This window comes from Sphaeramia orbicularis, chromosome 14 (genome assembly GCF_902148855.1).
Source record: "Sphaeramia orbicularis chromosome 14, fSphaOr1.1, whole genome shotgun sequence".
NCBI classification, from domain to species: Eukaryota; Metazoa; Chordata; class Actinopteri; order Kurtiformes; family Apogonidae; genus Sphaeramia; species Sphaeramia orbicularis.
This window is the reverse complement of record NC_043970.1, coordinates 36,179,743-36,299,172: the sequence shown is the minus strand read 5'-3', so window position 1 is coordinate 36,299,172 and position 119,430 is coordinate 36,179,743. Positions and strand designations below refer to the sequence as shown.

The following is a 119,430-nucleotide window of genomic DNA, read 5'->3' as shown; positions in this document are numbered from 1 at the left end:
CCACCTGCTGGAGAGATTTAAAACATACACTTTCATTTTTAGATCTGCAGACATATATGCAGGTTCATGTTTCTCCTAAATGACACAGTGTTTCTGAAATAAAACACAAAGTCTGTGTCGTATCAAACACCACATGTTTGGGTCTTCTGCCATTTTTCTCCAGTCAATCTTCTCTGATCTGATACCGCCTTCGACAATCTGGTTTTAATATTGGTTTTGATTCTGTTTAGCAGTTTCATCTCCCAGTTTTCCATCTCCTGAAGAATTTAGAGCTTCCTTATTTATCTGTTTAGTTCTGGCCATTGACGTTATGTGATAACTCATGTTTCTCTGCCAAAAACAACTGCAAAACTGCTTTTCATGAAACCTAGTGTTGTAGATCCATTAAAAGGGGTAAAGTCTGAATTATTTCCACTGTCTTTAACCCTTAAACACTAGAACTATTTCTGTATTGACTTCCAAATTATTTTTTTGTCTCCATTTTATGTTTCCTATGTGATTTATCACCATTTATTATAATATCATCCTCTGAACTTCCACTGAAATTTGTATTTTTCAGTGATAATCAGGTATGTTCTTATGTTTAATTCACTTTTCATGTAGATAATCAAAGGTTATTATATCAAAACAGAGAAACTTGAAGCAAACGTGACTTTATAAGCAAAATATATCATTAACTGGACATAAAAGCAAGTGTCCACTGTCATTTATCTAACTGCAAGGGTTTTTTTGGTGAATCAATGTTTTTTCTTTTTGGGGGGAATCAGTGTTGAATTAAACCTTTACTCTAGTACAAGTGCTAAAAAGCCCTATGAAAAAAACAACTCACGTAAAAGTTATGTATCTAATCTTAACTAATGCTGCTAATACCACACAATGAAATAATTCAGTAGATGTAGCCTAAAAGTTCTGCATTTAATCTGTACTTAACTCTTAAAGAGCCTGGAACTATTTTTAAAGTCCTTGTTGTTTGCACATGCAGTAGTTCTGCATTTCATGCAGTAGTTTAATGTAACAAAGTGCTTGAAGTAGTTTCTGAATTTTTAAAATTAGTCATTTTACTTTACAATTTTTTATTAACACAATTGTCAGTCTCTCATAAAGTACTGTGATGCAGACCAAAAAATAAGTTAAAGTAACATCAGACAAATTCTACTTCTAAAGCAAAGAAGCTTTTTATGACTACATGCAAACTTCAATCTGACTAAAATTTATCTGCTAAATTAAATGTTTGCATTAAAGTAAATATTTTTACTTTGCACCTGTACTTTTAATGATTACACTTCAGTACAGGCTAACACCATATACTTATGATACTCATTACATTTTTATGAGCCACTTTAAAACTTAAATGCAAGTTGCTTTCTTAATATAGAAGCTGATTTCAAAAATTATTTTGACTGCAAAGGATTTCAGTAGGATTTAGCACTCTATAGTGTTGGTGCGCTGTTCTGTGCAGTGACTTCTGCACAAACATGACATTTGTGAAAGTGTGAATAGTAAAACCTTTTACATAAGTCATAGAACCATGTATTTACCATATACTCTTGAATTAGATGTCCATCATCCTCACCAAGGTAGATGCAAAATGCCTTCAGAGCTGCTGCCCTTTTGAGATTTACATCACTTGGAGCCTGTGTGAAGAGATTCTATTTATTAAAACACTATGAAACAAAACTGAGTGAAAAAATTTCTTAAATGTTTGAAATGCAATTTCTGTGGTAATCCTAGAAAGGCTACACAATGATTTCGAATTAATTTTGTCAGGTCAATTCCTATCAGCCCAAAACCAAATTCAAAGATTTTCCACACACTGGTGCATATTTAAATGAGAGTGCCACTAGAGAGGAATTAAAAATGTGAAGAGGATGTTGAGTTTACAGTCATGACTTGATGCAGTGGTTGCCTGCTAAGAAGTTAACAGGAGAAAATCTGATGATATTTCCATTTTATACAACTTTATACTTCCAGCCTGTGAGGGTTTATGTGATATTTTATAAACAGTATTTGTTAAATGTTGGAAAAGTTTTTACAACTATTACAGTAGCATTAAGTATTTCCTTTCACACCAGTTGACACTTAAACACTAAATCTACAGTTTATAAGTCTTCAGTTTGTGGTGGACATCTTGAGAAACACTTGAGCGCTGGTCTTTAACCCTCCTGGGTGATCGAAGCATTATAAAAAAAAAACAACAAAAAAACATTGACTGATCCCGTTGATGTTTAAGAAAGCTCAGAGTAAATTCAGAGGTCATATCAAAAAAAAAAAAAAAAAAAAAAAAAAAAAAGAAATAGAGACTTTTTCAGCAAAATATATCATTATCTAAACATAAAAACAAACATCTCCATCCAGTGTCATTTGTCAAACAATATGGGTTTTACTGGTGAATCAATGTTGCAGAAGATGATGGTGTTTCCATGTTCATTATGGAGCCTCTGCATGTCCAAATAGGTCATATCTGATGACAATGAAAAGATGAATAACTGCATTTTACCAGAAATATTTACATGTATTGATCGGATTAGTGGTTCAATAGTTGTTAAACATTTTAGATCAGTAGATGCTTTTTGACACCATTGGCTAGGTAACAAGTTAAGGTAAAAGGAGAGAAAATTATTTAGAAGTCACAAAAATACGTGTTTAAGTGTTAACTATAATTGCTTTATATGAAGACAAGTGGATAAGTACTCCATGGTTTCTCTCTTATCATACACTTGACCTGTTTGTTTCTGTGCATACATTCGTGTGTGGAATCACTAACTTTCCGTCTGTGGATTAACTGTAACACACTGAGCTTATCTTCATCTGCAGAAAAACAAAACAAAACACATCTTCAACAATATTTCACGACATAATCCTCATCTCTGAACAAAAAGAAAAATGTTCCCTTTTCAGTTTGGTACAATCCGTACTAAATATGGTCTAATCCCTGTCTATATGATCTGATTATCATAGAATGGGATTTGGTCAAAATAAATGAACGCAGAAATTTCTCTCACTTCTCATTAAACGTCTTGAATTATTCAGTGTGGCGTGCTTTTTATTTATTTATTTATTTTTGTGCCCCAAGTTCACTGGCAAATCTTCAGAGGAAATTCTCCAGTTCCTCTGCAGAACTGTTTTATTGCCATGAAAAAAGAAAAATTGTTCATTTGTAGATAGTTCTGTGACAGGGAATGATTTACTACAGGGGAAATAGAAGGAAAAAAAACGTTTTGTGTGAAGCCAAACAAGGGTTCATGGTCCAACCTCAGTCTTTCAGCCAAATGTGGATCAGTCTAGTTTAGTTTTTTTTCAGCGGTGACTGAATAACACTGACCCCAGCAAATAAAACAGGAAACTGAACATAAAACTGAAGTAAAGCTCTGAGGGAGAACACAGTGATTGGGATCAAATGAAGACAAGTACACTCAGTTTCGGGTTTTATTACACTAAAGTCGTTTTTTTTTTTTTTTTAATCTATGTTTACTGATATTTGAACAATTTCACATTTATCTAATCTATTAATATGCTAATTTGTCCATGGAGGAGAAACGAGCACAAATTTCGGTGAGTGATGTGTACTATGTTTATTCCTTGTGACATAAAAATTTCAATATTTACTTGAAGAAAGTAAACTTGCATTGGAAGAAAAGTTTGAAGTTGACATTATTTATAGATTACTGTGTCATTATTGTATTGATCTGCCCACTTGAGATCATTGGAGGACCGGACCTGCCATATTTAATGATTACAACATATTTAATACAGAAATATAAAAATGGCTCGATAAATTAATTCATGTGCCAATACATGATACAAAAAAAATTTAAAGGCATTTGCTATGACATTATCTGTAAAATGTGTCAAAAATGGTTATTTCTATTGTCAATTCTGTTTTAATTTAATTTTGTGTTAAAAACCCAAGTTATTTACTTTAACATTTCATTTTCTGTACCATTTATTTACTTATTTTGTCCTTATTTATATTTTTCCTTCTTTAATTGACATACATTAACATATTGGGCTGAAAGTGTTCCCGGAACTAAAATGGGGGCAAGTTAATAGTTTTTGTAATAAAAAAAAAAAAAAAAAAAAAAAAAAAAAAATCTATGTTCTTCTATCACTACTTCTAGTCTTATTGTGAAATATCATCACTTTTCTGCCATATTGACGTCACGGACCGAGAAAAGTGCACTTCATGTCGTTTTAATTTTTCTTAAACACGATATTCACAATTTAGAATTTGTTGTAAATTTGTTTATTTTATTTGGAAAATTTCATATACATAAAAATAAATACACTAAAACACACCCAGATTTTAAAATATTCCTATTGGAATTTGAAAATTATATTAAATCTTTAGAATTTATCCATAATAATAATAATAATTTAAAAAAAGCTCTAACACCCTGGCTATTTACAAACAATTATTTAATATTGTCTGAACTCTCTGTTGTATTTATTTCTTTATATTTGTTAGTTCTGTTATTTTTATTTATTTATTTACTTTTTCATACTATTATTTGTATATTATGCTTTGTATCTTTCATTATTTCATTAAACTTATTTGTTCAAAAAAATTTTTTTTTTTAAAATGTCGTTTTAATTTCCCAGAAAGTAAAAACAAACCCGGAAGTTGATGACACGAAAATCTTGTACCGCTGGTCATCTCTGCAACGCCAGTCTGTGCGTGTTGTTCTAGCTGAAGTTACGCCTATTTCTCACACAAACTTCACCAAAACTGATAGAGGAATCGCAAAGGTGAGGAACGATCAATTTTTACAGCAGTAAGGTATTGTAAGTTCAGGATACGTAGTCTTAGATCAGTGTTTAATGTGTAAATTCCGCAGAGATCTTATTTAATGCGTACATGTGCGTTAAACTCCTTCTGACTTTCCATAACGCAATGTAAATATATGTAGAATAGATAAGAATTTCACACTATAGTTACTCATCCTGATATTCGACACATTTTGGGGCTTTTTCCTCAATATGTCACTATTATGAAAATATATTTAATCAGGCGTTTAGTTGTGATCCATGTTTTCAATCTGGGTGGGGCGTTGATTTTTTTCCTCCTTCCAGTGGGTGTGCTTCTAATTACATTGTTAGGGCATGTTATTGCATGATAAATAACTGACCAAGCCAGTGTTACCTGTTGTTACATACAGACACTGTAAACTTTGACGCCACTTTGACCTTGAATTAACCCTTTCATGCATAATGGTCACTACAGTGGACAGCTGATCAAAGGTGTTTTCTTGAATATTTATGGATTTGTTGTTTTGTGCATCATCCCATATGCTGTAATTCATACCATTACTGTAACTTTACTGTAGATAAACCTGATCTGCAGTAACATGTTCAAATGGAAAAAATTGCTAATTGTTACTAGACTGAAATAAACAGTTTTGGGTTTTTTTTTTTTTCTAAACAAAAAGTTGTTTGTTTTTTTGCATATTATCTCCATGCAGGCGTGTTAAAATGTGAGAACACATCAGATTCGCAGCATTAAAAATGTTTTTATTTCATAGTTTTCACATAGTATATCAGTAAATACATGTTTCTTTGCTTCTAAAATTAAACGCATGGTGTCCAGCTGAGTGAATATTTTTGTAACTCTGTGATTAAATAGATTCATAAAAAAAATCTATCGCTTTTTTTTTTTTCATGCCTCAAGAGGAATTAAAACACTCCAGAAAAAAATCTTGATTAAGGTTCTCATAATTCATGCATGAAAGGGTTAAGGAAACTACAACAAATGATCTCTGTGTGTTGGTGTTTGTGGTGTAAGTCTGTGTACACCACTTTTACACTTGTCAGTTTAGTTTTACTGCATTTGTTTTATATGAACACAGAACATTTCACAAATCTCAGCTTATTTTGTTTGTTGTGCAAAACCTTTGCATCGATAAATATTGAATTGTGCATCTACAGGTTACAAGATGTCTTTTTTTGCCAAGAAATTAATCTGTGGCATACTTGATGTTGTCAGGTGAGAATCTGGACTAACTCCCTACATATCTAACCATTAAAGTGAGATGTTTGGTTAAACTTATTCTCCTGTCCTTGCAGCAACATCGACCCTTCCCAGTTTGCATCTTCTGACCCAGTGAGTGGCCTGAGCTCCACCCGTCCATCACTGTCCTGATAATGTGAATAAGTGCCTCTAACTGACTTGTTCCTCTGTTCTTCAGCCTCCTCCACGAAGACCAGCTGTGTTTGCAGAGCAACATGAGTCCGATGAGGAAAGACAGTTCCGTCGTGTCTTCCAACAACTTGCTGGAGATGTGAGTGAGTTCAGTATGCCCTTTGAATTTATTTTTTTGCAGAAATAAGATCTTAAACCATTGGTGTCAAACTCATTTTAGTTTAGAGGCCATATTCAGATTTGATCTCGTGGTAAATCTGTAAAAAAAACAAAACATAATAACCTTTAAATAGTGTCAAGTCCAGACTTTTCTCTGTGTTACAAAGTGAAAAAAGTAAAATTACATTATGAAAATGTTTAGATTTACAAACTACCCTTTAAAAATCTGAATAAGATGAACAACTATGAACTACCTGAAATTTCTTAAGAAAAATAAGTGCAATTGTCAAAATATTATACCTCAACTTATAATTTACACATGCACATTGTAACTTATAGATCACAGTGGATTTACAAATACACAAAAGATTTAGTAACAGGCAGAATATTGTTAAAATTACACTTACTTCTCTTAAAGGAGGGATAGTTTGCTTTTTAAAAAAAAAAAAAAAAAATGGAATTATGCATTTTAAAACATTTCCCTGTGGTCTACATAAACTGTAAATGCTACACTTGGATCTGAATTCTTCATTAATTCAACTCCACAGGTCCATCTTCAACCCTATTTCTGAGTAATGACACCAGAAAGGTCATTTTGAGCACTGGCCCTTTAAATGCACGACTAACTTCACACCCCACCCCCTCCAGGTTGTTGACTGTGCTGCTCTGTCCCGTTCAGCCTCTTGTGTTCGTTAATACAACCAACAACGGAACATTTTAGGTAATCGGCTCAAAGTTTGGACATATTTTCAGTTTTTACTACAACCGCTGCAGCAGAGAAACAATTATGTCAAACTCTGAGAAATTTTCATTGGAAGTCTTGACCTTATATGTGCAAATGTCATGACGTAACTAGTTACAGACACAACAAATTAAGCAGGAATTAAAACAGGCTGTAAAAATCCACTCAATTTTTGCCAAAATGAATATAAAGATAGCTTTGCAGCACCTGGAGGGTTCCAATTAAATTTTTTTTGAACTATTAGGGTCCAAATACACAAATCAATGTACCAAAGACTAATAAAAGTTTAGCAAAATATGACCCCTTTAAGACATTTCTGGTTGTTTATATTTATTCAGGTTATTCACATTTTTTGTGGAAGAATATTTTCTAAATGCAAACATTTTCATGTAATTTTACTTTTTTTCACTAAAACAAGAGAAATATTTGGAGTCATTGTTATTTAGAGATTATTATGATTTTACTAGTCCGACCCACTTGAGATTGGATTGAATTGGGCTGAATGTGGCCCCAGAACTAAATGAGTTCAGTACCGCTGATTGTTAATATCTTCAGTGGAATCTTCATCCCACAGACTAGACTAGACACTTCAGTGGTCTGGTTTTGGCCCAGGGGCCGCATGTTTGACCTCCCTGCATTAAACCATTTTGTGCTTATTTGATTGTACTACATAGTTGTACAGTATATCTGTTGTTGTTACATGTTACAATGACAATAAAGGACTATTCTATTCTATTCTATTCTATTCTATTCTATTCTATTCTATTCTATTCTATTCTATTCTGTATGTACACTTTTGCAGATAAAGTTGGAATAATTTAGTTTTCAGACACATTCCTGTTTTTATTCCTATTTCTACACATCAGTAATCACCTTTAACCTGGTGCAATGATTACATACTGAGTAAACAAGAATAAATCACATTGTCACAATCATTCCATGAAAAGAGGTAAAAATATTTTATTCCAATTTTATGGGCAACAGGTGAATTTGTGGAGTTTACAGTGCTGATATTTGTCATACAGGACATGGAAGTGAGCCCAAATGAACTGATGAACATCCTAAACAGAATCATTGGAAAGCGTAAGAGGCTGTCTTCTTATCACATATTCAAATCACATTTTACTGTCTTTTGAAATGATCTACACAGTGTTGAATAGCTGTTGTTTCTATACTTCAGATGGAGACCTGAAGACAGATGGTTTCAGTATTGAGAATTGCAGGAGCATGGTGGCGGTCATGGATGTATCCTTTCTATCAGTTCGAGGCTGTATGAGTTGTGTAATGCAAGAAATCCTCCAGATTTTCAGTTTGTGTAGCATACATGTTTGATCTTTAGCACTGAAGTATCACAACATGATGACATATGTGCCATTTGATACCGGTATCATGGGTTCTTCACAAAATGTGTAAAATGTTTACAGCCTGAGCAAACAAAAGACCTACACATGAAAGTAGATGAGCAAAAACCGGTTTCAAACTGTTATGGAATTTAATTTATATTTGAGTCTTTAAAAAACACCCAAAGGTCAACTTCCATAAGTATGCTGCTTTAAAATGAATGTGGAGTTTAACCAAATTTTGTCCAAGTGTTATAGTTAAGATTTAATAATATAATTTAGATTGTAGATCAGCTTTTGCAGTTTGACAAGCAATCAAACTCTATCTGTCTATCTATCTATCTATCTATCTATCTATCTATCTATCTATCTATCTATCTATCTATCTATCTATCTATCTATCTATCTATCTATCTATCTATCTATCTATCTATCTATCTATCTATCTACATCTGTGTTAGTGAGCACTTCTCCTTTGCTGAGATAATCCATCCCCCTCACAAGTGTGACATATCAAGATGCTGATTAGACAGCATGATTATTGTACAGGTGTGCCTTAGGCTGGCCACAATAAAAGGCCACTCTAAAATGATCTTTGAACTCAACTCATGAAAAATGGGAGCAAAAGCAAAAGTGTTGTGTTTATATTTTTGTTCAGTGTACACTACCAGTCAAAAGGTTGGACTCACCTGGTTTTTCTTTATTTTCATGACTATTTACATTGTAGATTTGCACTGAAGGCATCAAAACTATGAATCAACACATACGGAATTATGTAGATTTAAAAAGTGTGACATATAACCATGTATTATATTTTAGATTCTTCAAAATGGCCACATTTTGAAGAATCTATCTATCTATCTATCTATCTATCTATCTATCTATCTATCTATCTATCTATCTATCTATCTATCTATCTATCTATCTATCTATCTATCTATCTATCTATCTATCTGTCTGTCTGTCTGTCTGTCTGTCTGTCTGTCTGTCTGTCTGTCTGTCTGTCTGTCTGTCTTAATGTTTGTCTAAACTGGAGCTAAAGAAGACAGATTCTGTGTTTGTTCCTTAATGGTGTTTCAGAGTGACAGCACTGGAAAACTTGGCTTTCACGAATTCAAATACCTCTGGAACAACATTAAAAAATGGCAGGCAAGTACAGAATATCCATTTCATTTGTCCAACACTTGTCTGTGGTGTAGATATATTATCACTGTGGCCAGAAAATACAGCTTTTATTTAAATGTAAAGTGCAGCAAACTGAACTGTGTATATTAACTACCATGTTTGACATTATAACCATTATGAGAAGTAAATATTTCTCAGTTTGTTATTTTCATTTAGGGTTACTTTCTTTTAAATGAGGTAGTTCTGTTGTTTGTTGTTTTGGCCTGAATTCACCCTGAATTGAATATTGTCTTTTAGTTGCCATGACCTTGATCACTTGTACATAATTATCTGCATGCTTTGTGGAATTTTTTTTAGTTTACCTGGTTATGGGGGGATGGGGGTCCCTTTACACTGCCATGACTGCCATGACCCAGAGAAACACTGTTTTTTTTCCTCTGGGTTTGTCAGTCAGCTTAGCAGGGAACTCCTGTACTGGGTGCAAATGCTTTAAATACTTTTCTTGTTAATATCTAGGGAGTGTACAAGGCTCACGACACAGATCGCTCTGGTGTCATTAGTGCAAGTGAGCTGCCTGGTGCTTTCGCAGCTGCAGGTGAGTTTTTCTGCATATTTGGAAAGTTTCTGTTAAAATCAGACAGGACCTCACCTCACTAATGCCAGTAATAGCATGTGCTCTTAAAGCAGTTTTCACAGAAGCATAAATCACATGCAAAAGTGCCTTGAGTTTCCTGCCAATCGTTGTCTATAAGCTGGAAATGGTAGCCTCTGGTACAGTTTTCAGTTACTCTTCAGATGTGGAATTTGATGTTGGTGGGGTTTGAGCTGCAGTTGGTATAATAATGAGTGGTGTTGTTCAGGATATCCTCACCCTTATTAGAGCAGACACAGTGAATCCAACCTCCTTAATCCACCTGTTTGTCAAGCTGCCTAGTGTGTATTCTGTCTGCCCACTAGGCTGCAGGTGCACCAGTGATAAGTCATCTGTTGAAAACAAAATCACATAACTATCACAGTCATCACATGTGAAAAGGCTCATGCAGCATGTGCATCATCAACTCTTTTGTGTTCTTTATATGTATAGTGTGTGTGTGTGTGTGTGTGTGGGGGGGGTCTCAGTAGGTTACAGAAGTAACTGCAGGGTCTTCATAATGTGGGATGGACACCTGCTTTGAGTATAATACATAATGATGTGGAACTCTGATAGAAAAATAACTGTGTCCCAGTTGTGTTCTTATTTCTGATTAGTCTGATGTAAGTGCCTTAATTACTCCATTGTTTTTAATGAATTTTTTAAATCTTTTTTTTTTTCCCATTATAAGTAAATGGGCAAAATTTCAAATGCCTTTAAAAACATCAATTTTGTTTCAATTTACTTCAAACTTGGCAAAAATGTAGAGGCAGTTGATATGCTGACATCAGCACAGGCATAGACATGATGACATCAGCTGGACTGATGCCAAAATAAGCTACAATACGTGCAAGGGGTTCAGTTGTTCTTTGTATCAAGAAGATGATATTCTCACCTTAAGATGTCGTCATTATGAAAATGTAACCCTGTAGGTTAAGTGTCAGCCTGTGTGTGTGAATTGTTATTATCTTATGTCTAATGCATGCAGTAACTGCCTTACATAGACACTTTTGGAGGTGACTCCCATCCTCACCTTTGTTACTCTGACAGACAGTGGTGCGTGTCTAGTGTGGGAGGGGGTGTAACCGAGGTGGTGGGGAGATGGAGGAGGCAGAGAGAATGGGCTCTATCCACAGCCCCACTATTTCCTAAACTTCAGGTGGCTCCTCTATTTCCTGTTTTTCATTATTGGACACACTGATTAATGCAGGTGTGTCTGACCACAGCAGTCACAACAAGAAGTAGCAGACACATCTGGATTAATCAGTGTGTCCAATAATGAAAGACAGGAAATAGAAGAGTAGAGGAGCCACCTGAAGTTTAGGAAGTAGTGGGGCTGTGCATGAAGCCTATCCCAGGCAAGAGAAAGAGCTGGATGCATGTGGAGCTGCTGCTGAAGTGGAAGTAGAGTCAGTGGATGTGACTGTACAGGCCGGGGCAGGAGAAATGTGGTCCACAGTGTCGAACCTGTTGAAGAACTGGTTGAGCTCATAGACTCTTTCCACAATACCCGCTGTTGGTTTGTCTCTATTTGTGTATAAAGAGCTTCAAAAGAAAAAATGTTTTTCATGTGTTCATCTCCTCCTCAGGTTTCCGCCTCAATGATGCCATGTACGAGATGATCATCCGCAGATACAGTGATGAAAATGGGGACATGGATTTTGATAATTACATTGGCTGCCTTGTGAGACTGGATGCTATGTGTCGTGAGTGTTTTTTTTTTTTAGTTGTGTTCATTTAATATCTTTATAATCAGTCTAAAATTTAACTAACATTATTATCTTTCTGTCTGTAGGTGCCTTCAGAACCCTGGATAAAGACAATAATGGGACAATCAAAGTTAATATTCAGGAGGTAAACCTAATTAACCACTTTGTGTTACTCATTTTAATGTGCTCTCCTCAAATGTTTGCACTGTGAAAGGGAATCCTACAATTTTGTAATTAGGTCTAAAGTAACTGTCCTCTAACTTTGTGCTGTGCCTTTTTTAATAAAACTAACCCCATAGGATATCTAACTGTAAACTGAAGCATCTTCTCTGTTTTTCTCTTTTCAGTGGCTTCAGTTGACCATGTATTCTTGAGTCCAGGTGATGCCTCCTCTTCTGCTTATTATACAACACTACTTTTCTCTACACAGCACCATCTTTTTTTTCAATAGTCTTTCCAACTTCAGTTATTAAGCAGGGCCATTGTGTGTGCAGGTTTAAATTGAATGGTGCTACAATATGTTGTACTTCTGTCACATCTACATGCAAGGTTTCACGACTGTATTAAACTGCACTCACAATGGGACCCTTATGTAAACACAATTCAGGTGCATAAACTTAGGCCTTGTACTTTGCTGACTTTAGATGTAATCCACAATGTTTGTTATGCATTTCCTCTTACTGTTCTGTAACCCCTCACACCAAAATGACATGAGAAGAGCAAACGTGCAGAATCATCAAAAAAATCATCTTTTTTATTTATTCTGGGCCATTTTTTTCTCCAAATATGTGTTTGATCTTAATTGAACTGCACCTCCTGACAACTATAACAGTCAAAAAATTCAAACCCTTCAATGTTTTTCTGTGAGGAGAGACTGACCAAATGGATCTCTAGCTAAGCTGAGCGGTTGATGGAAAAATACAACATCAATAGTGGGTTAGACTAATTCTTTGTATGTGGATTATCACACTCAACAGAAATCATAACAGTGTTTGCATTTGTGTGTGTGTGTAGCACTAATATTGTGACTTACTAAGGCAGTCCCTGCTCTGGGTTCAGGCGCTTCTTGGGGCAGATCATGACAACAACAATAACGAAGAGTCATTATAAACATACGGCACATACACAGAAATAGTCTAACCCCCTAGTCATGTTGTAATTTTCCATCAGCTGTCGTGGTTGATTTTTTTGTCTAAACTGACACATATATCATCTGTTTTCCTTGACGTGTAGCGTACTATACGTAGGTGTGCACATATTGGTTGGTTGAAGTTTCTGTCACTGTAGGAGTTAGTTTTGTTTGTATCAGTACTTGGGGAAAAAAGGGATAAGAATGCATGTGTGTTTGGTCCATGGTTTGACCTCATGACAGACTGTAAAAGTGCTGTAAATGAGTTTCACCTGATGCTACACCTCAAACTGTCACTTGTCTCACAAACCGGTCATTTTAGACCTGATTAGATGGTGTCATAATTTGCTACTTTGTGGATAAGATGTTAAAGGTCATTCAGAGGTCATTTATTCAGTGGACTGAGCCAGTTCTCCCATCCATTCAGACAGATCAGCCTCTGATCAGGGTCATGACCTGTTTACATGCAGAGATCTGAATCTTATGTCTTAAATCAGGAAATCACTGGACAAGTTGCTCTGTTGTTGCACAGTTCTTTTGCAAGGGAATTTTTTATTCTTTTCAATATAGTGTATATTTTTGACCATACCTTTGACAAACGCCAGATGTGTTTTATGTATTGAAAACTAATGAATATGAGACAAAATAAATAGATTTACACATAAGTTACAGGCTGTGTTTTCTTCCTCATCAGTCAAACCTTTCACGTCTGACTGAATTTTATACATCTTAGCATAAACAGAATAATTATGAGTTCTAAAATGTTTCACAAACAAATTTATTGGGACCAAATTTAGATTCCTGTGATGCACCTACAGAACTCATGCTTTGTGAATTGATCTCATGGACAATAGCGATATAGTCTATATGTGTAGTTATGCAAATACTGTATAATGAATCATGAAAAGTTGTTTTTCAGTAATCTAATTCAAACAATACACATTAAATTAAATCTAAATAAGATGTTTAATGATAATTTTGATCATTATCAAATATCCAGTTCCTCAAAGTATTAAAATATTTCATAGAATCAATTAAACAAAATTCTAATACAGACATTTAAAACCTCTGTACAGCATGTACAGACATAAAAATATGATTGGGGCTCCTTTTTCACAAGTTATTGCCTCAGTTTGGGGTACACACAAGATCACTATCAACTTACAGAGGTAAAGTGGATTTGGTATTAGTTGTGTTTGTAGAACCTATGCATTATACCTTAAAAGACTTTTTCTAGTTACAGTTTGTTGACGTCAGAGCAACAGATGACAAATAACTTGATAAATGTGCAGATATAAATGTTAAAGGTAAAAAAAAAAAAAAAAAAAAAAGCTTGTTATATTTGGGCCTGTTTGAATTGCGCATGTCCAGAATGATCATGTACTAAACAGTTTATGTATGATACGGGCGAATTAAAGGCACTTAATGGACTATCAGTAGCTTTAACAAACATAAAGCATCTATAGTCATATCAGACCAAGAACTGGAACTTTGTTGAAATTCACGCCAGAACGTGAAATACGGAAGTACATGTACGGTACTGTCTGGTCCCCCTGGCCGTGTCTGCAGCGTCAGTTGTGGGAGTTGACGGACGGACGCTCCTGCCAGCTGACTCCACTTTGGGTCGTCACGCAACCTCGACCGATAACTTTACTAAGTGTTGTTGAAGTGTCCTTTTGGTAAGTGAGCGTCAAATTTTAAAACACCAGGTTGTCGTCGGTTCAGAATATGTCGTTTTAGTTCGGTGCTAACCATGTAGGCTAAACCTACGAGCTAGACTCTGACTTGTGATAAATTTGACAGGATGCTATGTACCTTTAGGCTAACGCTAGCTTGTTTTAGCCAAAGTTAGCTAAGCTAGTTAGCTTGGTAGCATTGTCAGTATGAGCCAGACAGCTTTTTAAAATGCTGTATCGTTGCATTAAAAGGGTTTTGCTTTGCTGATGTGTAAATACTGTTAAACATAAATTAATACTACTCAGCGATTTTAAATGTTCCATACTGCAGTTGATGTTTGTGGGGTGTAGAGCAAGTTGAGGAAGATGGAGTAATGCTAATGCTAACATTGAACATATTACTTGGGCTTTCGTCCAGTATGTCACTATCAAGTAAACATATGTTTATTTGTGACCCCTGTGATCCATTATTGTAGTCTGGGCGGGGTCCTATTTTTTCCCTTTACGGGCTGGATTCTTTTCAAGCATAGTGGGTGTGTCAGTAATTTTTATGACCACGAGTCATTGCTTGATAATAACCAACAAGTTTTAGCTGCAGTGAAATACAGGCTCAGTACACTTTGTAACACAACAAACGATACTGTTGTATTTATGTCTGCTTTCTACAACTTGTTGACTGTTGCTTCACTATATTTTTTTTTTTTACCAGAGGACATGACATTAATGCCATGACATGTTGTTTATTGATTAAAGGAAAAATCCAAGGAATGACGTATTTTAATGAAAGCGTTCATTTCCATTTCCAACATAGTCCTGATATGTTTTCAAGATTAAAAAACTAGTCAAAACGATTAGCTGAAAGCTACTAATAATTCCGATTTTGCTTGGGATTGTTGAGAAAGACAATCAGTCAGCAGAAACTCATTGTCAATACAAAGTAATGACAGTAGCACATTAGATTTTTGGTTTTGTAAGTGGCATTTTGTAGCTCATTATGTTAACTGATGGTACAGCATGTTGTGGTGTAAAACTTTGTATTAATACATGTTGCATTTTACTTTTACAGCTAACAGAAAATGTCTTTTTTTGCCAAGAAATTGATTGGTGGCCTAATTAATGTAGTCAGGTGAGTATCCACACTACCTACCTACATGTCCGTTCCACAAAGTGAAATATTTAAAGTTGTTCTCCTGTCCTTGTAGCAACATCGACCCTGCCCAGTTTATTCCCTCTGACCCAGTGAGTGACCTGAGCTCCACCTGTCCATCACTGTCCTAATAATGTGAATGATAAGTGTCTCTAATTGACGTGTTTTTCTGTCCTGCAGCCTCCACCACGTAGACCAGCTGTGTTTGCAGAGCAAGATGAGTCTGATGAGGAGAGACAGTTCCGTCGTGTCTTCCAACAACTTGCTGGAGATGTGAGTGCAACATGCTCTTTTTTTTCCGTATTTCTATTTTTATAAATATATGGTGTAAACTTAAACATCCTTAAATTATTATTTAGTTGTACAACATAGATGTGTACTTGCACAGTTTTTTTACAATGCTGATATTTATCATACAGGATATGGAAGTGAGCCCAGCTGAACTGATGAACATCCTAAACAGAATCATTGGAAAGCGTAAGAAGCAGTTTTCCTGTCACACAAGTTTTACTGGTCTTTTGGACTGATCTACACAGCGTTGAATAGCTGTTGTTTCTATACTTCAGATGGAGACCTGAAGACAGATGGTTTCAGCATTGAGAATTGTAGGAGCATGGTGGCGGTCATGGATGTATCCTTTCTCTAAGTTTTAGGTTGTAGGTGTTGTGTAATAAGGGACATCTTCCTTTACTACAGTACAGATTATGATCTGGCCTATTAAAACTGATTTTCCGTGTGTGTAGCATGCATCTTTGGTATTTAGCATTGGTGAATCATAACATGATGACTTATTTGCCATTTGATACCGGTATTAAGGTTACTTTGCAAAATTCTTTTCAAAATATGTAAAATGTTTGCAGCTTGAGCAAACAAAGGACCAACACATGAGAGAGGAAGAGCAAAAACTGGTGTCATACTGTCATGAAAATGAATTTCTGTTTGGGTTTTTGGTCCAAAGATCCATTTATCAACTTCCAATGGTATGCTGTTAAATAACTCCAGTTAATTCTATTTGTAATGTCAGAAATTTTCTGTTTAAAAGTTTCTAAAAAGGTGTTCTAATCATTGTCATTCATGGTGAAACCCCCTGTTTAATATGCTTTTAAACGGGTCATACAAATGTTCAAACCCACCTATGAATTCTGAACCATATGAATGACACATGAAAATACGCCTTGGGTAAACACTGTGGATATGTGATAGTTCAATGTTTGTCTAAACTGGAGCTAAAGAAGACAGCTTCTGGGTGTGTTCCTTAAGGGTGTTTCAGAGTGACAGCACCGGAAAACTTGGCTTTCACGAATTCAAATACCTCTGGAATAACATCAAAAAATGGCAGGCAAGTGCACAAAGTCCATTTCATTCATTCTACACCTGTCTGTTACAGTGGAATACCAGCAACTGTGTTGTACATCACCTTTTAATGAGCTTAAGATGTTTACTTAAAAACCTAGATTTTATTGAATTTGGTACAGGATTAAACATGTTATTTTAAACTCATGAAGTTAATCTTAACAACAGCTCATTAATAATGGCAAGTGTGTGGTGAATTACAATAACCTTAGCCAGAGAAAGACTGGGTTTTTTTTGTTTTGGTTTTTCTCTAGGATTGTGAGTCATCTTACCAGGAAACTCTTGTACTGGGTTTAAATACTTTAAGCACTTTCTTTGTAAATGTTTAGGGAGTGTACAAGGCTTACGACAGAGATGGCTCTGGTGTCATTGGTGCAGAAGAGCTGCCTGATGCTTTTAGAGCTGCAGGTGAGTTTTTTTTAAGTTTTTGTAAAACCTAAAATTAGGCAGAACTTAACCACTAATAATATATGAACATAAAGCTGCAGATGTAGATGCATAAAATACTTTCTAAAGCACCTTAGGTTTTCTATCAGTTGTTATGTCTGTGTCTGTTTCATAAGCCAGAAAAATTGTCTTCAACCTTTATAGGTGCCACTGTCCCAGAAGACTTCTTTGTTGATGTCTTAAATATTATCTGAGTTATTTGAGTATATTTGTGTAATGTGGCACAACTTTAATCCTGCCTACATGAACCAGTCTACAGAATATCAACAATAGCTATGGCAGCAAGTAATGTTAGTAATTTCTTTTAGTTGCAGAATATTCTTACCAGTGCTATACATGTATCTGGCACTTTCCACAGTCATCCTGAAATAGGGGTAAAAGTTAACTTGGGTTGTCTAGTTCAGGAACCGATTTACAGTCATCTTGGGTGACACCAGAAATGTGTTGTAGCAACAGCGTCTTTACAAAATAGAGTCCAGAAAGGTGTTTTGGTGCACAGTGGGCATGAGCATTGTTGAAGTAAAATGACTAAACCTATACTAAAGACGCACAAAATCACTTGCGTCTTTTTTAAAACTCGGAATTTTCAGTGAGTAGTTGCAGCTTGGAGGTTGTCGTTCCTTTATGTAGTGAGGATGACATACAAACTGAAGACGCACAAATGTAAAAAGGAAGCAAAATGCCAGTTGTGCCAGAACAGTTGCACAGCATTAAGTAACCTATTGGCTGAGCTGTTGTGTAGCTTGTTGACAAGGGGGATGAAGAATCTCCTGTATTGTTAGTTCTGTAGGGTGAGCTTTTCACTGCAGCTCCTTCTCTCAGAATACACTGAAGGGGATAATCGATATTGTTCAGGATAACTTGTGATGAATTCAGTGTAATTCTAGCCTCTGTCCAGTCCCTGATCTGAGCTTTTTCCACCCACTTATCTAGCCACTCTGTTTTTCATGTGGTCCTCCTAGTGGGGTCATCCAGTTGAAAGCAGGCTCATGCAGCATGTAGCAGACAGCATCATCCACTCATGTGTTCTTTATATGTAAATTGCAGTGGGTCTCAGTTGGTACAGAAGTAGATGCTTCAGGGTTTTCGTGATGTGGGATGAATGCCTGCTTTGTGTACAATACATGAAGATGTTGGCAGTGCAGCATCTCACATACACAGTCTAGGTATAATATCTGATTTACCCCCATCTGAGACATCTGACTTCCATCCTCACCTCTGTTACTCTGACGGACAGTAGGTGGTGTAACTGAAGTGGTGGGGGGATGGAGGAAGCAGAGTGAATAGGTGTGACTGTACTTGCTGGAGCAGGAAAAACATAATCCACACAGTGTCAAACCTGTTGAAGAACTGGTTGAACTCATGGACTCTTCCCCCACCACCCACTGTTGGCTTTTTTCTATTTGTGTATAAAAAGCTTTGAAAGTAAAATGATGTTTTTGTGTTCATCTCCTCCTCAGGTTTCCCCCTCAATGATGACCTGTTCAACATGATCATCCGCAGATACAGTGATGAACAGGGGAACATGGATTTTGACAATTACATTGGCTGCCTTGTGAGACTGGATGCCATGTGTCGTGAGTGTCTTTTTTTTTAGTTGTGTTCATTTAATATTTTTATAATCAGTCTAAAATTAAACTAACAGTATTATGTTACTGTCTGTAGGTGCCTTCAAAACCCTGGATAAAGACAATAATGGGACAATCAAAGTTAATATTCAGGAGGTAAAGTGATGCAGTGTTTTGTATTTTTGTTTTTTTATGGCATTCCATTCAATACGGATTTGATTGGATATGTAGCGATAATCATGAAGCATCTTTTCTGTTTTTGTCTTTTCAGTGGCTTCAGTTGACCATGTATTCTTGAGTCCAGGTGATGCCTCTTCCTCCACTTATTATACATAAACCACTTTTCTCTACACAGCATCAATCATGTTTGCATAATCTCTACAAATTTTAATTATTCAGCAGAGCCATTGTGTGTGCAGGTTAGATTTGAATTCCGATACAATATGTTGTACTTAAACACTGTTATCAGGTGGTTTGTTCTTCTATGTTAAATGTACATGCAAGATTTTGTGACTGTATAAAAACCAGAAAGCACAGACCTGCACTTACGGAGGAGCCCACAAAAAGCTGAAGGCTCCAGACAAGTATGTAACACAAATCAGGTGCATGAAAACAGGCCTTGTACTTTAACTTTTGGTCTAACCCACAGTGTAAGGTTTGTTTTACATTTGCTTTTTATTTGCATTGTCCCATCATGCCATAACGCCATGGGAAGAGGAAACTGGGAGATTTGTGAAAACCTAGTTGAAGCAAAAGCTCTTATATCTACTTGGGGCCAGCTTTCACAAAGATATGTCAAATATGTATCTTACAGTGTTTTAACGTAATTCCTGGCTGTCAACTGACCAGTCACATCCTTGACAACTGCGATAATGAAAAGCTTTGCCATATTTTTGTGGGAACAAAAGTTGACAGTGTGCAGCACTAGCTAACCTGAGCTGTCAACCTACACTTTTCTCACCTATTTTCCCTGAGCTTTACATACTGTAGGTGTGTTCATGCCGGTTGATTGAAACGTCTGTCACTATGGGAGTTAGTTTTGTCCGTATCAGTACTTTGTATCTGGGGACCATGCAAATTAGCAAAAAAAAAAAAAAAACTCCACTTCACTTCCCCTGGGCTGTGGCCCAATTGACTTTTTGGTGACTTAAGGCTCATTTATGCTCTACATTTACGAACATAAAGCGAGCATGAACGAGCCTTAAACAGGACATGATGACCAAAAAAAAAAAATCAGAAACATCACATCAATCTAAAGATCGGTGAAGTTATTTTGAAGGTGATATGGTGTCGCTAAACAAAGATATGTGTTCAAGAGAATCCGTGTCAATCAGTCAGTCTGCACACACCCACACTACGGCTTTCAACACGTTTTAACTCTGTGCACGCTGGATCTTTGTCACATTGTCTTTGTGAAAGCAGCCCTTAATCACCTGACTGAAGTTTTTGCTGACTGAAACAGTATTGCCAGATGCCACACTGCATTGGTTGAGGCTTACAGCAAAAAAAAAAAAATTGTGGATGTGTCACTTGCAGTTTTACGTGTAGCGCAGCCTATTGCATGCAAATCAGACACTCCTTTAGTTTAGAATTGCACTGTGACTTTGTACCCGGTGGAATTTGTTTTCTACAGTTACAACTGGGGAATCTAAAAAAAAAAAATTGAGCCTTATGTGCATCTACACATTATGCATCAATCTGTAATTAGCACTATCACAATATCTATATTTCACTTCTTATTTCTGTCACAATTTACATTAACATGCTAAGAGGGAAATTTTTTTTGTGCCAATATTGTTTGAAGTGAAACATGGTCATACTAGTGTTTTTCTGTTGATTGCTTAATGCTCTGTATGTACTGAAAACGCCTAAACCAAATAATGCCAACACAGTGTGTAAACAGATGAAAATATATACATACTTATATATAAAATGTTAAACTAATGCATGTAGCCAATAGTAGAGATGCCAAGATTAAAAGTTTAAGTCATGTAGCCACAATCAAAGTGTTACTGAAATGGCTGGTTAGATTGTATCTGTGCCATATTTGGAATAAAAAAAAAACAAACACATTTGAGGTTTCTGACTCATTCTTAAACATACTGTGTATTGCTACTCAGGCTGTAGCTGGGTTTGAATCATCAGTGTGACGGCGACTAAGCGCTCATTTAGGTTCTGCTTTCGTGGTCATGTTGGAATTGGTAAAAAGTTGTTTAATAAAGCAACTAATGTGTATTTTTGTATAGTTTTCAGTTCTTTGACCCTTTATACACTACCCAAAGCAGAGGGTAGTTTGTTAATCAGTTTCAGCTGCTTCGGTGTTAATGACATTGACAACAGGTGCAATGAGACAACCCCCAAAACAACCAGTGTGCTGCCTCTAACATAGTTCAACATGATCTGTTTGGTGGTGGTTCAGTGAAGGTCTGAGGAGGCAGATCTATGGAGGGACACCCAGACCTCATTGTCAGACCCTGTGCTGGTGTAGTGGGTCCTTGGTTCCTCCTGGTGTCTGACAATGCCCGGCCTCATGTAGTGAGAATATACAGACAGATCCTGAAGGATGAAGCAACTGATACAATCGACTGGCCCCATGTTCACCTGACCTAAATCCAATAGAACACCTCTAGGACATTATGTTTCAGTCCAGGTTGCGCCTCAGATCCTCCAGGAGTTCAGTGATGTCTGGGTCCAGATCTGGGAGCAGATGCCCCAGGACACCATCCGTCTCATTTGAAGCATGTACAAGCACGAGGGCCAATGCAAGGTACCCAATAACGGTTTGAGTTACTGCAATGAAATTTCAGCAAACTGGACATGTCTTCTACATCATTTTTCTACTTTGACTTTTGGGGTGTCTTTAAATTCAGCCCTCTGTAGGTTGATCATTTTCATGTCTGTCAAATGATGTGGCACCCTGTTGTTGCAGTGTAGATATCCAGCATGATTTTTTTCCCTCTATTAGATCTGATGTGTTTGCAAAACATTCCTTTAGTTTTTTTTTAGCAGTGTTGCTAGAAAATGGCATCTGTCTTAACCTAATTGAACACCTTATCATTTAAAGATCTAAGACTGTTCTCTGATCATTTGGAAATCAGGATCCATGCATATTTTATGTCTGCATTTTTAATGGAGCCATGTATGTAATTATATCACATAACACATCAGCCTAAAAGAAAGGACCCTTAGAGGGTTCAGACCTCCACTCTTCTTGCTCCAGTGTCTTAAACTCACAAACAAATCACAGATGGTCTCTCTTAGTTTAACTAACTGTTACCATGGTAACAAAGGCTCTAAGGTAGCTTGAGAGTAAACCCATAAACTGCTCTCCAATGTTACAGGAGGGGCAAAAACAGCTCTTCAACTTAACCAGCCTCCACAATTGTTTTTTATGGATCTGCTTTAGAATTTAAAGGATTAGTCTGTCTTGGCCCGTTCCTTCTCCTTCACTGAATAGGATGAAAATTGTTGCAGTTTTCTTTGATTCCACAAACACAGTCAACAAAGGGAGATGTTTCCTTGACTTCTTCAGTGGAGGTAAATACTGCATTTGGCAAGTGGCATATATGAGCTTATATGGTATGTATATATATATATATATATATATAAATTATAATATTGGTCACACATAAATGCTGAACCAAGCTTTAAAAAAAACTATATATATATATATATATATATATATATATATAAAATTATATTTTATATATATATATATATATATATATATATATAAAATTATATTTTATTATCATTGAGCAAAATTTTTCTCAACCTACATCTGACCTAATTATTTATATCAAATACTAATTCATTTAGAAATATTTTAATACTTTGAATGCTCGGCTTTTGCCATGATATTGCCACATTTTTACATGTAAAAAATTAATTTATTGCATGCAAAGTATTTTTTTGTGTGTTGAATTAGGCCTGTTACAGCCTGGGATATGACAGTCACTAGCAGCACCATTGATTTTTTTTGGGGGGTGGGGGGTGGGCAGTGTCTAACTAATACTGCTAAGCACAAAAAAATGTGTGCCTTATTTATACATGGATTTGGAAGGGCTTCAGAGGCACATTTCTTGCGCTTAACAGTATGAGTCATTTTTTGCAAGGCATGTTTATTTATTTAGAACAATTCATACACACAATTCAAAGTGCTTTACAAAAATGAGACAAATCATGAAGACATACACAAAGATTTAAAACTAAAATATAGAATTTCAAATAGAATATTAAAAAAATTAAATAGGTAAAATAATAAGAGTGCAGATGAAAACCATTTCACTTCTTTCTTTTTCTTGTACACAGTGTAATTTAAACTCACTGTAGTAGGAGCTGAGCTGGAAATAAGATCACATAAAAAATACACAATCTTGCCAAACTTCATGTCATTTGCAGCAACTAATCAGTCCCGAAGGGTTAACATCCTTTTTTTTTTTTTTTTTTTTTTTAACCTCTACCATAAAACCTTCAAATGAAAAAAGTCCCAACAACGCCCCCTGCTGACCAACTCTGATATTTAGTTTCAAACTGTTTCCTTTATTTTCTACCTTAGCTGGTGTTCAGCTTGGTTAGTTACTTACAACAAAGACAAGTGTCTTAAACGTGAACTTCCTTCTTTTTAATAACTTGTTTCATCTCTGAGAAACATCCCTAAAAGTCAACCTACACCTCTGTTTGTGTGTGTTTGTGTTTATGACCAAGTCAACCTACAGAAGGAGAAATTAACAGGCGTATCCGCTCAAAATAAAAGCACTCATTGTAAATGGGCATAATTAAGCAAGCTGAATTTAAAGAGGGGGCATGAATAGCAAAATATCTGATGAGTGATTTACGTGATATCATTTTAAATTACGTAAAAAAAATCGATAAAAGCATAATAAAGACGTCCGTGTCGTAGAAAAGAAAACTGAACACGGTTTCATGCTAGTTAGCTAACCAGCTAGCCTTATCTGGACATTTTGTGCCTCGGCTACACGTTGGCTAGCTTGACATTGTGTGTGTGTGTGCGCTGTCTTTTCTGTAACAAACTTTATCGATTCCGGACTACATCAAAACTTCTGTGATTTGGGGGTAAGTTCAGCATCTCATTGCCTTCATTTATCATAATTTCGTACCTTGTGAAGTCAACGTGTTAGAACTAATTCCTTCAAGTGCTAGCAACATTAGCTATTTCTGACTAGCTAGCGATGCCTTCCTGCAAATGGAGTTGGTGTGTTAAGCGCTAAAGCTACCTGAGAGAATATTACCTTACCTAACAAAAAGCAAATCTGTAACACTCACTAGAGATGAACACAGTAGCGTAAAGCCGTCGATTAAATTGTTTTTGCTACAAGGTTTAGGGAAGCTAAGCTAGCTAACTGAGCTATCGCGTGTGATTGTAGCATCATCTATTGTTCATTCACCAGTAATATTATAGAATACAACCTGAAATATTTACTCTGTTGAAAAGCTGTACATGTGTATGCAATTGCCGTGCAGTTGTAATCATTATTACATAACAATAATTTATTTCATATAGTTGTTCCTGGAATCAGCTTCTTGTTAATTACATCTGTCTCAGTAGAATGAAATAACTCACCACAGTTTAGATAATGAAGGCTATAAACATGAGTGAAACAAAAGTAATGTCATTAACATTTGCATACCATTTGTTGTTTATCAGGCTCAGTACTTCCGCTGACAGCAGAAGACATTAAAGTGCAGCAGAAATCACTAAGCAGCTGGATACCCACTGACACATAGTGTGAAGGATGTCTTCACCACTATACTACAATCAAGACAGTGTAACTCGCTTCAAAAAGAGAAAAGCCCGCTTTTCTTTTAGTGAGGTCCACATACTGCTGGATGAAGTGAGGAAACATCAAATGGTTGTTGTTGGTATGTTCATATGCTTACATTATATGGGAAATGTTAGTATGTCAGTCTTCTGTGTTTGGGTTGCAGGAAAGTAAATCTATGAATAACATTAGCTTGTGGATAAATATCATTTACAGTGGATATGCATATGCTTCTTCCTTAGGTAAATTCAACCGTGGTGTGCCAGCAGATGTAAAAAAGCGCACATGGGCAGAGATCACTGCACGTGTCAATGAGATTGGTGAGTGCCAACGTGAAGTCATGGAGGTCATCAAGAAATGGGCTGATCTTAAATGTGACACAAAGCGAAAAGTAGCTGCCATGCGGGCAGGGACTGTACCAAACAGAGGCCTGAACTCACGTCTTTCAAGAGACCTTAATCCAACAGAAAAAATAGTGCTTCAGATATTGGAGATGGATAAGGAGGATCACAACATTAATGACTTTGGTCCCCTTGGTGATGATGATGATGTGGCAGAGGAGGAAGAGGAAATGGAAGAGGACGACATGATGGGGATGCAGAATTCTCCCAACGGCGGGTTTGATGTGGAGTCTATGCCCCCACCTCCTCCTTATCCCTCTGGTGGACTGGCACAGTCAGGTAACAAAGACTATCATGTTATTCTGCTCTTATTTTTGCTTGTAAAATTGTTGATGACATGGTTTTGGTTCTTCAGTGAACTGTTAGAGATAGGAATACAATCTATATACTATAATTTAATTGCTTTAAATATTGCAGGAGACTCATCGCAGGCCTCTCTTGATGTGCCGTATGATATACCACCTGCAGAAGGTGAGTAGTTATGCATGTAATATGATTATTTTCATTTGTATGAAAATGCTTTATATAATTATAGGGATCTTAATTTTTCACTGATAGTCAGAATAATGGTAGAATTGTGATAAAATATGACTAATGTTTGCGCATCACTCAGAGGAGACGGGCCTGATCAGGTTAAGGGGGTGGAGTAATCCTATGATACTCTGTTCAGTAGGAAAATATTGGCACGTAATAACTGTTTTAAAAACTTAATCCAATCTAGGACTGCAACTAATAATTATTTTCAAAAGTTCGGTAGTTATTTTCTTGAATACCCAGTATGCTGTTTGGGCCATGAAATCAGTGTTTCCCCACAGCTCTCAGATGATATGCCTAATGTCTTGTTTGACCCCTAAGATGGAGATATTCATGCGACTGTCAAAGAGGGGTAAAGAAATTAGAAAATACTTAAATTTCAGAAGTTGGAATTTAGGCTTTTTCCTAGAAAATTACTCAAACTAATCAATTATTGAATCAAAAATAGTTGATGTGCAATTTAATAGCCGACTCAATCAAGTAATTGCTGAAGTTCTGATCTATTTGTTTCTATTTAGTTGATATAAATGTATTTTTTTCTGTACATGTTTCTCCTATGTGTGGGTATCATTAGGGGAAGTGATGTGTTTCTAATTGGGACAAAAACATGACAGTGACAAAAAAATAAAATGATCTGTTCCTGATATAAATTTTTATCAGGAATAGATTTAATATTGTTGAGTACCTGATGGTCACAAAGCTTGAAGCAGTGGTTATTCCAGGACATATGTGAAAAGATAAACAAAGCCAGAATCCACAAAACATTTGATGAAATAAAAAATAAACTTCTTTTCTTACATTTCTGGCTCAGATGCTTGGTAAAATGAGATTTCTGAAAACAGTGGGGAGAATCTGCACTAATGTCAGCTATGCCCTTCACAGCCAAACAAGTTTATATCTTTTTTACGACTTCTTGCCAATGTCTCTGGCAGCATCTGTCTGATGAAACAAATCTCATCTTGTTTGGATTCGATGCAGTGTAATTGTATGTGGTGATAAGCTAATAAAAAAGTGAGTCGCGCCTACAGTCAAACATGGTAGCATCATGGTTTTGGGTAGAGTGCTGCTGGGAATGGAGAGATCAAATTCAACGATAAAATTACAGATTCCATGATAGGCTGTAAAAGTTTAAAGGGGAAGATGGTCATCTGCTTGTGAAATCTTGGTTAAAGAGACAATGACCAACAGTAATCTTTCAACAAACCACTGCCTTGATGATGTAATTGCCTGATCTGAACCCTCTAACACTCATTGGGTGTCCTGAAATTCAAGAAGGAAGAAGGCGGTTGTCACAGAAAAAGGACAAACATCTTGTGAATTTGGCTCCTAAAAAGGTCGAGGCTGTTCTGAAAAACAATGGCTCTCACATTATACTGATGTTGCTGCAAATTTTATGTGACTGCTTTAACAGTGTATTCACTGTTGTTACCAGCCATGCCTTGTTTTTCCAAACACATTGCAGGTCTTCAGTTTAATCACCTTAGTACCAGTGCCAGCAATGGAGCCACTTGGAAAGGGTGTTTCCACTTTTATGAGCTTGTGTATATTCTGTGCTTGGGATTGTGTAAACACACATCACATGACTCTAGTTCATGTCAGTGGGCCTGTTTGTATGCACACTAATACTCCAATCATTATCTGATTTCTGGAGTAATCAGATTATACCAATGATCATGTAAACAGTATAATATGAAAATCTCAGTAATCTGATTATGAGAAATTGGATGAACACACCTGGATTTCTCCCCAATACTCCGATGTCTTCATGCACATATGCCTGTTAATCTAATTAATTTCATTCTTTTACATTTGTACATGTGTTAAAAAAACAAAGCTTAGAAAAATGGAAGTGATAGTCAGGCAAGAGTGGAAAACTGAAACAGAGTGAGTGCATGTCAACACATCAGACCCGATTATTCCAATTATCAATTACTCTGTTATCAGACAATATGAGATAACCACAGCTACTACTTTTCCTTTTTCCATAGTTACTATATAACCAATATATAGTATAATATAACCACAGATACCATTTTCCTTTTTCTCTCCCTCCAGACACTGAAGCTCCATTTGGAGACTCAGACGAGGAGCAAAGAGAGGAAGCGCTGCCCTCCAAGCACCCGGCGAAACCAGCAGACGATCACCAAGGAAACAACGGCATCCAGAAACAACCTCAAATACCTCCAGTACCTTCAACCTCAACGGCCTCACTTCCAGCGCCCGGTCAGCCCCCACAGAACTTGAGGGAAAGCATGTTACAGAGTGCATCGCTAAGCCTTCAGGAGCAACACGCCACCAACATTCTGCTGGAGACGGTTTCACGATCTCTCGAGCTGTTGTCGGAGTCGGTACAACAGCTGGCAGAGACTCAGCAGGAGTTTATACGAGAGTCACTGCAGCTCCAACGAGAGACAGTTCAGGTTCTTAGAGACTTCACGGGTGGAGCCATCGCACTCATGCATGACAAACTGAACGGCCGGCCAGCGTTATAGCAGTGGAGCGGGACAGGTAGTTGGTCATTTTAAACACTGACTTCATACGCGGCCTTCAGGTGCAGGAACCGTCTTGTTCCTTTGGACTCCACAGCCAGTTACTGTACTTTTTGATAGTCCCCCTATTTTCTGTGGTTCAATTTGAAACTGTATTTGTAGTAATGTTGTATAGTTGGAATTGGTATATGTAACTAATTGAAAACGGTAAAGTTCTTTTGGCCATAAACGAGGAACATATGGAGGTTTTATCCCGCGCTACTGAAAATGAGTCATACCAGCTTGTATTTCAAACATTTTCAGGAACACACCTTATTCAACACTTTTATATACGGTAATTGTTGCGTCTTTAATTTATAAAGTCAGATCTGCGTTTCCTTGTACGCAGCTTCCCTTGCATCAGTGTTCAGAGATTATCACATGTACTGTAATGGTGAGTGAATTTCCACAACTGGCCATTATATGGTCACTATGTCTGAATTAGGGATGCAACAGTACTTGGGGAAAACTGTACCATTCAGTCCGCCCTGCATGGGACAATCCGCCCTTATGGACCACAGGTTTTCGGTTTTGCAATTGATTTCTCTCTCTCTGAGTCTGTCTGTGTCACTCGCTCAAAATGCATGTGAGTACGCAGCGTGGGGTCGCCCCACCCCTCTGTAAGAGACAGTGGACAGAGAAGCGGCTTTAGACTCAACACACATCAGAGTCCTGCATGGGTCCACCACTTTTCCAAAACCGGTACCCACATACATTACACCCCTGACCTGACCCGTGATTGAACACATTGTCTACACAGTAACTCACTTTTAAGTTCTCGTAGGTAACCGATCCAGTGCAGGACTCTGACACACAAACAACACAATGACTTACTATTACAAGGAAACGCATACGGTAGATAACCGTGGCATTTTTATACCACCATTTTCTTTTACATCCCAATGCACAACAGGAATTTATTTATAAAAAAAAAAAGCTCTCTTTGAGCCTTATGTGTGCACGTGCCAGTTTATTCGACTGTATAGAAGTAGTGAATAAGAAAGGGTTGTATTGCTCAGTACAGAAAGTGTTATTTTATTCACTATAGTGATATAATTTGTTCCCACTGTAAAATTCAGGTTTTGCTGACAAGCAAAATAAAAAATATAATTTTGGGAGAAAAAAACCTGTTCTCTTTATGCACGAAACGCGTACCAAAACCACGGCCCAAAAACTGAGGTATGGACCGAACTGTGGGCTACCTGTACCGTTGCACCCCTAGTCTGAAAGCAAATCAAGGTTTTAGATTCTCTGCAAATGCCTGCAACTGAAAACTTTATTATGGACTCATTTTATCATTGATATGATTAAGCAATTTCCAGTCATTTCTTTTAAACATGTAATAAATAAGTTATGTGTTTAAACAGAACATCTGCTGCCTCCTAACTTTGGATGTATTTCTTGGTGAATAACCAAGAGGTTCAGGTGTGTATTCAGGAGATTAACTTTTCTACACCAATCTGCTTTTGTGTGTAATTGTGAATGTGTTGTCATGTTGGGATTAGTCTTTAACTACTCTACACACGGCAGTAAAGAATACTTTTTAAATAACTCCTAATGGTTAATTCTGCCCTTTTTTTTGTATCAATGAAGTCTCAACTGTTCTGCCTTAAGTATGAGATTTATGCAGGTACATTGTGTCAGACTAAGACATTTTTTTCCTGAATTCTGAGCAATTTGCATCTCTTTTTCTTTAACCTTGCAAATGAAAGTATATTTGGTCAGAGTTGCAGGTGTGTCGAACATCCACCAGGGTGCGCTCTGAGTTTCCTAATGCATAGTATCAGCAGCTTTTATTTTCTAATCCCAAAGATGTATTTTATCTGCCACATTTCCTTTCACTTTTCAGACAAGTATCTAAAGTAACTAATGCAAAGAGCTTTACGTCTGCATGTCACAGCAGAAAAACTGGCACAATAGTAAACATCATGTAACCAAGATAGTCACTGTAACCAAAGCATTACTCTAAACCATTTCACTACCTTTAGGTGATGCAATGGTTTTCTGGTACCTTACAATTTACAAAAGAGAGCATATTTCCTTAGGACATGAATAAAGTCAATCTTGATCTCAATTTTCAGTTTCATATTTTATTCCTTACTGTGGTAGAATTGTATATTTTAATATGGAAATTCATTGCAGTTCCTTTATTTTTTTCTTTTTCTATATATATCTTGCCCCAGTTGTGTGATCTAAACACTGACTCATCCAGCAGGAATCCCCAAAATCTGTCGGCAGGATCTTATGGTGGTTTCTTCTGTCGTGATGTTTATTAAATCTCAACAATACCAATACCACAGATGGCTGCCTTCCTACTGAGACTGTTGAATAGAATACAATACAATAGACCTGTCATTGTGGTGAGGCACACGGGTGCTCTGCACAGCAGTACAGAATTGACAATAGAGAAAAAATATATACTATATACAGAAAATACACTATAAACGCAAAAAAAACCAAAATGCAAAGTTGCTTAAATTAACACCATCCAACACACCCATTCATCATGTTTCAGTCACAGAACCATCTCTGTTCTTCCTATCAAGACTCAAACTTCCTCTGTGCAAAAAGCCAACTGAGCAGCAGTGTGAAAGTTAATTATTCTGATTGTGTAGATGTTAATAAAAGCTCAGTGTAAGCTCAAAGGTTATATGAAAAACCTTTTTAGCACCAGCCATCAAAACAACTGTTTAACTGCTTTTAATGTGTTCATGAAACCTGGTGTTACAGATCTATTAAAAGGAGTAAAGTCTGTGTATGACTACCTGGTGACTTACAACTATCTCTGAGGTGGTTTAAAGTTGATTTCTTCTCTACATTTTAAATTTCTGAAGTGATTTATCACTATTATAACATCCGTTGCCTTTTCCAGTGAAAATCAGGTATTTTCATATATTTAATTCAACGATCATGCTAACAATCAAAATATCAAAACAGAAAACTGAAGAAAAAATGACTTTTCTGAGCAAAGTGTATCATTAACACCACATAAAAACAAGTGTCTCCATCCACTGTCATTTGTCAAACTATATGGGTTTTACGGGTGAATAAATGTTTGTGGTGTTTCCATGTTCACTACGGATCCTCTGAACGTCCAAATGGGTCATATCTGATGACCATGAAAAGATAAACTGCATTTTACACCAATTATTTACATGTATTGATAGGATTAGGGGATCAGAACTTATTAAACATTTTAGATCAGGGATGCTTTTGGTTACTGGTGGATGTTTAGATCTTCAAACAAACGCAGAAGCTACAAGATGTCGACTACTCTCATTCTGGAGCATCAGCGGTTTATGATCTCCATGTCTGGTCAGTACATCTTGTCATTTTGTTCCATAAGGAAGTAAAATGTTCATAAACAGAATGTCTTTAATGGTGACACAACTACCATTTGTGAAACATATCTTTCTAAATTGTTGGGTAAGAAGTGAGGCTGCTTCACAAATTGTTTCAACAGAATTTAACACTGAAAATAGGAACGGTTCCATTAGTCGAGAAGAACAACCACCTGTGATAAAACCAGAATGACTCCATCTGGATTCATCCTTGTTGTTGGCTGTTTTTCTTGTGTGATGCAGATTAAAGGTAAAATGCCACTTTCTTATCCTGATTTTTGAGTTAAATCCTGTGAAATAAAGCTCTGTGTTAACATGTATACTGGTGATGAGAAAGTCATAATATTTCAAGAAAAGACTCACAAAATTATAATAAACTTGCATCTTAATAGAAATTAAGAAAATGTGTCAAATGACAGAAGAAAACTGTCGACCTGTTATTAAATTAGACTGATCATTCCAGTGATGTAAAGCCTTGTGTTCATGTGTGTAGTAATTATAACTGTTTTGTCTGTATTATAGCTTTATTCTTCGAGATTTTGGACCCTAAATATTATGCATTTACTCTTGTATTGTGAGGTTTTTCCCTCAATAGAACAACTTTATGATGGAAACATCAGATGTTTTTATTCTTAATGAGGCCGTCATGGATCAGGAACTGGTGTGTTCAATGACAGACATGTTATGAGTCTTATTTTATGATGAATAGAACAAAAACTCGTACTTAAATTAGTAGATTTCTGATAGTAATTCAGTGTTTTGAAGCTGCTCTCTGGTGTGTTTTTGTGGTGTCCTTTATACTTATGTGTCGTCGCAACATTTATTTCCGTCCATACTTGGTTAATTTTTGTCCAGATCTTGTAATGACAGTGGAGTCAGAGTTGGAATATGAAGGTGTCATCAGCGAAGAAATACTCCAGTGATGCTCATTCTGGTCATTCAGTATATTCAGGTTCAGCTGACCTCGTTTTATAGACACAGAACATTGAACCTAGACCTGAACAACTGAATCAACCCCACATCATAACACTGCTCCCACAAGCTTGTACTGTGGGCACTAGGCATGATGGGTAATCACTTCATCCACCTCTCTTAATCACATGACCGTCTTTCATTGAAACAGTCCAATCAATTTGAAGCATTTTTTGTATTTACCTATTTACAATGAAAGTAGATTTGTTTCTTTATCATTCAATCAAATGAAAAATTGCCTTAACCAAAAAATATATTTTCAATCAAAAAAAAAAAAAAAAATTCACTTCAATAAAAAAAAAACCTTTTCAATCAAAGAAAAAAGTGTTTGAATGCAAAAAAAAAATATTTGAACCACAAAAATTGCATTTGAACACTTTTTTCTTTGATTGAAAAGGTTTTGTTGTTGTTGATCGAAGTGAAGTTTATTTTTTCCTTCATTGAAAATTGTTTTTGGGTTAAGGCAACTTTTCTTTTGATTGCATAATAAAGAAACAAATCTACCTTCATAATTTACCTTCGCTGATCAGTGTTTTTCATAAGGCTACATAGCTGTTTAGTCCTAATTCCTCCTGTTCTTTAATCAGTATGTTCTAATACCAATTTGCTAGAAATTGAATCATAAAAAAGAAATCAATGTTCAAGATTTCATTCCAGGTTTTATTTACGATCACATTTCTTTCTGGTAGATGTTGGTTCACCACTGTAGTTCAGGTTTTTGTGTATGACAGTTTTTATTCAGTTTTAGTAGTTCTAGCTCTTTATTTGTTTTCTTTGCTTAATTCAGCACAATAATTTGACCCATCTGAAACATTACATCTTTTCCACAACCACGGGATGTGTCCTCCAACATCATTGTTTAAGAAATGAGGAAGTCCTACATTGCATCAGTGTGGGTTTAAGAACTGATGAAACATCACAACATCACTGCAGTAATTTTCCAATAGAAGGATCTGAATTATTTGTTTAAATGTCTCTAATGTGCAGAGAAAACAAAACAAAAACCATATTTTTTGGCAGCTTGAATGATGAGGGCAACAGGATTCTATAATGTCAACAACAAAGGGAAAAATGAACACAGTTTGCATTAATACTAAGGTGTTGCATTTATGATGGGCTATAATCCTGTTGTTTTTTTTTTTTTTTGGTTTTTTTTCACTGCTGCAGGAATCAGTGGACAAACCATTGTTCTTTACCACACACCTGAACAGGACGTCACTCTGCCCTGCAAAAGTGCCCCTATGTGTTTCCGTGCTGACTGGTTGTACCATGAGGACTCTTCCAGTTCTATGCAAGTTGTTAAAAATGGAAATGTAGTGCAGAGTTCAGCTCAGGCCTCCAGGATAAGAGTGAACTTTGACTGTTCTCTGAGCATTAGAAATGTCTCAGAGGAGGATGCTGGTCTGTACACCTGTCTTGGTCACAGTGAGTTCTATTAATGTTTTTTTTTTTTTTTTTTTTTTTTAAGTCAGAACACAACAACTCAGTCTACACCATAGTGATGTTTTCTTCTTTTTTTTCTGTACTAGCATGGATGGACGTGGACAGAAGTCAAAGTGAGTCTCCTTTCATGACGGACAATCACAGGGGCTCATACCGACTCCTGGTGACTTTTTCTTTACTTGCAACTTGTTACCTAAACAGCCAGTATTAAATAAGTTTTAACAGCTAACAATCATGGATCTAATAGTAGAACTTCCCAGGACAATTAAAAAAATACATTACTGTACAAAAGTCTTAAGACACCATAAGGTTTGTTGCTTTAGAAAAGTTATATTTATCTATGTCTGTATCCAGATACATTCAACTGTAGTATACAGGAAATATGCAAACAGATTTAAAAACGAAGAACTACAAAATCTAATATTATAGATGTATAATATGTATGAAATGCACAGAGATGAGGGAAAAAAGACGAAGCCCAAGTCTGAGGAAAAACCTCTGATGACATTCTGTATATATCCTGTATATATGTATATGTTTTACTTTATCCATCATTATTTTAACTGCGTTTTTTTTTTTTTTTTAAACTGCTGCCTTTCACTGAAATTGTTAAACAGTATTTCATTTTTAGACCATAACAATAAACCTGATTCTGATTCTGAAGGAAGCACGATATAAATTAGGAAAGTGTCCAGGGATTCAATCAAAGAGAGATCAAGATAAACTAAATCCAATCAGATGTCACACTAAATACTTTTATTACCTGTAGAGACCTTTGTATACCTGAAATTTTGTGTTGGTGTTTCAATACTGTGCACATATTTTTTGTATTTTCTTGTTTTTTCTCTTAAGAAACAGACTGAGAAATAAACCTGCTAACTCATTAAATTCCTGAAAAGAACAAAGCTGAAGGTGATCTGAGACTTTTGTACTGTACTGAATATGTATGTTTTTTTTTTCCATCCATACATCCGGGATTTCATCCTCCCTTCATTCCTATAGTCGCAGTGCATCTGAACATCCTGACAGGTGAGTCTCATTTCGACAAAATCACTCATATTAACCCATAAAGACCCGATGCTACTTTTGTAGCAGTTTACAAATGAATATTTCACTCTATCTAACCTTTATTCAGTGATTTACGGTATTTCCATTTTCCTCAGTATTTTGCTTTTTTTTCAGTAAAAATCATGTATTTTCCTATATTTAATTCACTGATCATGTAAGTGTTTATAAAAATTCTGATTAAAGTTGAGGGTTATTATATCAGAAACAGAGAAAATTGGAGAAATGGAGACTTTTTCAGTCAAATATATCATTAACTAAACATAAACCCAGTGTCTCCATCCACTGTTATTTGTCAAACTCCATGGGTTTTACTGGTGAATCAGTGTTATAGAAGATGACAGTGTTTCCACGGTAACTACGGAGCCTCTGAACGTCCAAATGGGTCATATCTGAAAAGATGACAAACTGCATTTTACTCCAATTATTTAGATGTATGAACAGGTATTAAACATTTTAGATCAGTGGATGGTTTTGGTCGCCGGTTGCTGTTTGGGTCTTTATGGGTTAAGAACTTTAATCCTAAAGCATAAGAGAACATGTCTCAGTGTTAAATAAGTGTTTTTTCTGTCAGTGGATCCATTCATCCCAGGTTCAAACAGAGGTGGAATCATCACATTAGAATGTTCATTGTGGAGATTCGTCGACAATAGTCCTTGTCCACGGAACAACCTCCGGTGGGTGGATGAGACTGGCTCGGTGCTGAAGGATGAATATTCTAAATACAAACTCCTCCTACAGAGAAAATGCACCTGTGTTCTGAAAGTGAATCAGAGTCACCGCAACCGGAGATACACCTGCCAGTTTGTCGATGAGAACAATAACACACTGATATCTGCAGAATACACACCTGTCTTTACCAGTGACAAACAAGACGATCAGACAAAAAACTCAGCTGCAGGTGAAACAGAATGAATTCGATATCATGTTCTCTATGAAGAAATCCAAGTGGTTCTAGTTATTGTTTGATATGTTTTATATTTTTCTTCAGATTGCGCTGTTTGGACTCCTCTGAGCTGTTTCATGTTGGCTCTGCGCATTATAGAAGTGTTTATGATCACTGTAGTTACAGTTCTTCTCATCAGAAACACAGGTAAGACCATGCATATCATGAATGAATGAATGAATTAATGTTTTATTTTTTTGGACAAGTAAAAATCCCAGTACAACCACCAACAAAGTAAATGCTAGAAGTAAATTATCAGCAGAAAACAACTAAAGCAAAAAAGGAAATCTATCCTATTATACAAAAGAAATAAGTTGTACAAGTTTGGTGATGTTTACTTACTGGAAAAAGAGTGGGAAAGAAATAAATACTTATTTAATCCCACCTCCTTTTTCTCTTAATTATGTGTTACAACATTTCTGTCTCCTGATGTTACTCTAAGCAGCAAGTACAGAGTTAATCACCAAAACAATGACCATCTCACCAAAGAAGAAAAATGAATTCAAATAAATAAATATAATATCCACAATAATATTATTCTCATCATTTCCTTTTTTTTCTCCCTCACACCCAAAAACTAAACAGAAGAATGATCTTTATCATTATTATGGTTTGACCCACAATTTACAACTAAAACTACTTATTCCCTTTTTTCTTTTCTTTTTTTTTTTTTACAGTAAGAAGAACATCTTAAAAAGCCATAAATGTGAGTTAAATAAATATTTTTATATATAAGCCTTTTGACATGATAAAACCTCAGCAGTTTGTCAGAAACATCTCTTATTTTCATTTGACAGGTCATTAAAGATGATGAGGAGGTAAAGTCTGAAAATGTGGAAGCTCGTCCTACTGCCTCCAGTCCTGACAACTTCCACCTTCTGTATTTACAAAATTAAAGCTTCAGCCTCATATTTTAATTTAAGGTCAGTTATCGTCTGTTCTGGTAACAAGCAGATGTATGTTTATGCTGACAGATGCATAGAAATACCTCACAATGTTTTACTCATACGGTAGTTTGGGTTTTGTACCTGGGTTCACTATATAGATACTGGTGATTATCCATTTGTGTTTGTTTGTAATTATGATGTTTTATGGTCATTACACCACTTAAAAGTACTTGGAATGGAAGAGCTGTTAATTAAAACAAATTCAAGTCAACAAATTTGTCCCTGAACTTAAAAAAACCCAAAACAAATATGTCTAAATTATTGTAATATAATCCTTGTTCTGTGTTATGTATGTCATTTCTACATTTTACCGAGATTGTTTTTAATTGTATTTAGTTCATTTCTGTGTGAATGTGTCACTTTCTGGTTGCGATAGGTTGTAAAATCAGAATTATTAGGCGTCTTTGTCCATGTTATTCCACATTTTATTATATGTCCATATAATTACAGTGCATATTATTATTATTCTGCTGTTTAAAATGTTCAGCTCATTAATGCTCGTATTTTTATCATTTTGGCCCCTTTCAGAATTCAACTTGACTGGTTTTGAGAAATTGGTATTTTCTAAATGTAAATGCATATATTTGGTAGAGTGGAATTCTACTTGCCCTGACCAGCGCATCTTTTCATCTATCACTGAGAAGTGTATTTTGTTACTGCGTCATCACATTTGCAGGGTTTTACAAGTTGGGGGAGTTGCCTGATCCAATGAGCTCTACTCTTAATTAAATACTCAGGTCAGAATGAGCACATCCACACCACTACTCAACCAGAAACGGTATGAGGTAAGTCATATCACATTGTTCCCCTGCAGCCCCCTCTGGGTCAGTGGGCTGGTTAAACAGCTGCCGGGGTTGACCGGCGTGCCACAGCAGGAAGGGGAGGGGTGGCCCTGCAGCAGGGGTTCAACAGTCTGCTCAGACTTCCTCCATAGCTGGAAGGCAGGGGGCAGCATTAGAGCCTGCCCGGGGGTGTGTGTGTCTTGAATAGACAGCTGTATTCACATTGTGAGCCCGTCTTTCACCTTCATTTCTTTTACGAACCCCTTAAACCTGAGACTTAAGCCTCTCTGAAAGGGTATTATTCACGTTGAGTGTCTATAAACTTGCATTCTGCTCCGTTCTGCTTTTATGTCCTCACTGTAGAATAAAATACACCACAGCAATTTACTCAGAAAGTGAGAAGCGACGCCAAACCCACTTTCTTTTTTTTTCACAAATTCAATTACTGAATGCCTTCGAAGGCTGCATTTCTCTGCATCGTCCACATGAAACCTTTTATTTATGTACTTCAGAGCAAAAGTATATATGAAGATCAAATATTCAGGATTACTAATCAGGAAAAAATAACATTAAATGTGTACATCCTTAGTTGTTTTTGGAGAACCAAGGATGTACACACGATGGTGATGATAATGATGATGATGATGGAATCTCTTGGAAGAGAGATGAAACATTTTTAAGAACAAAACTAGTCCAGTTGAACTTAAAAACAACTAAGGATGAACGATGACCTGGACAAATGAGAACTTGGATAGAAAATAAATAAATCTGTACTTTAAACACAAATGTGACTCAAACACATACTGCATATACACAAACGGATCATAGAGCTGCTTATTGAAACAAATAGTTTCCTGTTATTTTGCTTAATTTATCTTTCTATCGTATCCTTTTGCAGTTTTTCTCCTTTTCACAGACTTACTCGACATCTGGCAAAAGGAGACATTGATTTAGAGAGGCACGTTGTAAAAGAAAAAAACCTCTCCATCGATCTGTCCTTATGCAGGCGTATGTAAGTTTCCTCCCCCTTTCTATTGCCCTGTTTGACCTCTGTGCCCTTTCCTTTTCTTCAGTTTTCACCCCCACCTGTTCTCATTCCCTCGCTCCTCAGTCCCCCTTTCATCTCCCATCTGCCACCGAAGCTGCTGCAGCATCGAGTCTGCACCAACCAGGAAAGGTATAGGACCAAAGGAAGGCAGATTTATCATCTTGGACGGGGATTAAATAATTATCATGGCTCCTTTTGTTCCCCAACAAAAGAGTAATTATACATCTGCGGCTAAGCCAAAGAAATCAGTTTTATTTAGCTCGTCATTGCTGTAGGGGAAGGATTTGTGATGTGGTCAGTGACTCAGGTTTGTTTGTTCCATATGTTAAAGCGCATTCAGGCAACAACAATAATGTTGTGTCTGGCAAAGATAAGCTGGAAAAACATGCATGAGACAGCCTGATGTGGTTTGTATGTTGTATACAATTGTGTTCATCCTCACCTAAACCCATAAAGACCAAAACATCAGCCACAGACCAAAAGCACGTACTGATCTTAAATATTTAATAACTGTTTCATAAAACAGTGGTTGTAGACACTTGTTTTAATGTTCAGTTAATGACATATATAGCTTAAAAAGATAGTGTTTCTGGTTTTTTTGATATAATAACCTTTTAATTTACTCTGAGCTTATATGAACATCTACATGATCAGCATATTAACTATAGGAAAATACCTTATTTTTACTGAAAAATGCTAAATGCAGAGTTTAATATTATAAATGGTGATAAATCACTTGGGAAAGACGAAAAAATCATTTGGAAGTTCTGTCAAAAATAGCTGGGTCTTCAAACACATGTCATTCATGGTTCTCTATTGAATGATTTTGATGAGCTGCGCCTCATTCTACAGGGACAAATATAAGATGTTTACATTCTCTTTTATAGCACTGAACCTAGTTAATCTGTTGGTTGTTTTGGATGCAAATTCTCTGATCTGTTTCCCAAACTTAGGATCTGTATCCATTATGTGTTGTGGAGTCGTTTTCATGGAATAAGCGGTTGGCACATGAAAATATATGGCTATAGTACAAGATAAGAAATCATTTTATGTATTAAAATGGAAGAAAATGTTAGCCTCACCTTTGTGAAATGCAGATGAGAGATCTGTGCTTAAAGATTAAACAAGATTAAAATGACACAAAAGATGCAACAGCAGTAAAATGATACAAGACAGGCCTGAATTTCAAGAAATAGAATGAAAAAATGTAAGAAAAAAATGGTTAAAAGGATGCAAAAAGACTCAAGATTGAAACAACATAGAAGATATAAAATGAAAAGACATTTTGCAGTGGAAGAATCAGTAAAAATGTCGATCTATGGCCATCCTTGAAGTATTTTTGTAAATTCGGGTCCCGAGGAGACCCAGATTTATGTTTTGCATCTCAAGCTCAAATATGTCAGGATTGATCACTGTCGAAAACTAAACTAAAAACCAGTCACTATGTCCAAATCGGCAGCCAGATTTACTACAAGGTATTGTTGTTCAGGTAAAAGAAAACAATGTAACTGAACTTCTGTGACGTTTTAAGTAAACCAACTGCTGACTGCATCACTTAGCCTTAAAGAACTCTTTGCAGTTGAAATGTATTAATCGCTGAATTATCCAATGAAAAGGCTGTTTCCTAAATCCAGGAGAGGACTGTTTTTAGTCAAAGCAGTTGTTCAGTTAAAGAGTTCAGTCTGTCTGCTGTCGAGGGAACAGAGGGTCTTCCTCTATCACACCTGTTTTTTAAAGGAGTCATATTTTGCTTTTTTTTAAAAAATGGAATTATGCATTTTAAAACATTTCCCTGTGGTCTACATAAACTGTAAATGCTCTGCTTGGGTCTGAATTCTTCATTAATTCAACTCCACAGGTCCATCTTCAATCCTATTTCTGAGTAATGACACCAGAAAGGCCGTTTTGAGTACTGGCCCTTTAAATGCAAATGAGCCACTTCACACTCCACCCCCTCCAGGTTGTTGACTGTGCGCTCTGTCCCGTTCAGCCCCTTGTGTTCGTTAATACGACCAGCAACTGAACATTTTAGGTAATCAGCTCAAAGTTTGGACATATTTTCAGTTTTTACAACAACCGCTGCTGCTGATAAATGATTGTCGTACTCAGAGAAATGTTCGTTGGAAGTCTTGACCTTATATGTGCAATTGTTGTGACGTAATTCGTTATAGATGTAACAAATTAAGTAGGAATTAAAATGGGTTGTAGAAATCCACTTGATTTTTTTCCGGAATGAATATAAAGATAGCTTTGCAGCACCTGGAGGGTTCAAATTCAAGCTTTATGAACTGTTAGGGTCCAAATACACAAATAAATCAACCAAAGACTAATAAAAGTGGGTTTAGCAAAAATATGAGCCCTTTAACATTTTTCTTTTGTTATAGTTATTATCAACATATTAAAAAAATTGGTGATATTTACTTAGGAACACTTGGGAAAGTATTTGCACTTACAATTGTAAGTAAATTCTACAAGGGCAATCATCAAGTAAACTTAACTTGCGGATATACATTTATTGTACTAGCAAACCTCAGGTAATTTACTGATGATTATTAATATGATCATTGAAATTTACTGTCTCCTTCTTTGTAAATTTTACTTAGACTCTGAGTGCTTCAATCTGACAAATGCTAATGCACCTAACGTCAAAGGCTTTTCAAGGTCATTTTTAAATACTGTGACTTTTTGGTAGAACAAAGTTACAGGGGAGTAAACAGTCACATTTCTCGGATCCTGTAACATCATACACTTATGAGAAGGCAGTGGTGTTTACTTTCATTAATTAAAGCATGTGTTTAACAGCATAGAGTCTATGACAGCAGCACAGACCGTTCAGTCATGGTGTCAAACTGAAATATTCCTTCTTCCTAACCAAGCAATATTCCTAACCCTAACCCCATTACGATCAGTGTGGCTCACTACAATACTTTTTCTAACTTTTATTAATGGACAATATTTAAGTAACATTTACACAACATTTTACATATCTTTTCTGCAGTTTAAATTGCTTATCAAAACTTACTTGGTATTTCTAGGTTCATGTGTACTGACTATAACCTTTGAATACTATGTGAAAATACAGAATACAACTTACTCTTCCCACACAGTTTATGATTATTTATTACATGAATGACATATTTAGTTTTACTTGAATAATTCCAGTTCTCACCGATATTTACGATTAGAAAATAAAATTTTTGACATTTAACCTAATAAATATTACTACACCAAAAAAATCATTTTTTTCAGTGAATGCTGACTGCTTCTATTCCAGTTTGTGATAAGAAAATGATTCAGTTCATATCCATGAACCTGTGAACTTTAATGCTGAAACTAAGAGGAAGTAAAGATTCTGTGTTGTATGTAAATCTGCTCATGTTAAGGGATATCCACCTACTCTGTATTATTTTAGGGTCAAAACACAATAATGTCCCGTCAGAGAGCAAACTTTAATTGTTTGCCATTCCAACATTTATTTCAATATAAAGTAGCTCCTTGTTTTGGATAATCCCTAATGGTCCAACTAAAGCAAACATGAATTTAAAAGTAAAAATGTGGGTCATTTAGGAACACTAATCTGTCAAATTGTCTCTAAAAGGTCCCGTCAGAGAGATTTTGAATATCGTGTTTTGACCCTTTACAATCTGTAGATATTACTATAATATACAGTATGTAATTCATACAAGTCCCTTTACTCTGTAGATTTGTAAAATATATGCACATTTATTTCATATTTCTATCAGCCTGTTCATGTTGACATATTTATTACATAAGTTCTACATGTTATATTTGTATTTGCATCCTGTTGCATATACACAGTGCATAAAGGAACATTTTCTGGTTTTGTTCTGGTAAGATGATCCATGCTGGCAATTTAATGTTTTCAGAACCCAACAAATGGGAGACCAGTTTTTACTTAATATTTTTAACACCTTGTTTGATCAAAGAAGTGAAATACAATAGGAGTAAAGAGGAAGAGGAGATACTTTCAAATGTTTCAGGTGATTCTTCTTACTTCAGTCTCCAAAGAATGCTTATGGAGGTCTTCAATGGCAGGACAGAAGGACAGATTGGGGTATTACATTTTCATTTTATGCATATAAAGATGGCAAGAAATGCACTCTTATTCACTTCCATGTTGTCTATTTTATACATTTCTTCTCATGTCAACTTGATATATACCTATTTATTATTGTGTTTTTGATCTATTCTGTGTATTTTTTTTTTTTTTACACATTTCTTGTGTTAATGCACAATATCAGTAATAAGCAACTATTTTTACTTAAAAAACTAGCATCTCACTGTACATTGTTATTTTTAGGAAGAAATAACATTTGATTTGATGTAAATTATGCTGATGTACAATCCTTTGTGTCAGATGTGACAAGGCAAATGTACAGCACTTACTTTCTATATTATCATTATCCAGCAATTTGCCTGATAATAAAGCTCCAGACCTCAAAGCCTCATTTGATTCAACCCATAAATTTGCTTAATAAGGAGGTGGAGGGGCTGTTTGCATTTTTTAGTCCCTAGCAGTGATTCCTCTTCCAGAATCTTAATGAGATCAACTAATCAACTAAATGACATGCTTAAAAATGAGGCTGCATCTATACACACACTCACGTAAACACATACATGAGCATCACAACCCACCCAGCAGACCCTCGTAGCCCACCTCCCATTGTCCCGCAGTCAGACAGCCGGCTGAGGCTACAGAAGTGGCCACAACAGCCCGACTTCTCCCCCGAGGCCTGGGTCAGATTTTCAGGCGCTCCCCCTCTTTCTCCAGGAGTCCTCTGGGAGAAGGCTCTCCAAGCTGCCGTGAGGTGAGGAGGCAGATGCCGGCCACTCGATCTAATGGGGGGTCTTGGGGGGGTGACATGACTCCACTTTGGTTCCCATGCCCTGTGGCACGTTTGTGTCACACCCCTGCAAGTCATACATGTGACAACAGCAGAGAGGGTGCACTGTCCATCTGCTCTGCTGACAAAGACATGGATCCTCCTGCATGGAGATGTGCAGCAGGTACTGTGGATGGATATGTGAGAACCAGCAGGGACACAAGCATTCACATCCTTTACTGAGATGAAGTTAAATGTAATTATGGAAAAATACCCCATTGTGAATCAAAGGACGGCAGCAAAAGTCACCAGGAACTCTGTAAACAATAACTGTAAAATAACCCACCGTAGAACCACATTTAGACCGTCAGCTTTGTCCATAAACACCAGTCACATCTGCCAAATGAAAGAAAACTGATAATGTCAAAGCATTCACAGCAAAGGTTAAGAACTGGCTGAAAGCAAAACAATTGATGAGTGTGTGTGGTAGATGTGAATAGACCTTTATATTGTTTGTTTATACTGTTTTTATATTACTGTTGTTTATACTGCAAATCTGAAAAGCCCAACCAGGGATGGGAGTTGCAAACTAGCTGTCATATACTCTTTATGCAGAACATCAGATGGTCCATATGTCCATTGTGTTTCACTGCATTGTCCCTGATAAATAAATAGACAGATAGATAGATAGATAGATAGATAGATAGATAGATAGATAGATAGATAGATAGATAGATAGATAGATAGATAGATAGATAGATAGATAGATAGATAGATGTCCATCATAAAAAAAATCCTACATGTAGCCACAAAGTGCCATTTAAATACTTAAGTGATAGCACTGCTTTGGTCCCAGTGAATGGAATATTACATATGATTTCATTACATGTTAATGGTGAAGCATCAGTGTTTGAGCACAAAGTGGTAGATGATGGGGGTGGAGTTTAAACCAGTTTATATAAAACTGGACTCATTACATGATTAGTAGAAGAAGGAAAAGGAAAAACAGTTTTCAGTTTTTGGAAGTTTTCTTCTTTTCTCTGATAGCCAATTATTGAATTAAAACAAATGTTCAGACGGGGAGAAAAAATCACTATATTTTGACGACTTATAGATATCTGAAATATGAGACTACACACTTCTTTTTGTCAAATGACAAGAAGTTTCTAATATATGTTGTATAATAGAGTGTAATTGTTTTCTGATCAATGGGGATCAAGTCATTATATAAAGCTGTTAGATAGATGTAGTGGTAGATGAAGTAGACTATTTACCTCTGAGATATAGTGGTACATCAAATTTGCATTACAGTACACGAGTAAAAGTACTTAGTCATGTTCCACTGCTCCTGCTGGCAATGATTTATTATGCAAATGTGTAGAATGGAAACGACCTGATGTCCATGTGTTCCAGTCAGCTGTATCAGATGGATTGCACAAAAGTTAACATTAAATTTAGATTCAGTGTGATCAGTTTCTTGTTTTTTTGTTTTTTTTTAATCAAGAGGATTTGCTGGGATCTACAACCCAGTCCACCAAATAAACAAAAACAAAAAAAACTAACAAATCATATTGTAACTATAGAACAAAGCCAAAAACAAATGATTTTGATGTATTTTTTGTCTGTTTTGTGTTTTCTGCATTATGTCATTCATGTAGTGTCTTCAGCATGTCCCCCTGAATTCCTCAGCCCCCCCCACTCACTGTCCAACTCTCAACAACTGGCTCCAAAGGTTCAGAGCTAAACAGTAACTACAACTATAACACCTCTTACATCTCCTGCTTTTCAATCCTCTGTTTTTCTCTTCCTTCCTTCATTCGTTTGTTGTTGTTGTTCATGGGAGCGTGCCAGGATATACAGGGGGCCACTTCAGGCACGCGTCCCTTTATCTCATTTTAATATAAATGGACCCAACCCCCCACGCAATCCACCAGCAAAAACACACAGACACACAACTCATCATCATTATTATCATCACCTACAGATATTTATTTTCTTTACGCTTTGTTTGATTATCCAAAGTTTTAATTATTCACATCATGCGTTTTCTTAATGGTGATTAATGATGAGTGAAATCGTGCGTAAATGTGCGTAAAGTGGATGAAACTCTGGAATAAAAAGTACAAATATTAAATAAAACATAAATCTGCGCTCAGGTTTCAATTAAATGATTATATTTGATGCGTTTACTGATCCAAAGACATGGTTGCCAACAGTTTAGGTGTGTTTACTGATCTTAATCCCTGCCAGTGACAGGTGCTGGGACCTTCAGAGTCCTTCAATCAATGAGCACTAAAGGGGTTAACGATGTGTGTGTGCGTGGTGGGGGCGGACGCTCTGGGGAGACAATAGCCGGGTTTGGAGCCCCGCACGGCCGACCATGTGCCGTTGATTACCATACAGCTGTTCGCATGAGGTCCAAACAAAGGCAACATGATAGTCCAAACTCCAAGAGCCCCCTTTTTCCACCCCCACCCCTCCCTTTCTCCTCCACACACACTCCACCCTTGCGCGACTCCAGACCACAACAGAAGAGTCTGAATAGCTGCTAGGACGCACAAAGAAAGGTCTTAGCAACGACCTGCCCACTCTTATTCACCTCACACGCGTCGGGGGCAATTATAACTTTGGGTATAAAGAAAGAAAAGCTATTTTCTATTCTCCCCCGCTTCCTGAGCCTTTGTGTAGAGTGTTGGCCTCCAGGAAAGTGGCAAAAACACGTTTTACAGGCAGGGAAACTTCGTTGAAGTAGTTGCAGAAGTGATGCGTAAAGTCTTCCTGCCTTGGCATCCTAATTGATGCACAGGAATTATTTTTTAGACTGGTGGAGAATTCATGAGTCAAGTCCTGTACTTGAACTAAATACTAAAACCATACTGTGAAAATACTCAACAAGTAAAAGTTATACTCTAAAAACTTAAGTAAAAGTGTTCCAAGTGTTCACAATGCAAAAAAAAAAAAAAAAAGTCTATGTCAGTGTTTTACTATAAGATTTTACTGCTGTGTCTTCAACTACTTTCTGTACTGTTCATTAGTGAGATCCATCATTTCCATTGTAGTTTTTCCCGTTATTCTCTCGCTATCCAGCCCCAAAATGTTTGATTTTACGAAAATATTACATAAAAAAACAAAAAAACACTTTAAAGTGATGCGTAAAGTCTTCCTGCCTTGGCATCCTAATTGGTGCACAGGAATTATTATCTTTTAGACTGGTGGAGAATTCATGAGTCAAGTCCTATTGTTGAACTAAATCCAATAACCACACTGTGAAAATACTCAACAAGTAAAAGTTGTACTCTAAAAACTCAAGTAAAAGTGTTCCAAGTGTTCACAATGCAAAAAAAAAGGTCTATGTCAGTGTTTTACTATAAGATTTTACTGCTGTGTCTTCAAATACTTTCTGTACTGTTGAAAAGTGAGCTCCATCATTTCCATTGTAGTTTATTCCCGTTATTCTAACGCAATCCAGCCCCAAAATGTTTGATTTTACAAAATTATTATATTAAAAAAAAAAAAAAAAAAAAAAACACTTTAAAGTGATGCGTAAAGTCCTCCTGCTTTGGCATCCTAATTATTTAGGAATCCTAGGAATTATTTTATAGACTGGTGGAGAATTCACGAGTCAAGTCCTATACTTGAACTAAATACTAAAACCACACTGGGAAAATACTCAAGTAAAAGTTGTACTCTAAAAACTCAAGTAAAAGTGTTCCAAGTGTTCACAATGCAAAAAAAAAGGTCTGTGTCAGTGTTTTACTATAAGATTTTACTGCTGTGTCTTCAAATACTTTCTGTATTGTTGAGTAGTGAGAACCATCATTTCCATTGGAGTTTATTCCCGTTATTCGCTCGCAATCCAGCCCCAAAATGTTTGATTATACAAAAATGTTACATAAAAAAAACAACAACTTTAAAGTGATGCGTAAAGTCTTCCTGCGTTGGCATCCTAATTGGTGCACAGGAATTATTATTTTTTAGACTGGTGGAGAATTCATGAGTCAAGTCCTATTGTTGAACTAAGTACAATAACCACACTGTGAAAATACTCAACAAGTAAAAGTTGTACTCTAAAAACTCAAGTAAAAGTGTTCCAAGTGTTCACAATGCAAAAAAAAAGGTCTATGTCAGTGTTTTACTATAAGATTTTAGTGCTGTGTCTTCAACTACTTTCTGTCCATCCATTGTAGTTTATTCCCGTTATTCTCTCGCAATCCAGCCCCAAAATGTTTGATAATACAAAAACATTACATAAAAAATTACTTTATCGTCATACAGTGTCTTACATGTCATCACACGCTCCACTGTTTACTCTTCTCTGGTTCATTAACATTCATGCAGAAACCCCAAACAGCTTCTAATGCATATTCGCATTAAGGGTTTTGTCCAGATGTAGTGTGGGTTGTCTAACTCCCCAGGCAGGTCCGCAGCTCCCCTGAGGTCCGCGTGGGCTCCACCTCTTTGGCCGTGACGCACTACATCAGGGGTATAAAAGCAGTCTGCATCTTTACGCACCAGAACCAAAACAAGTGAAGTACCGGCGAGGGAGGAGAAGAGGAATATACCTCAATAAGAAGAAAAGAGAAGAAGAGGATACGGATACCAGGAGGATTTTACAGTGATGAAACTTTTTTGACGGTTTTCTTTTACTTTTATCACGTGCACCTTTGGGAACACTATCGGGCACAACGAATGCGGACATAAACTTAGATCTGAAAACAAACTCTGAGAAGAAATGGCACATCTACACATAAGATACCTCTTGGCTCTGGCCTTAGTGAACGTTGTAAGTATTCTGATGATGTTTGTCTTAAAACAGCCTTTACGCACGGCATGTCTGATGTGAAGACCTGATGTAATTATTCTGTCATTGCAGGTTTTATCCTCTGGAGTGTTTGAGCTCAAAATTCATTCATTCCACACGGCGCACCGCATCTGCAGAAGACACAGAGACTGCCATATATTTTTCAGAATCTGCCTGAAACACCCAGAGGATGTGATCTCAGCAGAGCCACCTTGCACCTTCGGTACCGGACAGACCAATGTCATCAGAGCCGATCACACCTCAATCTCCAGCAGCGCTCCCATTCGGGTGCCCTTCCACTTCAAGTGGCCGGTAAATGGAAACTTTTGCACAGAAGATCCTAGTTTTAATCTGTTGTAATTCGTTTTAATATAAATGCCTCAACTGCATCATGGGTAGAGTTGTGGGACAAGTTGGGGTTAAGTCCTGACTGTGCCATTTACGCGTAAAAGCATGTATCATGAGTCTGCAAGTACCAAACAATAAACGCATGTTTTTTCTCCTCTAGGGAACATTTTCATTGATCATTGAAGCTTGGAACGCTGAATCTCAGACTGAATACACAGGTGAGTGTTTTTCTTTGTCCATTCACTAACTGGACTAGATGCCAGTTTGGATAACTGGCATTGGCGCGCAACCGTCTTTTACGCGCTGTTTCCTTGTCAACATTTCGTTTAATTCCAATTCTCCTCCACAGACAACCAGAACAACCTTGTGAGCCGCCTGGCCACCAGAAGGAGACTGGCCATCGGTGAAGACTGGTCCCAGGACGTGCACTTTGGGGAGCAGAGCGAACTGCGTTATTCTTACCACGTCTTCTGCGACGAGTATTACTTTGGAGACGGCTGCGCAGACTACTGCAGGCCGAGAGACGACACTCTGGGACACTACACCTGCGACGAGGAGGGCAACCGCATCTGCCTGGAAGGATGGAAGGGAAACTACTGCTCTGAGCGTAAGTCAGCGCATGGTAACCAGACTCTTTTACAGCATTCTCTCTAAGTGAGAAAAGTAGAATTCAATGGCTCAGTGAAAATAGGAAGTCCCTACAACAGACACTAGAAACACAAAACATAAGAAAACAGAAGAACTTATAGGTTTAGATTAAGGTAAGACCAAGGTGTTTTTCTAAATTCTCCTCAGTATTGCAAATTTCTTCTTTCACAAATCTGACCTCAAACTTTCAGCATTTGGGCTGAATTATCATTATTCACTGCAAAAATAGTATACATAAATCTGAGACTGAAAACTGTGAAAACACTAGGTTGTTTGCAGGTACTTTTAAAAAGTGCATTTAATAAAGTATGTAAAAATTGAGAAAATACCCTTGGACCACTGAGGGTCAATACGTAAAACTAATATACATATAATATCACTGTAGTTCCTTAAAGAAGATGCCTTGAAAGCACATCATTCTTAACAGTGTCTCCCTGAAGTGTACAAGGAATATATTTCACAAAACATCAAAGAAATCTCTGTCTTTAGAGACTAAGGAAAACAAAAGTAGTGAAATCACAAAAGACTGATATCATAGGACATATTTTTCCTCTTAAGAACTGTAAACCTCAGCTCATTCTTTGTGAAGGCATGGATGAATAATGTATTTGTTACCTCTCAGAGCCAGTGAAATAACTCTGATCATAGAGCGGACAGTTTGGGCAGGGGTCTATTCAGATGGTATGAAGTATTTCCTTTATCTGGGGGACGTCCTGTAGTGTTATGTTTTACTCTGTTGCAGTGAGGTCTGTGCTGTTCCATCTGCCTTTTGTTCTCTTGTTACAATGAGAGAAAGAGCTGTAGCCTCCATTAGACACACACGTATTTCAAGGTGATCTGGGTGTGTGTGTGTGTGTGTGTGTGTGAGATGGGGAGCAGATGAAAAGAAAGCGTTTTTCTGCGGCGGTGTGCCTACCAGCTGCTTGGCTTAATGCTTAACCAACAGTGAAGTCTGGAGCAGGGCTGGGGTCAGACAGGGGGCCCTGTACATGTGTGTTGTGAGATGTATGAGAAGGCGTGCCCATTGTAATCAGTCCCGTCCCCCCCCCCCTCCCCCTTTCTTTACAGCCATCTGCTCAGCGGACTGCAGTGAGAGGCATGGCTACTGCGAGGCCCCTGGGGGATGTACGTGTCGTATGGGCTGGCAGGGCCCCTCATGCAATGAATGCGTGCGCTACCCAGGATGCCTTCATGGGACCTGCAGCCAGCCGTGGCAGTGTAACTGTCAGGAGGGTTGGGGTGGTCTCTTCTGCGACCAGGATCTCAACTACTGCACCAACCACAAACCCTGCGCCAATGGGGCCACTTGCACCAACACCGGCCAGGGCAGCTACACCTGTACCTGCAGGCCCGGCTTTGGAGGAACCAACTGTGAGCTGGAAACCAACGAGTGTGACAGCAACCCCTGCAAGAATGGAGGCAGCTGCAATGTAAGTATAGAACAGGGTTACACCTCTTTAGGCAAGGCAAGGAAAGTTTATTTGTATCACACATTTCAGCAACAAGGCAGTTGAAGGTGCTTCACATAGGACATTGAAATACAATGAGAAGGAAAAAGAAACACATTTAAAACATTATAAAAGAAACATATACAAGGTGATTAAAAACAGCAAGTAAGAAAACAACACATAAAATCCAAAAATATAAAAATACACACATATTAAAGTAAGAGTTGCAGTGCAGAGTTTCAATATATAATATAAAATTTAAAAGTCAAAAGCCTTTTTGTCAAAGGCAGCAGTGAACAGGTGAGTCTTTAACCTTGACTTTAAAGAACTCAGACTCTCAGAAGACCTGATATTTTCTGGTAGTTTGTTCCAGATATACGGAACATAGAAACTGAACGCTGATTCTCCATGTTCAGTTCTGACTTTAGGACAAAGACCAACAACAATAGGTGTCATCATTCACCGGACAGGTTTACAGTAAAGAGACAAAACTTTATCTTTGTTGTTTATGCACAGTTGGAATGATCCTACATATCCTCCTGAGTACCAGAAGGGACAACTTTTAGCTTTTTTTACATTCAATAATTGCCTTGATTGGAAACTGCATGATGCAACAGTTTTTTCAGATACACTTTTCGAGTGCAGAAAATTTTTGTTTGACCATATTGTATGGTTCTTTATTATCTGATGATTCTGTGGGCTCGAAATAAAACTACACTAATTAACAAACTAACTTTTTATTTTTTAATGGAATGTCCTTAGCAGTGGACAGCATCTGTTAAGTCAAGCTGTGACATTCTAGTCCACTACAGAGGACAAACATGCATTGTTGGGTCTCAGGACAACATTTATTTATCATTCTCTTTTCTTCATACACAGCAAGAAACATATGCACAGCCTCAAAAGACACAGCCTCCAAAAAATAAACAAATAAACAACAATAAAATAAAATGCTGTACTGGCTATTTAGGTTTAAGAGGGATAAACGTTTCTCAAGATGCATAGATAGATAGATAGATAGATAGATAGATAGATAGATAGATAGATAGATAGATAGATAGATAGATAGATAGATAGATAGATAGATAGATAGATAGATAGATAGATAGATAGATAGATAGATAGATAGATAGATAGATAGATAGTCATATTTGAGTCATTGTGGCCCCTAGGAAAAGCAGCTGACCATCCCTGTTTTACATCCTTTATCCAAACTCATATTTTCAACTCTCTCACCAACTCTACAATTCCATACTTGAGCTTAACTTAGTTGTTCTTTCACTTTTTACAGGATTTGGAGAACGACTACTCCTGTACCTGCCCTCAAGGATTCTACGGTAAAAACTGTGAGATCATCGCCATGACATGCGCAGATGGTCCCTGCTTCAACGGTGGCACCTGCGTGGAGACGATGACCGGAGGATACACGTGCCGCTGCCCCCCCAGCTACACCGGCTCCAACTGCGAGAAGAAACTGGACCGATGCAGCAACAGGCCCTGTCTGAACGGTGAGAGGGGGAGAGATACAGGCCTTTACTATGGCGACACATGGTGGATGGAGGGCAATTCAACAGGTTTTTTATTTCACTGAATGAGACTGAATGAGTGTCAAAGTCATTTTAGTTCAGGAGCCACATTTCTACGGTGGCCCAGAGGTGTAACAGCCCAAAAAATTATGCAGTATAAGAAAAAAAAAAAAAGAGAACAGCCCAAAAAAGTATCCAGTATAAGAAAAAAAGAGAACAGCCTAAAAAAGTATCCACTATAATAAAAAAAGAGAACAGCCCAAAAAATTATCCACTAAAAGAAAAAAAAAGACAACAGCCCAAAAAATTGCCATTATAAGAAAAAAAGAGAACAGCCCAAAAAATTATCTACTATATATATATATTTTAAAAAAATAATAAAAATCATCCACCTTTTCAGTTAAGGGGGTGTTGTTTACCCAAAAGATCTCTTGCTTTAAAATTTAGGCCACCACAAAAAATAAAAGCATATGCTCAAAATTTTTAAGGCCTTTAGCTAATGTGGCTAATGCTAACGAAGTAACTTACCGGAAGTGGAGGTTGGTGCGCTAAAAATAAAGTTATTTAAAAATAGTGGATAATTTTTTGGGCTGTTCTCTTTTTTTTTCTTATAGTCGATAATTTTTTGGGCTGTTCTTTTTTTTCTTATAGTGGATAATTTTTTGGGGCGGTTGTCTTTTTTTTCTTATAGTGGATAATTTTTTTGGGCTGTTGTCTTTTTTTTCTTATAGTGGATAATTTTTTTGGGGTGTTCTCTTTTATTTTTCTTATAGTGGATAATTTTTTTGGGCTGTTCTCTTTTATTTTTCTTATAGTGGATAATTTTTTGTGCTGTTGCACCTCTGGGCCACTGTAACATTCAGCCCAATATGATCTCAAGTGGATCAAAAATAAAATAAAATAATAACATAATAACATATAAGTAATGTCAACTCCTAACTTGTCTCTATTTATATCTATAAACTGTCCTTTTTAGAAAATATGGATAATATTAGACAACCATGAACAATCTGAAATATTCTGCTCAGTCTCTCATTTACACATGTGCATCACAGCTTACAGATCTACAAATACACAAAACATTCAGTAACAGGACAAATATTGTAAAATTCCACTTATTTTTCTTAACAAATTTCAGGTTGTTTAGATTATTCATAATTTCTTTTTTTTTTTTTGTAGTCAATTGTTTTTATTGATTTTAAATTTCAGCTTGCAAAAGTAAGCAAATAAATGCAACATTCCAATTACAAACATGACACAACAGCAAGTGCACACTACACCTGCACAAATCATTCATATTTTCATTGTATAATTTTACTTTTTTTACACTAAAACAAAGGGAAAATGATTACAGTTGTCATTATTTATTAATTTTCATGCTATTATTTTACTGGTCGGACCAACTTGAGATTGAATTGGTCTGTATGTGGCCCCTGAAGTAAAATGTTGTACATCCTTAAGTGTGTTAATATCTCCAGTGTAATTTTTGAATCTTGCAAATTCATTTCATGAGACGTAAAGAAAAATGAACTGTTTAATTTTTTTTTTTTTTTCGTAAAAAGTCCCTTTTTTTTCTCAGTTTTCTCAGTGATTTGATAGAATAACCTTTGAATTTACTCTGAGCTTTTATGAACATCTACATGATCAGTAAATTAGATGTATATGATTTTTTAAAAATCTTTTTTATTGGATTTTGGTACACACATCGCAATATCTAACATGTACAATATTTCCATGTCTTGTAGTTAAAGGTATACATGTATATGATTTTCACTAAAAATGGAAAGGATGGAAGAGTAAACCACTAGGAAAGGTTTGATGTAAAGGAAAAATCATTTGGAAATCAATGTAATGCCAGATTTTTGCTGAAAAATGCAAAACACACAGGGTAATATTAACAAAAAATGAGAAAAATCACTTAGGAAAGGTTAAATGGTCAGAAAATGTCATTTGGGGGTCACTACCAAAACACTTTTAGGTCTTTAAAGGTTACATTAATTTAATTGACAGTGTTAAATATAATCCCAGGTGCACTGTGGATGTGGTGATGCTGAACAGGTGTTTTGTTTCCTGCTGCAGGTGGAGAGTGTCTGGATCTGGGCCAGAGCGTCCTGTGCCGCTGTCAGCCTGGTTTCACCGGTGCCAACTGCCAGGTCAACATCGACGACTGTGCATCAGGTCCGTGTGAGAATGCCGGGACCTGCCAGGACGGCGTGAACGACTACACCTGCTCCTGCACCCTGGGATACACCGGCAAGAACTGCTCTGTGCGCTCCGACGCCTGCGGGGCCCGGCCGTGCCAGAACGGCGGTACGTGCTTCACCCACTTCACCGGCCCCGTGTGCCAGTGCCCCAAAGGCTTCATGGGGCCCAGCTGTGAGTTCACACTGCAGCCCAGCTTTAAGCCGGCTTTGCGTCAAACCTCCCAGCCCACATCCGCCACCCTGACGGTCTCGTGCGTCCTGGCCATCCTGGTTCTGGTTCTGGTCGGAGGTATCATCTTCCTGAGGAGGAGGAGGAGGATGCAAGGACGGAAGCAGCTGAGTGATGTTGCGGTTTATAACGATCTGGAGGCAGTGAATAACCTCGGAGGAAGTGAAAGAGATTCTTTCCTGGGGCCTAATGGTCTGTTCAAGATCAGCAACAGCACCGCCCGTCTCAGCCTGTCCCTCTGCCCGGATGGAAGACCCGGATTCAGACACAACCCAGTGGAGAACAGCCGGACCCGGGACTTTATGTGGAGGGACGAGGTGGGTCTGGGATCTGCAGCAGGACTGAGATAAAACTGGGAAAACAGGGACGTCCACATTCAAGGAAAATATTATTGTTATTATTATTATTATTAGCACTTGCTGTTGCTCCTTTGTCTTCATCATGTAGTGTGAAGAAAAGGAACCAATTCATGAGCTGAAAACCACTCTGCTCATGCAGAAGATAGTATACCAATAAAAGTGTAAGTAAAGTATCGAAAAGAACTATGTTTTACAAAGAATATTGAAATGTTTTATGGGGCAAAGCTCTTCCATGTGTAAAGACCCAAAGAGACAAATAATAAAAAAACGCTTTTCATAGGACCTACAACACAAACCAAATTCATGAAGTCAAGAAAAGAAAAAACACTGATCCCCTTTGGAAAACCTGCCCGAGAAATATGTTTTATTGGGTTATTATCTTTATTAAGTTCACTTTGTTTTGTGTTTTTTTTTTTCCTTTTTTTTTGTTTTTTTGTTTTTTTACACAGAATTTTTTGTTTTGCTTTTCAATCTTCCTTTGGTCATTATTTCCTTATTGTGCGGTACCATCATTTTTATTCTTTATATTATTTATTTATTTGAAAACTTAAGTTTATGGCTTCACTATGATTGTCACAGATGTAGAGATATATTTATATGATGCTGAATGAAGACCAACATTGTTGTCCTACTGGACTGTACAGGCTGTGTGAAATATCCCAAAGATGTTCAAGGCAGGGATATAAACAAACGTGCTTTATCACACTGCTCAGCCATTACTGTAATTAATATATATTTATGAACTACTGATCATGTCGCTCTGTTTTTGTGCCATTTTATGTTCATGCCAAAGTTTGTGTTAGTTTATATGTTTTTCATTCATATTGGTTTTGTCATGTTGTGGTTGTGATGTGGAATTAAAGATTCACTTCGATGTGATTCGGGGTTAAGTCTCTGTTTCGTCATTTATATTATTGATCATGTGAAAATAATGTCAAACTCTGGTTCAGATTACAAGCCAAACACTCCATGAAAAAAGTAAAAGATGCTCATTAAACCTCAGGCATCAGTTTAATATACCACTCAAATGTTAAATCTGATTAATCTGAATCTTTTCGACAGTGTTTATTGATCCATAGGTTAGGGTTATGCACTGCAAAAATCAAAATCCTACCAAGTGTATTTTTCTCATTTCTAGTCAAAATATCTCGTCACACTTTAAATAAGACACAGTCACCTAAGGAATAACTTTTCAGTGAGATATAAGAACTTATTTTTAGACAATAGATCTTGAAAATCTTATTTCAAGAAATCTTACCGAGATAATTTTCACCTGTTCCATTGAAAGATTTTTTTTTTGCTTAATTCAAGGAACAAATGAAAATTATCTTGGTAAGATTTCTTGAAATAAGATTTTCAAGATCTATTGTCTAAAAATAAGTTCTTATACCTCACAAACAAGTTACTCTTTTGGTGATGATGTGTGATGAGATATTTTGACCAGAAATGATAAAAATACACTTGGTAAGATTTTGATTTTTGCAGAGTGTGGTTGAACAAATAACTTTCTTCTGGACTGAAAAGTGATGAAATACATCAGATAAATTTCTTAATTAGTACTAGAGTTGGTTACAAAAATGGGCAAGACAATGATTTTGTAGCAAAAATGCAACATCTGTTCTTTCTCTCCAGTAATAGTATGAAAGCAGTTAACCCTTAGGACCAGGTCTTGTATTAGTCACACTCTTACAGCTAAAAACAAATAACGTGCTTTTTAAATGCAATCTCCAAAAAATAATTTACATTAATGTTATATGCTACTGTGATTTTAGTCCTTCAAATTTTTTTTTTGGTCATGATTCGCCCGTTATGTTCAGATGAAACAGAAAATATTAATCATTTTCATGCAAAGTAGATGTTTTTCATTTTGAATTATTACATCCTGTCAAATGTGAATGATTAGCAGCAACATTAATTTTTTTGTGCAGTGTCAAATACACTTGTACCACATAGTGCAAAAATATGTGCTTTTCAAAAGGTGGCTATAAAAATGTTAAAATCATATAATACTTTCATCTACATCTAATCTTATCATTGAAAGCAAATATTCATGCATTTTTAAAGATTTTAATCTGTATCATTTTGTCATGATGCTACCGTTTTTTTTTTAGATGGGAAAACAGTAGAAAAACAGAACAAAACTATTTTCATTACATTACATGCAAAGTAAATTTTCATGTTGAATTATTACACCCACATACAAACACCTACCTGTCAGGGTCAAAACTTAAAGTAGAGGGATTTTAGCGTCATCTAGTGGAAATACCATGTTTTTTCTCCATGTGCTAAATATAGCCAAAAAAAAAAAAAAAAAAAAAAAAAGCTAAATATCCAATCCAATCCAACTTTATTTGTAAAGCACTTTAAAGCAACTGCAGCTGACCAAAATGCTGTACAGAAAAATAATTAAAACCAAAATAGAGGTATAAAATACAGAATAGATTTAAAGACATAGAAACTGTACAAAAAAGAAAAAAGTGCGATACAGAAGAATAAATAAAACCCAAATAAAAAGAATAAAATACAAGACAAGATTAAAAAGCCATAAAATTAAAAACAACAATATAAATAAATAAATAGAATAGATAAATAAGAACAAGAAACCACTACCAAAAAAAAAAAAAAAAAAAAAAAAAAGAATAAAGATAATACCTAAATAAATATAATAATGTAATAAAAATCTATATAATTATTCAAAACTGCATTTTTATCTCAGCTTTTTACAAATAATAATAGGAATAGTGGTTCTTAAACATTTTAGATCAGTGGATGCTTTTGTTTTTTTAGGTCTTTGATGTTTATTAGTCCATAGTTGTGGTTTCTCTCTGTCTGGTGTTGTACTGACCCCATGTGGACACATTTTATAGTATTTTTTTGTGTAACTAAAAGTAAAATAAACTTTATAGTCATCTCTGAGTTCCTAAAACACGCCAAACTTCGTCAGACATTCAGATTTAACTCTTTCAGTGACACCACCAGAGTCCATATGTCATGTTGTAGAAGCTTTAACTTCATCTGGAGGTAGAAAAAAAAAGACCAAAACACAGCCTCCTCGTGTCTCATGAGTCCGTGACGTCATCTCCTCCTCGCTCTCCTCTCCAGAAACCAGAAGGACCAGTCCACCGCAGACATGGCAGCCGATCGGACCGGACCGAGGCTGGAGGTTCATTCATCAGATTTGGACCCGTTTGAGGACCAGGGCTGTAACATCTCCAAGAGACAAGCCCGGGTCACCGTCAAATACAACAGGAAGGAGCTGCAGAGGAGACTGGACGTGGAGAAGTGGATCGACGAGAGCCTTGACCGGCTCTACTGCGGCCAGGTGAGAGGACGCACAGGTCTTTACGCACCAGGTGAGAGGACGCACAAGCCTTTACGCACCAGCCACAAAGACTTTGCACTGGCTGATGTTCTGTAAAGGGAATGACATGTCAAAGCTGTGCCAAATTTTAATTTAACTGCTTAATCTAAATTTAAAAAAATGGAAAGGAACCTATCTAAAAGTGGAATTAAAGTGACGCACAGGCCTTTACGCACCAGCCACATACAGTTTACATTAGCTGATGTTTTTTCTGTAAAGGGAATAACATGTCGAAGCTGTGCCAAATTTTAATTTAACTGCTTAATCTAAATTTAAAAAAAATGGAAAGGAACCTGTCTAAAAGTGGAATTAAAGTGACGCACAGGCCTTTACGCACCAGCCACATAGAGTTTACATTAGCTGATGTTTTTTCTGTAAAGGGAATAACATGTCAAAGCTGTGCCAAATTTTAATTTACCTGCTTAAAATAAATAAAAAATGGAAGGGAACCTGTCTAAAAGTGGATTTAAAGTGACGCACAGGTCTTTATGCACCAGCCACATAGAGTTTACATTAGCTGATGTTTTTTCTGTAAAGGGAATAACATGTCAAAGCTGTGCCAAATTTTAATTTACCTGCTTAAAATAAATAAAAAATGAAAAGGAACCTGTCTAAAAGTGGATTTAAAGTGACGCACAGGCCTTTACGCACCAGCCACATAGAATTTATATTAGCTGATGTTTTTCTGTGAAGGGAGTAACATGTCAATGCTGTGCCAAATTTGACTTTAACTGTGTAATTTTGATGAAAAATGAAAGGGAACTGTGTACATGTGGAGTTAAAGTGATGTACTCCTTTAGAAGGTGTTATCACTGACTGAGAGTCCACTGTAGGCCACGTCTAGATAATGTATGAAGTGTTTGGTTCAGAGGAGAGGTGGGACATCCTGGTTCTCCTTACAAGGCCAAGCACCCTGTCTATGAGTCCCCGTTGCAGAGATCTGGATCTGTCCTGGGGGTTTCTGCCTTAAATGGGCAGGAGGGACTAAGATAGGGATGAATTATGAGAAAATGGAAGATCAGGAAGGATGAGGGCCTGTTGCAGGTCCCAGGAGGAGGTAAACACTAAATGCATCTGGCTACAACGAAAAGCAAGGAAACCTCCGGGGGAAATGATGGGAGTGGATTTTCAGTGTTGTGAAATGTTGCTAATAGAAAAAAGTAAATATCAGAGTTAAATCAGAGGTCAAGCAGCACTGAAAACCTGTTGCACACTGGAAATAAGGATGTAATCTCGCTTGAAATTCACATACTTTTTATTTTCTACATTAATGAAGACCATAAAACCTGAAAAATGTCATTATGTTGCACCAACTGTGAAACTGACAGTAGTTTTCAACTTCAGGTTAGACCCTTTTATTCAGATTTTCATGCAATGTGCAAAAATCAGCCTTAATATTATCTTTATTGATATATATATTTGATCACGACATATGAGCAAAACAAATATGAATACAGACAAACACATGTTCCCATCAAGAGGAAGTTTTTCAGTCTGTCAAGAAAGTAAAATGAATGAATACAGTCAGATATCAAGTGAAATTTTACTTGGATGTTATGGAGCAGGATTGTTACTGCTCTTGAGAGATTGCACTAGGTTATATACGTATTTATTAAAAGTTAGGGCCTTAAAGCAGACATAAGCAGCTATTCCTGTCAGATTTGCAACATTATTGAAAATATTGGTGATTATTTTTATGCTATGTTCAGTTTATTGCAGGATTTAAAAAAAAAAAAAAATTACATAATCCTCCTTTCCATGTGTCTAGATTCACCATGACATGTTCCTAATAATGTTTCAGACCAACACAGTTGTCCCTGAAGTGAACTCATGTTATCTTATCATTTAGATAGTGAATCCTGTTAAATGCTCTACACACACACACGCAGTAAATTGTATTTTCATATCATGAGAATAGTGTGCACTACATATAAAAGCTGCTGTTGTCAACACTTTTTAGACACAAAAATAAACTTTTATGAACCGACAGAATATGTTATTGTTCAAAGGCAGTCTGATATGAATTAACAGAGGTCTAAAATGAAAACTGCAGCTAACATTTAATCTTTTTAGTATTAACAAGCAAGACCCTGGTGTCTGTCATCTATAGCGGGGATGTTGTTAGCAGGAGTAAACATTTACTGTACCTTCGGGTCTTAAAATAACACTGTCATTACGTATACAGGCTATGGAAAGGATAATGGGCTGATGTTGATACTTTCTGTTCAGCTCACAGTCAGTGTCAGTGAGTCTGATGTAGAAGTATGTATCACAGACACGGTCATCCGCCCTCCTTAGTCACGGCTGTTGCATTAGACATTTTGCAACAAGCTAAAGCTGAGGCTGACCCTCTGCCCTTGGTCAGAGGCCTGGCCTAGTTACACTGACAGAGCAGTGCAGTGGTGTGGACGGGTGGACGAGATCGACGTCCAATCAGCTCAGACAAAGGCTGTTTGTTCAGACAGAGCTCACCACTGTTACTGCATTACATGAATATTTCTATTATCCAACGCCTACACGTACAAGTGATGGAAATGCATGGTGTAAAGGCGGAATCTTAACCCTTAAAGACCTACAGCTAACACAAACTTTGCTGAGGGGCTATGTTTAATGAGAGGGGAAGTTTTTAGTGTTATCTGAAAGCACAAAGTGTTGCAGCACTTATCATAAAGTTAACTAAAACTAGAAACAACTGCATGAAGTATTATGAGATAAATTAAACACAAGCAAATGCAACCAGGAAATGTCACTTCACAGACCCAAGTAAACTATTAAGTAGATTGTAGATAGATTTCATATACCTATTTTGTCAATTATTGAATACAAATAACATAGATAATTGTAAAAAATGCTAAATATCAAAACGAAATCAATCAATCACGCCAAAAAAACAGCATTTCAGGTAAGACTTTTACATCAGCCAACTGTGTTCTTATGAGAAAAAGTCACTTAAAGATGATTTATCACCATTTACTAAATGTTCTCTCCCGCATTTTGCATTTTTTTCAGTAAAAACCAGGTCTTTTCCTATATTTAATTTATTGATCATGTAGATGTTCATAAAACCTCAGAGTAAATTCAAAGGTTATTATATCAAAACAGAGAAAACGAGTTAAAAGTGAAATTTTCAACAAAATACATGTGAAAACAAGCTTCTATATCTACTGTAATTTATCAAACTACATGGCTTGTACTAGTGAATCAATGTTCTAGAAGATGACAATGTTTCCACGTTCACAACGAAGCCTCTGAACGTCCAAATTCGTCATATCTGATGACCATGAAAAGACGACAAACTGCATTTTACTTTAATTATTTACATGTATTGTTAGTGATTCAACAGTTATTTGACGTTGTAGATCAGAAGATGGTTTTGGTCATTTGGTTGTGGTTAGGTCTTAAGTAGCATTTAACAACAGATACAAATAAAAACAAAACTTAAGACGGACACATTTGAATCCCCTTAAAATATTTTTCATTTCATCATTGGTATAACCACATTTAGAAAAAGCTTGTAACTGAAGAACTATCAGAAGATTGAAATATGAGGCTTCATTTGAAAGGAAACATGCTGCAGTTTGAGAAAATGTTAAGAAATGTGATGGAAAAGCTGGTTCTTGTCCTCAGTCAGTCATCTTTGTGTAGTAATAACATAAACAGCTCATGGTAAATGTTACAGCTTGGACAATCATCACATACATCTTACTTCATACCCTCATCCTTATCCATTCCTCTGCAGATCTGCTTTGTTTTTAACTCTTTCTACATGATAGTAAAATAAATCTGTGAGTATTTCTGTCTTTTCCTTCAGGAGGACAGCATGCCACAGGAGCTGAACATTGATGATTTAATCGACCTGCCCAACGATGAGGAGCGGGTCAAGAAATTACAGGTAACACAGCATGATGGTAATGGCAGATCTGTATGGATTTTTATCTTATTTTTGCTGTTTTATGACACCATCTCCTCTTTTTCAACAGGAAGTTCTTCAAAACTGCAACAACAACACAACTGTAAGTTTGAAGCTTGAATGCACCTTACAAACCCAGTATTTGTCACGATTACATGCATAACAGGAACGTAAACCTGTACTCAGACACAAAGAGAAGCTACAGCATCTGGCTCCGCCTCCCGCTGTCACTCCACTTTCCTTCCACAATAGCTTTCTGTGCTCTCTTCCCCTTTTCTTTCCTTTTCAGCGCTAAAACAATGAGTCTTTCTGGAATCGAGACATTTGCCTTGTGCAATTATGCAAATTCAGACAAAACAGCAGGGAGTGTCAGTGCAGCGTCTTATAGAGTTACAGAGGTTGATCCAGATGACTTCAGTGATCCTGGGATCGTTTTTCAGCATCACCTTATTGTTTTTTTTTTTTGTTTGTTTTTTTTAAACTTTATTTATAGAACTTTTCAACATTTATAAAACTTTTCATTTCACAAGTATGACATTTATAATTTCAAGTAATGTATTTATAATACAAAGATTGACACTAGACATGATAAACAAACAGAACCCAAGGCAAAACAAAACAAAACAAAACAAAAAAAAAAAAGGGCAATACAAACAAGACACACATAAAGACAGTCAAGACAGTGCACTCTGATACCACCAAAGGAGGAGAGAAAATAAATAAACAAAACAGGTCAACAACAATATAAACACCCAAAATGCCTTCAAAGTTCCAGGCCAGGCAACATATTCACGCAGTGCAAAAGAGGCTCCCATATTTTGTAAAATTTATTGATAGAGTTATTTAGGGTGCACCTAATTTTTTCTAACTTTATATTAAGCATGATGTCTCTAATCCATTGATCGTGTGTTGGAGGTGATGAGTCCTTCCATTTGAAGAGAATGGTACGTCTAGCTAGTAAAGATGCAAAGGCCACAACTTTTTGTAGGTTAACTGAAGGAACTGAGTCATCTGTGCATGAAATGAGACCGAAAATAGCAGTAAGAGGAGATGGCTGAATACGGCACCCATATGCCTTAGAAATAAAATCAAAAAAAGAGTTCCAGAAAGGGGTCAGTTTGGAGCAGGACCATAGCATGTGGTATACTGTTGCTGGGGCTTACTTGCATCTGTCGCAGATAGGGTTTATGTCAGGGAATATTTTTGCAAGTTTAGCATCACCTTATTGTTGTCACTTTTTGTCCACACATACATAATGGATGAACGCCAGATTTGTGATGCTATATAGTTCTACTGTAGTGACAGAGACTCAGTGCTTCTCACGGCCATCAAGTTTCCATTTGTGGTTTTGGAAACTTGATGACCAAAACATCTGACTGTTTATTAAACGGACTGCCAGAAGTTTAATATAGACATCTATGTGCCTTTCATGATGAGCTGTAATAGATTTATGGCCTGTGGTGGATTGAAATATTAAAATGACAGGTTAGCTAATAGCTGAAGCTGATACCAACATTTTTTTCAGTTTGTTTCTATTGTTATTCATCCCCCTTTTATGTCACAAAAACATAGAAGTCAGGGTGTATTAAAAAAAACATACATTTTGAAAAATTACCCCCAGTTCTGCATTTGATAATTTTTGGAATTTTCTTTTATGGATGTCGGTAGGTAGGGGATTGGTGGATATTTGTTCAAATTTACAGACCCACACAGCAAATTTGTGGAGTAAAATAATCTGGAGTTAGGTAAAAAAGAGTGAAAGAGTTACATTTCTGGAGTTCATTCTGTAAGTTTAACTCCAGGTTGTGTCTTTGATGGTGTCATTTTTTGGGGTACATTTGCCAGGTGTTGAGGAGCATGATTGAACACCATAATGGGTGTTGGTTTCTGGACAGAGCAGCAGAGAAAACCAGTGTGCTCATGGACGTCATATGAGGTGTCGTATAAGTACCATTTTACTTCTGAAACAAGGCTATTTATTAGGCTGTAAGTAACTTTTCTGTCAGCTCTGTCCGTATCATAATGTGTATATTTCTGTTCGGACCAACTTGCTAACCAGCTGCTAAAATTAGCTCTTGCTGCAAACTTAGAATGTCGAACATGCTAATTGTAGCTCGACAGCTTCTTGCATTGTAGCCTTAGGTAATTCATACAATTCATTCAATACTTACCCTAACTTGGTCTGTCCTCAGTGACATTTTCAGGCCTAAACAAGTTGAATTATTTTGAAAGGCAGGAACAGCTGCCATGGGTAAAGAAATTAAATTGACATGGGGGCCAAAGTATTAATGCTGTAACCTGACAATTTTGTGGAAAACAAGATGGATGCCCATTGTCCCCTCCCATGACCTTTGATTGGATTTAAATCCCACCATGACTTCACGCAAACCAGTTTTAACTTGGATTGCTCAATTTGCCCCTGCTCACTCATGCATTAAAACCTGAGTCTGTAAATTTGGACGAATATCCACCAATCCCCTACCTACCGACGTCCATAAAAGAAAATTCCAAAAATTATCAAATGTGGAATTGGGGGTAATTTTTTAGAATGTATAGTTTTTTTGATACACCCTTTATACACAGCCTCACCAAAACAAAAAGCCTTATTTAGCTTCGAATACAGTATGCATTCATTGTAGCATTGTTTTCATGAATTTATTCAGTATCACAACATTTATTTGCTTTGTTTTCGTGATACATAAAATAAAAAATATTTTAACTTTCAAGACTTTCAGCCCTTCAACATATAATCTTCAAAATGAGTAAAATTCAACCAAAATTATCAAGAAATATAAAGCCCTTTTTGAAATACTGTATTTTATTTTGCAGTTTTCAGTCATGTTAAAACACAAACACACAAAAACAAAGGCTCAGCTGTGTGTGTAATAATTAATTAATTTATTTATTTATTAACTAGCCAGTCCGTACTTAAAAAAAGAGGGGCAGAGGCAGTAGACAGTCACTGGTATACAGATATAATCTTTAGTCCAATCTAACTTCCTCCAAGCATGCGAGAAACAAAGTCCAAGCACTGAAATATAAAACACTTTTAACCCTTTCATGCATAAGTCACTCTAGTGGACAGTTATTCTCCAGCTGTTCTCTTGTATATTAATGGGTTTAGTTGTTTTAGTTCCATATCAGCCAACACAGTGGACACTTACGTATCATCTCATATCCTGACATTCATACCATTACTATAACTTTGCTGTTCTTGATAAACCTGATCTGCACTAACATGTTTGAGTGTAAATCAGTTGTTATTTGTTAGACAAGAAGGGTTTTTTTTTGCACATTATCTCGATGAAGTGAGGAATTAATAACATTAGAATATGTTAAAATGTGAGATGACATCAGATTAGCAGCATTAAACATGCTTTTATTTCATTGTTTTCATATCCCTCTCTGATATTGGGTTTTAAACACATGTTTCTTTACTTCAAAAATTAAATGCATGGATATTTTTGTAACTCCACAGAAAAAAAACTCGATTGCATTGTTTTTTTCATGCCTAAGGAGGAATAAAAACACTGAAGAAAAAAATCTTGACTAAGGTTCTCACAATTAATGCATGAAAGGGTTAATGTAACAACTGAAACGTCCTCTGTACAAATGCCAGTGCAGATTTTGGTTCATGTATCAGTGCATGCTTACTGTAATGAAATTTAATATTAAGCACATACTTGTGTTTACATGCATCCATTAAAAAGGTTTTTTCAAAGTTTTCTATAGCAGGTAGATGTACCAACATAGCCTGTATCATTAATTCCAGTCAGTCCATGCTTGTGAATATCAAAAAATCTCTTCATTTCCTCTTTTCATTATGATTAAAAGTAGGTGTGTTTCCCTTTTAACCAGAAATAAGGACAAAAGTCTTCTATTTTAGCTGACAGTTAACAAGGGGCTGTGTATTGCAACCAGAGAATACTCTGAAATGTGGGAAATGTCCAAATAATCCACATAAAACCAGATTAAGATCAGAATATCTCACAGGTGTTAGTCGGACATAGATGCTATTAATGAGACAATGTAAAATTATCATATTCACAGTAGTATTGTAATCTCAGTTTGCGTTTAAACACATTTAATTCCCCTGGCAATTAGGCACAAACAAATCAGTGAAAGGTTTTATGAAAATGACAATACAAATGGTGTTTTTTCCTCCAGTTGAGATCACACGTGTAGAATAAATGCTAAGGATCTTAACCCATAAAGACCCAGTGTTACTTTTGCAGCAGTTCCTGAATGAATCCCCCCCCCCCCCTTAACCTTTCTTAAGTGATCTATCACCATTTATTATAATATTATCCTCTGTATTTTGCCATGTTTTCAGTGAAAATCATGCATTTTCCTGTATTTAATTTACTGATCATGCAGATGTTCATGAAACTTCAGATTAAAGCTGAGGGTTGTTATGTCAGAAACAGAGAAAACTGAAGAAAAAGGGACTTTTTCAGCAGATATCAATAACTGAATGCAAAACAAGTATCTCCATCCACTATCATTGATCCAACTCCATGGGTTTTACTGGTGACTTAATGTTGTAGAAGATGACAGTGTTTCGACGATAACTACGGAGCCTCTGAACATCCAAATGGGTCATGTCTGATGACCATGAAAAGATGACAAACTGTATTTTACACAAATTATTTATATGTATTGATATTCTTAGTGGCTCAATAGTTATTAAAGAGTTTAGATCAGTAGATGACTTTCGGGACTTTGGTGGATGTTTGGGTCTTTATGGGTTAAGATGGATCAAGACTCTACACTCTTGTTTGATGAGGACATTTCCTCAAAGGTGCTTCAAAAATGCAATGAGTTCCTCAAGCCAAATGCTATCAAATATTGATGCTATGACCATGACCATGAAAAGATGAATATCTGTATTTTACACCAATTATTTACATGGATTGATAGGTTTAGTGGTTCAGAAGATATTAAACATTTTAGATGAGTAGATGGATGTGGTCACCGTTGGCTGTTTGGGTCTTTATGGGTTAATAAGACACTTAATGTGTGATTTTCCTTTAATTCCTCACCTAAATTTTCTTCATTGTTTAGCTCACATCACATCAGTTGGCTTTGCGCATAAGGAAATAAAACTGATATAAACTGAGATATAACAGGTTATCTGAACATCTTTTTCTTGTGTAATGATATGAAACAGCAGGACTGAAACATGTGTTTCATGTTGCACAACAAGACATCACATTTGATTTGTTGAGGGGCAGTATCAGAATGAACAGCTGCAGCCAAGTTTAGACAGGACTTTACGACTGCAGATTTACTGCTATAAAAGTCAAACAATAATACATAAATTAAGATCTGAACAAATGCTTACAGTAACAGCGGTTATTTATGCACTTGAACTTTTCCTGCTGGCATCACACACATACTGTTAGTGCTGAAATTTTCAGTTAGGTTTATTCAGAAGTTATTTATAACATACTTAAAGGGTCAGAATGTAGTATTTCTGTGTCAAAAACGACCTAAAATTATCATTAGTGTTCAGAATAAAAACTCTGTGAAGTTCAGCCAAAGATGCTAATGCATTAAATTGTAGAGAGATGGAGTGAATTTATTTCCAGCAACAGGTGTGTGTGTGTGTGTGTGTGTGTGTGTGTGTGGGGGGGGGGGTTATGTGACCACTAGAGGGAGTAGTGAGTCAAAGAAAAGAAATGATAAAAATAGAAGCATGGTTTTCACCACTGGACACAGCCCTAAATGAATATAATGGAGTTTGATGCTGAAATGGTCGCGTTTCTTCTGAGTTTGATTCTGAGGCTTATGAAGGTATAAAACTATTATGGGATGTTTTTATCTTTGCTAAGTTGCTATTTGTTGATCCACGGTTCAGACTAAACTGTGACAGTTCTGACCTTGTTTGGATGATTCTAAACAGATCTTTAATGCAGCTATTGACAACACAAACCGTGTAGAAAACAGAGGTGATATATGGTTTTACTGTGGCTGTTTTCTGTCTAAAAACAGAGCTAAGCTAACAGAGCTATAATGTAAACTATCAGCTGACGCAACACATGAAGATTATAAGACACAGTGTTATTTTGACCAACTGTATAAAATAAGCGTCTGAGTTTTAGTTTGTAGAAGAAAACTTGATGAGACCATAATATAGATGTGTGGAAACAATAGACTTTATACTTTATTCAGTGACTGTTACAGTCTGTGTGTAGTATGGATCGTGTTAAATGGAAGATGAATGTGTGACTTTGACTTGCTCTAAAATGTCAGATGAACATCATACATCATACATTATGAACCAAAAAGGAAAAGAAGAAATGAAATATTATAAGTTGTTTTGCAAGTCTAAGTTGTTACATTTTGATTTATATTTTGTATCTGTATTTAAACTTTATTTTATGTGTACTGAACAGTGAAAGGTTCGGCAGGTTCAGAAGGTTTGGTTCGTGTGTGTGAGGTTAAGATCAACTCACACCTGTCTGTGTTGAACTTGGAGAAAAGGTCAAATTCTATGTAAAAGATCTAATTTTACACCTTTAGAAAGTAATTGTGGTAAAGAGTGTCGAGCAGAGAAACCAGATTATGAACTAAGGGATTTTTTGTGGTCAAGAAATGCTAGCCTATATGTGCAGGTGTTAAGCAAGACGTGCTTTCTGAAACTCTTTGTGGTTCAGCTATGCAGTTGGGTTGATTGACAGGTGTCCAGGGCACTTGTTAAACTCAAGTGAACTTTCAAAGGTGTTTTTTCTTAGAATTAACTCAAGTGACGTGACATGTTTTGCCTAGTAACTATTATTAACCAATAATATGTATGATGAATCATGTCACTGAAAAATGTCTCCAAGAGTCACTAAAGACTATAAAAAAGTAATAAAGGAAACTCTTTTTTTTTTTTTTTGGCTTTTATTCTTTCTCTCTGAGATGAATGGTGTGTTTGATGCTAGACTAACTGATAACTGACTTCTTTCTTTTTTGTAACTTTTTTCTATTTTTGCCTGAAGCAATAAATCAAGCTTTCTTTTAACTTTTTAAAACCTCAAACCATCTTTTTGGTGAATTCTTCATTTCTCCTGCTTTGGTCTTTCTATCCGAAACATAACTGGTGAGTTAATTTAAATTACGTGACCCCCCTCTGGTAAGCAGCCTAAATGGAGTAGTCCAGAGCTACCGTAGGTCAAAAAATCTCTAGAACACGCAGCTTTTTGTCCAGATAACCGGAAATTTAGAGTACCAATGTGGTTTAAAGATAACGAAACTGGGGCAGTAGTTCATTAACCGAAATTAATTGTGGTTTTGGAGATTTACTGCTTGCTGCATGTTTACATGTGGATGCAGATTTTTTGGTGATTTTGGTTCTAAGTGTGCTCTGGTACCAGACTTCCCCCTGCTGGTCGGAGTTTGGAACGTCAGCACCACATAGAACTACTTTAACCTGACAACACCCAATACAGGAGCACACACACTGAGAATTTCCTCTATTGTGGCCTCTGAGTTCTTCCTCCTGACACCTCATTGCTTTCCTTTTTCCATATAGACACAGTTTTTGGCAATGTTGTAGGTTTGTGGAAGACATTTTTATACTAATATTGCTTTTATAGTTCAGAAAAAGGCTGCATGGGGGCTGTTATAGTCACGGTTTTCTAATTTATAACAAACATAGATAACACAAACAAGACATGCTTTGTGTGACTGCAGCTGTTGTGTCTTGACACGTGCTCTGCTTTGCTTCTGCCCCCCCCCCCCCCTCCCCAGACCTTCATCAGAGAGCTGGTGGAAAAGCTGGAGGGAGTCCACAAGCAGGACGAGCTACAGAGCGAAGGCATCGAGCATCCGGTCATCTGCCACAGCCATTACCGCCATGAGCCTTACCACTTCAACAACCCCCCCAACACCCACCCCCACTTCCACCATACCCGGGGTCACAACCAGACCTTCTAATGACCCCACAGTAACGCACGCATATTCACAACACAGAAGCATCCGAATGACTCTAGTGTCCCATTCATGATGGACTATGACGATAAAACACCCTAAATGCTAAATATTAGTAATATACCTCATGCAGGATGTGACTTAGCAAAAATTAAACATGAGTTAGAGTGAAACTACACTTAAAATTAATAAAACATTAAAGGGCTCACTACATCTACATTTTTCCACTGACATTGTGCTTATATGTATTGATAGAATATAACTACGAACAATTCTTACCCAAGTGTGGAATAAATAAATATACTTTCAGGTACTTGTATTTGGCTTCATACTTCTACCCCACTACATCTCAGAGGCAAATATTCTACTTTTTCCTGCTCTACATTTGTCTTACACCTTTAATTTGTCAGTTTTAATCCCCTTCCTGTTTTTCTAATAGACAGAGAGTTAATGGGTTGAGATAATCCTCCTCTTTGTAAGTTAAATAAACTCTTAGATTTGCTATAAAATGCCTTGTCGTGGTTCTCACAGGACAGCGATGTTACGAACACATGAAGAGCTGGCAAAATATGATGCATTATTGGAGGTTACACTAGACATAGTAGACGTAAGGTTGTCCTTAAAGCATCGTTAAGTCTAACTCAGGGGTGTCAAACTCATTTTAGTTCAGGGGCCACATTTAGCTAAATTTGATCTGCAGTGGGCCGGACCAGGAAAAAAAAAAAAAAAAAAAAAAAAAAAAAAAAAAAAATATATATATATATATATATATATATATATATATATATATAATGACAACTCCAGATTTTTGTCTTTGTTTTAAGGTAAAGGGAAAAAAACATTAAATTATGAAAATACTTACTTTTATAAACTATCCAAACAAAAACAATGTGAATAACCTGAAAAAACTGAAATTTCTTGAGAAAAATAAGTGCAATTTCAACAATATTCTGCCTTAATTTATCATTTCTACAAGTGCATTATGGATCAGATCTACAAAGACACTAAACACTGAGTAACCGGCAGAAAATAGTTAAAACTGTACTTAATTTTCTTTTGACATTTCAGGTTGTTCATATTTGTTCAGGTGATTCACATTTTATTGTTATAGGATAGTTTGTAAATGTATATATGTTCATAATGTAATGTTATTTTTTGCACTAAAACAAAGAAACAAATTTGAAGTTGTTATTCAAGATTTTTTGCTTAATTCAAGATTTTTTGCTAAATTTAAGATTTGTGTTTTTTTACTTAATTGAAGATTTTTTTTTTTTTTTTCTTAATTCAACATTTTTTCCTCAATTCAAGCTTTTTTTTTTTTTTTTGCTCAATTCAATTCAAGACTATGGAATTTTTGACTTTGCAGAGACATCCCAAGGGCCGGACCGGACCCTTTGGCGGGCCGCATTTGGCGAGCCGCATTTGGCCCCCGGGCCGCATGTTTGACACCCCTGCACTAAAGCAAAGAGACAAATTTACAGTTTTCATTATTTGATGGTTATTATGATAGTATTTTATTGGTCTGATCCACTTTAGACTGAAATGACCTAAATGATTTTAACATCATTGATTGTTAACATCTTCAGTGTAATTTTTGCATTTCACAAATTCATCCCAGGGGCCAGATTGAACCCTTTGGCGGGCACTGGCAATCTGGCCCCCAGGTCGCATGTTTGACACCTGTGGTCTAACTGAAGCTCAACTTTAAACATGTTCAGCACTTATGCATTAATATAACATATTAATGCTGCAGCAAAATGATTCTAAAACATCACATAAAATAGTATTTTGTGTCAAAATAACTACTTTTATTTTCATACTTATATACTATACTATTTAAGAGTGAAAAGCATCACAGCACCAAAACCTGCACCGCTCATGTTTTTGACTGGAAATACGTTGTGTCTCATAGTATCGTCATCACTTTCTACAGGTACATACACTTCATATGGAGCTCTTTTCAAAACTGAACAGTATATCACTTTACTCATTTTCTGACGATCTCAGTTGAACTGTGGTTTGATGTTTTATAGTAAATATCACTGCCTGAGTTGAATCCAGACCTGTGACACAATGAGCACTTTATTACAGTAATGCTCACCAGATGCAAACACTGAAAATACCACTATGTTAGATGTACTTATGATATCTGCTGATTTACACCGGCCTAAATGTGTAGGGAAAGTGTGAAAACGAACACAACAGTGCAGTTTAATAATGTAACATTGGAAATAATCCTGTTGCATTACTTCCTTGATTTAGTTTTTAAAGTAATATTTCACATACACTATAATTCAATGTTAGGTTTTGATGCATGGACATTGTATTCACTAATTATTAGTCCTATGAAGGAACTGCTAATAAATATTTTCTTTCACTGTTCTTTGCTTTATTATCTCTGCTTTATCTGTAAAATATTATATAAAGACACATCATCATGTTTCTCCAGAGGACAGTTCCAATGTCCAAGAACTGAGTCAAGGATACATTTGTGGATCCTCTGCACTGTTTAACTACCTATAATCCTAAAAAAAAAAAAAAAAAGTGTAAAAAAAATGATACTAAAGCCAACCACAACTGACAAAGAATACAGAGCCAATTGCTAAAATGCATTTAAATCTAATTATAATGTGATTATTAATCAAGATGAGACTGGTTTATTTACATTATATATAGAAATTCATTGATAAAGACAGTCTGAGACATCCAAAGAAAAATAAAATCATGAAAAAGATGGAAATGTTGACAAAACGAAGCCCAGAAGGGATCAAACCCTAACAAAGAAAGTAATGTAATGAAAGAACGTTTAAAGTGATGAATAGATGGGACAGTCCTGAATTTACTAACAGTAAATACATGGAAATAAGAATTAAAGAAGCGTTCAATCACAGACACATGACAACTGAGATGTTTTTCTTCAATTAAAGATATCCACTGTTGGGATACATATAAATTAAGTTTTTTTCACATAAATACTGCTTTACATTTATTGTCATCCATGGAAATGTATGATATAGTTTTAGTTTAATTAAATCCTTCTGTCCCATCGATGTGTTAATGATCCACTGTCTTCAGATCAGGACATTTTCTGATTTTTTTTCCAGTCATGAGGTAATTGATCAGAAAGCAACGACCCTCTGTTGACTGAACTGTCTCTGTGGTGATGAGAGCCTGTAGTTTATGGCATGCAGTTTAACATGAACACTTAATGACGTAGTACGACAGGTTTGTCTGCATGACACTTAGAGGTGGAGCTGAGTCAATCTACCAAGACACACTTGAACTCAAAAGAATAATTTAGAAATGATACTTTCCCTCCTGGTTTTGTGATAATAGTACGTAAAAATGTTGTGTTCAATGTGGTGTCAAGTTTCTCTATGATGGTGTGAAATTAATTTAATGAATGTGCTGATGTGTTTTGTTATAGATTCTCCTCGAGGACAGTAAGTTTACTTCACTTAGCCTGAGTTACACAAGGATTAATTTCTATTTCTAATTAAATGATTTAATGTCATTTTACACCAAACTTTAAAACTATCTTAAGTTCAAGAGGGATTAAATGTGTTGCTACACTAAATAACCAGAGCAGAGTGTTCAGGAGAAAGAATTTATGAAGGTGTAAAGTTATTACGTGATGTTATTTTCTTTGCTAAGTTGGCAGAAAGTTTGGAACATTATAACTACATAAATCTGTTGTAAAACTTTAAACTCATTTCAGGAGGTTTTGAGCATTTGCCAAACATGATGGTGAAGAAAGGACATTCTGTTTTAGTGGTTTTAGTTTCCTTAGTGTGAAAACCGATGAAAAGTAGGTTTAGTTTCACTCAATGGTTATTCATCTTTTTTTAATTGTGCAACCAAGCTGTGGTTCTATTTAAATCTGGATTCATATCATGTTTAAGTTAGATTTTGTCAAACTCTCCAATTTTTCTCAACCTCAGGTAAGTTTAGAGTTAAAACAGATGAAACATGAAGACAAAGGAGGTCAGAGGTCAAGTCATTTGTTGTGTATTTGAGCTACTTTAATACATAAGATTACTTTAATTCATAAAACACACTTACATGTTTCTTGACTCTGTACATATTTTATTCATATATTTTGTGTTTGCATATTTACACTTTGAACAACAGTATCTAATACTAATGCTGAATGTGCCTCTGTGTTTCACATTAATTTTCCTCACTTGTCTCTCTGGATTCTGATTGGTTATGTAGCTTCCTCTGATTGGCTCTAACACCACCTGGGAGTTGGACTCAGGAAGTGGAAGTGTTGTTTCTATTGCAACCTGTGAAGTTGGACAGTCATGTTTCCTGTTCACCAAAGTCACTTTGTCTACATTCTTCTGTTTCTTTCTGTCACAAGTAACACATCACTGTCTCCTGAGATCTGACATGACGTACGTATCTGACTTCATTTTCTAGTTTCTTCACTAAATGTGACTGAAACAAAACCTAAGCTACACTACATGGACAAAAGTATTTGGACATGTTGAATTCAGGGGTTTCTTTTCTGATGGCTTTGGGCTATAAAACAATAATGACAAATGTCATAATATAGTTTTATATTGTGAAAAGTATCATTGTATTGGTTAGTTTTGTTTAAATTGTTATCTCTGCTACCAAAATGTCTCAGAGATGGTATAATTTTGCTACTTAATTTCTCTCAACATTGATAGTTTGTTTTTGTTTGTTTTTTTTTTACCCATGACTATAATTTTTAGTGTTCTACCTCTAGAGTTCAAAAATATTTTGTGCGCTCTGACTTTAAATAATATTTTTCTGCCACAACTAGCCATCTACTTTTTCCACATTTCATTCAGGAAGAAAAATCTCCCATTAAACTTTAAGGAAATATTGATTTTTATATACTAAATGGACAAAAATATTGGGACACCTCATGGCTACAACTCATAAGATGTCCTGTTCATGCTGATTTGATATATAAATATCAATAATAAAAAATTTTTAAAAATCAATGTCAAGAGAAATTGAGTAAAACCCATCTCTGAGGCATTTTGGAAGCAAAGATAACAAATCAGAGCCCTATTAAAAAAAACCCACCTGAATTCATCATGTCCGAATACTTGTGTACATAAAGTGTGTTTCTCTTTAAGCATGACAAGATTCAACTCCTGATAACCTGATGAATGTTAAGACGTTAAAACTAATCTCTTGTTGCAGCCCTGATCTTAAAGTCGCGGAGCTTTATCACCTCAGTGAATCAACCCAGACCAATGAGATGAAACGCAGTAAGACTGGAAGAACTTCACTTTGTTGCCATGTGGATCAAGTGACACTGTCTTGTTTTACCTTGACTGTACACTAGAGGGCAGAATGGGAACACACGACCATCAGAAAAATGGTCTAACAAGAGTGTCTCACCCTGTTGACACTTCACCTGATTATTTTAACTCTATTTTTACATCCCTCTCCTGTGCTTTATCGTACTGCTGTGCACTTTACGTGACACCAGAGCCTTCGCGTGGCTGCTGTGACCTTGAAGATCTGCAATAAAACAAAGACAATATAGCACCAATACCAGTACTCTTAGTCATTTTAGCACAGTTCAGTCCACTTAAAGTCTTCCGCTGAGGAAAAATACCAGCTGATGGTGGACGAATGGAATTCAGACTCAAGGTCACGGACACTGAATCCTCTTCAACACTCATTTTGACGTGTACTTCCACTGCCACTGTGATGGAAATCTCTGTTGGAAAAAAACAGATACTCTGAGTCTAAATAATGACTTAGAATCTCAAAAGAATTTAAAGATTCATGAAAATAATTACTTTTTTTGTATTAAAATGATAAGAAACCTTCTCAAAATAATGAATTATAATGTCAAATTAATGAAATACTTCTTAAAAATCATATCTTAGAATCAAAATACTTGCTCAGATCATTTTCACACCTTCCTACAGAATTTTGGACAGTTTGAGCCAAGTTTGAAGGTGTGAAACCTCCCTTAAATAAAACAACCAATCTTTACTCTGACCAGTAGCAGCGGTTTCAGTCTGGATCAAACTGAACCACGGTTAATTTACAATGTGAAAACAGTTTCAGTTACAGTAAAGTATGCAAGCAAAATAAGGAAAATACATGGAAGAATTAACAACATGTGGACATCAAATACACACTGGTCTATAAACCAGGTAATGTAAAGAACAATGTATGACATGTAGATGATAAAATGAACTTTCTTGTCCATGTGGGGAAATTTTTCTCTGGTATTTTTTTTTTTTACAATCTGTTGCATTACATTAAACAAACCATTTACCAATATTTGACAGCATATGGTACAATGGCAGTCAAATCCATACATTTATTGATTCACATGAGCATAAAAACAGCAATAATAACAGACAAAGACTGCACTGTGGGAATACCATGAAAAGTTCTTTGGACAACACTTAGATTTAGGAAAAAAAAACCCACTTTGGTTCAGATTTTTTTCAGCCAAGAAATGACATAGGATCTTAAGATAGTGGCTTAGTATGTCAAAATAAGTTAATTTCTCTTACAAAGTCTTTTATCTCACCATAATGCTGTGATATCTCAAAACTTAAAGATGAAATGATTTAAGCTTTTTGTTGTCATGAGGCAAAAAAAAAAAAAAAATCCATATTTACTTTGCAGCATATTAATTCAGTAAGAGTTCAAGCCACTTCTGTAGAGTTTTGTAGACTAATGACAGGTGTTTTCAGACAGGTAGGGGGTTAAATATGTAACATAACACCTATATGTACTGATCGGTATGAAGATTTACTCATAGTCTACACTGAAGCTTGGAAAAGTCTCCTCTCTTTCAGGTTTGTCTATGTTTATGTTTAGTCCTTTGATTTGGAAACTACAGAAGGAAGGTGTGTATTGTCCAAATCTGCAGTTTTAATACCCTAAGAATAATGAATATGTATGTCAGAGTAAAATCAGTCATTATTCTGAGATACAACCCCATTATTATGACTTTATGTGTCTATTTTTTCATCACAGCAGCAGAAATGTACTTCTATAACAGATAAAAACTCAGACCGATGCAAGGTTAAGCTGTGTCCAACTCTGTCCTGCTTCACTGTACAGTTAATGCAATTAGTGTAATTAGAAGGGTCCCCAGGGTGCGGGTGTGGGGGGACGAAGGGGGACGGGGGGGTTGGTGGCGTAGGAGGGGGAGAAAGGACGGGACGGGCCTTTCCTCAGGAAAACATATCACCTTCCACCACAATAGAGGCCGTCAGGAAACCGCAGGCAGCCACATTGCTCTCCTGAGCCACCGAGCGCTTTCAGACACACTCTGGCACTCATCAGTCACACACACACACACATGCACAGACCCACAACGGGACCCAACGCAGATCCAGCACAGTCCAGGATGACACTGGACTGAAACACTGAAAGACCCTCTCATCAGGTACGTTTCTACTTCTGCAGAGTTTCCATGCCTTACAGTCCCTTTAATCCTTCTCAGGGAACAGTATGTGTTGGTTATTGTGGCTTCACTTCAGCCCAAACTGTTTTATCTCTTTGTAGATGTTACTGTTTGGAGATTTAGATTCTTGTTTCTCTTTTTTTAGCCACATTTTTAGCACACTGAACATAATATTCCATCCAGCCACATGTGGGATATATGTAGAAAAGTGTTTATTTTGCTTCAATGATCGATCTACTTGAGGAAAAAATAACTAAACCTTCTTTATAAATACAACAGAAGAAAAATCTTTCATTTGAGTATATGAGACCATGGTAGAATAAGAAAAGTAAAAATCACACTGGGTTTAACAACAGAAAATAGAATCCACAAACAAAAAACTGAGCTTAAAGTGCAGTTAAAGCTTTGCATCACCTCTTATACTGTCAAAGATAGTCTTCAAAAAGTCACAAGGAAACTTAAGCTTAAGTGTTAAGAATGACTACAGACCCCTGAGTTCTGGTTTAGTTTGGAATGTCTATGTCATTCTTTAAAATTTGGCTCTTTCATTGGTTTTGGTCATATTTAATCTGTCCTCATGTGTTAATTTCTGATGCAAAGATGCATTTTTTATCCAAATCCCCCCATAAACATGATGAATGAATGTATTATGTTCACTGTGTAGACTCCATCTGCTCAGAAGACAGTAGTACAGGAATGGTAGTGAATATATATGTATAGTAGATATGATTTTATAATAGGAATACAATTTAAAAAAAAAACACTGTAAATCCTCAACTTTCTCTCTTCAAATATTATTTTGGAGACACTAAACCAAACAGAATTTCTGCTGAAATCTGAATGAATCATAAGAATGTTCTTACAATGGTCTGAATTGTCTTATGTTTAAGAAAATTCTTAAATGTTGTGTTCTGTAATTATCTGAAAATGATGTATGTTAATGCAGATGCTAAGTTTTGCTCCAGACTCTAGGTCAAAATCTTGACGAACAGTGGTTGGAGATTTTAGTAATGACAGTGTGAGGGACTTTTAACAGTAATTTAACAGTTTAACATAGATTATGTCATTTTATTTGATGCTAAAAAAAACTCCTGAGCATATTGAGTCTGGTGCCAGCTGTTGTTGAACAAAGGCCGACACTCAGTTCAAATTTATTTGTTTCTGAATGGTACAATATTTATTCAAGGTTGAAGTTCAGCACGTGTAAATGGGGCAATATTTTGAGGACGTGTTTCCTATTTGCTTAGTAAAGTGCATTATATAACCCCTGTGTGAAAGGATGTTTGGAACTGAGTTATATAAACTTGCTGACAGCTGATGTGCTGTACATTTCATAAATATAACGTCCAGTCACATGAACAGAACAGAGTCAGGTCTGTGTTTAAGGATTTAACATGACTTTAACATGCCTAATGTAAATATCAATAAGGTCACAGGTCATGTTTTACCCCAGTTTAAGTTCAGGTTTTGGGTAAATGTGCAGCAAAAACCTCTGAAGTTGATGTGATGTTCATGTGACACTGTTGAACATTTAACTGCATCTTTCTTTGCTCTTTTATTACAGTATATTGAAATCTAAAGTGCAACCATGCCGATCCTAAAGAAGCTCCCAGGCAGGTCCAAGAGCTGCCAGGAGTTCCCCAGAGTCAACGGAGAACTGATCCTGCCCAGGCTGGACTTGGACTTGAAGGACTTAAATGATCTCAATGACCTGAAGGAGCTGAATGACCTGAAGGAGCTGAACAAGAACCTGAATCCGTTTGAGGATGTGGATCTGGACGAGGACGAGAGGAACGGTGGCGACATGGGCCTGATCATGGGAAACCTCCAGCTCAGGTCAAACCGTGACGGTGAGGAGGAAGAGAACGAGGTGAACGCAGAGAGGCACGGGGCCGGGAACCCTAAAGGGAAGCCCCTGAAGGGAACCCTGGAGCGGATCTGTGGAGTGTCCCCCCTCAAGACCCTCGGGAAACTGGGGAAGGGGCTGCGCATATCAGGACGCAACGTATGGGGGAACAACTCTCCAAACTACAGTCCTGGGGATTCCAACACACTCCCACCAGAGAGGGAGAAACGGAAAGGTCTCCGGAGAAGCTCAGAGGGAATTATGACCCTTCTGAGGTGAGGACGAACAAAGAGTTTCACAAAACGTAGCTGCTATGTGCTGAGTTTGAGTTTCTGATACAAAGAGTGGAAAGTTATACAGCACACAACCAGACGACACACTAGAGGACCAAGAGGAAATTCCACAAAAGTTGTTTGGTAACTCTAAACAATATGGAGAAAAACATTTTAACATTAACCATTGACAGGGTTAGAGGGTAAATAGTCCCCTGTAGCAGAAAAAACTACAATTAAATAAAAAAAAAAAAAACAGAAATTGGAAGTACCGATCAAAACATCAGATTACAAAGGGGTTATTTCCAATTATGTCCTTTCAAATGCATACTTTTTAACCTTTTTTGCAGAATATGAAGGGTGCCCTGGTCATTCATTGCAAGTAATTGTATCTGAAATCAATGAAACCCTGTCTGATTTTGCCTTGAATTAACATTTTTATGAGTTTTAGGCCCAGTTGAAAGCATTTTTTTCAATGGAATTCATGAAAAAGTAACATTTGAACCATATTTAAAGTTAAAACCGTCGTATTACTTATTACATTTTTAACCATGCAACTACTAAACCGGACTTCCCCTGTGTTGCTTATTTGTTCAACCCTAATGACCTAAGCCAAAATGTGCTGCAGAAAGCATTTCTTTAGGGCTCTTAAGGGCTTATGCAAGTCATGTAAGGACCAGTTTTACTTCCCTTCTATATCTAATGGTCAGTTACAGAATAGCTACAGACATACTGTATATTGTGCTTATTTCCTGTGGACTTATGTAATGTGCTATAACAACTTGTTGATCTACGGAACCTCTTTTGTTTGCAAATAGCATGTTGTGTACTCACTGTGCTTACTGAATGGACTATTTTTAACCAACTGAGTCGTCATGTTTGAGTTTAGCAGATGTGTGAATGTGTTACATTCCATGCATTCCTGCTATTAGGGTGTACTGTACAAAAAAACAAACCTTAGTCCTGACAAATGTTATCCAGCACACTCCCTCCAAGTAATACCTGTTATGTTTGGCTGCTTTTAATGTGCAGATTTACAGGTCGACGCAAAGAGGAGCGCAGAGAAAGCCTGCCCTGTGGGGATCTGAGCACCAACAGCGAGGCGGAGGCTTCCAGGCGACCCTCCTTCCTCAGGATAGTCAGTCTGGGCAAGCTGAAGAGGGAATCCATGTCAGACAAGGCCTCTCAAGAGGGTTCAGAGGAAACTGTGGAGGAGGAGCCAGTGCTCAAACCCAGAGAGCCGCTTTCAGGTAACAACCGACTGGAAAAATAAAAGGACAGAGCCATTAAAAAGTGTTTACGTATGAAATGACGTAGATGGATCTGTCTTTGCCAAGGAGGTTTCCTTAATTTGGAGAACTCTGCTCTTTAGCTCACGTTTTTGGCCCCAAATTACAACAACAAACCTCTTCCTCCACCTTTGACCCCTCTTTTCTTCAGCTTTCATAGTCATGACTGTTTTCAAGCTTATCGCTCAAGTTTGTTTCTGACTTTATCCAGTCTATTTCACTCTTTGTGCATCACTTGCTGTATAAATAAACCAACTTTACTTGACCAGCTTCAGCAGTGCTTCCTCCCAGTCCTAGACAACTAACTCTCTAATGAGTCTAAAAGGTCCCCAGATCCCTGAGTCACTGGGTTCAATCACCACCAGGCTGTGAAATCAGGAAATGACTCTACTTCCTCCTGCCCAGGTTCCTCTAGATAGAAGTTCAACCAAGCTACTGTTTGGAGACTCGGCGGGGAGCCTGGCTACAAATACAGGAGTGTGCAACAAATAACTCAGTTTGTCAATCAGGCACATGCGCAAGTAACCAATAATGATTGAAGCCCTCTCTAATTGACAATAAATTCTCCAGAATGTGCCTAATGTGCTTAATGCGTCTTTGCAGAGTTTGACACCATGAGGGTTTTTAAACATCCATCCTCTGACAACATAGACTTTCTCAGTTTTTAAGAGGTGGGTGCAGTGGTCTGTCATGATATAATATGCAGCTTTTACAAGTTTGATGTGAAAATCTGCAGCCATCAGTGCGCAGAGACCAAAAGGGAAGCAGGAAACATTAGAGAATAACATCTAACATCCACCCTGTTCATGGAACTTTCACTTAGAGTTAGGCTTACACTGAAGGAATGTGAGGCCAAAATGTACATATGAGACTTCATTTGACAAGGAACCACTTTTAGATGTTGTGTTTTATGTCTGAAATTTAATCTAAATGAAAGTTTAAAGATGACCAAAGGTAACCCCAACCCTTAAATGGGTCACTAATGAGTTTCTAGGTCATAGGTTTTTTCTCTTCTTGGCTGAAGGGGATCTTTATGACCAGTGTTGTATTGTATCTTCATGCTCCAGATAAACCTACATGATCTCTTTTCCTGTCTTTGTTAGTCCTAGAGATCTTACAGTTGGTCAACCACCGGGACCTCCTCCTCGCTGACACGCACATCCAAGAGCTGGAACGAGAGTGTGAGTTGCTGTCTCTGCTGCCCACCACCACCACCAGTCCCACCCTCACTCCCACCATTTGCCCCAGCACCCCACCAGGCATGCTCTCCATATCCCTTCCAACCCTGGATGAATCCCTCAGCTCCAACGCCACCCTAGACTCAAGCCGGCGGAAAGCTAAGGACGTGGAGCTCCTGTATGAAGCCCTGCAGAAGGAGATGTGGGACGTGGTGCGGGAGTCCCTCCGCCAGCCCAGCGCCGGTCCCAACCTTGGACTGGTGGTGCTGGTGATCCAACAGGAGGAACATGCTGACGCTGCCTGGGCCTTGAGGGAGGAGACCAAACCGGAGCGAGAGAGCATGCTGGTACAGCCCAGTCATCGACCCCGAAGGCTGAAGATGAAGTGGAGGCAGGCTGTGGCGGAGGCTGCAGACTGGAGTCTCCCGCATCAGGTGGACACCCAGGCGGGTCAGCTGGCCTCGTACCTAGAGCGCCTCCGGAGCCGCATGGTGGATGACCTGGACGCAGCGAGGAGGAACGCTGTGTCCATCTACCCAGAGGAGTTTTCTGCCTTTCAGGTTTATGTGGAAAGTTATCATCGGGCTGTGGCCAAACGCCTCCGGACCATCACCAGTGGCCCGCTGCAGATCACAGACGTCTACTCACTACTGGACTGGTTCTACAACATCTACAACAGGTACGAACCTCGACTCATATTGAAGCTGAATGCAGTATTTTGAGTCTCTGCATTTCGTTATGTTCATCATGGTTTATCTTTTTCAGGGATGTACTAGGAACCATTGGCACCAGCACACCCATCAACTACTCCCCACTGGATCCAATTCTGCCTCAAAATACAGTGGACAGACTCGAACAAGACTGCCTCAGTATCGTCAGGGTGAGAACATTTGGGTTTTTTTTGGCTTTTGGAGAATACATTGTAAGATATTAATCAAACTACAGCCTGTGCAGCGTAAGTTCTCATTTGTCCAAGTCATTGTTCATCTTTAATTGTTTTTGAAGTTCAGCTGGACTGGTTTTGTTCTTGATTCAAGATTCAATTGTTCTGATTGTTCTTGATTCAAGAACAAATCCAGTCCAGTTGAACTTCAGAAACGACCAAAGATGAACCTGTGCAGTGTTTATATTGCTGTAGATAATTTTCCCTAACCTCTTTCTATTTTTAGGAAAAGGTGACCACAGAACTGATTCAGGTTCTGGATGAAGAGGAGAGGAGATGGGCTCAGACTCTGCACATAGAGGAGTATCAGTCTCACCTGGCGCGCTCTATCATCCAGGTACTTAAAACAGTTTTCTCCATCATTTTAGTACATTTCTTTTTCAGCTTAAGATGTACATGCAGCCTGTGTTTTCTAACTCCAGAGACTAAAGGTGGACCTGGACAGATCTACATCTGTGAACCAGTTTCTTGGGGCGCGAGTGGCTCGTTGTAGTCTGATTGGATTGGCTGACTTTCTGTATAGGTGAGTGAATACAGAGAATACATCTGTATGACCTGAAAGTTTAGTTAGTTTTCAGCCATAAGCTGCAATTTGAGTGTCTAATTAGTATTTGTGAAAATTATGAACACAGTCTACTTTTATTTCATTCATAATTCAAGTATTTCAAACACAGTACAGACTTTTCATAATTTCACAACAAATCTTGTAGAATTGGGTACTGAACAAGGATTTTTATGCTTTCAGATGTTTCTCTTTTAACCATCAGTAGTTTTGTTCATTTTACCTAATCTACTTTATATATAAATCCTTTATTTAACCAGGGAAAAAAAGCCTCATTGAGACTGCAAATCTATTTTTCAAGAGTGACCTGGCTGAGAAAAGCAGCATAACACACAGTTTCTGACAAGACAAGACATAATGAAATATAATACAAAAACTTACAATTGATTACGCACATACACATATACCAAAAATACACACTTGAACAAGGTTTCCATTACAACAACCAAAGTTATGCATCCAATTTGATGAGTTGCTTTAGCTTTTATTAACCTTAAAAACTCTGTGTGACTAGTTTTCAGAGAAAGGTGGAGATGTTTCATGAGACTCAGGCAGAATTTGGTGATCGAGGTGACGGATATGTTTCCAGGACCATAGCTCTGGTCAACTCCTGCCCTCCTCTCAGGTAACATTTAAAAGTCTACACATTTACACCCTTATCTTCCATATTTCTGCAGAACATCAGTAAGTACTTTGCTCTATAGTCTGCTGTATCGCCAGTTGTTTCTGTATCTCCTCATCCTTTAGATCCTTTGTGGAGCGCTGCAGGCAGTGTGATCCACAGGGCAGCGAGGAGACAGCACAGAGAGCAAATTCCTCCCTGGACCGGATCATCAACCAGTCGGTCAGGGTTCTCACCGATAGACTGTTTGAACACATCAGGGTGAGTCAGTAAGAACCACATCAAATCATTAGCACATTTCCATTAAACAAGACCATATCAGGAACACAGAGTCAGATTTACACACATTACTCTAACTTTCAAATGGATGACGCTCATCCGAAAAGACAATTTTCTTCATTTACCATGTCAAACTAGTTGGTAAATTACCCTAGATTTAATAAAGCATTGATAACTCTTGGATATCCAGACCTACATACATACCTATTCTCAGTTCAGTGTAAATAGGTTCCACTTTCTTGAGTATTTCCATTTTACATCTGTTAATTGTCACTTTCAGACTTTTTGTGCCTCCATTTGTATAGATTTTCAACACTTGTCACACACTAAAGCATTAAGTGTTTTTTTTACAGTTACATTATAATGCATTGCTATGGATTAAACTACCATTACTACCAATACTAAATGAGAGACGCACCTATATATTAGTCAGACATAGATATTGGCCAATACTAATTGATATCAGAAGAGTTTTCACCGATATTTATTTTTTGTTTTAAGTGTTTTTTCATGAATTTGTATGTTTAAATCTGTTTTCATTCATAAATAATGCGATAAAGGACTGACTTTAAAATATTAACTATTTTTGTTATCATCCACTACTGGCAAAAATGTCATTTTTTATTAACTATTTTGTCCCTAGAATTTGTTGCATCCCAGTATAAAGTATCTCAAATGATCTAGACTTTAAATATCTAAAGCACTAAATACAGCATACACATGAACACAGCAGTAATATGAACCCAAAACCATCACATACATACATTGGTAAAACACTGACTTTAATGAGCCTCAGTTAGACAGTCATACAAGATGTTTTAAGACTGAACTTAACCTGATCTGTTGTCATTCCAGCCATTCTTTGACAAGTTGATGAAGAGAAAGTGGCTCAACAACACCGAGGCCTTTGAAGCCATTGAGGGCAGCATTAAACAACACTTCAAAAAGTTCAGAAGGATGGACTCTCCACCGTATCAGGTAACCGTTCAGTCACATATAGATCAGATTCCCTTAGTTTTTTATCCAAACAAAGCTGATCAGTGACATGTTTTATGGGTTGTATTGACAGACCCTGGTGGGCGAGGTGCACCGGCGGGTCATGGTGGAGTATGTCCGAGCCCTCATGCGGGGTCGGGTCATCTGCACATCCTCCAAGATGAGGAAGAGGATGGGTTTCCGACTGCAAGATGAGGCTAAACAGCTAAAAGGACTCTTTAAGGATCTGGTGAGTCTGTTCTTCAAACAGAAGATTTTGTTTTATTATTTACAGACTCAGAGTCCATTGACGTCTATGGGGATTATCTCAGTTTTAGTGCCAGCCCCCCAGTGGTCAATTAGGGAACTGCAGATTTTAACCTTTGATTTGAACAGCACATTGGCTTTGCTTTTCTGCCTTGGAGAGTGAATTATGGATTATTTTTTAAACTTGTATCATTGCACCATTTTCCCAAATAGCTTGATTTCCTCAATGGACAGTGAGACAAGATACTAAATTGGTGAATCTGTTTCATGTGACACACAACAAATGTAAAAACAACATAAAAGATGAAAAAGTGAGCTTAAAGGTAGACTGGAACACAGAGAAAAGGTGTCATAATGTTTTGACTTCTGTTTCAAACCCTGGGAACTGATACTTTCTGAACTTTCAGCTTATGTATATGATAATATTTGTTTATCTTAAGTTGCAATGGTTTTACAGTCTCCACATCATATTAATATCAGATCATGAGAGGCTCAGTTTGCTTTGCACCCAAACAGCTAGTAGAAATGTCCTACTTTTAAACACTTTGGGTACTTGCAGCAGTAAGGATACTACAGTACCTCTCTATACCACATATAGTTCTACTCTATTGTTTTGCATATTTTTGTGCATTATATTTAGTTTTTTTCTTTATTTATCCCCTGCTAATTATTTCCCTCATTACAGTAAACTTTGATATGTCTTTAGCAAAATGACACAAGATCTCTTTAGGATTGAATCAGTACATTTCTTGGTAACTTCGCCTGAAAATACTCCGAATGCTGATTCTCAAAAACACTGGTGCAGAGAATGCAGACTCTGGTGGCTGCAAGTGGAGCCTGACCCTCGAACTTCCTAGGTTAGGAATAACTCAGACAGTGTTGATACAGGACCGAGCTCTGAAAAATGGCTGCTGTCAGTGAGATGGAGATGGATGAAGTAGACTTACGTTAGCACCAGCGAGAGAGGGGAAGAGGGTGTAAAACAACTCGGCCTGACAGCATGGCATTTGCCCCCTTTCTGTGTGCGAGTTCAAACAAGTGTCCGTCACCTCGGCTGACAACAGGAAGCTGCTGTGTTCAGAAGGAACTTCCTGTTCCTGTCAGCTGGCCAGCTTTGATGTGCCTCTGGGATGGCCTTGATGGCCTTTTTCACTGAGGAGCGGGATGAAGTGCCTGTGGAAACTGGGAACTTGGGGGGAGGATACGTTTTTAATGGCTGTCTAAAAAAGATGCTGTTATTTTTAGTGAATGCCAAGCCAAAGAATTCAGCTTTCTTTTTCCTGAGTAGCTGAAGGAAAAACACAACTTGGAAAACAGAGGTGGAGTTTCGTTATTGACCTAAATCATCTAAATAATCATCCTCTGGCCTTTAGAGTTGAGATGGTTTCGTTGTTCACCTGACCTGACCTACCAACCGTGTTTTACCAATAAAATCTAAAATCTTAAATCTGAGCAAAGGCACTGCAGCGATTTAGAAACAAAAACATCTAAAAGCAACTAGGTCTAATTTTTCAAGTTTTGATTTGCGTTCTTTGGTGTCCAATAGTGTTATTTCTTTTTTCGACATTGTAAAAAATATTTTGATGACTCACTTCAACAAATCATTTTGCTGCTTTGATTGACTTAAGTTATAACCCTTAACTTGACATTTTATCTTGATAGACTTAACTCTCTCAACTCTTCTCAAACATTAGCATTAGCTGTTTCATTAAAATGAAATGACGCCATTACACATAATGTGAATATAATGCTAATGCTAGGTAGCCTACTGTGTGTGTATTAGGATGGGCAGAATGCAGAGACTGAGTTTTCCTATGGGGATAATAAAACATGCTAACCTTAACCTTTAAAACTTTACTGCATTGAATTTTCTCTAAGTGTGATTTCTGTCATATTAGAATTTAATCTGCAATGTGGTCGCAAACTACAAATCCCATGATTCCACACTGCTTCATTTACCACCACGTCATTTGTAACTGTGTTGATTGAGAGACCCCTTGTGGCTGAAAAAAAAAAAAAAAAAAACCCTTGTGGCTGAAATGTTGTGTGCGTTCACAAGATGATAAATGCATTGCGGTTTCTCCTGTTTTACAGTGAACTCTGTGTTTTTCAGGAATCGAGCTCGTCCTGGTTGGACAGCATCCTCTGTCACCTGGCTGACATCATCCTACTGGAGGACACGCCCTCCATCCAGATGGAGGTTGCCATCCTGGTGAAAGAGTTTCCAGATATACGGTGAGACTTTTAACACATTAATTGTTTTGGAACGTTTCTGTTGCAACTAGGAAGCATCTATAAAAACATGAGTCTGTGTGTACCCCCGAAGGTCCTATATTCTTTTATGCTTACGGCTACACATTCACTGTGCTGTTTTTGGCGCTCAGCCAAAGCAAGAAAATGTAAGAGTATGTCTGTTTTTTTCTTTCTTTTTGTTGACACAATGGATCAAAACAAGGAAAAGAATTGCGGAAACATATCTACATTAACTTCGCTATTTTTGGAGAGTAGTGTGGGTCTGTTTTGAGAATGGATGAGGATGGGAGGCCTCAGGGGGAGCCCCGGCCGCCGAGGCTGTTTGTGCACAGGTTAAGACTCAGGTGACAGTTGGCAAACTGCACTGGAGTGTGACGCATAAGCCTCGGCGGAGCAGACAGGAAGCTGCTGCCGAGTACTTCCTGTTCCTGCCACCCTGCAGGAGACAGACTGGTGCCACACATAGAATCAAAGAGGGAGAGGTGAGAGCAAAACATAGTAGTTCAGACCTAAGACATGCTAACTCACTGCTCACTCACCCCTTTGTTTACTGTATGGCATCCCCTGCTGATATTTTAGGAGATCAAAGACCGCCGCTTTACACACTTAGTTGGGTGCTTCATTTAGCAAAGTCCATTCATGGACATGTGACTCTGTGCCTTCATACATGGGCATAGACGTCAGTCTCTCCAACCTGGGTCATTCTCTGGACTCAAGTATAACTCTGAATCTGATTCTAAATCTGACTTTTGTCTCACTAACTAGTTGACCAAGAAAAACTACCACTGCTTTAATGAATGATTGTAAACACCATTTTTAGTGAATTATTAGCTTTCATTGCAACATTAAAACAGTGACCATTAAATATATATTAATGAATTATACACATTTAAACTGTATTGAATTTACCAAACAAATTGTTATTTTGAACTTGGACATCACAGATTTCCACCAAGGCCAACGGTCCACCCCTCACTTTGTTCATCTATATTATTAAATCACAAACAAACCACAAGTTTTCTTTGAAGCTCAAGTTACTGTTAATGTGGTAACAAAGATGATAATCTGATCTCAATGTGAAAGATAGTGAAATTAAAAAAAAAATCATCCTCCACCCGGTTTAATGGATCTGCTCCAATATTAAAGGCATTCATCCTTGGCCTTTATCTGACCTTTCCAGAAAATTTAATGAAATTTTTTTTTTGGGTGTAATCCTGTTGCCAGACAGATAGACAGACAGACGGCAGTGATCACACTACCTCCATGGTGGCGGTAAATATTTATTAATGATTAATAAGCATTTAGGAAGGATACTCTGTTTCTCAAAAAACAGACATTGTGACTCAGAGAGATGTGACTGTGACTCGGATTTATGCCAGCCTTTGTCAATGACACCAAACAGACCCAATTTCCATTAACACCCATCTACCCCTCATCCTCCCCATATCCTTCCTTTTGACAGGAAGAAGCACGTCTCCACCCTGTTAAATGTACGAGGGATGATGAGGCAGGCGGAGCGTCAGGAGATCCTCACCATTGTCAAAGACTTTGAATGCACCAGTGTTCTTCTATGTCGAGACCACGCCCTCTTTTCGGATATCCCCATCACCTCCGAGGTGCACTGCATCAGCCTGGGCCTCCTCCGTCTGGCCATGACCGTCACCAACTGGTTCTCAGAGCATCGGCCGAGACGAAACCAGAGGGCGAGCGGAAGAAACACGGCATCTCAACGCAGTGAGGGCCACAATATGGAAGACATGAGCAAAATCCACAGAGAAGATTAACAGTTGGAGTGAATGTGAGGAGAGCAGTCACAGAAGACCTGTGAGGATACTAATGAGATGTACATGCACCTTGACTAAGAACTGACTGTACCAAATATTGTTACCAGCCATTTAAAGAAACTTGACCTTAGGTACTGCTCGTACTGTACAAGCTCACTGACATTTTCCATCTGAAGATGTGCATTTTTAATGTGAAACAGGCTGCATATATCAATAGTTCATCATGATTCGTAGTTGTACACATCTACATAACTAAACAAGTGGTATTAAATATCTTCAAAATGTAACTTCTATTATTTTTATCTTTTAATTTCTCCACATTATTGCAGAAGCAACTGCTAGCAGATGTAATGCGATATGAACTACAGAACAATAAGGATGTTTAACATGTATTTACGCAACAGCCATTTAACACCAGTGCTGTGGATAATGCACTGGCTTCCTCTACTCTTTGGATGTATACTGTTCTCTGGAATATAATGCATATGTATGTGAGTATATATTGTATGGAAATGGAAGCGCTAAACTCTCACTGTGAATGAAATGGATCTGTTGCTGGATGTTTAATAAAACCCATTGACTGGGTTGACTGAAGAAATTAAGAACCTCAGTGTAAATGTGTTGGTTGTGTTTCATGTGAAAATGTAAAGAAATACATCTACATATTGTCAGCTTTCAAAACCAGCACTACTCAAAATACAAGTATTTTTCAGTGTTTGTTCCTCTGTACAGAGTTTAATGCATCGAGGGATTTTTTTCCCCCTGCATTTACTTCTTGAAGGAAGAATGTTTGTATGTGCTCAACAAAAATCTGAATTTAACAGGTTAATATTCCAGCAGGATATATGTTTGCTGATGTACTATAATCTACGTCTACAAACATGATGTGTAAACCTGAATCCATCACTGCATAAACATTGAAAGTAAACTTTTAGGGAAGCAGGAAACATTTCAGTGTTCCAGATTTTCAGTGAGGATGGAGGAGACAGAGTCAGTTTTAAATGTAAAAACTGTAATGAATGCAAAAATCTGTTAACTTAAAAGCATTTAGTTCTGTCCTCTAACATGAGTGAAAGGGTCTTAAATATGCTGCTGTCATGTGCTGATGTATTTCTAGGGCATAACTTCTAAACTTAACATGGGAGGGTCCGACAATGAGTCTGCAGCTATGTTAAACAATACATACCAGAGAACACTTTGAAAAACAGACACGAGTCTGAGGGTCTGACGCAGAACCCACGCTGGCAGGACATATACATACATACTTTATGCCACAGTTGTTTATCTTGAGGATATGGTAGCTTTGTTCAGTAAACTGGGATCTTGAAAAACCGGGTTCTGATATGACGCTGTGCCTTCGTCCGACATGAGGGGTCATACACCCCGGGGCCAACAACGGGATGTTTTTTGATAAACAAAGATTTCCTGTTGTCCACTGAGGTGCCAACGGATGCTTTTATTGGAGCCAAGTTTACGTTATGCACTAGGAGGGAACTTCCCTTCTGTTGCTCAGAGTGAAGGTGTAGCAGCGAAGGAGCTTTTTCATGTCCGAGCTGCTCGTGGACGACTGAAAACAAAACCAGCCTCTAGCTGCCACCAGGTCACGCTGACCTCCACCATTCACCGTTCAGTGTCTCTGTCTGAAATGGAATATTTCCACAGTGTCATACATAGACTTAACTCATTAGGTCCATTTATGGGAAATAACAGTGATTAATTTTTCCACTATGACACATGTTTGCCTGAATACATGTGGAATTTTATCTTATTCCGGATAACTGTCACCAAACATCCAACAAACAACAGTCACTATGGCGACACTTTGAACCCAGTGGGCGAGAAGATCCTTGCATGAGCTCTGTGCAGTTTTATACTGTATATTATGTTAAGCTTAGATTTTTCAATACACGGCAGCTGTTGTATACAAGTGTTTGTTCGAGTTTAATTGAATAGCCACAGTATTACCTGATCATTTAAAGAAAAAAGAAGAGAAAATGATCCATTAAAGTGAAAGAAAAAACTAAGAAAAACAGAGGACAGAAGCTTAAGAAAATGTTTTTATTTATTCTGTATATTAAAAATAATGATACATTGAAATAAACCACACATTTTTGCAATTTTCCCAAAAAGATACAGTTAAAGTTTACATTTGTGATTTGATTTAAAGTCTATTCATAGCTTTATTTCATCAAAAGTGCAAACTTTAAAACCTTTGCTTCGTATTTTGCTTAAAAAAATAAAAACAATGTAATGATAATAAACTTACAGTTATCATATATCATCAGAATGAACTAACTGCATATTCTTTTATTTATTTTTGTCATTATATCCTCTTATGTCACAGCATATGTAGAAGAAATGTCACTAAATCCACACCATATCTATCATTTTGATGTTACGGTGGCACATTTAAACTATAAAATTGTATATCTTACCAATTATCACCATGATTAAAAAGTAGTGACTGGTGCACTTGGCAGCACTCTCTCAGTTACATGTATTTTGCTAATTAGCCTCTGAAGGTAACATCCATCTTAAGGCAGTAACTAATATGTCATACATAACATGAAAATACATGTTTTTTCCTCCTTGATGACAGACTCTCAGGGTTGAAATCCAGCCTTTTCTGTTTTATCTTCATCTCCTCCTCAGTCAGTTTAAGTCATTTAGTTGAGTAGGAGTGTGGTGTTTTTTTTACGTCCATGTTTGAGCTGATTGATTTTTGCTTCACTTGCACCTCCATAACATCAGGTAATAAACAGGAAACCAGAAGCTGTATTTATCTGCTTTCCTTTGTACATTTTCATTGACCTATTTTTCATTAACTGACTATTTAGCAAAGCATCAACTTCAATGTTAAACTTGGTATTCCCCTCTCACACATGATCAGTAGACTGCAGACATCATGAGGTTTTGACATATGGAGAAGATGAGATTTACGTAAGCAGGATCAACCGGAAAATTCTATAAAGCACGGCAGCCTTTTCTAAAATACGCAGAAACTTATTGAATGAGCACTTTATCATGACTTTAAAGCTAAATGACCACTCATCACCTAGATAACTGTAGGTAGGTATTGTACATACTTTATTTCTTTAATTGTTATTTCTTCTTCTTTTTAAAAAAAATCATTTTATGTTATTTTACGTTATTTTTTATTTATTTTTTGCTTTTGCTATATTTTCACATGTAGAATTTGTGTAAATACTATTCAGATTCAGATTCAGAAAACTTTATTTATCTCATACGGGCAATTCATTTGCAGTTTACCACAGATATCAGCCCACATCCAAAGTGCAATGTGATAAACATAAATAAATCAGTGCACAAATTCAAGGTCACTGAAAGCAACTATGAATAACTCATTTAAATAGTCAGTAATAAATAATCAATAAATACCAATGCAGACTAAAAGACTAAAAGACCCTATTGGTAATGCTAACATTAAAAAAATCTCATATAAAATGACTAAAATGGCTGCTGTCAGAGTTTAAAAGTGTGTCTAAAAATGTGACTTAAAAATTATCTAAAAATGTGCCTCCTGTTCATATTCCTGATGTCTTTTGGTATATATATTTACATATTTATGTTTATCTCTAAGTTGGGGGTGGGGAAGGACAGCAAAAATGTACACACTGTATGATACATCCATGTTACGCTGTTGAAAATCCATAAATAAAATTATAAAAACTAGAAGCACTTGGAGAGCGCAGACCTCCGCCAAGGCTGATCAGTGGGCCCCCCCGTGGGCCCCCCCACCCCTGATCACCACCAAAATGTAATCATTTGTTCCTTGTGCCAGTATCAATATTTCCTGAAATTTTCATCCAAACCCATCCATAACTTTTTGAGTTATCTTGCACACAAACAGACAGACAGACAGACAGACAGACAAACAAACACTGACAAAAACATAACTTCCTTGGCGGAGGTAACAACAACAACAACAACAACAACAACAACTTAGTACTCATGTCTAAAGTGAATTTCTTGGGTCAACTAGAGTGGTGCGAGTCTGCATCGTGACCAAACAAGGTCAACACTAGTATCACATGAAAGTAAGTCCCATTTCTGAAACAAAGTTAAATATTTCTTGAAGGTGTTTACCTGTTTCCAACAATAGACCACACAAATCTCTGACCTTGAACTGCACCTTGCGCTTGTTTTTATTTTTGATAAGTTCCATGAATTTGTTGCATGGAACAGGAAGAACATCAAGTGAAGTTGGCATCGGCTGAATGTTAAGTTTGGCAGTGTGGCTTCTGAGTCATATGTATATCTAAGCGTGTTATCAGACATCCTTTCATATTGCTGCCTGAAGACGGATGCAGGACGACTGTTTTCCAGGTATCACAGACGGGGATTACCATTTTGAACCAAGAAGGCAGTAATGGGGGCCAAACTCTTAGAGGTTTCCCTCGATCAAGCCGCTGAAGGTGGAACAGGCCACAGTATCACAATGCAATCCCTGGGAAGCACTCCCCTGCTTCCTCTCATTAACACAGCTCTGCAATGGAAAATCCATCTGTCTGTATTCGCTGTTTGTTTTCGGAAGCAAGCCGTGCCCTGTCTTTGTTCACACTGTCATGTATTTTTCACGGGTCCACAATTTTCTATTTGTTTGTTGCTTATACTGTGCTCTGTATATCTTAAATTACTTGGTGGAAGAAATAATTGTCGCTGCTTGAAGGAGCACAGGTCAAGTTTAAGTAGTTCTTGTTTTGTCTGGATGAGAACCCTCTACTGTTTTTTTAACCTCTCCTTTTCCGATGTTAGTGATTCACAATACGTTGATAGATCAAACTGCTTTACTTGGCTTGAAAATGACTGATTAAAATGAAATGTATCCAGTCACTGAATGATGATGACAACTTTAGTGTCAATGTGAAAATAAATGTTATCTTATTTCAAAATCATATTGATGCTACAATTTTACTTTTCATTTTAAATTCGAGTCTGCACATTTTTTTTTTTACATTTATTCACTGTCATGTTTTGATGTCCTTACAAAACTCCTAATTCCATGCAAGTACACTATGAATCAAAGTCTGTGGCATGTTATGTTCTTCTCCCTCTGATTGGTGCTTAGGAGAGAGAATCATAGAATAGAATAGAATAGAATAGAATAGAATGAAATTAGGAGCTGGGGAGCAAAAAAGCTGCTGTACCTGTGTGCACCACCATCTTGCAAAAACCCCCAAAAACAACCAAAAAAAAAATCATCCTGTTAAAGCTTAGTTTTATTATATTGTGCAATTATTTTATGTACACTTAAGCAGAGACCCAGTTAAGAGGATGCACCTGAACAGTCTGATACCTTGTTTTATATGAAACCTGTAGAATAAAAGAGTATTTAATCCTTTTGTGTTTTGATTGTGTCTTTTCCAATGCACTGTGAACATCTCACACATATCACATATATATAAGTAACTGAAACAGAATAAAAACCAGCTTTCTTGTGTTGATTTTAGCCACAGAAGGAAGTCAGTTTTGTGAGTTTGCAAGGTAGGAATAAAACCAGAAGGCAAATCCCAGTCTGTTTACGTCTTTTGGTTTGTGCATTTTACTGCAGCATATTTTTGTAGTTCCCTGTTCAGTTTTTTGGGGATCCATTTACATAAATAGTTTAATAGACATGGGGGGTTTTTTGCATCAAAATGAGTTGTTTGAGTCTACAGAGGGAACAGATCTCCATGTTTCTACAGTAGCTTAGAACAAACTTTATTTTACGATTTTATGAGTATTGTCCAGCTTTAAGGTGCATTAGTACCACCTCACTTGTTTGGAACACAGCAAAAATAAATAAATAAATAAATAAAAATAAAAAATTCACTGGAAATAGACAAGATGTATTTTTAGTGGCCACTGTAATAGAAAATGAATGGGGATTCTCAGGTTTTTGCATTCTTTACCTTCACCACCAGAAGCCACTAAATATTACATGTTCAATCTTTAAAACTGTAATTTCAGAGGGTCCCTGAACCTGTCATCAGGTGTGTTTTCAAAATGGTTCCTGCCGATTCACTTCTGCCAATTCTGAAAATAAGGTAAATGTAAAATTTATCCACAAACCAGTCTTTGCACTGCTCAGTTTCACTGTGACTGAATGATTATCTTACTGAAATTGTCACTGAAAACTTGAAAGGAAAGCAGTTCTTTATTTTCTCATCGTCCTACAGGGTTGACTTTGTTTCTGCAGGTTTTGTCAGTATGTTTGGTTGATAATAGATGATATAACTTGGATTAGAATGTGTCTTTGCTGTTCAGTGGTGTGGTTAAAGCGAATATGGTTTCAATCTGGATAGACTTATGCCCCATCCATATATAGATATTTCTCTATTTTTTCGTTCTTCTTCTCCACATATAAACAGAGATTAAAAAATAATAATAATCCATCCAAAGATTAATTTCATTTAACACATGTTGGAAGAGACATGACACAAAATACTGACTATAGCCTGGGAAAGTCTTTAGTTGTAACTTTCTGTGCCTTTCAGTGCTTATATATCCTGTATTTTCTACATTTGCTATATTTCCTAAACAATAATAACAGATGTCATGTATATTTTTGCATTGTGATAAATATCATTGCATTGCATGTTAATTTTATTTATGTTGTTATCTTTGGTTCTAAAATGCCTCAGAAATGGATGTTACTTAATTTCTCTCAACAGTTTTTTTTTATTTTTTTTATCCATGACATAATTTTAAATATTCTACCTCTAAATTTCATAAATATTTTTCGTGCTCTGACTGTAAATAATGATATTCTATCACAACTAACCATCTACTTTCTTCACATCTCACCCAGGAAGATTTTTGCCCATATACCTACCATCCATCCATCCATCCATCCATCCATCCATCCATCCATCCAATTGATTACAAGATAAGAGAGGAGTGTTCAAAACCAAATACCTTGTGTTAAGTTTGAGTTATGTCAAACCAAAACATTTTTCTATATAACTGACAAAATATGTATGTTGTTTACTAATATTTCTCAATACTTTAATCAAGAAAAAAGAAGCATAAATCTTCATTTGTGAGTCTTTGGGCCTCAGAGGGTTGACTTAATGGACCTTATTGCTATTTTAGTTGAAGCTGTTTTAGTTAAGTCAGGACCAGTTAACAGAGCCGAGGTGGTGATGGGGTGGAGGAAGTTTGCAAAACAGAAATAACAGCTCAATGTCAAAGGAATTAGGGAAGGGTTTAGAGTTTGCATGCGACGGACGATGGAAGATGGAATTCATGTAATTGTTTGGTTTAGAAAGATTGAGGAGAGTCAGAATCAGCCTAAAAGAGAAGATCACCATCAAATTAATGCTCTAATTAGGTTTTTTAATGGGCTTATAAGTTCACATTTCATGATAAAGTGTATTTTGTTAAGTAACAGTTTTGAAAGAGACAAAAAAAAAAACAAAAAACAGCAGATCCATCATGACTAAGATCCACCTGATAGAGGTTGTTTACGGTTCAGTTTAGGTCGAGGTGTGTCCCCGTCAACTGTCACATTATGTAACATTATATAAACAACCTTTTTCTGACATGACACATCAGGACAAGATGGAATGGAGAGAACCTCCTGTCCTCTCCCATGTCCAGTGTTCACCGTCTGTCAGGATGGCTGCCCACTTGAACCAAAACAATAGCGCACTTTGTCACTTCTGATGGGATATCCTGATTTATGTTTTTGGAGTGTATGCACTGAGTGGATCTTTATTTAGCGTTTGAGAAGGTGCGTGGCCCTGCAGCCTGTGCCCACTCCTCTCCAGATTAGACTGAGCAGACACGCCAACCTGTTTGTTTCAGTATCAAAACCCACATTAAATCATCTCTATCAGACCTCGCCACAGCAGCACAGGAAGTTCACCTTTGTTTTAAAGCAGGGCTGCAATCTAAAGTAAACTGACACTATCTTCAGTCATTTGTCACGTGCACGCATCTGTCACACCGTGCATTTTAAGATGGATATATGTACGTAACTGATTAAACTGTATGAGACTGGGATGGTTTTCTAAAGTGGGTGGATGCATGCATATAAATATTTTGCTCAGGTCTGCGCTGGCCTCATGCCACTTAGACTGTAAACATCCCAACCTGTGGGTTATTTATTTTCCTTTGTTTAAACTATTTTGACGTCTATATAATAGTGAGAAAAAACAGGGGGGAGTCTTTGTTGGTCTTGGATGTCTGTATTTATGCGAGCACATCCCCTGGCCTCGCAGACCTGGCCTCATTACAGCCGACCTCTGAGCATCAACGCCAATCAACCGGAGAAATGTAGACCTCCAGGTGGTGATGATGACCAGAGAAGAAGAAGACGAGTGTAATTTTTAGACCTCAAAGACCTTAAAGCAGTGGTTCCCGACCTTTTTTGGCTTGTGATCCCATTTTAACATCACAAATTTCTGGCGACCCCAGACATTCAAAACGGAGACTTTTTTTTGCTGAAATTAATTTGTTTTTGATCATGTAATAGTTTGTTATATTATGTTGCAAATAAACATTAATTTTAGATGACATTTAGTCTATATAATGTATATTGTTATGGACGGAAAAAAAAAAGCCAGGTGTAGATTACTGCACAAAGTGAGAATTTTATTTTCCTTGGTCAGGATATGTACAGTCAGTCCAGCTTGTATTTACAAGGCTGACAATTAATACTGAACGAACAATAACTCAAACTATGAATTATGAAAGAGCTGCAGCATCTTAACCCCCTAAGACCCAGGAAATGTCAGCAAAGTACAAGCTTTTTTAGTTTTTTATTAAATAAGTGCCTATATTGGAAACATGATGATGCAACAGTTTTTTCAGATGCAGTTTTTAAAATTTTTATGGAATGTCCTTCGCGGTGGACAGTTTTCCTTTTTTTTTTGTATAAAGTTGTGAAACTCTTGTCCACAAATGTGAACAGAAAACCCATAGCTGGGTCTGAGGAGGTGAAACCGACCACAATGAACATTTGAAAGATAAACAGTACCACAGTGCTTCAGTTTCAGCTTCACAGTTTGTCATGTCTTTTATGTATTGTAATTGTCTCTCTCAACTCATCATAGATTTTTAATTAGTAAGTTTTGTTTAATTTTTTTAATCAATTACTAAAAATTTCAGGTAACCCCATTTGAATTCCAGGACTAAGGTTGAAAAACACTGCCTTAACTGCATCTACTGATTTAAAATGTTTGATACCTGTTGAACCATTAATCCTATCAATACATATAAATAACTGAGGCAAAATGCAATTTGTCGTCTTTTCATGGTCATCAGATATGACCCATTTTGACGTTTCAAACGCCGTCATCTTCTACAACATTGATTCACCAGTAAAACCCCTGTACTTTGATTAATGACAGTGGATGTAGACATTTATTTTTATGTTCAATTAGTGATTTTTTTTTTTTTTTTTTTGCAGGGAATGTCACTTTTCCCACAGTTTTCTCTGTTATGACTGAATTACCTTTGAATTTACTCTGAGATTTTATGAGCATCTATATTGAATGGTTTAAGTCAAGTCTGTGTTTGGCTGATATACTTAGACTTAGTTTCAGATGAATAGATGTTAGAAAATACAGCAGAATTTATGAATTCTTTTGAAATACTAGGAGTGTAATCATTCTCCAGATTCAGAGTTTGGTTCTGACATCAGTTTTGAGCTAAGGTGTTTTTTATTTTGTTTGCTTCTTCTGGACTACAATTGTAAAATAGATCATAAACGCATATGTAGATATAACAACACACTTAAACAGGTGAAACAATCAAAGCCGGCAACAGCAAAAGTTAATTCTGACAAAAAAAAAGTCATTTTAGACAGCAGAATCATGCATTAAAAATACAATGAAATAGCTTCATTGCGACTACATCCATACCTTTAAACGCAGTAAAGACACATCCACATGATGAAACTCACACATTCACATGATTATGAATAAAAATATAAATATATTAAATAAACATAATATTAATACAGCAATAAAGTTATTTTGTGGCATATAAGCAGGACGACTATTTCTGGGATTTATTACATCAAATAGTTAGATAGTTTGAAATTGGAAGTACACTCAAGAACAGTATGAAGGTTAACTTAATAGAAACTGAAGCTGAAATAAAAGGAAACGGGAACTTTTTCCTTCTGCAGGTTTTCCTCTTAATCCAAAGATGCACTCTAAAGTTAGATGAATCTGACTATGAAGTAGTGAAGGCATTAGAGCAGGAAAGTCACGTGTGACTGATGCTCTGTCCACACTATCGTGGATATTTTAGCAAAATATATATTTTTCTCTACATTTGGGGCACTTGTCCAATCCTTTTATGTCACAAAAATAGAGAGAGAACTCTGACCCTCAGGTTCATGTACAAACAGAGAAAGCAAAGAGATTAGAGAGTGATGCTGTGACAGCCCAGTACACACATGCATCATATTTTATGTATTGAATCTGCACCGGAAACGTCTAATACAGGTCAAACGGGTGTAAAAGTCAGTGTTTTACTCTCAGTAGTTCATAATTAAGATTTAAGAATTGCCATTTGTGCACAAACAAATAGTCCAGGAACATAGGAGTTTTTGTGCAAGGCTGCTTTGGAAGTCAAGTCAAGGAAAAATAGAAAGTACTTTAAAACACTGTACAAGAATAAAGATAAAATCGAATAAATATGCAAAATAAATTCTGAATGAATGCAGCAACTGAGGTGTGAAGACTGTAAACAGACAAAAAACTCTTTCATTGATGAAACGTACACATAGTAAACTTAATCAGTCCAGCAGTAACAGAAGATTATAGCAATCTGTCCAGAAATAGCAAATACTGCACATAATATTCTATAAAAGTCAGCAGACACATTTGGCAGATGTACTTGTGTTGTGGCAAAATCTAAAGTACATAATCTAAAGATAATACACTTCATTTCAATTACCCAAACCAAGACTTAACGTAACTAAAGTTTATAGATCTGAATTTGTTGTTGCGGCTTCACCTTCATGACAGATTAAAACTTCTGCGTTGGTAACATCCAGTGTAATGCACGGGTTGTTGTCATTTTTGCATCATAGTGTGAATAGAAATGTTTTGTAAGCTGAATATCATGTGGCCATACTTTTTCTTATGATAGAGGAAAATATCCAAAGTGTGAATTTGATCATTACAGCTGTCAATCATGTATTTAACTATCCACCTGTAGGTGTAGAGTTGTCTTCAACATTTAGGACACATTTGTCCAGAATTAAAACATGATCTTTTTGCTTGAGATTTTCCAAATACTAATAAATGAAAAATACCCCCAATGTTTTTTTTTTTCATATACTTGTCCCTTGTTTGTTGAGTCAGAGGTCATTCTGGACATAACTTAATTTTTCAGTGCAGTTTAACTGGTGAAAAACTAAACATTACAAGCACTCTCACAGTGAAATAGAGTTCAAATTGACACTTATTGGAGATTTTTTTTTTTTTTTTTTTACCAGTTACACAGTGATTTTGTATAAGGTTGGATCCTGGGAATGCCAACTACTATAATGCCCATATCTCATTAATCTTTATTTCTTGATCTGGAACCAGTGTTTTACAGAGATAAAAAAATTAATCAATTAAAAATCAGATGCTGAAAATACAAACAAATGCAAAAAATATCCATAATGTAGGAAATTCATTGCTTAGTGCATAAACTAAATCTACTAAATCTGTCCCCACTAATATTAACCCTTTATCGGTCAAGTGACTATTTTTGGTAATTTCCGCAAACATTAAATATGGGGCCAATCTCATGCCTCAGTTGGTTTTTTATAAAACTATATAGTGATTCAGAGAGATTTTATTGAAATTTTGAAGCTGTAAATAGTGAATTTGAGTGATTTTTTTGTCAGTTTATGACCTTATAACAGTTGTTTTATTGCCTGTGTTTACTTTTTAGCAAGTACTGCTCAGATATTTTATGGCAAGAGGAAGGAGACTGTTGTCATGCCAACCAACGAGGAGGTAGATGACGATGTCCAATAGCAGTAAAGTTGAAATTTTGAATTTCAGAGTATTTCCTTTACTTTATTGTTTATTTGACAGGTACAATATACAATCACACAATTGCACTAGAGTTAGCTAAGAGCTCATTTACATCTGCAGTCCCTGGGCAGGTAAACAGACAACAGGAAATACAGAATATAAAAACAGGACATTACATAAAACAGTTGACAAACAATTTAAAAACAAAATACAGATAAAAATACAACAATGTAATATAAAGCTAAACATGCAATAATAACAATACAGTCTAAATAACACAGGATAAAAAAATATATTCTGTACAAAGCATTAATAGTTAAAATAAATATAAATGTAAGTAGTATTCCAGCCAAGTACCATTAAAAGGCCCTCATTTAGTTATAGCAGCATCTTTAAAGATCAAGCTCTGAGTGAGATTCAGTACTGCAAAAAATAAGTGGGCTAAGGCACCTAATTATGGTTACAGTTTTGTGTGGATTTTAGCCAAAGTTTAAGTCGTTTTTTAAAAAGTGCAAAGCTGCCAGACCCTCTGATGTCTCAGTGAGTACCGTATAAATTGTTAAAAGCAAACTGACAGTGTAATTATCTAAATGGAAATAATTTTTTTAGACCATATATATGCGTCATGTGACCAAAAATAGTCAAAACTGTGACACAGGCCTGACTAACAACCGCAGATTGGGTCATTACTTTTAAAAATACATTTGTCTCTAACGGATGTCTCTCATGCTTTCTATGCTGAGCTAGCACCAATGACGAGAAAAACAAACAATGCATCTGTGTTGAAAACTTTTCCATGTTAAGAAGCGACATGAAAGACTTTTTTTTTTTTGCCAAGTGACAACATGATGGAAGAACTTGGAAGGAGGCAGGTCTCACAATAACTTCAGACAAACAGGACGCTAAAAATAGAGAACAGATGCAGGAGAAAGAGGAGAGAGTGGTACTGACAGTGAGTGACTGCGCTGTCAGATCTTTTCATGGGAAAACAGGGTGGAAAAACGGACATCCTTAAAGCTTGTGTATTTGTGAGGGAAGTCCACGGCCTGTCCTAGAGGCCTCCAGCCTCACCTTTACTCTCCGGGAGGAATTTTTGTTGTTGTAACCCCAAACACCAACACGCTCATAGAATCCACAGGAGGATAAAGCGGCACCAGCTGATGACCAGATACACTAAGCCCTGGGGTTTGTTATCGAATGTAAAAGAGAAAGTACAAGCTGACAGATCGCTCCATAAATACAACAATAGGGATGGGCATTGATAAGAATGTAGTGATTCCAGTTCCATTATTGACTCTTGTTCATTTTCATTGGTTATGGAATAAACTATAGTGCAAATGGCTTTGTTTGCATTAAATCTTAAATCTCAAATATGCACAAACATATTTCATTCAATTTGAACAATACTCAGGAAGTGTTATAATGGTCTAAAGGAGTGCACGAGTTATCTAGTATCCAAGTGAAGTATGTTTGAAGTGTGCTTATGTTCATGACCGAAAATGAGTGGCAGAAGTGTTTTTATTAATTTTCCAACTGGCAGAGTCAAATATGTAGTAATTAATTCCTGATTGATAAAGACAGAAGTGGTGTGATAATAAATGTTTACTTCAACAAAGCCACATTAAATGCATCATTTGTAAAAAAAAAAAAAAAAAAAAAAAAGAAAAAAAAAAGATGTAGAGACAAAAATAATGTTATAGATGAAGCTTGATTAAAAGAGACTTTAGGGAACAGTTTTACAGTGGAAGTTTCACTGAAGTTAAATGTACATCTGCTGCAATTCATGATGTATTTTTGTGAGTTTGGGTCTTGAGGAGATAAGTTTTTCTTCTGGGTCTTGAGCTGAAAAACTGTGTGAATTCAGTCTGAAAATCACTCTGGGCTATACTGAAAAAGAGCCTAGTCTTCATTTAAATGTAATTGTAGGAGGCAGAGGTTATTCATAAACATTAGTGAAAGCAGGTTGACACAGTGAAATGACGCTAAAATTAACAGTATCCATAGAAACCAGAGGAATTTAATGTTGCAATAGACGACACCTTGTCAAAGGCTCTGCCTCCAAAGTCACCGCCCCCTTTGTCAAACAGCCAATCAAAGACTTTACATTGGTGCAGTTTAATTGGCTGCTGTTTTTATATCTTTCCATTTTCTAGAGCTTTTTCCCCCTTTGTCATAATGGAAGCTCCGCAATTGTTGCAACTTGCCCTAGTGTTGTCTTTACAGGTGAAATACAATCATACTGTAGAGGCTTTTCAACCAAAATACAGAAATGACGTGATGACACATTTGATGTGATGCTGTCGCAGAACCGATAAGTGGAGTCCACTTCGCCACTGTCACCAAGTGCTTGCTCCTGGAGGATTCTGTTGGGTTTCTGTCAACTGGCCTAAGAGTCTGGTTTCGACCAGCTCTACATGTAAAGCAGTGGTTCTCAATCATCTTCTGTCGGGCCTGCCTTTGGAGGACAAAAAATCCCCAGGCCCCCCTCAACCCCACCAGCATTCTAACAGTGGTGCAATTATAACTTTTATTGAAAGAAACATCAATATATTAGCAATACTTTTTACTTTTCCTTGAATAATTTTTTGTGCAAATTAAAAATAACTTTGATTTTTCCTTAAACAATAAAAATAAACTCAACAAGACTGCTCCCTGAGACAATATTTTTCCAAATAAAATTGGGAAATGCATAATTATCTTACAACTATGACAATAAAGTTACTTTTTTTAGAACAACAAACAAAATTTTGGTCACAAAGATGAACATTTTAACAATATCAGTGGCTGCAATGAGTTTGTTTCCATTGCACATCTCAGAACAATAAAGTGCAAACTGTATAAACTGTGCAGATACAGAAACATTGCACATTTTTCTTTTCCAGTCCAATCCTTGTCCATTCTTTAAACCTAAACTCTTTGTCTAGTCTAGTCACAGATCACAATGGCAGTAGATTTATTTGTTGTACGTCCCTAAAATGAGTCCAGGGTGCTCCAACGCTAAAACATTAGTTCCACCTGATACATGTTCTAACCTGAAGGAAAAAAAACACTCCCAGGAGTGACCCCATGACCCCCCCGCCAGGCAAGCCTTCGCACTCCACAGTTTGAGGAACACTGATGTAAAATGTCATGAGATAACTTTTGTAATGATTTGGTGCTATGTCAATAAAATTTAATCGACTGATTGAGTGTTCGGAATCGTTAAGCAAACAGACTAACAATTCCAAGGCACTGAGCTACTGGGAACCACTTCTCCATTCCCATCCCTGTGCAACAAATCTGTAAATTACTGAATAAACCGAGGACGCCTTTTGCCTTCCACCTGGAATAATTGAAATATTCTTCCCCTGACATGTGTTTGTGTTACTTCCAGTGAACAAATGTTCTGTACTGTTTGTTCGTCTAAAACCACAAGCAGCGCCGGCGTCCACGTTGAATCCTCCCCCGGGTTGTTTTGTCACAAGTTCCTCTACCTGCCAGTAAGTTGTCTGCTCCCACTGTTGAACAACAAATTTATTGGCTCCAAGCATTTGTAAGAAGGAAACTACTTTGCATGGCGAGGAATAAGCGTGGAGCTAAACAATGGTTCTTCTGTGAAATATTGCAACAGGGGCTCACCTTTGGCTCCTTGTGCCTTCTCCCCCGGCTTATTTACGTAAGCAGGTTGTGTTCTGTACCCCATCAGGAAGAGGTGTTTCAGGAAACCGAAATCTGAGGTAGGATTTAGAGTAAACCTACAACATTAGACCCCAAAAGAGAGCTTATCACATTTATCAGGGAGTTGGAAAAAAAAGGATAAACAAGTGCATGACCTGTGCACCAAAAACCACAGGGAGCCACAGATTCACTCCTGGATTTGATTGCAGGCTTTGTTTTCACATCGCCGGGAGGTTATTTTGACCTAGATTTTAACCTGTCTATTGTGTTAAATTCTACTGACAACACTTTTATTGTTAAATGTTTTTGTTGATACTCATTTTGGCAGCAACATTTATGACACAATTAAAACCTTTAAAAGAGGATTAAAACAGCAGAGCACTATCAAACATCCAAGGAGAAACTAATGCTCCATTAACACTGAGTAAATAGACTATACATTCATTATCCTGCAGTACCTATAACTCACAGAGATTAGTTTACTCCTATAATTATATAAACACTGTGGGTTTTTTTTTTTTTTTATCTTCAGAATCATGACAACCATATTCTTAGACAGGAATGCTATTAAATATAATGATTTAACCCATAAAGACCCAGTGCTACTTTTGCGGCAGTTCCAACTAAATTTTTCTCTATGTTTGACCTTTTTAAAGTGATTTATCACCATTTATTGTAGTATTATTGTCTGTATTTTTGCATTTTCACTGTAAATCATGTATTTTCCTATATTTAATTCACAGATTATATAGATATTTAATAAAAATCAGAGTAAATTGAAAGGTTATTATATTAGAAACAGAGAAAACTGAGGAAAAATGTACTTTTTCAGCAAAGATATCAATAACAGAACATATAAACAAGTGTCTCCATCCACTGTCATTGATCCAACTCTATTGGTTTTTACTGGTAAATCAATGTTGTAGAAGATGACGGTGTTTCCATGTTCACTATGGAGTGTCTGAACGTCCAAATGGGTCATATCTGATGACCATGAAAAGATGATGAAATGTATTTTACTTCAATTATTTCAACATATTGATAGGGTTAGTGCTTCAGAGGTTATTCAACACTTTATTTGGTTACCAATGGCTGTTTGGGTCTTTATGGGTTAAATATAATATTGTTGCTCCTATAGAGCTTAGTTTGAAAAAATAATCTAAACTCTACATGTGATCACAACATACACTGAGTTAACAAGAGATTTTGGTGACAATTTCAAAGTAATTTGTTAATTTTCGCTTCTATGCAGATAATATATAACATTCTGTTTGTTGTTTTAGTAAAGTTCTGATGACCACACATATGCATTTATCAGTCTCTGTATTAAGATCCAATCTGGACATACGAGGGCCGTTCAATAAGTTCATGGCCTCACCCAGAAATACTGGTTGTTATAATACAGGATGTTACATTCTTTCGTGATGGGATAGTGATGCTTGAACATCGATGGACCAAGTGCATTGCTGTAAATGGAGATTATGTTGAAAAATAAAATATAAATTATCAGTCTGTGTTGTTCTGTTCTGGGTGAGGCCATGAACTTATTGAACGGCCCTCGTATGTGAAGTATGTATAATAGTAAAAACAGCTTCTATAAACCACAGTGATAGTATTTACTGTGACCTCCCTTTACATGTTATTGACCCTTTTGTTCAGACAAAATTAGATTCATGACATTAATTTTCTGATGTTTTATACCAGGTTTCATTCAACACATGTCAGATGTTTCTAATTATTTGTGCTGCTTCTTGTCATTGGGTCAGAGGTCAAACTAAATCGTGACTTTAACCTTTAGAACCCATCTAGTTCAGTTTTTTTTGTGTCCTTTTATGCTGTGTACATATTTCCTGATATTTCCTGTATCTGAAGAAAAGAGGATGAGAAATTAATATGTATGCTCATTTCAACCCTGAAGAAACAACAAAGATAAAGGTAGAATCAGACTTTTACACAGTTCTGTATGTAACTGTTAAACCAGACGATAAATGCAGTGCTGTTAAAATGGTTGCTATTGTATGATTCTACAAACCATGGACTCATACAGTTTAATTTTGTTCTATGTTTCCTCATTTTTTCATCAGGACTCCAGTCAGGTTTTATGTTAAAGGTGGGGAAAACATTACACTTTTCTCTAAAATATGGCTAAATATCTTGGATGTTCATTTTCTTCACATTTTCACAGACTTTTAACCCTCAAAGACCTGAACAGCTGTAGACACCGAAAAGCCTCTACTGATCTAAAATGTATTATTTGATAAAACTAACAGATATTTGACAAGTTTAACTGCTTTTCTTGAGGAATTATTTGCTTTATACAAAATACCTATGCTGTTTTAAGTACATTGTAATCAATAATTAAAAGTTTTTAAATCTTTAAAGCCTAAACATCCACCAGTGATCAAAAGCATCTACTGGTCTAAAATGTTGAATCACTTCTGAATCATTAATCCTATCAGTACATGTAAATAATTAAGGTAAAATACAGTTTGTCATCTCTTCGTGGTCATCAGACATGACCCATCTGTACGTTCAGAGGCTCCGTAGTGAACATGGAAACACTGTCATCTTCAACAAAATGGATTCACCAGTAAAATCCATGTAGTTTGACAAATGACAGTGGATGGAGACACTTGTTTTCTGTTCAGTTTCTTCAGTTTTTTCTGTTCTGATGTAATAACCTTTGAATTTACCCAAGGCTTTTTATGAACATCTACATGATCAATAAATTAAATATAGAAAACACATGATTTTCACTGAAAAATGCAAAATGCAGAGGAGAATATTCTTGTACATTCATGGTTAAATGTAGAGAAAAATTAATTTGAATGTCGCAAAAATAGATTTGGGTTTTTAAGGGTTAATGCATTAAAAAAAGCTTTGGTACCTTTCCTTAACCATAACCAAACTAAACCGCAAAATGTTTTATAGTTTATGTACATAGTCACAGTAAGTGTTGGAACATATTTTTACAACAGCAACTTTAACATCTGGTGACTGGGTTGTTTGTATCTGCAGAAACAGGCTGCGTAATGATTCAGGACTTAATAAAACTGTACTGTCAGTTAATGCAAAATGAACATTTACATACATGCATACATTCAGTGACTGATAACATTTGACTTTAAAAATTTTCAGCAACATAAAAACTGGTGTCTCCATCCATTGTCATTTATAAAACTCCATGGGTTTTACTGGTGAATCAATGTTATAGAAGATGACAACATTTTCACATTCATTACGGAGCCTCTGAACATACAGATGGGTCATATCTGATGACCATGAAAAGGTGACAAACTGTATTTTACCTCAATTTTGTATATTTACTGAAAGGGTTAGTGGTGTAAGAGTTATTAAACATTTTAGATCAGTGGATGCTTTTGGGTGCCGGGTCCTTTTTTTAGGTCTTGGAGGGTTGATCTGCTAATGTAAAACTGAATATTAAAGTGACTTGTCTGGATTTTATATTTTTTTAACCTTATTTTCTCTCAAAGTCACTAATTTCAGTTGAGAATATTAATCATCCACTAGGCAAGGCAGATTTATTTGTATAGCACAATTCATACACAGGGCAATTCACAGTGCTTTAAGAGAAAAGTTAAAAACGCACAATTATAATTAAACCATAATCAATAAAACATAAATAATAATCAATTAAAATAAAGAAAAAGAGAGGAGTGCAGATAGAACACTTTCAGTTGTTATATGCACAGCTGAAAACCATTTTCAGCCTGGACTTAAACAGGTTGATTGTCCAGGCCACTATAATCGATTATCTGTAGTTTGTAAAACCACATGCTATTAGTACAAATTAATTAATGGAAAGACCTTAAAACATAGGTGAAAGGGCTATATTTAATATTAATGCTACACTTTTAAAGATTAAACAACCCAATGGTTTGTGACACAGTTAAAGCCAGCTTCGTCAGCTTAAAGATGAATGCATTTATCAATATTACATTATTAAGATCATCATTGCACATCTACATCACAACTCTTCTTGCTGTTAAGAGGAGTTATAAGGACAGATGACTTAAAACCAGTGGAATTGTCATGAATGCCACCTCTGTCACCCCATCATGAACCCACATCCATCCTTCATCGGCCCAGTGTGGAGGTTTCAGGCCTGTCAACCCTGCATCCTCTCTGGCCTCCTGCTGACACTGTGCTGCAAACCTGACCCTCCTCATTTAACAATTGGTCCATTTGACCTTTGACACCTGAACCTCATTTTTTCCCCCTGCGTCGGTGCATCTGCACGAACACACAATGCTGTCTCCTGTGGCTTATGCAACAAAACGAGGCATTGACCCACGTAAATCATCGAAGTCCTGCAAGGGCCACCTGCCCAGAGGGGACACATGGAGGATATTTTTATATTGAAAGGAAAGTGAAACTCAGACAAACATGGATGCATGACATAACAAAGTGGCATTGGGTGTATAGACACAGGTACAGCATGGGTGTCAGACACATTCTAGTTAAGGGGTCACATTCAGTCCAACCGGGGAGCAGCCGTGGCTTAGATGGCTGGAGAGTTGGCTTGTGACTGAAGAGTCACCGGTTCGATTCCCTGGACTGGCTGTTGTGCCCTTGAGCAAGGTTCTTAACCCCCCCCATTTACCCCCCAGGTGCCTGACATGGCAAGCCCACTGCTCCCAGCATGCAGTGTGTGTGATGACGGGTTAAAAGCAGAAGACAAATGTTGGTGTGTGACGAAACTACTACTGACAAAATAAAGATTCTATTCTATTCTTGATTCTAATTTGCTCTCAAGTGAGTCAAGTGAGTAGCATAAATAATGACAACTCCAAATTTATGTTTTTGTTTTAGCATGAAAAAGCTACATTGAATTATGAAAATGTTCATATTTACAAACAATCACACAAAAATTGTGAAGAACCTGAACAAATATGAACAACCTGAAATTAATTCAGAAAAATAGTGCAATTTTAACAATATTATGCCTCAGTTTATCATTTACAGTAGATGCACAAATACACAAAACATTTAGTGACAAGCAGAATATTGTTAAAATTTTGGAGTTTGTATTTGGAGTTGTCATTATATTATTGTAGGTTGTTATGACAGTATTTTGCTGGTCTGACCCACTTGAGATCATATTGGTCTGTATGTGGCCCAGGAACAAAAATGATGTTGACATCCTTGATTGTAAAAGCCTTTAGTATAATGTTGCATTTCACAAATTCATCCCATGAGCTGGATTGGACCCTTTGGTGGCTGCTTTTGGCCCGCAGGCCATATGTTTGACCCCTCTGAGGTAGAGGAACCATTTCTTAAAAGATAAAGACAGTAGAATGCTGGTGGATTAATAAACGGAGAATGACTTCTTTCACACGTCAGGTATTTTTCCTCGAAAGATGCATTTATGAATATGTAAAGGCCTATAAATGTATGAATAATATTGCAATGTGACCAGCAGTATTTCACGAGGAAGGTTTAAAAAATGCAAAGAGTGCATTTAATAATGTACACATTAACAACAAATAGAATAGAATAGAATAGAATAGAATAGAATAGAATAGAATAGAATAGAATAGAATAGAATAGAATTTATTACACAGTCATAAGCAAGGAAATTAGAATGTTCAGACCAATACAGTGTGCAGTGACATAAAGAATTAACAGGTTATGAAAAAATTCATGGCATATATACAAAGACAGATAGGAAAAAAGATAGGAAGGATTCTAAAGCACATCATCTAAAGTATAACAAATAAAAAGTATAAATAAACAAGGTGGAGTAAAAAAAAAAAAAAAGTGACAGGATGCATTTTACTTGAACTTATTGCACTGTAGAATAATAATGTTCTTACAGTAGAATAGGTGCGTAACTTTTATGGAAAAGTTTATTTATTTGTTATGGCAGCCTGAAATAAATAAATTGATGAAATCTGACCAGTCATCCACCATTACAGTCTTTATTGTGCTGGATGTATAGATGTTGTTTTTTTTTAGGGGGGGGGGGGGGGGTTTGTTTGGTTTTTTTCCCCCCACTCCTCAGTTCAGAGATGAATAACAATTGTTGAACGCTGCCATCTTCTGGTGGTTATGAAGCATTACAAGACCAAAACACAGGCCTTTATGAAAAATATTTGCTCAAGACAGGAACAGACAATGAAGAAAATGATTGGAAATCCTCAGATCCCTGACATAGTCTTAAAGAAAAGTAATTGACTCCGTTATGCTCCATGATGCGTTTGTGCAAATACCTTCGGGAAAGTGATACAAAACTCCAGATTTCAAACTATACAAGAAAAATCTGCTTCATTCGTGAGACGATAGAATTATTAAATTATGTCCTAAATGAAGGGATTGGAAGCTCCCTGGCCCTAAATATAGATAACATAAAATAAGAAATAGCTGAAAGAATACATAGAAGATATAATAACAAAAGAATGACGTGATTGTAGTGTAGTGATTGTAAACAACAAGAAAGCATAACATAACACTTCATTTCACTTCCTCATATTAAAGAATAAGTTGGAACAAGAACAATTTTAGACGAATATTGAGCAAAAAAATAAAATAAAATCAAATAAAATCAAATAAAAGGAATATAGAGTCCTGGCCAAAGATGGGTCGAGGACCACCAGCTTGACAACAAATGTGTGAGAAAATTATTGAAATGTTTAGAACAATGTTCCGCATAGAAATATATGAAGGGATTTGGATATTTGAGTCTCAACGAATCAATGCAGAACTGACAGAAATGATTCTAGGATGCTAAGGGCAAGGGTTCAAAACCAGGTTGAACACCATCATCTCTAATATCTTTGAGCATCTTGAAGTTGTAATACTACTGACGGCCACCAGATGGTGCTCCAAATAGTCTTACACTGAAGTTTTCTCTAAAAATACAGTATTAAATCAGTTATTTTTTTCCCACCACTCATTACAATCTTGTCTGTTTTATTTGGACCTTCTAATTAGTAATCTGGTTTATCTTAAAATTAAAAAACAAAAAAACAAAAAAACGCTATTTGGTGCCATTATGCCCTGGTCCATTTGTTTCCAGTCGGACTCATCTCAGTGTAACACAAATTAACGGATTAGCTGATAGCAGAAGTTTCTTTCATATGAAACCAAGTTATAATAAGAAAAAAGCAATAGTATGACAAAATACATAAGCATCACTTAAGAATTTGTCTTTATTTGTGCTTTTCATATAGTATTAGCAGTAGAGAAATAATAATAATTGTACTGTTGGATCTGCTGTTAGCTTACTGCTGCAAAGTTTGTCTCATTGTTTGTTTGTTTTGTTTTTTTTTAAGTTATTATTCATTACGTACGCTGGTCTAAAACTGTTATCTTATTTTAGAAATTTAACCATTTAAGTGCTTATGGTTTGGATTGTGTTCTGTTTTCTGACAGTTAGTTTTTTTTAGCTGATTGTTTTTGTTTGTTTTTTTACTGGATATGTGGTGAAATGTGTATATTGCTACAAATGTTAAATAGCATTACCATGACAACACAGATGGTACGGGGGAAACTGGGCTTAAGATGTTTTCTCTATTAATCTTTCTTAATAAAATCAAATGTGTAATATAATCAAGTCCTGATATAAGCAATGAGAACAAAATAAGTATAACACAATCACTACAAAGATTAATAATTACATCAATAAAACCAGCAAGTAAAAGAAAGATCAAATAGTTTATATAAAAAGGAAAAATAATTCTACTTATTTTACATAGATGTATGAATAACACTGCAGCATGATTGATAAAGAGGAAGGTGCAATGACTTCAGTTGATATACATGTTAACCACAAATTTAAGGATCACATGAAAATGAATTTCAGCTTGGATCTGTGACTTTAATGTAAAAGTTTAATTCTGATGCAAGTAATGACTGGCCAAAAAAAATGATGTCTTAGAAAAGAAGACATCTAATTATTAAATGAGGCAGCAGATGGTTTTACTGCACTAACATCTTGACAATGAACATGATTCAAAGAAATTCAAGAATGGAGTTAACACTTAAATGATCAAAAACAGGAACTGGATGAACTCTCATATAACTTGCCCTTTCCTTAATAATAACTTAATTAACAGATATGACCTTTTTTCTGTATAGATCCCACCAAAAATAAAAAATACATATCCACATTAGAATAAATAGTGCTTATTAAATGAACTGTTTTCTTCTTTCTTCATATATTTTCGGAAATTGACGTTGGACATCTATTGAAGTAATTGGAGTATATTGGAGTAATATTGGAAGGGAATAACGTTTGAGCAACGGTTCATTCCATGTGATGAAAAACACATCTGATTTAATACAATATGCACATATTAAGCTAAATTTCTTCAAGTATTTCTCATTATTTGATCCTTATCTAAATATCTTTATGAGTCTGTCAGGTAAAAGTCTATTTCTGGCTTTCTGCACGATCTGTAAAATGTTTTTAAATCAATTATATCCAAGATTCTTACGCCTCAAAAACAGATGAGATAAACTGAGATGTACAGTATCACCATGTAACCAGGAAACACTGTCAGGTATGGGGCTGGGTCTGTTGAGTCTGGGTCTGTTGGATCCGTTGAGTCTGGGCCTCTTGGTTCTGTGTCTGTTGGTTCAGGGTCTATTGGGTCTGGATCTGTTAGGTCTGTTGGTCTGGGTCTGTTGTTTCTGGGTCTTTTGTGTCTGTTGAGTCTGGGTCTGTTGGGTCTGGATCTTTTGGTTCTGGGTTTATTGGGTCTGTGTCTGCTGGTTCTGAGTTTTTTGTCTGTTTGGTCTGGATCTGTTGGTTCTGTTGAGTCTGGGTCTGTTGGGTCTATCTCTTTTGGTTCTTAGTCTGTTGGGTCTAGGGGTTTTTTTGTCTGTTGAGTCTGTGTCTGTTGGTTCTGGGACTTTTGGGTCTGTGTCTGTTGGGTCTGTGTCTGTTGGTTCTGGGTCTCTTGGGTCTGTGTCTGTTGGGTCTGTGTCTTTTGGTTCTGGGTCTTTTGGGTCTGGGTCTATTGGGTCTGTGTATTTTGGTTCTGGGTCTTTTGGATCTGTTGAGTCTGTGTCTGTTGGTCCTGGGTCTTTTGTGTCTGTTGGTTCTGGGTCTGTTGGGTCTGTTGGGTTTGTGTCTGTTGGTTCTGGGTCTTTGAGGTCTTGGTCTGTTGAGTCTGGGTCTGCTGGGTCTGGGTCTGTTGGTTCTTGGTCTTTTGTGTTTGTTGGTTCTGGGTCATTTGGGTCTGGGTCTGTTGGTTCTGGGTCTTTTGTGTCTGGTGAGTCTAGGTCTGTTGGGTCTGGGTCTGCTTCCTAAAGGCGGTCTGGGGGGGGGCGGTGAAGGGGCTGTTTTGGAGGACCAGTCTACTATTATGTAGATTACAGGACTGCCATTAAAGGCTCTGTTGAAATGAGAGGCCATGGTCCTAGGGAGTGTACGGTTGGTTCTCGAATAACACGAGAGCAGAGGATCAGATGAAGATGAGGTGTTTCCTTCAACAGAACGTCTATGTCGAAGGATGATGAGGTACATCACTGTAGGAGTATAATGTAAAAAAAAAAAGACACAATATTATTGAGTTGATTTATCCCTTAAACCTTTAATTTTGTTTCTCTACATCTAACCTTTCCTGCAAGTTTGATCCCACTTTATGATATTATCAATTGCCTTTTGCATTTTTAGTAAAAGTCAGTTATTCTCCTATATTTAATTCACTGATCATGCAGATTCTAATAAAAGCTCACAGTAAGTTCAAAGGTTATTGTGTCAAAATTGTAGAAAAAGTGACTTTTTCAGCAAAATATATCATTAAGTGAACATAAAACAAGTGTCTCCATCCACTGTCGTTTATCAAGCTACATGGGCTTTATTGGTGAATCGATGTTGTAGAAGATGACGGTGTTTCCACGTTCACTACGGAGCCTCTGGACGTCCAAATGGGTCATATCTGATAACCATGAAAAGATGACAAACTGCATTTTATACCAATTATTTATATTGATAGGATTAGTGGTTCAACATTTTTGATCAGTATGACCTTAATTATCCACAAAATTGATGAATCTGACACTCAAAAGTCTTAGAAATCCCACAGACACCATAAACGATATTGCCATATTTGCTTTGTAAATCTACAGAATTAGTCCAATGGATAATTAGTGTTGATCATTTTAATGGAGATGGGAATGAGTGGAGCCTCTACCAGTCATTCATGGGTGGAGGGGTTCAGGTATGAGCTTCAGCAGCTTCAACATCAGAAGCACAAACATTAGTCATGGACAAATGGAAATGTAACATTAGCTGGATTGAAACATAGTTAAGACTAGATCAAGACGTTTATTGTCATATACACAGCCGTACTGAGCCAAGGTTATAAGAGTTTTGGATTTTTCATTATAGTTTAGTTTTATTTAGTTATGACTTTTTTTTTTCTCTAATTCAGTTAGTTTTAAATCATTTTTAGAGCAGGTTTTCTAGTTTTTATTAATTTTTGTTATTTTCTAAATGCTTAGTTTTAGTTTAGTTTTAGTTTTTTTAAAATATATTTTATATTCTTTGCCATCGTATTCAAATAAATCCCAGACAGGACTCTGCTGCTTTCTCCAAACTTTAGTCTCCATGTTTCCAGGTAGAGTGAGGACCAGAAGACGACTGGAAACCACAAGTGACGACAAGTGACGGACCATTACATATAATATGGTGCCAGCAGCTAAAATTGCTTGAGGGAAATAAATCGATTTGGTATCAATCCGACATTGACAAAGATGAAAACGAAGGGAATTTTATCCATAATTTTTATACATTTTAGTTAGTTTTGTAAACACACAATACAATTTCAGTTAGTTATCTTTGTTTTTTTTCTTTTAATTATAGTTTTTATTTATTTCAGTTAACGTAAATGTTTTTACAATTCTAGTTTTCGTCATTTCGTTAGTTTTCGTTAACGATAATAACCTTGTACTGAGCAATGAAATTCTTACTTTGAGAGTTCCCTTCACACAACTAACCTTAACAGTTAACTCTTTATAGGGCACTCATAGAAATACTCTGAAATTCACAATTTCAGCCTCAGTGTGTTATTGGAGGACATAACAAGACTTTATTTTGTGATATTTTTCAAAATGTTTTATTATTATGTACAAAATCAAGGTGAGTGAAGTAACCATATTTGGTTCCTTACCCGTAAGTGGCAAAAACAAACAAACAAAAATCCAAGAGGTATATATAAAAATGCAAGAAAAACACGTGTGAGGTGAAAGGAACATGTATTTTAGAATATTAGAACATCACTTTTAGAACATTAGACCATTATAAGTGCTGATTCAGACACCTGTCAACATCCACATTATCCCTTTGAACATCATTCCTTACATTAGTACAGTGTTTTTCAACCTTGGGGTCAGGACCCCACATGGGGTCACCTGGAATTCAAATGGGGTCATCTGAAATTTCTAGTAATTAATAAAAAGTAAAAAAAAACAAAAAAAAAAAAACAACTTAGTATTAAAAAACATATGGTGAGTTGACAGAGACAGTCACAATCCCTAAAAGACATGACAATCTGTGAAGCTGAAACTGAAGCACTGTGGTACTGTTTATGTTCATTGTGGTCAGTTTCAGATGCTGCAGCTCTTTCATAATTCATAGTTTGAGTTATTGTTTGTTCAGTATTACTTGTCAGCCTTGTAAATCCAAGCTGGACTGACTGTACATATCCTGACCAAGGAAAATAAAATTCTCTCTTTGTGCAGTAATCTACACCTGACTTTTCTGCCTCTGTCCATAATAATATACATTATATAGACTAAATGTCATCTAAAATGAACGGTTATTTGCAACATAGTATAGAAAACTATTACATGATTGAAAACAAATTAATTTTAGCAAAACACAAAAAAGTCTGTTTTGAATGTCTGGGGTCACCAGAAGTTTGTGATGTTAAAATGGGGTCACGAGCCAAAAAAGGTTGGGAACCACTGCATCAGTACCATTACTTCATGGTACCTGACAAAGCAGGTACACTCACTGTTCCTGCAGAGGTGGACTTGCAGACCCTGTAGACCACATTGGACCTGAAATTGTTGCCTCATTGTCCTCCCTGGAACTGTTGCCGTCACTATCCTGTAATGTATGCAAAAATGACCAAAAATAGTCACTTGGCCGACAAAGGGTTAAACTAAATTAATACACAATAAAGGAAATAAACTGTACACTAAGCAAGGAAAAATAAATAGGTAAAATAAAATGAAATGAGTACTCTGTATAAAGAGAAGGTGTATCAAAGTGCAAAAAAAGAATAAATAAAAAAATAAAGATTGATTGATGATGCAACATACAAACTACTGTCACAATGGTAAGATACGGTACGTGATAATAACTTTAAGGCCCGGTGGTACTGTTATTTATGTTCATTTAAGGTGTGAAATTTGACTGAAGACGCCTTGAACATGTCTTAAAAAGTCATAAATGTGGCTTCATCAAACATTCATCATCATCAGGGTGACAGTAGGATAATATAAACTCATAATATGGAAGTTCTCATGGCTCTCCAGAGACTAAATATTCATTAATTGTTTTATTTATTTTATTTTATTTCTTTATTATTATTATTATTATTATTATTATTATTATTATTATTATTATTTTGCTTATCAGGATTGAATTATGTTTTATTACATGACCGCCCATAGACTATGTACATCTATGGTTTTATTCTGGATAAAGTTGGATTTTAGATCTTTTCCCCCTGTCTCTGCAGACCTCTGCCACCTCAACCATCACCAGCTCAAGAAAAACTGACAAACGAATCAAACATTTAGAAACCGTTGCCTTATACTTCGGCCATCTTTGGAGAGTTTATGCTAATTTACGCACAAAATCTACGCTGGTAAAACCGGCAGTGGATTGTGTTGTGCTGGACCTGACAGCATCTCTGATGTGGCGCATCTCAGCTGCGTTAAGTCCAACATCCGCAGGCAGATCAGACCGGAAGTGAAGTGACACATTCTCCAAAATAAAAGGTTATTATCAGTGGGAACTGGGGCGTGAATTTATTTAATACAGTGCACCCTCCATATGTGGTGCGTTTACTGACCAGGGCTACAGGATGGCGGAGACTCTCATATGAAACAGTGTTATTTAGATAATTTATGTGTTATTTAGAGCTTTAGAAAGAATATGAGTCATGTTAATGTCAGGAATAAAGGATGATGAAGAAAAGGAAAATTTGTAGACCTGTTGTAATGGCTTCTAGAAATGAAAGAGAATATAAATATGATCTCTGATAATCTAGTTTTGATTATTTTACAACTGGATCAACACACAGAGGCTGTATTTTACCTTTTTTTTCCTATGTGGCAATTTAGTCAGTTATTTAGCCAGTTCTAATATTAGTCACAGTCATGCCATTAACACAAAAAGTGTGTTTTTCATAAGGTAACTGTACAATGAAAAATGTCTTAATATGATGAAGTATGTCCATGATATTAACAGTAACATTACATTCCACAGCTCCTGAAAAAAGATAAAATTAGCATCGATTTTCAACTCTGGTATTGTAGTTAAAGTAACAGGGTGATCATA

At 36.6% G+C, this 119,430-nt stretch overlaps 7 protein-coding genes across 10 annotated transcripts; all 7 read left to right on the top strand.

Moving 5' to 3' along the window:
* The first annotated feature begins 4,630 nt into the window (after positions 1–4,630).
* Positions 4,631–13,640, top strand: LOC115432806 (calpain small subunit 1-like). The gene is made up of 11 exons (XM_030153809.1): positions 4,631–4,746; positions 5,923–5,980; positions 6,061–6,097; positions 6,183–6,275; positions 8,063–8,120; positions 8,218–8,282; positions 9,458–9,526; positions 10,019–10,097; positions 11,723–11,839; positions 11,929–11,987; positions 12,190–13,640. The coding sequence occupies exons 2-11, from the start codon at positions 5,931–5,933 to the stop codon at positions 12,214–12,216; spliced, it is 654 nt and encodes a 217-aa protein (XP_030009669.1). The 5' UTR covers positions 4,631–4,746; positions 5,923–5,930; the 3' UTR covers positions 12,217–13,640.
* Positions 13,641–14,393: 753 nt separating this feature from the next.
* Positions 14,394–21,215, top strand: LOC115432805 (calpain small subunit 1-like). Of its 2 annotated transcripts, none has more exons than XM_030153808.1 (11): positions 14,394–14,650; positions 15,714–15,773; positions 15,850–15,886; positions 15,975–16,067; positions 16,214–16,271; positions 16,361–16,425; positions 17,065–17,137; positions 17,481–17,555; positions 19,055–19,171; positions 19,260–19,318; positions 19,434–21,215. In XM_030153808.1, exons 2-11 carry the CDS (start codon positions 15,724–15,726, stop codon positions 19,458–19,460), a joined length of 654 nt encoding a protein of 217 aa, XP_030009668.1. In that variant the 5' UTR covers positions 14,394–14,650; positions 15,714–15,723; the 3' UTR covers positions 19,461–21,215. The 2 variants fall into 2 exon arrangements, with proteins under 2 accessions (XP_030009668.1, XP_030009667.1); XM_030153807.1 differs by having other exon boundaries at positions 14,397–14,650; positions 17,065–17,133; positions 17,477–17,555.
* Positions 21,216–23,806: 2,591 nt separating this feature from the next.
* Positions 23,807–30,428, top strand: LOC115432804 (nuclear apoptosis-inducing factor 1). Of its 2 annotated transcripts, none has more exons than XM_030153806.1 (5): positions 23,807–24,238; positions 24,831–25,045; positions 25,188–25,559; positions 25,764–25,817; positions 27,936–30,428. In XM_030153806.1, the coding sequence occupies exons 2-5, from the start codon at positions 24,919–24,921 to the stop codon at positions 28,370–28,372; spliced, it is 990 nt and encodes a 329-aa protein (XP_030009666.1). In that variant the 5' UTR covers positions 23,807–24,238; positions 24,831–24,918; the 3' UTR covers positions 28,373–30,428. The 2 variants fall into 2 exon arrangements, with proteins under 2 accessions (XP_030009666.1, XP_030009665.1); XM_030153805.1 differs by having other exon boundaries at positions 23,813–24,238; positions 25,188–25,625.
* Positions 30,429–31,727: 1,299 nt separating this feature from the next.
* Positions 31,728–37,359, top strand: LOC115433562 (uncharacterized). Its single transcript, XM_030155037.1, has 8 exons — positions 31,728–31,999; positions 33,889–34,146; positions 34,251–34,277; positions 35,167–35,193; positions 35,804–36,130; positions 36,221–36,322; positions 36,853–36,881; positions 36,973–37,359. Exons 1-7 carry the CDS (start codon positions 31,939–31,941, stop codon positions 36,867–36,869), a joined length of 819 nt encoding a protein of 272 aa, XP_030010897.1. The 5' UTR covers positions 31,728–31,938; the 3' UTR covers positions 36,870–36,881; positions 36,973–37,359.
* Positions 37,360–37,509: 150 nt separating this feature from the next.
* On the top strand, positions 37,510–56,241 carry dlb (deltaB). 2 transcript variants are annotated; one of them, XM_030155036.1, is made up of 8 exons: positions 37,510–37,907; positions 48,212–48,579; positions 48,670–48,909; positions 49,106–49,163; positions 49,295–49,552; positions 50,662–51,023; positions 52,333–52,549; positions 54,647–56,241. In XM_030155036.1, exons 2-8 carry the CDS (start codon positions 48,529–48,531, stop codon positions 55,348–55,350), a joined length of 1,890 nt encoding a protein of 629 aa, XP_030010896.1. In that variant the 5' UTR covers positions 37,510–37,907; positions 48,212–48,528; the 3' UTR covers positions 55,351–56,241. The 2 variants fall into 2 exon arrangements, with proteins under 2 accessions (XP_030010896.1, XP_030010895.1); XM_030155035.1 differs by lacking the exon at positions 37,510–37,907 and having other exon boundaries at positions 45,304–48,579.
* A 2,209-nt stretch (positions 56,242–58,450) lies between these two features.
* On the top strand, positions 58,451–70,866 carry ppp1r14aa (protein phosphatase 1, regulatory (inhibitor) subunit 14Aa). The gene is made up of 4 exons (XM_030154469.1): positions 58,451–58,681; positions 62,532–62,612; positions 62,701–62,733; positions 70,368–70,866. Exons 1-4 carry the CDS (start codon positions 58,490–58,492, stop codon positions 70,551–70,553), a joined length of 492 nt encoding a protein of 163 aa, XP_030010329.1. The 5' UTR covers positions 58,451–58,489; the 3' UTR covers positions 70,554–70,866.
* Positions 70,867–77,732: 6,866 nt separating this feature from the next.
* exoc3l2a (exocyst complex component 3-like 2a) lies at positions 77,733–90,834 on the top strand. The gene is made up of 13 exons (XM_030154468.1): positions 77,733–77,952; positions 79,535–80,091; positions 81,121–81,338; positions 82,481–83,234; positions 83,321–83,435; positions 83,725–83,835; positions 83,921–84,021; positions 84,575–84,685; positions 84,808–84,943; positions 85,817–85,939; positions 86,031–86,186; positions 88,317–88,438; positions 89,919–90,834. Exons 2-13 carry the CDS (start codon positions 79,559–79,561, stop codon positions 90,238–90,240), a joined length of 2,802 nt encoding a protein of 933 aa, XP_030010328.1. The 5' UTR covers positions 77,733–77,952; positions 79,535–79,558; the 3' UTR covers positions 90,241–90,834.
* Positions 90,835–119,430: the final 28,596 nt, after the last annotated feature.

Coding starts and splice junctions, on each gene's coding strand:
- LOC115432806 (XM_030153809.1), top strand. CDS start 5,931: ATGTCTTTTTTTGCCAAGAAATTAATCTGTGGCATACTTGATGTTGTC. Junction 5,981..6,060: donor GGCATACTTGATGTTGTCAG/GTGAGAATCTGG, acceptor CTGTCCTTGCAG/CAACATCGACCCTTCCCAGT. Junction 6,276..8,062: donor TCCAACAACTTGCTGGAGAT/GTGAGTGAGTTC, acceptor TTTGTCATACAG/GACATGGAAGTGAGCCCAAA.
- LOC115432805 (XM_030153808.1), top strand. CDS start 15,724: ATGTCTTTTTTTGCCAAGAAATTGATTGGTGGCCTAATTAATGTAGTC. Junction 15,887..15,974: donor AGTTTATTCCCTCTGACCCA/GTGAGTGACCTG, acceptor TCTGTCCTGCAG/CCTCCACCACGTAGACCAGC. Junction 19,319..19,433: donor TCAAAGTTAATATTCAGGAG/GTAAAGTGATGC, acceptor TTGTCTTTTCAG/TGGCTTCAGTTGACCATGTA.
- LOC115432804 (XM_030153805.1), top strand. CDS start 24,919: ATGTCTTCACCACTATACTACAATCAAGACAGTGTAACTCGCTTCAAA. Junction 25,046..25,187: donor ACATCAAATGGTTGTTGTTG/GTATGTTCATAT, acceptor CTTCTTCCTTAG/GTAAATTCAACCGTGGTGTG. Junction 25,626..25,763: donor TGGTGGACTGGCACAGTCAG/GTAACAAAGACT, acceptor TAAATATTGCAG/GAGACTCATCGCAGGCCTCT.
- LOC115433562 (XM_030155037.1), top strand. CDS start 31,939: ATGACTCCATCTGGATTCATCCTTGTTGTTGGCTGTTTTTCTTGTGTG. Junction 34,147..34,250: donor GTACACCTGTCTTGGTCACA/GTGAGTTCTATT, acceptor TTTCTGTACTAG/CATGGATGGACGTGGACAGA. Junction 34,278..35,166: donor GGACGTGGACAGAAGTCAAA/GTGAGTCTCCTT, acceptor TCATTCCTATAG/TCGCAGTGCATCTGAACATC.
- dlb (XM_030155036.1), top strand. CDS start 48,529: ATGGCACATCTACACATAAGATACCTCTTGGCTCTGGCCTTAGTGAAC. Junction 48,910..49,105: donor CCTTCCACTTCAAGTGGCCG/GTAAATGGAAAC, acceptor TTTCTCCTCTAG/GGAACATTTTCATTGATCAT. Junction 49,553..50,661: donor GGGAAACTACTGCTCTGAGC/GTAAGTCAGCGC, acceptor CTTTCTTTACAG/CCATCTGCTCAGCGGACTGC.
- ppp1r14aa (XM_030154469.1), top strand. CDS start 58,490: ATGGCAGCCGATCGGACCGGACCGAGGCTGGAGGTTCATTCATCAGAT. Junction 62,613..62,700: donor AGCGGGTCAAGAAATTACAG/GTAACACAGCAT, acceptor CTTTTTCAACAG/GAAGTTCTTCAAAACTGCAA. Junction 62,734..70,367: donor ACTGCAACAACAACACAACT/GTAAGTTTGAAG, acceptor CCCCCTCCCCAG/ACCTTCATCAGAGAGCTGGT.
- exoc3l2a (XM_030154468.1), top strand. CDS start 79,559: ATGCCGATCCTAAAGAAGCTCCCAGGCAGGTCCAAGAGCTGCCAGGAG. Junction 85,940..86,030: donor TGGACTCTCCACCGTATCAG/GTAACCGTTCAG, acceptor TTGTATTGACAG/ACCCTGGTGGGCGAGGTGCA. Junction 86,187..88,316: donor AAGGACTCTTTAAGGATCTG/GTGAGTCTGTTC, acceptor TGTGTTTTTCAG/GAATCGAGCTCGTCCTGGTT.